A 143,034-nucleotide genomic window follows, 5' to 3' on the forward strand; every position below is an offset into this window, starting at 1 on the left:
CTTGAGGGCTCTGCTGGGCTGGAGTCCAGCTCAGCTCTGTCTTGAGGGAAGGGCTGGAGCAAAATGGGAGCCTTTGTGCAGAGGCACAAACACAGGGCTGTGCGTGCAGGGGCTGCACTTCCAGCATGGATTGTGCTCGTTGTGCAATGTCAGACCGGGTATTGTCGCTATTTATTTATTTATTATTAATTATTGTTATTGTTGAGTGCAGCCAGTGTGTGTTTCCTTGCTGGAAGGACCAGCATGGAGTGTCCTGCACTGAGATCCTGCCCCCAGTGCCCCAAGTCTGCAGGTGACAGAGTGTAAAGAGTGTGAGAGCTGCTCCCATAAGGATTCCTGGGCTATTTCCTCATTTCTTTCAAGATGGTTCTGCAATGCTGGGAGTGCTTTTCAGGGTTCTGTGCTCTCTTGGGAGAAAAAGGAGGTAGAAATCTAACATGCTGCAGGAATAAGAGGAAGGAGGAAGAGAGAGCAGATGGTGATGTGGAGAGCTCCCCTTCACCAAATATTGCACATTGAGGATGTCAATTCAATTGCCTATTGCTATTTATTGTGACCACATAAAATTCAAAGTAGTTGAGTGTTTAAACCACTGTAGATTCAGAGATGAGTCATGAAGCAGAGCTGATCTTTTATCTGTGGCCATGCTGGTGAATGGTGTCTTAGCAAGAATCGGATTTCCACCTTCTCTCTTTTAATGGCATTGCCATTCTCACATTATTTTGTTACAGAGAAAAGAACAAAATGAGTAAAACCAACGCTCCTGAGGCTCTCTGTCATTACAGGCTCACACACTGCTGCCCAGTATTGCAGAGATATTCCAAGTTTTCACTATCCAGAGAGAACTAATTGAGAGACAGGGGTTTACCTCCTCACTCGGCTTTTTGGGACACTTCAAGGGGAGTTTTTAGTGCTGTTGGTGAGCAGGTCTCTGAGTCAGGTCTCATTTTGCACATCTTTTGCCCAGAGACAAAATGTCATTGATGTGTGATAGGCACTGCAGGCATCCTGCAGCAGGGAGTGTTCCCAGTGGGAAGAACTTAAAAAAAAATCCTGCAAAGTTCAATTCTGCATGTGGAAGTAGATCTGATTTTCAATTTTCAATTTCAGTTCTCTGAGCATTTCTGGGTAGGGCAAGCTAGAATGGGCTGGAATTAGTGCCATAAATAGGATCATTCACATGGGATGTGTTTTGACACCAAATGTTCTCTCCTGCCCAGAGGCCAGGCATCCCCTCAGCCCTGGAACCATTGCTCAGGGTGCTGTGGTGGTTTTGTCTTCCCCCAAAATCAGAGTCAAGTTTGAGACTTGACTCAAAGGTTGAGAGAAGACAGATCCTTGTCCCAAGGATGATGTTGGAGCCAGGGATCTTGAACAGAGGCTGCTTTTGGAAAGAGGGATGTCGAGGGTTGTTAATGCTGGAGAGGGAACTGACTCATCACTTCATCAATTCTGCTCCTCTGCCAGCACAGCACAAAACCTCTTTTATCATCACACTCTCTCTTGTTCAGTTCTCTTCTAAAGGAGTTTAAAGCTGCTCAGTGCTGCTCCAGCCCAGGCTGTTGCAGGTCTCTGGTTGCTGGTTGCACCCTGGGCTGGTGGAGCCCCTGTGCAGGAAAACTCTCCCCATGCTCAAGGACAAGGCAGAACCTCACCTGCTGCCACTGAGCTGCACACAGAGCCCCCAGGGCTGAGGAATCTCAGCTTTCCCGGTGATTCCCGTGCCTCAGGGCTGCCCCGTGGGCTGCAGCAGGCTGGGCTTGTAGAGCAGGGGCAGCAGGAGCCTCTGGCCATGGCATTGCCACGCTCGGGGGGTGCCAGTGTGCTGGGAGGTTTTGGGGAGCGTGCCAGCCACAGGGAGAGCTGGAACTGCTGCTCTGCTCCTCACATCTGCCTTTGATTTCCAATCAGAGCTGCTTGGTGAGAAGCCAACTAATCTACAGTGCTCAGGGAGGGCTTTTTGTTTGTTTTAAAGGGGCTGGTTTGAGCCAACTTCAGTACCACAGAATTAGTTTTTAATATATTTTTTCCCCCCTGAATTATAAGTACTTTTGAATATAGAGTGTTTCACATGGATCTTATGGGGAAATTATTACCCAGCATTATTTTTTGTAGTATTATCTGTATATTAAGAAGGGCCAAGACCTCCCTGTACCAGGGCACAGCAAGTGGGAAATCCAGTGGTCCTCGTGGCACCAGGGATGCTCCTGGGGAGCTGCTGCCTCTGCTCCATCCTCTGGAGCCAGGGACCCTGAAAAGTTTAACTCGTGTGAGAACCAGAGGAGGAATTGTCCCAGGTTTTATATGAAACTTCTGGCACTTTGCTGGGGCTGGTGTCACATCCTCTTCCATTTGTGCTCTTGTGGCAGATGAGGAGTTGGCTTTGTACTGAAGATCCATGGAAAGTCACTGTTTAATCAGGAACTTCAAAGGAGCTGGAAAAGGATCCATCTGTGATTCAACCAGCTTAAGCTTTAGGGGACAAGTCTGGTACCAAAAACGAAAACAACAGAAGGTTTTGGATCATGGAGTTTTCACTCTTTTATGGCAGTTCTGGCCTGGAACTAACACAGGCTACAGAAGAACTTCTGGTATTGCTTGCTGGCCTTTATTTATCCAGGGCTTCATTTGATACTTAGCACAATTTGAAAATAATTCTTTAAGTGGAGCATGCAGTTACTGTTGAAAATTGCTGGAGCAGTAAGCCCTGGGAGAAGAGATTCCCCTGAGTGGGGCAGGGAGCACATCAATCACACAAAGAAATATCAGCACAGGTAAAAGCAGCCCACGGAGCACAGCAGAGCACTGTGAGCCAGGCACAGCCACACCTCCCTGCTCAGTGCCTGTGTTTGATGTGAGTTACTGAAAAATCAGTGGGAAAATCCCCCTTGGGCACCCGGGGTGTATCACACACCCTGCACCCACACAGCCCTTGGTACTCCTGGGGTCCCAGACTCCTTTTTAATGTGGATAAATGTGACCTTCCAGTCTCCTGCAATCCCACTCCTTTTTAAAATATTTTTTTCTTTTTTTCTTTTTTTTTTTTTTAATATTATTATTATTATTCTGTAGCTAGTGATTTATATTTAGCATGTGATTTATATTTTCTACAGCTGGTGATTTTTTGGCTAAAAGTGCAGGCTTTAGTGATGAAAATCCACGAGCCCCAGCCTTGCTCTGCCAGCAGGTGTGACAGGCAATAGTTTGGCTGTCAGAGACCTGGTTTAAAAATCTGAAAATAATAACTCTGTGCTTGTAGAGCAAAGCCCAGCCTGCAGGAGCCCACACTTCTTTCTGCTGCATAGCAAAAGCTTAAAAGGGCCCTTAGTATTGAACAAGCTCAAATCCATCATTCCTTTCTGGTTCATTGTCTTTTTGCCATCAAAAAGGTTGGAAGTGCAGGGACAGGCTCCTCTCTGCCTTATGTGGAAAGGGGAATACACAGAATTTTACAGCTCTGCTTGTCTCAGTCTTTGGGACATTTTTAGGGAGCTGGGAGAGCTTGGCCTGTCTCCTGTGGTGTATATGGTGGCATTACCAATGAAAGATGAACAATTTTAGCTTTTTATGGTTCTTAATTGAAATTTAAGGTTTTTTAATTGAAATTTCTTTCCTTCCTCCATGCTTGGCCTTCCGAAAACGGGTTCCTTTTTATAAAATTCTTTTTTAAGGAAGGAAGGAAAAGCATTGAGCTTGTGTCTGGCCCATTCTGTTTGAACAGAGCCCTGTGTGTTACCCCCAGCACACAAAGGGGCTCTGTCCAGGGAGACTTGGCTGAGAGGCTCCTTATTGAGGATCCTTCATCCCTCGTGCAGATTGGCATCAGGGCAACTGAGAGAGGGAACAGCAGGCCCAGGGCTGAGGAAGGGCTGGGGTTAATTGTTATATTTGTTATTTTTAATATTTGTTATTAGCTTTATTTGTTATTAGTTATATTTGTTTTATTTGTTATATTTGTTATATTTATTTTTGTTATTTTTGTCATATTTGTTATTTTTTAATTTGTTACATTTGTTAGATTTGTTAAAGTTGTTATTTTAAATATTTGTTATTAGTTATTTTTTTATTTGTTATATCTGTTATATTTGTTATTTGTTATAATTGTTTTATTTGTTATATTTGTTATTTGTTATATTTGTTGTTATATTTGTTATATTTGTTATTTGTAGTGGAGTAATTTGTTATTTGTTATATTTGTTAAATTTGTTTTTTGTTATATTTGTTATTTGTAGTGGGGTTGTTTGTTATAGTTGTTATATTTGTTATATTTGTTATATTTGTTTTTTGTTATATTTGTTATTTGTAGTGGGGTTATTTGTTATATTTGTTAAATTTGTTTTTTGTTATATTTGTTATTTGTAGTGGGGTTATTTGTTATTTTTGTTATATTTGTTTTTTGTTATATTTGTTATTTGTAGTGGGGTTATTTGTGCTGAGGAGCAGAGGCAGATGTGCCAGCCTGGCCCTGCAGGGTCACTGGTGGCAGTGCCACAGTGACAGCTCAGGGCTCCTTGGGTGTTTTGGGCACTGGAGTCCCTTTGGAAGGTGGGAAATGGGATGTGAATCCAATGGTGAGACATTTGTTGGGCAGTAAAATCAGTTCAAGGGAATAATGCTCCTGCTGCACCTGCTCGTGTGGAGCCTGGCACAGGAACAGCTTCAGATCATTTGGCTCATTTTGTCCAAGCCAAATGAATGGCCAGGGATGCAGGGATAATGGGAATGTGCTTTGTGGAGCCAGCAATTCCTCCCCCTCGAGGGTCTCGGATCTTCACCTTCCCTGTGACCCTGCTGCTTTCAGTGAGGGACCAGCAGCAGCTCTGGCTCTGAGCCAGGAGCCCAAAGCCAGGCTTGGCTGAGCTGGGCTCAGGCTGTGCAGTGTCTGCTGCTCCTTCACTGACCTGCAGCGTCCACGGATTGCTCAGCCAGGCCACGAGGAGCCTCCTCCCACTCGCCGTGTCCTGGAGGTTTGTGTTAGGGCAGGAATTGCATCTCTTGGCAGGGCAGGAGAGGAGAGCTGCTCTGCTTTCCGAGGCGTTGCTCCTCGGTGAGTGTCTCCAGCTGCTGCTCTCCCCTCTCCCGGCCACTGACTCATGCTTTTTGCCATCACAATGAGTCTGTTTGCATAAACAAAATTAAGTGCGCTGTGTTTATTCATTAGGGAGATTCGAAGTCTCTCAGCAACCAAGAAATATACTTCATGGGATGAACTCCTCTCCCTATTCCCCCTCTTGTCCTTTAGCAGCTAAGTGAGGAGGGAAGGTTTGGGAAAACACTGGTGTGACACTCTCAGTGTGTGTCTGAGGGATGCTGCAAACTGCCCAAACACAGAGGGTGGCACAGTGAGGGCAGCAGGGTTTGGGCAGCCCTGCAGGTGGGCAGAGCCCAGGGAGGGTCCCCCCAGTGCCAGCTGCTGTCCCCACCATGGCTTTGCTGCCTCGGGAGGGGTCTCAGGTGAACTCAGGGCTGTGCCTGGGGACAGCTGAGCTCAGCTCCCTGCAGATGGCAGTGCCACCCTGTGCTGCAGCACCCTGAGGAAACGCATCCTTCTGCTGCCTGTCTCAGAGTGGCTTCCCTTCAGTGGCTGCAGCCCTGCCCTCCTGGGTTCGGCTGTAATTTGGTGTGTGTGGAATGAAGAGGTGCCTTTGTGCTGCAGTCACCTCTGGTGTCTGCCTGTCACCCACTCCTGTGCAGGGCAGCTCCTGCCAGCCTCTCCCAAATCCTCTCCCAGCATTTCAGGGTAAGAGATCCCTCAGAACCTCAGCAATTTTCTGTGCAGTTTTGCCCTTTGGGTCAGCGGGAGCTCAAATCCCCTGCTGTGCTTTGCCTTCTCTAAATACAATGAATTCAAGCCCCTCTGGATCATGAGATGCTGAGTTCAGAGGAGCAGCCAGCCCAAAGAAGGGACAGGGACAGGGAGGATGAGGATGGTGTGAGCTTGGGAGCTCCTCTTCCCCTATGGAGCTCCCTTGGAGCAGCCCAGTTGAGCCTGGCCACCTGAGCAAGCCAGTGGTGATGTATTGAGAAAAGAATCTGCTCTGAAGCAGAATGGCAGCTCCTTAAATTGACTAAATTACATTTGTATTTCAGAAAAGAAAAAGAAGCTGTAAATCGCATATTTACACAGCGCAGCACGCGAGTGCTCATACGAGACCCAGATGTTCATTAGAAACATGGATTTTTCTTCCTTGCTGCTACCCTGAAAACTGGGAAAAAAGTCAGCTATGTTGAAGGGTTACAAAAGAGCGAGTTAAGTCTACAAAATCCAGGAAATTTCCCGTTAAGACGAAAAATCTGGGGTACTGTTGTAGTCCTTTTAATTCGGCCCCAAGACATAAATTAAAGCCAGAGGATCAGCTCAGGTGCTCAAGTTCTCAGACCAGAGCTGTGGAATTTCCAGGTTAAGTTACTTAAATTTTCCTGTTGCTGAATAAAGCTGAAATCCTGTGTGCCATATATTTGCTCATCATAAAATGTTCTCTCCTAGCCAGTAACAGCTTCTTTGTTGGCGAAGCCTGTCTGGCTCATGAGGCTCCCAGCCTTTGTACAGGGTTTGGGAGTTAAGAACTTCCACATGGCCCCTGCTCTGAGGCTTTTGTGAATAAGCAAGGCAAAGCACTTGCTCCATGGCCAACAAATGCACGGGATATGGTTTGAATTCTCTGGGTTTAAATGCAAAGGATAATATTGATTTTGTTAAGGTAAATGTCTTTAATTGAACGCTGGATAAACTCGGCTCTCACTGGGTCATAATGGGCTCTGGGCATTCCTCCAGCACAGCAGTATGAAAATGTCTCTTTTAGTGTCTCCTGTAGAGAAATGCAGAATTAAGATTTAGATGAAAAAAAAGTGAAATGGAGTCCATCCCCAGTCTCTAAAAAAGCATTTCCTGAAGCAGAAGGACATTTACATGGATGGAAATCACTGCTTTATTAAGGTCAAGGCTCTGCAGTACCTGCTGGTGTGGATTGTTTGGGGCTTTTTTTGGAGTGGTGGAATAGAAAATGAAAAGAGGGAAAGAGACACCGAGAGGAAATGAAGAAGTCTCAGTGTGACTCAGTGTCACCACAGGACCTGGGTGGGATCCTGACCCAAAGGGGAGCTGGGCAGATCTTTAATGATGAAAAGCTCCAAACTCTGCAATCCTTCTGCACAACCCATTGCTGAGTATTTAGGAGGGTGACAAGGACAAGAAGACAAGTGGGTGACTCAGACCCCTGATACTCATTTATCAAAGGCAGTAAAGGAATTTAAGAACAGACCAAACACTCTTGCAGCAGATGATGCCCTTTCATTTATTGCTAATCTACCATAGTACAGGCAATATATAAAAATACTTTACAGATAGCAAAAAATCATTACATTGGAGGTTAACAACGTTGTTGTAGGAATGTGAATGATATAAACCCCTTTTCAATTGTGACAGTAAGGTTTTTGAACAAGCAATTTGATTCAAAAGACATCTGTTAGGATGATGTGAGTGACAAGTGCTCACTCGTGTGTCTATTAAAATATGGCTTTACCTGAACATCTAGGGCAGGGCTTTGGGGGGAATCATTTCACAATTACACACTCAAACAAAAATGTGAGTGCCAGGCAGGCCAGCACTGGTGAGATTCTCTGTGCCCAGGAGCCACCAGCACAGCAGAGCAGTCCCTGCCCAGAGCAGTAACTGCTGCTTCCAACAGCACATCCGGGGGCTCCTGGGTTTGACAAACATTATTCATTTCTGAGACTCAGTCCTTCTGGAGCTTTCTACCCAATGTTGCTATTTTAGGAGTTAGAGGAGGAAACTCAACCCCCCCCAGGTGAGATCACCTTTTACAGCATCAGCACCTTCAGGTGAAGTTTATTGCAATGTGCAGGTATTGATTTCTATTTTTGTACCCCTGAAACAACGAAAATGGCTAAACAAACCTTAAACAGACCAGAGTGGTTTGACACTGGCTGGCAGTTGGAGAAGTTGCTATCAAGCTGTGACCCCTGCAGTTAAAACTCAGCAGATATTAAAGACACAGATGCCAATCTGATGTCAAACGTTCCAAAAGGTGAATTATTCCTTCTGAACTGAGATGAATAAAGGATCACAACCTTCCACGTGTGATGGCAGAGTGCTGCCTCACAGGAAAGAAACCACTGCAACGTCAATGATGAGGAAAATAGTTGATTTCTGGAGAATTTTACAATTCACCCCATCGAGACCCAGCAGTGGTATCACTTCCTATTGCACAGGAATATGGAACATAAATAACAAACACTCAGAATTGCAGCTAAGCTGGGACATCAGATGATTTTAAGTGGTGCAAAAATGATGAGGATCTGAATCAGTTTAAGATTTGAAATTAAGACAGTCATTTTCTTGAGTCCCATCTGGCAGATCATTGTTCCCTATTAAGTAGCAATTTGGAAAGAAATGCAGGGGAAAAAGTCAGATTGAAATATTTAGAAACATATTTCTTAAGTGTTTAAAGCTGTCTTTGAAGTCTTTGGGAAATTTATCAAATACATCTTTTTTTAGGACAACAATTCAACAACAATTGCATAGAAAAGTAAGGCATTCAGAAAATGAAAACTGTTCCTTTATAAATACAAACCTTAATCCAAAAGTTGTTGCATATTTGGTCAGACAAAAAGCACAGTCATTTTTGTTGTAAAGATATGGATTACAAAATACACTTTAAAAAACATGCTAGCTACTTTGAGAACTGGTTTAGCTATGTTATGAAGCAGCAGCTTTTTATACAATAGAGAATAACATAGTGCTGGTTCTGGAAATCCTCTACATTCAGGAAATGCTGTATTCCTATGGGGAGAATGGAGGGATATGTATTTACATGGATACAAATAAAGCAAGTGCAAAACCCATGACTCTTCTACATTCTTTCTCCCAATAAAAACAACATACATGAGACACTTTCACTGTTGCTCAGATCTTACATTTTGCTCATTCTCATGGAGAAAAACAAAACCAGGACTTTGTATTTCATTGCAAGTATCTTCACAAGCAATTCCCCTCCTGGCAAACTCGACTTCCAACACTCATAACTGCCAAAAAAAAAATAAAAAAAATCTTTCTGATATCTTCCCACTCCCATTCCACTCTCAGACTGTTTACATATCATGAATGATGATTTTTATTCTATGTATATTTGATGCAGAAGTTTATAGAAGCTCATCCTGTATTCGCAGCCAAAGCTCGGATGGAAAAATGGAAGTTAAAAAAAAAAATACACACACACACATACACACACATACACACAAGACAAACAAAAAGAGATGAACTTTCGACTTCCAACATGCCCCATGAACTTCACATGGTGCAACTTCGATGGAAAATGCATTAGAGTTGTTCACCCTGCAGACAAGATATTTGTAGGCCTTTGGTACAATGGCAGGAAGGCACTGTGGTGAAACATTCAGATAACTGAGGAAAGACAGAATTTCCTCATGTGCAAATATGGCTATCTTCCAGATAAAGTGAGAACAAATTGCTCACAAAAATGCTATTAGCTCTTCCAAGGTTAAGCTCGTGCTTCTACAGAGAGAAAGTTGTATTAACAGAAATTGTAATACTGGAAAAACACTGCTCAGCAAGAACAGGAAATAATTTAGTACTGTATATATTGAAATTCTTCAGCCTAGCTATATAATTTTAACATACCAGTTTCCTTTTTAAAGAGACAACAATGCACAACATTATGTCTGAGGATGCTCCTTGTCTCTGGAAATAAATACAAAGTTGGTTGAAGCTGAATTATTTAACTACTGCTGCATGGAAAAGCAGATGGGGCAGCACAGCCTGAACCCCTAAAATACAGAATACATGGGGTGAAGCCTCCAGGCTGAGCTGCTGAGGGAGGCAGCTCTGTGCAGGGTGTTCCATTTCTAACCATGGATAAAATAACACAGCCACAGAGAGCAGGGACCTCCAGCATCACCCAGTGCCACCCCTGCCATGGCAGGGACACCTCCCACTGCCCCACTGCCCCACCTTGGGCACTGCCAGGGATCCAGGGGCAGCCACAGCTGCTCTGGGAATTCCATCCCAGGCCCTCACAGGGAGGATTTTTTTATGCTAATTTCTGATTTAAAGCTGCTCCCTGTGAGTTTGAAGCCGTTCCCCTTTGTCCTGGCACCAGCAGCCCCTCTCTGTGTGGGTGTATTATATAAATTACATTGTACACTGTCTATGTACACAGATGAATACCTATGCATTAAAGATGAAAAGGAGTACAGTCAAGGCAAGCATGGCTAGAGCACCTGTAGCACATAAAATACCCCTTCCTCCCAAAAAAACCCCAAACAAACAAACAAACAAAAAAAAACCCCAGCCCCAAAAACTAAAAAACCCAAAAAAACAAAAACAAAACCAAAAAATCCTCAAAAAAAACCCCAACAAAACAGAACAAAACAAAACAAAACAAAACAAACAACAAAAAAAGACCCAAAAGAAAATAACTCCCAAAAATAAATCCAGTAAATCAAAACCCAAGCCTCTCTCCCCCTCTCTAGCAAAGTGACTGAAGAACACCTAAGCACAGTGGAAATCTGGTGTATTTTGGTGGCAGAGCTCTCCAAACCCAAGGTTTCAGCTACTCCTTCCTTTAGGGGTTAATTTATTAAAATAACATTTCAGCATCTACAATCTAGAAGGCAGAACTGAAACACTGACTTTTTTCTTTGCTCAGATCCAGCACTAGATTTTACTTCCCTCCTTCCCTTTTCTAAAGTGGCATTATCTAAAAATACATATTTTTAGATATTTTAAAATATCTAAAAAAAATTATTCTCCTCAATTAATGAGTAGTTGCTGCAGACAATCAGAGCAGCAGCAGCACATCACAGACCTGAAAAGACTTTCCTGGGCTTCTTTGAGCTTCTATTTAAAATCTTTTAAAATCCAGCAAGAGAGAAGGTTCTACCAGGAATATGAGGATAATTTTTTTTTGGTTGTTTTTTAAATTTCTCTTATACTTTACATGTTGGATCATGGAAAATGTTTGATATATCCAAGTGTGAAACTGGGAGATGCATTCGGTCTGTTCTTTTACTCAGCTACAGCAAAGAACTTCTGACAGGCAACTTTTGGCATTTAGAATATGTCAAAATTGTCTAATTCATCAGAATGCACTAAAAACCCTTCATATGTGTCAGATTCTGGCCCTCTGCCAGTTTATAACAATCCAAAATATCTTCTTGAGGAATGTGAGCCACTCAGAGTCCTGCTGAGTGCTGTCTGACAGGAATTCCCCTCTTCAGCAAGGCCAGGCCTCTGTTTTGTTTCTGTGAAAGTCAGCATTAAAAATTAAATTAAATTACATTTTAAAAGGCCATTTTCACCTCTGCAGGTGCAGGCTGAGGCTTGGCCATGGCACCTGCAGGGCAGAGCTCACAGGGACAGCACCAAAGGGAGGCATCCCAGGGAGTTTTGGGTTTTGGGATACAGGGAACTCATTTTGGGGTGAAAGATTTGAATCTCATAAAACAGAAATAGAAGCCAGGCTGTGCCATTAGTGCCAGGCTGGGATGTGCAGGGCTCTGCTCTGGTTCTGGATCTGAGCTGGGGCTGAGTCTGGAGCTCAAAAATTCAGATTTCTGTTCAAGAGCCAAATTTTAGCTGAGCCCCAGGTCAGGTGTCCTGAAGAACCTAATGCTTCTGTTTCCCACTCTAAACCCCAAGACTTTGCAGAATTTAAGCATCACTTTTTAGTGGCAGGAAATACATTCTTCCTGATAGTCTTGAAGAGATTTTTGTTGGACCAAGCACATGCTCTGCAGGGACTCTGCAAAATCTTTCTTGAGACATTGGGGAACCAATTCTGAGGCTGCTCTGCTGTATTCCCATTCCCTAATTCCTGCTGGCAGCAGTGGGCACGCTGGAATTCTGCAAAATTTACTGTGACACCACTGAAAACTGCAATAACCTCACTGTGCTTTCTAGAGCAGAGCTCAGGCTCTGCCTTCCTGAAAATATCAGCGTTTCCTTATTTATAAAACCCGGAAAGATTATTATGTAACTCCTAAAATATTATGGTTATCTTTTACTGTACACTGATCACCCACTCAGGAAGTCTTTTTATCCCACTGAGGAGGCCCTGGCTCCCCTGAATATTCTGACTTGTAGCTCTACAACTGCAGGTGGCAGTGGTTACCTGGAATGTGCTAAGCAGGAGTCAGGACAGGATATTCTAACACACGAAGCAAAACATAACAAAATGCTAACTCCCATGGAAATGTAACCTTTCCAGGAAATGCTGGTAGCTTTGCAAAGCTAAAGAGGCCAGGTGAATATAAATAAATGTATATTTTCCTCTCGAATGTATGGCTTCTGTAAGATGCAATTATTTTTACTCTGCAGCTTTGGGTGAGTAAATGTTCCAGCTGCTAAATGAGACAAGGTACGAGCCAAGAGCAGGTTCTACATGAAAAGAAACAGCAACAATTTGTTAGAGAGAAAATATCTAAGATGTGTTCATACACTGCCTAAATACTAGTAAGGATCAATCATAAAGTCTTTGGATTTACTGTGACTCCTATATATTAATCTCTGTTTTACCTGGGTTTATTTTACCTTGGGACAGGCATTGCAACTGCTGAATTGCTCTTTTCACTGGTTTGTTTTGAGAATCCCTCTCCTTCAAACTCCTATCCAGTCTGAGGAGAAAAACGAAGAAAACTCGTGGATTCAGCTGACATCTCCTGTTTGAAACACCAATCCCAGTGCTCAGAGCAAACTGGCTTTTGACCCCAGACTGGATGAAGGCTGAGTGAGTTTGGGCTGCCTCGGTTTCCTACAATAATAACATTTCTCAGGAGGGCAAATCACAGCGAGTGCCCTGCAGGTCGGTGCTATTCTCCCATGGAATATATTAATTACTCTTTGTCCCCCCTCTCCCCACCCCCAGTTCCACCCCCAGGCTCTGAGTGAGCCCTGCCCAGGGGACAGCTCCTGCCTCCCGTGGATGGATGGACACACAGACAGATGGTTTGCAGCAGGCTTGAAGTGTTTCCTCAGACAGATGCTCGGTTCCAGGAGAACAATGTGATCTCTGGATGAAAGGAAGGGTGTCCTTCGTGCTGTTTACACACAGAGGTGGCGAGTTGCTCAGCCAAGGCTGTCACTTGGTGCCAATTCATTGTTCCTTGCACTGAGTCTCTGCCTGGAGATGAACTGCAAAGGAAGCCAGAGGTTGCAGGGGCACTGGAAGGATCTAAGAGGTCACTTGTGGAAGGATTCGGTAAAAGTTGTCTCACAAATCTCTTCTTCTATGTCTGGCTTCTGGCAGGGAGTCCAGAAAATTCCTTCCTGATAATTTCGTTAACTGGGAAATAAAAGAAAGGGGAGGAAACATTAAAGCACTTCCAACATCACGACAAGTAAAAAGTAAAAGCAATTCTTGGGCAGTCAAGCTGAAAACATCCCCTCTGCATTCATAACTTAATTTGATTAAAATCTAGATGGTCCTGTTTGCCCAGATCACACATTTTTGGAAGGCAAGGAGTGCAGAGAGGGGGTTCCACTGTACTCGGTGAGATTCAGGTGCCATAACCCACAGAGACATGCCCAGGACCTGCCACATCCTCACACACATCCCCTCTGCCACACACACTGGGAGGAAAAGAAAGAAACATCTCTAGGAATCTAAGCATTTGAACATTTTCACTAGGCTGAAAGAAAAATATTCCAAAGAGGAAAAAGGCCAGGTTTGGAGGAAATATAATGGACAGTGAGGAAAACACAGAGGCTGCAATTCAGGTGAAAAAGTCTGCATTTGGTTTATGTTTGGTATTTTTTTAATCCCACTCTAGACTCTACCTGCTTTACATCTTTATTACCATTTATTTGCAGACTGCAAATAAACACAAACAACTTGCCTGCAGCACCAGGGCACTGTGAGAGGCTGGCACAGGCTTGCTAATAAAAACAAAGCTCAGGAGAAGACACTGAAGAACTTTGGTGTCTGTCTAAAAGTCACTATCACTTCATTTACAACAGCCAATATCTCCTGGCAACTTTTCACACTCACTTTCCTAAAGCACCCTTTGGCACCTCCTGGAACAACAATTCCCTCTCTAGAATTTAGCTGCTCCCTAGAATTTAAGAGCAGAAATCTCTGCACTTTGATGAGGAATCCTAAACCATGAATATTTTGATGCAGAACTCCAGAACTGCCTTTTTGGGGCTCCCTTTCACCTGCAGCTCCTTGGTGCTGTACTCATCATGGTGTGGAAACTCTTTAGTCACTCTGACAAATTTGCCTTAAAACCAGAAAACAAAATTTTCTAAGCTTCAGACCCCAGATCTAAAAAACTTTTCCCTGTGGATATTTAAGGGCTGAAACAAGGACAAACCAAAGCAGGCCCTCACCCAAGACTGATTTATCCTCAGGTTTGCAGCTGTAAGACTCCTCTATATTCTATCCAATTAACATTAATTAACATAGTATTAATTAACACAGTATTCCACTACTTCCCCCTGTGTAAAAATCCTGGTGCCCAGTCTCTGGCAAGTCTCTGGCAAGGGGAACACATGAATTAGTTTTTAATAGTTATGATTCATGGTTTGGAATCACATTCCTCTCTGCATGCTGGGATTTGTCTCTGAGAAAGTAAAATCTGTATTTTTTTCAAAGCTCCATGTTGCTACTGGATGTGGGGGGGGCTGTACTCCAGGAACTCCACACTCAAAAATCCCACCAGTAACAGCCCGTGGCTCAGCTCTTTCTAATTCCAGCTGGGAAATGCCTGATTTTGGTTCCTCCAGGAGATGATTTGGGCAAGAAAAGCACAACTGCTGCCCAGCATCCCAACCTGCCGCTGCCAGCTGGGAATTTGGGGTGAATTGTGGCAAAGGAAGAACATTTGGGTGCTCAGAGAGTGCTGCTGTGCAGTGCAAGGCAGCAGCCAGAGGGAGGGGAGGTTGGTCCACACTGGGGACAGAACCTCCTGCTCACTCACAGCTTCCTGCTTGCTCTACCCAGGAAATGACAGGAGCAGGTCCTCAATGGAAATTGTTCACAGCCCCAGCTAAAAATAGCAGTGAGGTAAAAGAAGTGGGCACCCACTCTTAGAGGGTCATTTCCTTCCCAGAAACAAGTGGGCTGAGGCTGCAGGAGATTTATTTATCAACACTTTTGTGCTGATAAATACAAAAAAAAAAACTAACAAAAAAATGTAGTTGAGTTTTATCTATTCCTTTTATCTAACACAACCATGGAAACACCAGAGCCAACAGTCATCTGCATTTAGGAAGGGTGAAATATTAATGAAACGTGAGCAGATAATGAAATGGAGCTCACTGGAGAGGCTTGGAGGGGCCCAGATTTGGTTGCCCCCTGCTTGGGGTGGCTCCGGGCAGGTTGGATGCTGTGGTGAAATGCTGACTCAGCTGCAAACTTCACTTTCCCTCCCCTGAGGTCAGCAGTGGCTTCTGTGGGCTGAGGTGACAGGGGGCTGCAGCCTGAACAGGGCTGAAAGGCTGCAGGGCACAGACAGCACCCCTGGGACTGCTCCCTGACAGCTCCTCCATGGGGAAAATTGGGGTTTTTTCCTAAGAACCTGGGTGACAAGACTCCCTGTTATCAGCTGACCTGAATGTCCCCAAGTCACCCTGAATGTCCCCCAAATCCAGGTGGTGAGGGGAGTGCTGGGTGCAGGTCCAGCTGGGCATCACTGATGTGTGTCAGTGCTGGTCCAACACTAAAATCTACAACCAGAGTCCCTAAACCCCATGGAAATGGAAATGAGCAGCAACGGATCCCGAGGCATGGACTGATCTCCAAGCCTGAAATCACCTCCAGCCCAAGCCTGGGGAAATCAAACACCTTTGGGCATGTGCACCCAGACCCAGGTGTCATCCAAAAACCTGGGTTTCAACAGGAGGCTGAACAAAATCAGCAAACTAAGCCGTGCCTAAAGCTCAGAGCAAGCCCAGAGCATGTGCTGACCCTGCTCTGCTGAACCCCCAGCTATCTTTTTTTTTTTGGTAGCATGGTTAAAACATATCTCAAGTATCAGTTCTCATTATTTGCTCGTTTCTAGCTGAGAGGAACTGCAGATAATGTGATTAAGAAATAAAACATTGTTATTTAAGGTGCCTGGCCCTGGTTGCTCTGCAGCACAGCGTTATTGATCCGTTTAATGAGAGAGAACTGATTAAATGAGGCCACAAGCACACATGCACAGATAATGAAAAATTAAATCATAAAAAAAAAAAAAAAAATTGAAATTACAGCTGCCATCAGCCACCCAGGCCAAGAAACGCCTGGCAGTGTGTCCTGTGTCACATCCTGCTGCTGGAGGAGTGGCACAGAGCCCTGGAGATGCCCAGGGAGGTGTCCCAGAGGCTGCTGGAATTATGGGGGGGGTCTGTGCCCCCCTCTGCTGGGACCCCACAGCCAGCCAAGGCTGCCTCACATCCCCTCAGCTGGAAATGGGGGTGTGTGCCAAGGGGTGACACTGCCCTGTCCCAGCAGCACAGAGCCCAAAGGAGCCCCTTGGAGGTGGCAGTGTCACCTGTGAGGGTGCCACACTCACATCCCTCTGCACCTGTGCCACCCCAGGGATCCCCAGGGATGTCCCACAGCCCCACACGTGGCAGTGACCCCATGGGGACAATCCTATAAATCCCATGGATAACAGGGATACCATGGATGTGTCACAGCCCCAGTGACCCTCTGGGGACAATCCCACAGATTTCCCTGGGTATCAGGGATGCCATGGATCTGTCACAGCCCCAGTGACCCTCTGGGGACAATCCTACAAATCCCATGGATAACAGGGATGCCATGGATGTGTCACAGCCCCAGAGACCCTCTGGGGACAATCCCACGGATCCCATGGATAACAGGGATGCCATGGATGTGTCACAGCCCCAGTGACCCTCTGGGGACAATCCCACGGATTTCCCAGATTTCCCTGGGTATCAGGGATGCTGTAGATGTCCCACAGCAGGGAGGGGCTCTCAGAGAAGGCAAAGCTGAGCCCCAGGGGCTCCTCCCTGCAGGATTCCAGGTCCTGCCATGCCCAGGAGGAATTCTGACATGCAGAGCAAAGCCCTGGGCAGGCAGTGATGGAGGAAAAGCTGCCCCTGGGTTTGCAGAGTGCCCCCAAACCTGGCCCTGCCCTGCCTGGGAAGGATGGGATCCTTCAGATGCTTCAGCCCAGCATGCACAGCCCCACCTCTCCTTCCCTGCCCACCTCAGGACAGCTCTGTGCTTCACAAGTGGGGAAGAAAAAGAATGAAAAAAAACCCCAAAAATTAAATAAAATAAAATATTTTAAACCCTCTACGCCAAATAAAAAGGGGCATGACTTTTTAATTGAAAAAATAAATAAATAAAGATTAAGAGAAACACACAGCTGGAGAAAAGGCAGAAAAATACCAATTACCTTTCTTTTTGATTGCTTGGATCAAAGATCACAGTCATTCTTTTTCATATAATGTTTTGTATCCAGCTAAGGTGTGTATCTATCAGCTCTGAAAAAGATTTGCAAAACCATTTTTGAGAAAAAAAGGTAACCTTTGACCTATGTTGCATGGCCAAGTGTTACAGCTTTCAGCTACTCTTTCATTTTGTGGGTTAATTGAATAAATGGACATTTCAGCATATACAACACATAAGGCAGAATTCAAACAATGACCTTTCTGTTTGCTCAGATCCAGCACTAGATTTTACTTTTTTTTCCCCCACTGATATAATCTAAAAACGAATATTCAAAAACTTACACTCCTAAAGTGGTGACAAAAGGAGAGAAGCTGATAATTTGATCTGAGACTCCAGGGGCACAGGGGGGGGTCTCTATGATTTGTGAGTCAGGTCAGAGACTCGGCACTGCCTTTTACAAAATTCACTTTTACCTCATCCCAGTGCCCAAGTAAGATCCAACACATTCCTGACATCCAAAGTCAGTCCCTTCTAATTGAGAGATCCAACCACAGTGGCTGTGAAAATCAGACTTTGCTTCATTGTACAGAACAGGAAAGATCTGGGCAAAGAGATTATGAAAGTTACAGTCTTTGCTTCAAATGCAAATAAGGTGAATTATTTTCTCCAGGAAAAGGCAGTATTTAAAATTTTATGCCTTTTTTTTTTTTTTAATTTCATCATCTTTTTAGATTTCTTTTGAATTCACCGTGAAAGCATTTGGCACTCCTGCAGAACCATGTGGAAATAAAAAAAATAAAAAAAAAAAATAAAAGGAGAAAAAATTTCAATATTAAGGAGCAGAAAATGCTTCTTAAAAACTAAGTTTTGAGTGCAAGATTCAGAAGTGTTTTTGCTGCTGCATTTCAGGTGACTATATATAGAAAAGAAGTATTTTACTTGGCTCCCAAGGATTGGGCAGCCACGTTTCATACCCTGGAACCTCCCACTCAGTACACAGCCTATTTTATATTCGGCATCCTGGAAAATCAGCTTTTGCACACGAGACACAGCAACTCCTTGAGTGGGAAATACCAATTTGGGTGCATCAGGCACAAGGAGCCCAAGCCCAACAAATTGTGCTGGGGAAAAGTCCTGGGGTTGTTTTAGCAATTAAAGGCTTTTTTTATTTTTTTTTCCTGTGAAATGAGGACACATAATCACTGAGATGTTCTCAGCTGTAAAGGTTTAATTGCACATCGAAACCAGGGTTTCTTCCTCACTGAAATAATGAAGAGATGCAGCCTGCAATTTTTCTACTTGTCCTGCTTGTAACCCGTGGAGTCTGTGTGAACTGTGAACCTTTCAACACCCCCCAGCCCAACAGCAATCAGGTCATCTCCTTAATTAAGCAAACTCTTGGAAGAGGCTCTGACCTCAAACTAAGTGGCAACTCCAGTCCCACGATGCATTTTTGCTGTAGGAGTATCAATAGACTCCAAAGCCATTGGCATCTTTCCATGAATTTAGCAACATAATACAGATATCTGATGGAAAACAGAATTTAAATAAAATGCATATTTTTGGCTAAAGCCCATCCCAACTGAAATGAATCTCCGAACTGCTCTGGATTTACAGGATCTGGATTGCACTCATGACATTTGAATATCCTTCCCTTATATTTCAGTGCCAGAGTGAGGTGCAAAAATCAAACAATCTTTGGTACTGTCCTACCCAAAATGCTTAACAGGAAGCTGGGTGTGCCTGCAAGAAAAGAGCAAAAAATAAAGATAGCATTTCTGCTAAAAAAAAAAAATGCAATGCCCTAAACGCACTGTAGATCAAAACTAGCAGGAAGGAAGTACTCAAAACACAAATCTGTCTGTGACACCACCTCAGAAACGCTGAGGATTCTCTAAGCACTTTCATTATTGTCACTGTACTTCCAGAAAAGATCAACAGCCACTACAACACCACGACCTCAAAGCTGGCAGGAAAAAGTGTGACCTGGAGGGGACTGGGGGGACCCCAGGGCTTGGAGCTCTGTCATCATCCTGCCACATGGCCAAAGCATCCCTGAAGGAGCAGACCTGCTCCAGATCTGCTCTGGGCTGAAAAATGCACAAAGGCTGTGAGGTCACACTCGTGGAACTCCAATAATCCGGGCTCAGCTAAGAGAAAACAGCCTGGGAGGATGAAGAGCTGCACACAATGAGCTACACCCTACAGCAAATCCACTCTGCTACGGGTGGGTGCAGTGCAGAGCAAGAAAGTCCCAAGAGTCCCTGAGGGCAGTTTTAAAGCCCTCAGGTAGGACTTTAGATCCTTTAAATCTCAAAGCACCACGAGGTGCTGAGCCCACTCGGGCAGGAGGAGAATTCCAGCAGAAATGCCAAGTTCTCCTGCAGAAACAGCTGCCAAATCGAGCTAAGAGTCCTAAGGCTGATGGGTGCCATTTGTGGTGCTTTCAGATATTCCATCCATTTGACCCCTGTTTGAATCTACTGGCAATCAGTGGGTTAAATTTTCCAGGCACTTTTCCATGCCCCAGGCAATGGAAAAGTGTGACATTTGCAGGACACACATGCACACACTCATGGAGCTGGGCTTCTATCCTGGGCTGTTGGCTGCAGCAGCCACACAAAGCAGGTTTTGCTCCAGAGAGATTTCCTGTTTGCTGATGGATTTCTGTATTTAGTCATCACTTTTTTCATCAGACCATTCTGAGACAGGTGCCAGGCCTGCCTACACATGGACTGGAGGAAGAAAGGGGCACCTTCAGGAACAATTTCATGGCTTTTTTTTCCTCCTGCCCCACCAGGCTGCAGCAATGGGCAGCCCTGGGAGCTCCTGTGCAGGCTCAGACTCCCTGAGCTGAGTTTAGAAGGGCTGTGTCAAACACTTGGAGCAGAGTTGGGAGAGGCACCCCAGCAAACCGGGATGTTTCCTTTTCTTTAAATCTCGGTCTCTGCAGCCTTTTCCTGCCAGTCCAGAGCACTGCAGGCACTGAAACCAAACCCAAGGATGGTGTTCAGGGTGCCAGGCACTGCCCAAGTCCTTCCCAGATTACCTGAGCAAGGACTGGCTCTGGGTATCACTGCCAGAACTGCATGAGCATGAAACAAAAGCTCTTGCACGCTAGGATGGTGATAAATATCCTGAGGTGTATCAGGTAAACCCCTTGAGTGTGTTCAGTCACCACACAGGAGGCAGAGAGGGGCTGCAGGGAGCTGAGCTGGCTCTGGGCAGCTCCTCCACGAGTGCTTTGGGAAAAGTACCTTGAAAGTGGAAAACTAGATCAGCCTGGGTGTGATGAGGAACTCCAGGCCACCGTGGATTTGGTTTGTAGTAGCTTTCCATAACAAAGTCTTTTTTTAACTGACTTTCTTTCTGCTCACATATATTTAGATATGACTTTCATTCTGCAGCACTCTGATGCCAGAGAGTTTTGGCTGCAGCTGCAAGGAAGGGACACGTGTTTGAGTCATGGAGCTGGCTCTCTCCAGTTGATAGTTAGTGAGTTACTGAGAAAAGATGAAGTTTGTATTTAGCTTTAGTTTACATGCAACGAGACCAAGTAAAATATTCCAAGTAGAATGAGCACATAATAAATAAATACACAAAAACTTATACCAGAAGGGGATGGAGTTCATTTTATAAACCACATTACTTGGCTAAACTCACACAGAAATATTAGACTGATGGACTGAAGCTTAAGAAACACAAGGCAAGAGTGCTCATTTTGTCACTGCTAACTCTTGATTTGACTCTTGCTGCTGCTGCAAAGCACAAGGGTGAAGTGTGCTGGTGTCTGGTTTATTGTACATGCTTTGGACCTGATGGATTTGATCCACAACTGCTGAGATAAGCAGTGCCATTGGGTATTAAGACATATTTCTTTCAGATCAAAACCAGCACAGCCAAAGGAGGCTGGTGGTGACTTTTCCCTCCAGCAGCACCTCATGGTTTAAAAACGGATGAAATTGGTATTGGGTACCACAACACCTCTAAAACAGCAACTGCAGGGAAAGCACAGAGCAGCAACTCTATCCACATGTCACTGTGCAGTTTCATCATTCTCCCAGAGTTAACCTATTTACTGGGGCAGGATGAGTCATTCAGCAAAGTGATTCAAAAAATGGATGAGAGAAAGCGATTTTTTACAGGAAATAATTGGGGGGGAGGACAGAAGAACAGTTACAGCACGTTCAGGATTAGCTGAAAGTACAAGATAGGCAATGCTGCTGCTTTTTTATTTCTGTCACAAAGGAACAACCAGAACAAATATTTAATTGAGGGGAAACAAACCATTTAACAAATGTTTAATTAAGGGAAAACAAACCATATTAGCCTTCCCTTTAGGCAGTCTTGCAGGGGATGAACAGTCAATAATGGAATCTGTTTCCCTCCCTTGAGCTCTAGTGCTTATGTCTATTAATCCACAAAACTATTCACTGGCTCTGATTCTCTGGCATCTTGTGCTGTGTCTTCACTCTGTAACGTCCCCTTTGAAGGGCCTGAGGATTCCTGCAGAGCCTCTCCACAAACCAGCTCTCCCTCCTGACGTGTCTGACCTGAATCCTGAGCCTGGTTCTCAGGGGACAGCAGCAGAAAATCCCTGTCCTAAGGTAATGGGGAAGATGCACGAGTGAGCAATTCTGCCAAGCAAACCCAGCTCCCCTCTGGCCAGACATGCAAATCTCCCAGTTTGCAGTTCCAATTTACAAACAGCCCCAGCCCAGCCTGCACAAGGCATTTGCTCCATCTGCTCGATTTCCAGGAGGACTATGGGCAGTAGCACCACACTGAGCAGGGGAACACACAAAATCACTTTAACACCCAGATTTCTTTTCTATTGTGTCTCCACATCCTTCCACAAATGAATATTTGGGGGAAGATTGTTCCCCTTCTCAGGAACTTTTCAGGAACTGCCTCCAAGGGCAGGGGCAGGGATGGGAGCAGCTCTGCAGGTCCTGGCAGCAGGAGTCCAGCACTTGGGGGCTGCAGTTACTGCTCCCAAGTCAGCTGGAAAGCATCCAGACCATGAAATATTTAACTGCTTACTGACAGAGTGTTACAATTCACATCTCATCATGTCAAGGAGGTGCCACATACAAGATCCTGTGTGTCTGCCCACATCCAGCTGCTTGCTCTTATTTTGCACTTTGACTGGAACTCCTTTGAGGGAGGAGCTGCTTTTTTTTTAAACTTTGGAGTCAAAGCAGCATCTGCCACAACAGAGTGTTGGGGTTTCTACCATAAAATAATGTACTAATAAAAATACTATATAATACTGTGGGGCATATGTATAAATCAGAGACCACAAGACAGACCTAATTATAAGAGACACGGATAACTGGAAAAAGGAGCACAAAACACCATGGGGAGCAGATATTGTAACTGCTTCTACATCTTGCCTCAAGAAGGCCAGGAACATCTGACAGTAAACAGCTTGAGAGAACAAAAAAAAAATGTTATCTGCATCATCCAAAGCCTTCAAACTTTCAATCTGAATCAATGGCATGAACGAGAAAACTTTTGTTCTCAATATGAAGATGCAAGAAAAGAAAAAGGGCGAAAGGAAAAAGAAAAGAAGGGCTATCAATTCCCAGAAATAGAATGGGCTCCTCCATGGCCAGTGGAGGTTCACCTTTAGCTGAAGTGCAGCCCATACTGCTGAGGTTGGGCAATTCCCAACCTCACCACAACAGCAATAACCTACATTTGTTCAGAAATCAGCCCTCAATTATTTCCAGATCTCCCTCAATTATTTCAGATATCCCAATCCCAGATCAAGATGTAGGAACCACCACCCAAAGAGACTGCCCCAGGGAATCCTTCCCAGGATTTAATGATGAGCCATCCCCAATTTTCCAGCTGTGAGGTCTGGGAGCTGCGTGCATCCCCACGCAGCCCAGGCAGGAGGTAAATCCTGTGCTCGGGGCAGTGTCCCAGGGGCACACTGCAAGGTCTGGGCTACCTGGCAAGCCCGTCCTGACCTCTCCCAAGTTCTCACCAGCTGTGTAACCACATTCTTTAAACACGAGCCTGCACAGCCAGCTCAGAGCTCTGTGCCTCATATTGAAGCCATTACTTTGCATTTAACCATGCACTGCTACACTTCCTGGGAGAATTCCAACCTAACAACAGCGGCTTTGGAAGCACAGCATGATAAAACACCCTCTTGCCTAAAATAAAGATAAAACTTGCTTACGTTTGACATGATCTCATCGAGCACAGCACACATCCAGCAGCAGTGGGGAACGTGGATTCAATGGGAACAGTGTTTGTGCCACAGTGGGGAGCCAGCCACAGACAGCTGGAACACACAGCAGCAGCAGAAGGGCCGTGGGCAGGTCCCCAAAGTGTTCCTGAGCAGGGCTGGCAGCAGGGTGGCTGCCAACAGGAGTGAACTGGCCTGGCTCACACACACAGAGCCACCACACACAGCAGCAAGACCACGTTCCTAAAGTCATAAAGGGGCTTTGGTAGCTCAGTCCCAACTGGGTCACTGGGGTTGGACTGCCAGCCACGATCCAAACAGCAAATACACCCAGGGACGAGCACATGTCACCCTCGGGAGGTGGCACTGCTGTGCCCAACACCTCCTGCACAGACAGCATGGAAGGAGACTGGGAATGGCACAGAGATGTCCTGGAGAAGGACTGGGGGTGTCCAGGAATGGCACAGAGATGTCCTGGAGAAGGACTGGGAGGGTCCTTTGGGATGGTCTAAGGGAACAGCTCTTCTCCAGCTGAAGAGGGTGGTTAAGCCTTGGCAACTTCAGAACAAGTTCATGCCACAGTGGGAGCTGGGAGAGGGCAGGAGGAGCATCACAGAATGGAGAACTTCCCATTTTGAACTGGCTGGCAGCAAGCAGAGCCTTGGGAGAGCCCCCTGAAGCAGAGCTGGGCTATGTCTCATGGCCAACATCCTGCTGGTGGGCTGGGAGTGTGCTGTGCCCTGCTGGGTCACACACAGGCCACACCACGAGGCTTTCCTTGGGGTCCCCTCCACAGCACCATAAGCAACCCCTCAGTGTGACTAATCGGCACTGACAATAATCACACAGTTTATCTTTGGGCTGGAAATCACCACGGGGAGTGCAGAGGCTGAGCAGTCTCCAGAGGGTTTGGTCACTGCTGACCCTGGCTGAGGGTGGGATGACCCTCAGGAGAGACGGGGCTGCAGCTTCTGGCCACAAGGAGAGGCAATTCCTGTGGCTCAGGAGGGTGGCTGTCCCCAGTGGGGACTCCCCTCCTCATTTCTAGGTGCCCACAAACACCCCAGTTGTTTTCTTTTTCTCCCAGTGCTGTGAGATGCCCACTCTGCCCAGCATGGAAAAGGGGCCAGAGAGCAACTGCTTTGGGCTTTTCTTTTTCTTAATTCAAGAATGTCATCTGCATGCAGCTGTCAGCCTTTTGAAAATCTGCTGGGTTTTGTTTGCCTCGTGTGGCTGATGCTCCAGCTGCAAACCCCTGGCAGCCAGTGAGTTTCTTGGAGGACCCAGAGATGAAAGCCTGTCCTGAGAGCACCCTGGGGCTCCCCTTGGGCAGCCCCCCTCCTCATCATTCCTGATGGGAATGGGAATAAACCCCCCTGCAGTCACACCAGGGGAGTGTGGAGACTGGGAACTGCACAAATCTGTACTCATCAATAAAACTGCAAACTATTACAGCATTGCCATCCACTTTCTGGTTTTCTGGGTTTTTAAAATCCCACCTTGTGATGGGAAAAGTCAATGCTTTCTATGACTTAGAAAGAGGACAGGCTGGATCAGAATGCCTTGAAAGGGCAGAGAAGACTGCAGTGCTATGAGGAGGGGGGGCCTTGCTGAGACTTATTTCCAAGGAAAAAAATTTTAACAGGGTGGGGGTTATATATGTGAAAACATGGTGATTAGGTAAAGTTAAGGAACAGAGCTTTACTACCTGAACAAGCCTTCCATTTGACAGCTGAATACCAAATGCCCCATTTTTATCCACAACAACTCCAATTCCATGCTCAGTTACTCAGGGACATGGATAAAATCATCCATCACTGAACAGTCAGGTAAATACAAACCACCACTAAGTGCAGCCTGATCACGAAATTGGCCTTCACATCTTTCCCACCCCTGAGCAAGCACGGGAACATTGTGGGGTGATTAATAACCTCTCATCATTGTATTTACTGAGTAAGCTATGAAAGAAAGTCTAAGTGATAGGAAAGTGTGTTTGGAGCAGTGTTAGGCTGGGAGTGCTTCCCTGGCAGGGGCAGGAGGGCCCTGGGGGGGAAAAAGGGAGGCAAAATCCTCTCTAGAGAATCCCCAGCTCCTGTACATTGTACTCAAAATTAAACAAAGCAGAAAATAAAATACAGAGTGTGGGCTGCTTGTAAGGTCACGAAGCCAGGGAGAAGGGACTACTTTAATTTCCCTTTTACCTGGAAAGAAAAATAAACTGGAGGAAAAAAAAAATAAAACAACAAAATAACCTCTTCTAAGGGTTAGAAAACACCTGTGTGAGAGGGGACATAGCTGCAAACCCCTCGTTGAACACAGGCTGCTTTCCATCCCCCACAAGAGGCTGTGCTGTGCTCCCAGCTGGGCTGGACACAGGCAGAGGAGCAGGAGGACGTGAAGTTGGCTGTGCTGTCCAGAAGATGAAAACACTACTGCTGTTTATAGAGGGAAACCCAATTCGTCAGCCCAAATGAATTCCTCTGCTAATCCATGCAGGCTTCATGTTTTCCACCAGCCCCAGCCACTGTAAAGACTATCTTTAGGAGGCACAGTGTGTTTGGAAAGGAGCAGCTGGAAAGAGGGGACGCTTATGCCAGCTTGGAAGGCTTTCTGGTATGGAAAAAGAGGAATGCTCTCTTGGGTCTCCCCACAAAATTAAAGCATCTTCATCCAGAGCAGAGCGATGCCAAGCACAACAAACAAAAGAGGCTTTCCCCAACTCTCCTGGGCAGCCTTGCTCAGGCTCACAATGGTTTCCATAGAACTTGTTTTGCTATCATAACAAATTCGATCTGTCCAGCCGTGATGGCCGCGCTCTGTTCGAAACACAAGGAAATTAATTTCCTCACTCGCTGCTCTGCCAAAGCATTTCTGCCTCTGTGCCACAGCCAGGGACTCCCCAGGAGTGTCTGAGAGCCGTGGTGTGGTGGGCACAGAGCTCCTGGGTGCCCTGTGGCACTGAGGGGCTGGGGGAGCTGCCCTTTGCCAACCCTTTATCCTACAGGATCAGACAGAATTTAGTTTATATTTCAGAGTGCAAAGTTTCTAAATTAAAAATCCACGAAAGGACACGGCTCGATTAAAACGGGAACTGTGTGGATTAGGAGAACCTGTAAGAAGATGGGGAGTGCCAGCCTTGTTTGTCACAGTGCCCAGGCTCAGCTCAGGCACTGCATCCACGTGGGCAACAAAGCCCAGCCAGCACCGTGTGCTTCACTCGGGGGGAAATGAACGGCTTGTTCTATTCACACAGACTGCAGAAACCCAGGAATTACTGCAGCCTCACTGGGATTAAGGGCTGGATTATCTGCCATGGAATGTCCCCCGTGGGAGAGGCTCCTTCCAGCCCCTGGTGCTCGGCAGCAGGTTGTGAAAGCACAGAAGTGTTTCTGCATGGCAGACTGCAGGAGCATTTAGTGCTGCATCTAAACCACGACTGTTATCTGAACAGCCTGAAATTCTCTGAAGTCATAATCTTGATCTAAACTTTGCATTGGTTTTGAAGAGCTACGAAGTGTAACCAAGTACAAGGCAAAGGGGCCAGAGATTTCTAAAACAGACATAGCACGAGTTTTAATAATAGCCTATAAAAACTGTCCTGAAGAAAAGTTTGTATAAAAATCAATAGCATTTTTAAAAAAAGGAAACATATCTTACAACACCACTAAGTTATTTGAGGGTCTGAAGTTGCAGGATGACCTCAGAAGAGCCTACCTAGCTGAAAATCAGGGTCTACTTGCTGGAGTCTGAGCTGCTGCAATCTCGGGCTCCTTTCCAAGGAAGGAGACACCACCCCACTCAAAGCAAATGAACAAGGGTGCAGAAGAAATCAGATAAGAGAAAATGTAACGTGATTTTAAGGAAGAAAGATACACCATCCAAACTACAATTAAAAGATGCAGCTGCTAAAAGTTCCCCTCATATTTGCCTCAGCCCTGATTTAAGCCTGGATCTAGCCAATGCCTGGCGTGTCCAGACTATTTCCAGCCTTTGCAAACATCAATTTGTGCAGAGTTATAATGACTCCATCTGCAGGGACTTGACCTGGGGCACTTCCCTGAGCCCTAAGCACAGGATCCCTCCCTGGTGGCCAGGGACACTTCAGCAGCACAGCCCTGCTGCCTCCTGGGCTGGACTGGGAGCCCACAAGGGGCTGATGAAGACCCAGCACTGGGAGGTATCTGACCACAAAGGGAATGCAATGTCTGATCCATCCCCCAGTGGCTGTGGGGTCTCCTGGAAGCCAGATCATAGCAAAGAACTGACACTGGGTTGCTCATAATGACAGATGCTGAGCCCAGGGAGGTTTAACTGTCACACAACTTTCACCATTGACCCCCATACTTATGAGGTGGTTCCCCTTTCTTTTAGTCATTCTCACTCTTTCCAAAGAAACTTAGAAACCACCTAAATAAACCAGCACCCATCGAGACTCTGCAAATGTCACAGGAGTCATTCATGTGTCTCACTATTTGTCCTACATTTGACTCGGTTCATTCATGGCTGATGAAGTCATTCATCATTAAGAAACCAAACCAACCAAACCAAACCACCCCACAATTTGGGAATCTTTGACTAGACTCCCCTGGCAGAGCAGATCAGAGGCAATGGTTGCAAACTCACACTTTTCTAATTTACTGCTGCTTGTGCCCTGGCCCAAGTTACTCCTTGCAGAGAGTCAGAGCAAGTCAGCCCTGAGAGAGGAGCAGGCTGCTGGCACTTTGCAGGGACACCACCCCACAGTTTGTGCAGGGTCTCAGCTCCTGTGGTCATGCAGAGCACAACCAGCCCTTCCCAATGCCCCCAGCCCCCAGCCAGCCCCTTCTGACCTTTCATTCCACGCCTGACCATTGTCCACGTGGAAAAATTCCCCCTCAGGTGGAAGCCTAGCACTCCATCATCCACAGACACACGTCAATAATCCTCTTCTCACTACATCTCATCTTAATTGCAATCTCCCTCTAAAGAAGAAGTGTTGGTTCAGCTGAAGGCAGAATTTAGTTTATATTTTGGGGTGCAAATTTTCTAAATTAAAAATCCACAAAAGGACGTGGCTTGATCAAAATGGGAACTATGTGGATTAGGAGAACCTGTAAGAAGATGGGGAGTGCCAGCCTTGTTTGTCACTGGGTCAGTAAGAGCTGCTCATGGTGAAGCCTTTTGATCCTCAGTGCTTTGACTCCAGTTAACAGTAGCTGTAGATTTAACTCTTTTATACCTAACACTAGTTAAATCCAACTCAAGGCCAAGTTTTCAGTCATTTGCAGACCATTAGTCATGCAAATTTGTAGAGATCGGTGTTTTAATTCCAAACAGACTGCAGCATCCCTTGGAGATGTGCACACAAATTAGAGGACATGAATTCTTGCAGAATTGGGAATACTTGGATTTCAGGTTTTTGTGCAGACCCCTCTTAGAGAGAGGAGTCATCTGTGAAATTCCCAGCTGGATGCATGCCCAGATTTCTGAGTTTGCAAAACTGAAGCAAGAAGAGTGATGATTCAGACACAACTGCATTATTTATACATTTTAGGTCTCTTCTTGGTAAACACAGAAAAAGTTATATTACAGAGAGAGAGAGAGTGTGAAAGCCAGCACCTGCCTGGAAACCCAAACTGGGAGCTGACGTGCTGGAGGAGTTTTATGGTCCCCAAGCATTTGTTCTTCCCCATCCCTGCCTCTCCCTGGCACAGCTGGGGATGTGCTGCTTGCTTTTCACACCAGAGAAGCTGCAGTGACCTGTTGGGTCATCGAGTGCCTCTCACAGCCAGCCCTGGATTTGGTTGCCCATTTGCTTTAGAAATGCCTCTAAGGGCTCACTGCACCCAAATGTGAGCACAGGAGTCTCCTGGAGCTGGTGAGGAAACAGCAATGCAATGGTTGGGCAGTGTAAAGGCCACACCAGCTTCTGCTGGCCACAAGAGCAGCTCTCACTGCTCTGAGTTCTCATAAGAAAACTAACTCAGACGGGAAATTGAGATGACTCATCCTCATTTTCTTAATTTAAAAATGGACAGAGATTTATCAATAAATACTGATTATAAATGATTGTTATGTTTCTATATGTATAGTTAATTATAAATAAATAATTACATTATTATTTATGACAAACTATGCAAAACAGGTGGAAAAAAATGGATTTTAAGCTAATCAATTCTAGGTCTTCATTCTTGTGAGACAAGAGGTCTATACAGACAAAAAATCCCCCACCAACTATCCCTGCTCCCTGGCAGGACATGACCTGAGCTGAGAAAGTTCTGTTTGTGCAAGTAATGCTGAGAATCCAGGCATTTTTCTACAGGAGAAGACTTTCTAACTGCCTTTCAGTTTGCACCATAAAAAGATTGTAGATCTTTAAGATGGTTATTCTTGCCAGGCACTTTATTTCACAACAGTGAAAAAAATGTGCAGATGTTTTCCAAACTTTTCCGAGCAGCAAGGCTCTGTGCAGCTGCTCCCAACATTTCAAAGTGCAGCTCAAAAAAGGACTCGAGTTGCCTTTTCAAAAGCCACTGCAGGAGGAGCTGAACCCTCCCAATTATTACATTGAGCTTTAAGGGGAGAAAAGACCTTTTCCCCACCTCTGCACATTGCTAACATTAACCCAATTCGTACCAAATGAAACTGTGAGGAGCAGCAATGCCAAACCTATTCAGGGTTCATGAGTCAGGCCTCCAACAATCATGAGACTGGTTTTTAAATCATGCAATCAACCTCCCGCCCCCAAAGTTGCATCATTTTTGTCTGTCTGAATTTTGAAAGCCCAAAACATCCAGGTTTGTATTTTTAACGTTTTGGTTTTTTCTTAGATCGGACTTGAAAAGATCAGTAAGAAAAGTCACCTGCACAGGGATTTTTAAATTCCAATTTAATATTCCAAGAACTGCAATGAAATTGCAAAGAATTAGCAAAAGCCTCGAGCTGCCATGTGGATGTGAGCTAGTTCACTGATGAATATTCACTCACATCATTCTGAAGGGGAGCCAGAAGGATTTTATCCCCCTCCTCCCCGTTTGTGAGGGCAAATTCACACCTTGCTGCAGGTACAACTCCCCTCAGCAAAGCCTGGTCCTAGAAATGGATCCAGCTCAGTGCATCACCTTTGCTGGGAATTACTGGCATTCATCCTGAGGTGATCAACAGACCTGAGCTCATGCAATTACTGTCACATAAAAATCCCTTCTATTTCCCCTTATGTTCATATTTATATTTATTCTCTCAGACCCCTGCCTGTGCAGTCACCCCAGTACAAATCCCTGCAGTGAAAGAGCTGCTGGTGGTGCCCTGGCTTGGCCTGAGCTCTGCTGATTCCAGGGTTTTACACCAGCAGAGCTGTGTCTCTACAAGGGTTTTTACCATAATAGCTGTGTTAGCAAAATAAAATTTAAAAAAACCCAACCACCTTAACCAGCACAGCTCTGTGGTGAGCTGCTGGAGTGTAAAACAAGCCCTGCTCGAGGTTTCCAGAGAGCTCTCCTCTGGTTCAACACAAAATGGAGAATTTAGCACTAGAACGAGTTAATCCCCTTTCCTGCCTTGCACAGTTTTGTTATAAACCATTTTCTTGCTGCACATCTCTCATCACCAAAGTCCCCATTCTTAAAAATTGTTTGTCCAAACTGTTCTGATTTTGACTGCACTGAAAGGATTTCTGTGTGAAGCCCCCAGAGTCACTCCCAGCTTGTAGGAAGATCCCTTTTCCTCACACCCTGCACTTGCTGACACAACAGCTCTGCTCTGTCTCCAGACTCGTCCCCAAGAAATGAGAATGTTTCTGGCAGACCTGACCCCAGTGACCATCAGCCATCAGTGCTCACTGCTGGGAAGCACCTACAATTCTTTGGCAGATACAGCAGCAAAGGAGTGAGCCTGTGGAAAGGAGAGAAAGGAGACAGGAGCTCTGCCAGTCCCTCCCTCCAGTGCAGCAAGTTTTAACCACCTGCACACCTAGGAGGACATGGAAGTCTGGGATTCCCCAGGAAAGTCACAATTCTACCACAGACTTTTTACCTCAGCTGGAGCCAAGTCCCTCAAAAGCTCTGATCCCACTTCACCCCTCTGTGAGAGCTGGGGACAAGCCTGCCTGCCTCTTTCTGCAGTGGAATAATTTTAATTCATTACCATTTCTCTGCACTGGAGTGAAAAATGTTATTGTTATTATCCCTTTAAACTGAAAGTGGATTGAAGGAATAAAAGTAAATGTATGGTCTGTTTTGGCAGATGCCTCCCAACAGATGGGTGTCTATGGTCTCCTTTGTAAGAGCTGTCTGCTGCCTGTGATTCAGACTGTCTAAGGAATGCCATGAGCTTGGACTAAATGGACAGCAAGTCTGGGAAAGGACTTTATTGTGGTTTAGAAGCTTTCAATTCCCAACTGCACGAACAAGTTCTTTTTTTTTTTTTTTCTCAAGTAACTCTTTGCCAGTATTTCAAAACCCTCACTGAAAATTGCCTGATGCCTCCCGAAAACGGAGAGCTCTCAGCTGATAACAGCCAGCCCCAAAGGGGGACCTGCCTTCCACCTCAGCTCCCTGCAATTGGGGTTTATTGGCTCGGGCAGCAGGTCCTGGTGGGATCCTGCTCCCAGAGGAGGCTGCAGTGCCCCAGTGCAGCTCTGGGCTCCTCATGTCCCTGCACAGGAAACGCTTTGTGACACAGCTCGCCTGTGGGCACTTACTGCACCAATTAAAGATTCCTGAGCTCCAGAACAAAGAGGTGCCAGAGGAACGATGGTTTTAATCACTCAATTCATTTTCTTCCTTCCTCTACTGCTGATTTGGGATGTATGGGTTTTTCTTCTTCTGGCTTTGTTTTGGTTTGCATGCTTTGAGGCTGCTGGGGAAAGGGCAGCCTTCAATGGGGCTGGATTGCTCTGAACTTTTTAACAGGGAATTGTTTCTAGAGGTGAAGAAGAAGATCAGCTGGAGCCTGCTATAGCAATACAAATACATAACTCTCATTCAGTGTAGGTTTTTTTCTGAGAATCCATGTATGTGTTACTAACACAAATGAATTAATGCCTAACTGTACAAGAGGGAAGGATAAGGTACTTTTTAATAATGGTACAGGGAAGTACAGGGAAGTTAAATTCTTTGCTGAAACACCAAGATCAGACTCAACCCAGACCTTCCTCCTAATGGACTGATCTCTCTACTTCCTGCCAACAGACTTCAGGGTTTTGGGAGCAGAACCACGTTTTTGTTCTCTTTTTATATCGCCTCTAGGAAAGCAAGACGCAGGACAGGGGCACGGAGATCCTAACACAATAAACCCACAAGAGCAGTGATCCAAAAATAAAGCTGCAGAGTACCAAGGGAGTGCTGCAAGGTCCCAGCAGAGAACAGAAAATCTGAAATAATGTGAGTCAGAGCTTCAGGAATGAGCCTAATGAATACGTAGATCTGCTAGAGTGTTTGAGCAAAATGTTTTGGAGAACATACAGGATTCACTCTTAGTCAAACTCTGCCTGAGCAGAAGTGACCACACCTTCTATGAAAAGTAGTTCTAATTAAAAACAGAGCACGGCTTTTTTTAGACGCAAATTGTTGCTCAAAACTGACCCTCAGCCCGTTTGTAGGATTCAAATTCACCCCTGTCTAAAATGCCAGGAAACAAGAACATTTCCCCTCTGCCCTGTCTTGCTCCTGAACTCTATGCATGGACACAAGATGAAAACAACTACAAACCAACCTAAAATCTGTCCCTAAAGCCACCATGCTCTGTGCTGGCTGTGCATGGGCTCAAGGCAGTGTTTAGAGAGAAAAGCAGCTTTTCTCCAGACAGGCAGGACCCTGGCCCTGCCAGTGCAGCTCCAGTGCCCAGAGGGTTCCCAGTGGAAGCTCAGCCAGCAGGAGCTGCCAGAGCTGGCTCTGCCACCCCCTCCATCCATGGGCAGGGCCAGCAGGATGCTCAGGATGTGCCAGCATCAAGCAGAGCCCCCAGGACTCCCCAGCAGCCCTGAGCTCTGTCCTGGAGCAGCACTCTGGGCTCTGACAGCCCCAGGAGAGCCAGGGCTTCCTGGAGGTACTGCCTGCCCAAGGACAACAGAGCTGGCCAGAAAACACAGCTCCCTCCTGAACGTGAAGGAAAGAAGGGATCTGAATTTAATTTTGTGGTACCATGGGGACAGACTGAGGGTTTTCTCGTTGAGGGAAAGAACACAGGAAGGAAATGCAGGGATGTAACACACTCTGAGCAGAACTGTACAAATGAACACTCAGCTTGCCATGGAGCTGATCTGAGGTGCTGGGTGATGTGCAAGGACCACACTGCACATCCTGCACAGCCACTTTCTAAAGAAATATCTGACGTGTCTCCAGTTTTCTGCGAAATACCTGAGCTCACTATAAAACATCTCTGCTGATCAGCAGCCTGATAAACCACTACACAACATCTGCCTTGCTCTTCTCCTCCCCAAAAGAGATTACTGGGCACCAAAAATAATCTCGAGCTGCTGGATCCAGCGGACACTTGAGTGTCAGATGTGGTTAGACAGTTATCATTTGAATAATGACAATCATTTTTCTTTGTAAAGTTCAGCCTGGCAGCAGAACTGAAAAGATTTCAATCTAAGGCAGGCAAGCTGATGACACCCAAGCTGCACCACCATGATCTGTGTGTGTGGAATTGAGCCTTGTGGCTGTGTCCCAGATGGGGAACTGGCCCATGGCAGCTGAGCTGCTTCCCCAGGGCTGCACAGGAGCCTCTGGCTCTGCAGGAGGGGCACAATCAGTGCCCCCAGCCCTGGCTCACCCCTTTGATCCTGCCCCACCTGGGCACTGCACACAGTGCTGCAAAGAACTACATTTTGACCTGAGTTTCGTGCTTTAAAGAGTTAATCTCAGTGCTCTGAGGGCGCAGGAGGAACAAGATTCTATTTGTCAACATATTTATGTGGTTGTTTGGGTAACTTTTACCATCGTGGGTGGTTTGGTTATGAATACTATTAAGATGGGGCCTCGGCTGAAAGGAGCCTATCACTCTGTCACCCCATGGCTTTCACTTGCATTTGAGGCTGATCTCTGCTTGCCAGCACTAGCCTGGGCACCTGAAGCATCCTCCAGGATCTCCTGGCACTCAGGGTGTGGCCACTCCCAAAGCCATTCCAACAGTAATGCCCCTCTGAGGCACAGATCTGTGTGTAATAAAGATTTCTCTGTTCATTTTTCATGAATCGTCCCTTCCTCTGGGGATTCTTCAGAGTATTTAATACAAAAAAAAGTTACCAAAAAGTTACAGATAGATCTATTTCACAGAGAAATATGGAGGAGTATGTGCATGGAGGCACTCATGTGTGGCAATGTTGAATTTGCATCAGTCCCTGATGGGTGCAGATCCAAATCCACCCTCTCTGGGGAGTGGAGCCTGCCTTCCTGTAACTCTGTTTTGTAATCCTGGCTGGGAGGGGAAGGCTGGGGAGCTGCAGGAGGGCACCACAGGCTCCTCTCTGAGGGGGAGAGGGGCCAATGTCTCCTTGAAGAAAGCAAGTGGCAGGTCAGGACATCTGCAGCAGGGTCAGACACCAGCTACAGATCTGCTGGGATTCTCACCAAGGGGCTGGGGAGGGCACAAAGCACTCCTGGCACACAACAAAACCCATCTGAGATGGTAAATCCTTGCCACCACCTGCCTTGGGGCACAGGCTGGTTTGGCTGCACTCAGCCTCAAGAACCCACAGGACTGGAATTCTCCTGCAGAGGGGGAACAGCTCTCGTCTTTTCAAGGCAGAGGTGGACAGGTTAAGTGTGCTGAGTTCCCAGTATTTTGTGCCCTGTGGAGCAGTGCAAGCTCTGAGCAAAACCAAACCACGCTCTCAGGAAGAACAAATAAAATATTTTTACAGCAGGGTAGAGAAGAAACCCATGAGGGGTCCTGCCAGCAGTGACATGAGGAAGATGAGAGGGGTGAAGAGGAATAACCACGGTGCCAGCTGAGGGATGCTGTGCTCTGGTCACTGCCAGCACAGCCTGAGCACTCTCAGTGTCCCCAATCTGAGAGGCACCAGCTCCAGGAATGAGGAACCACCAGCCTGGGGCAAGTCCAGGTCACCAGAGGAGTTTGTGGCAAAGCCCAGAATAGAAACGAAGCCCAGAACAGCCAGGCTGAGTGTGTTAACCATGAAGGCAGTGGCCAAGAGCTGATGAGAGGAGGCCACAACAGCAAAGGGACGAAAGCTGGAGTGTCAGCAGAGCTCTGGAGAAAGGAGAACAAGGCAGAGGGAGGAGGAAGAGGGGGGAAGGGAGGAAGAGTGAAGGGAAGTGAGAGGCAGCAGCAGTGATTGCCCAAGAGCCTGGGCAGCAGCAGCAGCAGCCCTTGGCTCGTGCCAAGCCTGCCTGGGGAAGCACCAGCTCTGTGTCTGCCCATGAAAATCACTGCAAGACCTCACAGCTCACTTTATCTCACAAGAGCTTTCTGGATAAAAGGGATTTGAGGGCAAAGCCTCCATAATCCTTTGGGTTTGCTTTCTTTTAATACTATAAAGCACAAACCCAAACTTTCTAGTCAGGAAAAACATGGCTTTTGTTATGTTCTGAGTCACTTTTCCCCAGCAGCAAACAATGTGGCTTTGCAATTCAAGTCCTGAACATTTCAGAATGAAATGCTTTGCAAAGCCCTAAAGTAAATCACAATTCTCCAAGTCACACTTCCAGCTGATGTAAACTCACTGAGGTCAGTGAAGAGACTGCATGTGCCCCTGCCTGGCCTGGTTTGGGTGGCATGATTGATAAAGTAATGAAAGCAGATAAACTAGCTGAAATCAGTTCAGGATGATCCAGTCATCCAAGGAGAAGCCTGGGATTTCATGAGGAAGTGCTGGAATTGAGGAATCCCTTAGCAGGGAGGCTGAGTGCATTCTTGGTGAGCTGTGCTGCACTTGGGTGTCACTGGCCTGATTCAAAACTCAGGAAAATTCACTTTGCACTCCACCATGGGAGTTCTTTAAGTGGATTCTGAAGCTTGATTCTGAAGTTAGCTTTCACTCCAAGATGCTTTCTTTTTTCTTTCTTTTACAAGGTGTGCATCAAGTATTTTTATAAATGTGGAAGAATCTCTCAGCTTCTCATATTAAAGTTACCCTAAATAAGTGTTTAATTTTCCTGTCAGAAAGATTCTCTTGCTTTATTATCATGCCCAATTCCCTGAATGGAAAGCGAATGTCCCGAGTCAAATTTAGGACTCCTAAATCTCCTGCTCAGAGAAGGGAACCAGTAAAAACTCTCCAGATTTTACTGCCATGGCACCAAAGCTGCATCCACCACCCTGCAAACACAGCTAAGAGAGGAAACCATCCAAACTGTGCCCACAAACCAGCAGGGAAGGCTGCACATCATACAGAGCACTCAGGACCCAAGCTGAGGAAAGTAAAACTTTCCCAGGCACAATTTCACAGCTCAGGTAAGTGCAGTAAAAATCCCAAACCAATGGGTGCTTAGAGCATGTCCCAGTGCACATCCAGGAGATCAAGCCTGGAATTGCACTGAGAGGAGAGCAGAGTTACTATTTGTGACAATCGGGTCTGGACTTCCTGCACAAGAACATCCTGCATTTCCAGCAATATTTCCAGTATCCTCACTCTTCTCCCACTAAAATCAATGTTGGGTTTGCTGCTGCTCTCTGTGATTGCAGTGTCCAGCTGCACTATTAATTTTGCATTGATTTCCTCCTGCCAGAAACATGCTTTAATAAAAGAACCAATCAACCAGACTGCCAATAGCTGCCTACCTAAGAATAAGCAGGATATGTTCAAAGAAAGCTTTACTCCAACTTCTGTTCATTCCTAAAAGCTAAATCAGCTGGCTCACAACAAAGGAACAGCGTTGTTTTACTTATCAATGTCCCACTGTTCATCTAGAACATCTGCAATGGTTTTGCCTGCAGCACTGCCCCATTCATTACAGGCCCTGATAGATTGCTCAATGGGCTTTTTTTTTTTTTGGTACAAAATGTACAAGAGCATTTCACAAAGTGGACTTTGCCCTGATATGAAATAATATAATAAAAGAATGAAGACGTGCGCTTCGTTTCAGATCCTCCATTTTCCAAACTGGCAATGGAGCCTTTGGCAAAGGGAAACAAAATGGGACCAGCTCAGCTGGCACAGAGCAAGCAGAGGGTTCCTGTGGGCCAGTGGCCAAACTGCTTTGCTATCTACCAAAAATGCACTCAGTGAAAGACCCAAACCCATCCTGACAGCAAATGCCCACACCCCCAAAGGGGCCACACAATTTATTCTGTATATAATGCATCTACCACCTCAATGGAGGTGAATTGAGCTGGTTACAAGGTCTCTTAAAGCTAAACAGTCCAAAAGAAAAATAACACTTATACTATTTATACTTTTGACCCAATAATCAAACTGCTGTGACCCATAATGCAGCACTAACTGTCCAACCAGAAATTACTGCCTGAAATCATGAAGAAGGAAGAGACAATGCCCAAGAACCTCCATCTTGTCCATTACTATATTCTAAAAACCCCAAATTCCAAATCCATCACTATGAGACACCACACACTTCTATTCAACTACACCCCAGTGATTTTAACTCTATCACTCAAATTCTGAAGCCTTCTCCAGTGTTCTTTTGGGGGGCCAGGGTCAGAAGTCAGTTATATAACAGGGGACTGAGAACCCCAGCCTCGCCCCTCCCTCCAACAAAGCAGCAAAGTGAGAGGGGCACAGCACTTACCATCATCCAGGTACGCCTGGTCCAGGTTCTGCTCCTGCTTGATGGTCACTCCTGCTGGCAGCACCTCCTTCTGCTCGCTCCCTGGTGGCCCATTCTTGGCTGCCCGCTGGCCAGGGGCCGCCTGCTGCTGGATGACCGTGGGGTACGAGCTGGGGCTGAGCCTCTGTGCCTGGCTGGCCTGGGGCTGGCTGGACCTCGGCACGCTGGGTGTGAAATTCTCACAGCACATGATGTGCTGGAACTCCTGGTGGCTGCCACACCTCAGCTGCTGGCTGGTTGGAGAGTAGTGGATGACAGGAGAAGGCTGCTGCTGGCCCGGGGACTGGTGCAGCACGGCTGAGCTCTGGGCTGGAGAGCCAGCGTGCACCAGCACCGACCTGTGGGCATCTGCAATGGCAACTGGGGTGGCCATCAGGTTGGGCTGCTGGTAGCCCAGCTGGCTGGGGCTCAGGCTCTTGCTCCTTTGGTAAATCACAGCTGGGTTCTGCTGGTGGTACCGTGAGTCAGGAGAGGAGAGGCCTGAGCGCAGCTGCTGGCAAGGAGCCATGGTGGCCACCAGGCAGGAGGGGGACTCGGTGGCCATTGTGTGCTGTGAATAGTAAGGCTGTGTTACTGTCCCCAGAGCACTGTGCACTGGACTGCAGATTAGGGCTGGATCATAGTCATCAATGGGCTCTGTTTTGATTGATGGTACTAGAATAAAGCATGCAAAGGACGTTATTTGTAACGAGCTGAGGACAAACAGAGAGCTTTTCCTTCAAGTAATAAGAGATTTAAGCCTTTTACAAGATTTTTGTGTATAAATTCATAGCTCACAAGCATTGAGTTTAATACATCACCCACTTGCAACCACAGCAAAAATTGTTCAAAGCACTCTGTGCTAAGAGGTCCTTGAAAAATCTTTAACGTACTAATGAATCACAAATTGCTAAAATTGAAAAATTCAACTCCTGTTTTAATTCATTTAAGGGCCATTCTGAAACACAGACAAAATAAGAAGTCATAGATAGGTGTTTCGTGCAGCACTTCCATCTCAAAGAGATCAGTAGAGATCCCAGGACAAAAACAACTCCCCATCTTTCTGTCAAACATTTAACAAGTGACCAAAGGCAGAGCTGAGCTCGTTTAGAGCTTTTGTCTCTGCTGCACGAAGTTTCCTCAGAGCTGATGACCTGTCTGACACCATCATTTAAAAGACCATGATTTAGAAAGAGTTGTATGAATCCTGGTTGGGTAAATGATGGTCCTCTACATTCCCAATGATTTTTTGGAAATCTTCCCCAAAACTCACTACAGAAACATCATACAATGGAAACCACACAATGGTCATGCAAAATTCCTTTTTGGAAGTAGAGATTCCTTCTCCTGAGTGGTCTATTTTAGGGATTGTTTTGAGGTAGAAGTGTGCTTCTCAAGACTATTCCAGAGCAGAACAATTTAGCACCTGTGCAAACCCCTGGTGATACCCTATAGAGTTCATAATTTCAGGGAGAGGACCAGAGATTTTCAGGCTGGAGGAGACCAAAATAAGAGTCTGAATAAATGTGTGCCCCTCCTTAGAGACAAGTCAAATTAAGACATCATTTGAAGCTTGCATAAAATCTGGTGCTGTTATTTCATGCTTTCTGCTTTCCACAGACACAATACTCTGATTTTCTCACAACATTTTTCCCCCAGCCAAAGCTGAGAAATTCTGGGAATCTCATTAGTAATCCTGTTGCATTTATTGTGACATGGCTCACCAATCCCCCAGAGGAAGAACATCAGAAAAGCATTGGTGTTTTTCTCAACTAGCCTCATTCTGAAGAATATATATTGCTTGTCTTCCTCCATCCCAAGCCCTTTCCCAGATCTGATGTTTTCTTACTGCTGGACACGTCAGGGAAGGCAACACTCATGCTTTTCAGAGGGTCACATCATGTCCCACACTGAGCCTGTTCCCACTGAGGCTCCTGGCAAACTTCCACCAAGTGAACGGGGCAGCATCAGCCCATGGCCAAGATAACAGAAAACTGACACCTCAAACTGATGGAAATTCCTGATCACAAATCACAGACATCTTTCAAACCAAGCAGCTGTCGAGTGCTGAGCCAAATTAAATCAGCAACATTTAGATCCTCAAAGAATGGCAAGAAAACAACAGAGCAGAAAATCAAATCTTGTTCATGAAATTAGGCACCAAGTGGCTCTGTCCCTGAGAATTACCTGGGTGATAGGTGAAATGCTGGGGTTGGCTTCTTTTTCTCTTGCCATTGATGACATAGAAATTCACCTTCACTGCTGTGCGGATGTGCTTGTTCCTGTACTCGGGTATTTCCACAAAAAGCATGCTCTGGAATAACACAGGGACAACCAGCAATGAGCACCTGAGGCTGAGCAGGGCTTCTGTGTGCAGCTCCCCTTGCTACACCTCCAGGCACTACAGGAGGAACCTCCCTGTTCATCCCCATGAAGAAGGGTATGAGAAAAAAGGGACAGATGGTGAAAGACCAGAAGATTTTTGGTGCTGGCAAGTTGGTTTCTATGGACTGCATCCCTCCTGCACTTGGTGTTGTCCTGAACTTGGAGAGAGAATTCTCAGCTACAAGTAAAACACATAAAATGGTGACAAATGCAGAAGCACTGCTAATCCCACAGTGCTTGATAAAGGAGTGGGCACTGCAGAATTCTCTCTTGTCATCAGAATAACTTAATTATTCCGTCGGTTTTTTATTTATGCACAGGCAGACCCCAGTGCCATGGCAGCTGCCCTGCTGTCTCCCATGGCAGTGTCACTGCTGGCTCCTCAGAGCTCTGCCTGCCCACAGCAAAATCCAGCCAGCCAAGGGAACAGAGAGGCTCCTTCCCTCCCCAGAGCAGTGTCCACCTGAAATCCTGCAGGACAAAGCCCCCAGGGCTGGCACAGGGGTCAGCATCTCCTACAGAGCCTGGGATGGCACCTTGGCCCCGCAGGACACAGCACCCAGCAGTGCCCCCTTTGCTGGGGTTTTGCTGCAGGAATCCACCCTTTCTGCAGCACAGGCACTGCTGCAGCATTTGGCATTTGTTCTTTGTGGCATTGCTGCTCTTTGGAAGCCTCCCCCTGAACACAACTTGCTGCACAGCAGCTGCAGGACAGGACACCCAGAGTTTCATACTTACAGGCTGGCTCTTGTCTTTGTCCACTGTTGCCTCCATTTCCCAGATCTGCTGCCCATCTAGAAGAATATCACAACATTAACATCACTGTGAGGTTTTTTTAATCACAGAACTTATTAAAAAAAAAAAAAAAAGGAGAGGCAAATCAAGGGCATTAAGTTAGCAAAGCTCTCAAAATGGACTTAATTTCAAGCACCTTCCCAATCCTAACCAAAAGCAACAGCATTTCATTTAAACACATCACTGAACACTTCTCTTGCCAGGAAAGAGCTTACATACATATTAAAATTAAATGTTTATGTAGAAATTGGCCAAACTGAGGAATTAAATATTTAGCACAGGTGCAACATCTGCTTTTTACCAGGCCCGAGTCCAGCCAGCCTGACTGGAGGAGGGCACCAGAAGGTCACAAAACTTGTTCGTGGTCACACTGGGTCAGCAGCTCAGCAAACTCTGTGCTGCTTTAAGCCAAGACCACTTGGATTCCCAGAGAATGCCACTGACAGCCCTAAAGCTGTGCTAAAGCACCAAATATTCACTGTACTCAGTGCAAAAACATTTCACTGCATGTGGGACAGCCTCTACCCTGAACCACTGCAAGCTTTGCTGCCCTTAATTATTACATCCATGCAGCTTGTCTCCATCCTGAGTTACACAAAATTCTATTTAGAGAGGAAAACAAAAATGTGATCCCCCTGCATGGAATACCACCACAATAACCCCTGTGCTGTAAGAGTCTATCAGTAGTGACAGGACATTCATTTACAGCCTGGGTGCTTCCTCTGGTTACAAGTATTCCTTAAATACACAAACTTTTTTTTTGCAGTGCTTTCCTTATTTTATTTTTTGTTAGATTTTAATCTTTACCCCTTTGATTTTCATACTCCATTAAGCCTTTTATCCAAGAAACTTGCAGAAGAAAAGTACTGATGGTGGAAAAAAGTTGGCTCATATCTTTCTGAAAGCTTGGTCTTCAAGTGGCCAGGGGACAGGTATGCCAAGGAGCTGATGGCCTGGGAATGTGCAGCCAGGGGGCTGCTGCCTCCTTTGGGGGCTCCCCAGACTGGCCAGGACGAGGGGGAAAATCTCCTAAAAATCTCCTCAACCCAGTCCTTCTCACAGGGCTTTTTATTTTTCCCAATTCTTGGAAGTTCTGCAAGAGCTGCTTTTGTCCTCTGTTATTTAAGCACTTCTGCTTCTGGCGAAAAGGGAAATGAAAGAGTATTTTTAAATGCATTTTTGCATTTTTCTGTTGTTGTACTCTTTGTTCTGTGCTGGGCCCAGACAATGAGCTGACAGATGTGCTGGGCTCCCTGTGCAGGCTCTTCCCCAGCTGGGCTCAGTGGCCAGGACCCAGCCCCAGGTCCCTGCCTGTCCCAGCTCTGTGGGACAGAGCCTGACCTGCCCAGCCCTGCACACCTGGGACACCTGGCAGCTTTTCCTGGAGGTCAGGGCTCACATCCCTCCCTCCCTCCCTTGGGATGGGCTCCTGGTGGGGCAGGGGGGCTCCCAGCCCTGCTGGGCTCTCTCACCCCATCGTCCCTGGGCACTGGAGGCAGCCAGGGAATAGCTGGAAGTGTGGCTCCATCAGGAGATCCCAGCTGCTCCTGCTGCAAGGGAGGGAACTCTGAACAACTCAGTGAGAGTTTTCCCTCTTTTTTTTTTTTTTTTTTTTTTTTTTTTTTAAGTGTTAAGTTCCCCCCTGTGAGTGATTTGTCTTTCCTACCATGGGGCTCAGCAAAGCTGTGGCACTGGAGCCAGCACATCCCAAGGGACTGCTGCAAAGGCATGGAAAATATTCCATTATTTAATGCCATTCAGCATCAGCATCCAGTGCTATATTCAATCTGTACCCCTGTCAATGCAGCCAGCTCCTTGCTGCTGTTGGGACAGAAACAGGCAAGGGAGAAGCCAAAATCCTGGGAGATTAATCCAGCAAATCCTTGTCTGATTACAAGGCAGTAAATGCTCAACGGGGAGATGCCTCTTTTGGGTGATTTTTGAGGAAAGCAACCATCGCCATATGTTCAGGAAGCTCCCCATACTCCCAAACACCCCAAAGGATAATTTTTTAGATTTCTCCAAGGAAAAAAGGAGGGAAAAGGAAACAAGAAAACACATCATGAAGTAAGAGCTCTGACAGGAACATCAGAGCTGTCTCAGCAATGCCACATGAAGATGTCCTGACAACAAGGACAGCCAAGCAGGAATATTTGACACTGGTTTTGCTCCAGGCAGAATGTTTTCATCTTCATTTCTGTACTGCTAAATTCAAACAGTCTGTGCAGATACAACAGCACTAAATTCACAAAGAAGGTGGAAGTCAAAAGGATTTGTTGGTCCAAAATGCATAAACTAAAGTAGAAATGGGCCTCCAAGTCATGTGCCACATTCAAGAAGCCTGTGGAACACATGCAACCACAACCACAGGGGATGTGATTTAGTGACTGAGCCACTGAAATTGCACTAAAAGCTAATGAAGCCAGCCATAAAAATCAAATGATGTTCAGGCTGAGTCCAAAGTCTGTGCGGGTCAAAAGTAAGAATGAGAAAAGGCAAGCAAGAAAGAATTGTATTTGGGGTTATCATTCCAACAATGATAGATGCTTCTGTTTGGATAAATTCCATATTTGTGGCAGCTAAACAGGTTTCTAACAAATCTGTCAGCAGCAGCAATCCCTGTTCTTTGAGCACTGAAGCCCTGGTGAATTTAACCACTCTGCAGTTCACTCCCTGACCTTTATGCTTAAATATGATGATGTGGCTCCATCTGTCTCACTGCTTCACTTTAGCTCGAGACAATCAATATTTGCTTTTCCTTTAACTGCTCTGGATATGCACATTATGGGGAGCTTTTGGCAGGAGGATGAGGGAGGTTGTGAGGAAAATGAAAAATACAACTGCATTCAGAAGTCTCTCTCTCTCTCTCTCTACTTTAACCTATTCTTTTTCCTGGTAATGAAAAGAAAACTTTTGATTATGCACACTCAGGGAGCTAACAGAGAGCAGGAGGAATAAACTGAGAAGTCTCAGGATCATTTCAGGAAATTCTGAATAGAGAAAACCTGCACCAAATTGTCAACACATTTATCACCTTTAGAAGGTGCATAAATGCAGGTTTGTTTTTTTTTTTAAGGAGGAAATTAAAGTGGATGTTTGAAGAAAGTCCTGAACAGAAATGGGATTCTTATTGTAAGGAGGTACTAAAAACCCTGAGGCTGATGTGACAGGGGAGCACAGCCCCCAGTACAAAACCTGCCACACCAAAGGCACACCCTGAGCCCAGTGTGTTCAGCTTTGAGCAGGAGGTTGTGCTGGACCCTCCAGAGATCCCTGCTGCCCTTTAATTACCCCAAAATTGTCCTGCCACAAACGGGACAAACAGTTCCTGCTTGGAAACTGAGAGAACTAAACCCCAGCCTGATTAATAATTTAATCTAAAGTCTACAATTGCTGCTTATTGCACAGAATTAAAACTTCCTCAACAATGGACAGGACAGAAAACTGCAGAAGAACTCTCAGTGCCAGGTCCACGTGTGTGGTGCCTTTCAAACTGTACCTCCAGCACAGGGAATTCAAGCCCTGCCTCTGCAAAGGGCAGCAGTTGCACTCAAGATGATAAAATATTCTTGGATTTAGACCCTGAGGTCTTACCAGCCATGGCTGCCTCATGCAATATTTTTACTGTTGTGGTTCCTTGCTCATTTAATGGTTTGTCTTAGTTGGCAAGTCTTTAACACCACAGGTCAGTGAAATGTTCAGGAAATAGAGATTTTTGTGCTGCTTCAGGGCTATGAGACTTAGCATTAAACCCCGATGAGAGATCTGATTGTGTCAGCACTCTTTGGGGGAATGAATGAGTTGTTGGAAGAAAGTAATTCTACCCTTTCTAAGTCAAACTGCCATCATACCAAAAGTCTCGCTTCAAACTGGGGGAAATCAAAACGTCAGTCTGCATTAGGAACATTCTGGGTGATTCTCTGCAGCCCCTTATAGGACTTTTTTTAATTAGCCAATTAAAGGTTTTCTGAACCGGTTACAGCCTTTACACATTACTCAGGATCCCTTACTCATGACTTTGGGGTCAGAAACTAGCAGAGAAACAAACTCACTGCTTTATTTGAACAAGCATGACTGATGGACTGAGAGGCTCAGGAAATGTCCTTTGCAGTTCTCTGCAGCTGAAGACTAAATATACTATTGTGCTGATTCTGGATGGGATTCCACTCCTGCCTGTGGTTTTAGGCCTGCAAATGTACACTGCTTTCCAGTCAAGCATTACACAAATGACTTAATGAACAACCTGTTCCTGGTTGCCCAAAGAAGCCCAGCCTTGAGGAGCAGAGGGGCAGGTTCTGACTGCACATTTCTGCACAGCTCCCCTGGACCTGCAGGGAATTGTCCCCATCCACTCGGTTTCTTGGAAGTTCTTCCAAAAAAGCACAGCAATTATCTCTGTCAGCTTTTATCAGCACATGACAGACACCTCTGGAAAACAAAGAAGGGTTTTTAGAGCTGCCCCAAGAACAAAGGGAGAGCAGGGAATGGTTTCCAGTAGGACAAAACCACTCTGGGAAGCAGAAACCTTATGGGGAACCCTCACTCAGAATCTCTGCTGCTCTGGACAAATTCCAGACAAATTCAGGGACAAATTCTGATTTCAGCTGGGAAGTTACTCTGCTTCAAGTCAGCACAAGGTTGCTCAGCATCTGGTCCTGAGCATCTGTCTCCTTCTAAGCTCTTCAAAATAAATTTCAAACTTTATAGCACGCACAGCATGAATGTATTTAAAACTCATGAAAAGTAGAACTATTACATTTATTCCTGAGCTTCATTTTCATGGATTTCTTTTTTCTTTCTGAAGCAAGACTGCCCACTGCAGTTAATGGAGCTCTGTTTGTTAGGAGCAGAGGCCAGTGCCTTCATTGCTCTGAGGACAGAAGTTTGACTCACCAAGGCCAAAGATACAAGGCAAGGTCTGGGAGGTAAAAGGGCAATGGATTAGTCATCCACCAGCCAGCCCAGCCCCAAATCTGACATTTTGCACAGTGAGAACAAGTCTAGAGGCGAATTCTCCCCATCTATTGTTGAGGAATTCAATTCCCATTAAAATAAAACATCAATACAGTAGTTGAACAGCGAAGCAGGAAGGAACAGTATTTCATTGCAGAGCTCTTCCAAATGACTCCTTATGCCAATCCATCAGAATAGATTTGTTGTATTTTTAAGATTATAAGTGTGTTTGTGTGTGTGTGTGTGTGTGTGTATAAATTATTAAACAAAAGCTTCTCTCAAAATAAAACCACTGGGAACCTCCATGTAATAAAATGAGTCACACCAGGATGCGATGACTAAGTGGGAGAACAGGGAATTCCACTCCCCATGCCAGCTTTCTTCATGATCAATTTTCTGTCAACAGGTGATGGGAGCTTGTCTCTCTGCCTTTTGTTTATGCCAAGAATTATGATTATTTTTTAATATTCTCCCTAAACAATTAAGCTGAATAATCAGGACCAGGCACACTTCCATCAGGCGCCCCCATAGTAAACAGTGAGCCAGGGAATCCAGGCCAGTAGTGGCTGCCTGTGCTAATAAGGATTTACCAGCTGTAAAATTCCAAAATCTTGTGTCATACGGGGAAACCTTCCAAAACACTGGATTCCACCCTGTCTCGCTGAGTCTCTAACAGCTATGGCAACTCCGTTTCTGCAGCCACACTCTGCTGCATTTTTCTCTGTGTGAGCCTTAGATTTTTTCCTGTTTTGCAGTGTTTTTCTGGAATCCCCCGGGGGGTGATTGCCCCGTGGGATTACAAGAGCACCTGAGGCAGGCAGCACATTCCAGCCAGGGGGAAACCTCTGGGGAGAAAGGTTTGCTGGCTGTCAGCAGCTACAGCAGCAAGGTGTCCCATTACCCTGAAACTTTCTAATGTGCACAGCAGAACCAGAAAAACCAATCCTCCCGATTCATACTCGTTACCCTCACATTCAATATTTAAAGTTGTACATTAGTTCGAGTAGCAAACACCTCTTTTGAATGAACCTGGGAAAACACTGGAGTTTTGGTTTTTTTAAATCTTTCTGTCTATTTTATCTTGAATTTACCTGAGAAAATTGCATCATTAATGTTGCACTATTAAGTTCACAGAGTTAACTCCTGAAAGTAATTTGTTATTTTCTGCACTCCCCAGGAGTTTTTGGATCATTCATGAAACTAAATCCCTACAAAAAGGGATTCAAGCTCCCTTTTGGAGCACGGTGAGGAAGTGACTGAGCAGAAAAGGGGAACACTGCTGTGGGCAGTGTTGGGATTTCCTTTCACCTCTCCCAAAAAGAGCACAATCCTGCCATCAAACCAGCACAGCAGCAACCTTCTCTCCACATTGAACCTGCCCTGGTGCCATCCCACCACAGTGTCCTTGTCCTGCAGGAATCCCCTGGCACAGTTTCCACGTTTCCAGCATGTGGGGTGCAGCATTTTGGGCTTTTTGTGCAAGACAAAAGCCTCAACCCAGCACCCCCAGGGGGAACAGCACAGCCTGACCCTGCCCTGGCTGAGCTGTCCTGCAGCCAGGACACATCCAGGTGTGCTGGGCTCCAGACAGGTGGGTTTGGTGACAGGGGCTGTGAACATTCACACCTGGGGGCCCTGGCAGCTGCCCCAGTTCCAAGGGCACAGGAAGCACCTCCCCTCCTCACCCTGCTGGCCCAAGGATTTATGCTGGAGCCACTCCAAGGATGGACGCTGTGTTTGGGTTGTTCCTCCACCACCCACATTGTCCTAGAGATGATTCACCATGTCCATGTGGCCACCAGAAGAGTTTGGCAGGGGAAAGCTGAGTCCATTTGCACTTTTCTCCCCGAGAAACACGAACCTCCTCTATCACTGTAACCAGTACACAAATGGGAGTAAACACAATGCAACCAGCATCTGACTTGCAAATTATTACATGACAATTAAAATAAATAAAAGGGGGAATTCCAAATCTCTTCTTTTTTTAACTGCACTGTAAGATCTGGGCCCCAACCAAACACTAACACCCTTGACCTTCACCCTATTCCAAGTCCTTGATAGCTCCAAGACTGCTTTTCAAGCTTTCTCTTCCAGATCAAAATTAAAAGAACCCAGTCCAATCTAGCTGCTTCTCCTGACCTACTTTAATTTAGCTGGGCTCAGTTACATGTCCCCAACTTCAGATCTTCAAACTCCCATCAGCCAAACTCTGCTTTTGTGTGCTGGGCTTAGGGAATTCATGAGTTCCCCTGGCTCACAGCAGCTACATTTTATCATCTTGCATCCACCAGAGATAACCATGAGAAGAACTCAGACTTCTATGCCCTGCGTGTCGATAAACTTCAGCATTCAGAAAAATTAACGCTATTTAAGCATCAGCATTTCAAACACAAGAGCTTTATCCCCTCAGAGCACCGAGCTCCAGCCCTTTCACTCTGTTTCCTGCTGCCATTTCCTGTCGTGAGCCGAAGCTGAGACTGTCCCAGCCCTGTCCCCAGCTCGTGTGACACGGGACACTCACTTCCACAGTGACATCCCCCCACAATTCAGGGAATTGTCCTTATTGTCCAGGTATTTCTATGGAAAAAAACTTATATATCTGCAGATCTGTGAAAAGACAAATAAAACCTCTTCATTACTGCTCACAGAGACACATTTTTGTCACAGTATTTTTGCCACAAATGTGACCAGTTCCACGTTCCTCTGCACTGCTAATGGTGGGTAAAGAATTGTCTACAAGATCCAGAGGAAATGGAAGGAGGTTCTGAGTGTTCCCCTGAGGGATGAAACCTAATTTACAATTGTGACCCTAAACTGCAGCTCCCTTGGTTTTGTAGGACTGATGCCTCCCAGCACCAGCTTCACCCAGACCCCACACCCAAGGGGCACCCAGAGCTTGGAGCCCGTGGAACAATGGATTTGTTTTCTCCTGGCTGCACAAAAATACTTGCAGAAAGATTTTTTTTGGGGGGGAAAGAAAAGCCTTGCCACTCTCACCTCGAACACTGGACAGCCAAGGCAAGGAGCTGTGTGGAGCCCAAAGCTGTGGGATGGTTACATACACCACTGCTCTCACCCTTGTTACCAGCACAGCAAAAATCAGAGGCAAAAGTGGGAAACCCAGCATCACTTACTAGCACAGACAAGGCTTGTGAGCTGTTAAAATGAAACTCTAAGCAAACCAAGCTCCCCCTGCGAGCTTGCTGCATCTTCCTGCCTTGACAAAGGTGTGATTGTCTCACAGGCTCTGGAAGGGACCCAGCCTGCTGAGCTGGGGTCAGGCAGAGCTGTGCTGCCATCCACCCCCAGAATGCTGCTTGTGGCTTCCCCTGGCCCTGAGCAGCTCATCAGCACTTTCTGCATGGGCTGTGCAGGGCAGGGGAGCCGTGGGTGAGCTGCTCCTCCTCCTTCCAGCCCAGCACTGCTCCCTGCACATCTGGGGCTGCACAGCTGGCTGGGCTCACTGCTCCGGGCTCCTGCAGCCCAAGGCAATGGCAACAGTGAACAGACAGCCCAGAGGTATTTGGAATTGTCCACGGTGCAGAAATGGGGGAGGCTGAAAGTCTCAGCTGCACATGGTCCTGATTTTCAGGTGAGCTGGGACACTGAATTCTCAGTTGGCTGCACTCAGTCCATGCATGTCCAGCCCAGCTGGACTCAGCCCATCTGCACGTCCAGCTCAGCTTTTTAACCTTCCTCACCTTAGGATACACTTATTAAATCAAGCAATCTTCATCTAAAAGCACTTGAAGGCACCTCTGTGAGAGGTGCTGCTGCTTTATGGAACACACACAGAAGCACTCAGCACAGAGACCCCCAGATAACCCAGTGCAAAGCACTCAGACTCCTGATTCAGCCCAGAGATTTGACTCTGGGCCTCCCATCCTCTAAACTGCCCTTCTGCCAATCATTTATTCAGAGTCCAGCAGGCTGAGACTGCCTGCAGAGGCCGAGGGCAGGGGGGGAGGCAGGATATGGAACACCAGCAAGCAAATCCCTGCTCCAGACTGGGCACTGCCTCTGGGATAAGTCGTGTCTCTCCCCTACCAGGAGGTAAAAAAAGAGGAAAAAAAAAAAACCAACCCTGCAGTTTCCCCAGCAGGGAAGAAAAGCTTTAGATTTAGTGTGGAAAATATTGTTGCTCTTTTTACTTTCTAATATCTCTTCCAGCCAGAGCCTCCTCTGCTCTCATATGGAAATAGGGGCAGGGCGTTTGGGATGTTTCCTCGAAATGGCACCAGGAGCTCCTCTCCTCTGAGTGGATCATCTCCTGTAGCTGCTGCTGTGCATTTTTGGGACAGGTAGCACTGCAGGCTGCCAAGATGTTCCCATGTACCTTCCCAAGGTGCTGACATGGTGGAACAGTGGCAGCACAGTGGGAAGGAATTAATCCATGGGCTTGAAAGGAAACAGAGTGTGCCAAAAGAACTCCTGTGACTGCACAGGCTCCTCTGAACCTTCACAGCTCTCCAGAGCCTTTCATACCTGCAAAAACTGCCTGGCTTGCTGCTGGTGTGGGCAGGAGCTGGGAGCCACTGAATGCTTTGTTCCCCCCACGTCACCAGCTGGTGCCCATGTACATTCGTGGATGTACACTCATTTTTGGATCAATTCTCTCTTTTTACCAATGGCATTACCCCTTAGATCATGCACATGCTGCTCACTTGGGCAATGCAATCTCTCAAGCTCATTGCAAGTCACTGGATATATCATTTAAGATGCCTCTGCCTCAGTTCACTGACAGAAAACTTCCAAGCACCAAGTTTTCTTAACAGCACAAAGTTTACATTATGTTTGTTTTTTCTCCACAGATTTCCATAGGGAAGACAACACAATCTTTGCCTGTAGTTCACACCAATAAAAAAAATGTTCATTTCAATGATAATTTCTCCAGCAGCATTCATTAAACATGAGATTAAACAAGTAGAGAGGAACATGTAGTGCTCATCTCGTTTCTTTGATAACAAATCCTGTCCCTGCTGACTCCCAGACTGAATTCTTATGAAGCAACAACACAAACAGTTGCTCCCAGGTCTGACTTTACTCACATGGCTTTACTTACATGAACTTGGATGGCACACCTCACTTGAGTAGAGTTAATCATGAGCACAAATCTAATTATGAGATTTGGCACTTCAGATCTGCCTTGTCCCCTTAGGCAAAGTTAGGAAACACCTGCCTTACCTGATGTTTTCTCTGTGAACACCACCTTGGACTCTGCTGTGAAGTTCTGTCCAGTGAGGATCATCTGCTGTCCTCCATAAACCAGGCAGCTGTCAATGTCCTGTCTTTCAACCATTGGAAGCTCATGGGCAGACCTTTGGGCTGTGGACAAATTGCAAACATGAATGAAACCAACTCTGTTTTACCAGGACTTTCCAAATCTTCCCAGAACTATCCACAGATTGATCTTGTCATCGTTACCATCCGCTGACTGCCAAGGCAGCTTCTCCAAGGTGCTAAATTTAGGTCTGAGAGGGAAAAATAAACTTACTCAAGGCATTTTATTTGGAAACGTTCAGGAGTTGGCTGCAGTGGCTCAGCTGTGCTGGCCCTGCTCCTTGTCCTTGAGAAAGGACAGCTTGGATGAATGAGCTGAAACTTGCCCATGCCTGTTTCCAAGTCAACAGCCAAATTTTCAAGTGCAGGCACACTACAGCCCCAGAGCCCAGAAATTCCACCTGCACAGAGGATTCCACTGAATAACACTGAATTCCTTCAGAGGGGGAAAAAAAAAAAAAAAAAGAACTCTTTTCCAAAATCCCAGTGGCTCCCACAGGACAGGCCTGGCACAGGGGGTGGCTCCATCTCCATCTCCATGTGTGGCACCTGGGCTCGCAGGAGGGGCAGCCACGAAGCCCCAGCTGTGATCAGGAGGGGTCACACCAGGACTGCTGCAGCCCAGGGCGCTTCCAAGCATGTTCTGCAGAAGTTCTGAACATCTGAGGAGCAGGGCCCCGTGTCACAGACTGAGTCTGATTATAAAAGGAAGGGAAGGAAAGGCAGGGTGGGATCCAGATGGACAACGACATCATCAAAGCTTTCTAAGGTCTTTACTGGTCTTGGCCATGGATTTGGAGCATGACTTTAACAAGTTTTTCTCTCTTTCCCTAGCCAGAAAACCAGGACAGCACCATCTCTCCACCTCCTTTGCTCTGATGCCATAAAACAGCCATTTGCATGGTGAGAAAAGCTTTGGGAACCCTGGTCCCCATCCCTGCAGAGCCATCCCAACTGTTTGCTGTCCAGCAGCAGGAGCTGAAGAAAGTGAAGATGTGAGAACTGTTCCCTACAACACAGACAGCTGGAAAATATCAGGAGCTTCCCTGTGAGCAGCCCAGGTGGGCAGCAGCTTGGGGCTGGTGAACTGTGAGTTCATGACCTGCACTCAAACTCCTCCAGATCCATCCAGCCCAACTGGAAAGGCCTCCAGAGGATCCTGCTCATCTCTTTCCCAGCTGTCTTGGCTGGGTTTTAGCTCTCCCTGACAGAGACCCTGAGCACTTGTGTCTTCACTGAACACGGCTGGGGGCTGAGCCAGAGCTGAGGAAATGTGATGCTGGATGTGCAGTGCAGCCCTGACTCACAGCCAGGCAGGCTGTGACCTGACCTGGCACTGCTCTGCAGCCCTCACAAACACCAAATCCCCTCGTCACCTGGAGAAAATGCTGGAGTATTTGGTGAGAAAACTCAAGCATTAAACCTTTCATAGCAACTTTTCTAGCTCTGCTCAACCCTTCAGGCACGAGACAGAGATGTTGCTCTTATTAGAGAACAGAGGTAATTCAATAGTTGTGACTTCCTTATGCCATTTGAGAGGCAGTTTTGAAATCCATTTAAAACTACCTTAGGACTCATTGTTCTTTTCAAGCATATAACATCTGGGCTAATATATTGCCAGTTAAGAATATATATTCAGATTATTTTCAAAGAAGCTGATAATTTTTTTCACATGGCTGTGGGATTAATTTCTCTCCCAAAATACTAACATTTTTGATGAGTTCCTAATTGGATTAATCACAAAGACAGATCTATAACCTCAAAGCCTTAAGAGGAAATAGCAATCATCAAAAAGCATGTCTACAACAGTCAAGAGAAAACATTTAAGTATTTAAGCATTGCCCTGGACACTCTCTATTCTGATTCAATCACCAAATTTCACTTCCAAAACATCCCAAGTAATCAAAATTCCAGATTAACCTACATGTCTTTCCAGCTGCACTGTGTTAACAGAGAGCTTGTTACCTGCCATCCCAGATCAGTGATTTCCAAGGCTCCTTTGGGATGAGGAAGGACAAATTTTAGCCTGGAAGTGACTCTGACTCATCTCAATTGCATTTTGGATGACTTTGGGCATCCCCAGAGCTGTGCTTGCCCTCAGACAAGTGTGCTGCAGAATGATCCCACCTGGAGGAGTTCCAGCTGAGCTCCCCAGTGCACACACCACACTGAAGGGTTTCCCCTGCCCTGTTCCACCTGAATTCTTCTCCTCTCTTTGGGTGGTTTGAAATCCTTTTCTAATGGTAAAAACTCCAGCCCCTTTTCATTTTCCAAGGTCTCTTTTTTTCACCCAAGCACTTAAGAAGGCTTCACCCCCTTCCCCATTTCCACCAGTACAGAGGTTCAAGGTTCAGTGTGGAGCTGCCCTCAATAGGATTATTTTTTTTCCTCTGCAAGAAATATTAATTGCTAATAAATCCCCTTCCTCTAAGGCTCATGATGGGTGCACTGCATGCAATAATTTCACACTATTCCTTCTCTTCCCCCAGGGGCTGGCACTTCATAAAGTGACCTACAGCTACTGGAGTTTATGAGCTTTGAATAAACAAAACACTGTTGATTTAACCAGTTGGGGTGTTTACTTTCAATAGCAACAGTTACTGACATAAGGCAGCAAAGCAAATGCTATAGAAATGCTCACACTTGGCCTGAAGCAGTGTGTCAACCTATTAACAGGGGACATTATTTTTCTATTTTATTTGACTGTTTGCAAATCAAAGATGTCATGGATTCGTGGTGCCAAGAAATACAATGCATGCAGTGACACAGGACAGAAAGGGAGCCACTGTCTGAGAGCCCTGCAGCACCTCCATGAGCTCAGCCTGCAGGGAGCAGCCCCTGCTGCCCAGAGCCCACCCAGGCTCCCCTGACCCTCTCTGCTCAGGGCTCCAGCCTCCAGCCCCTCCCTGGAGAGAAGCTGAGGATGGCTCAGATCCCTGGGCCAGCAGGTTGAGCAGCTCCCATGGGATGCAAACTGACCCTGAGGGACTGTGCCAGGGCAGGCAAAGCTGGGTCCTGCTTCCCCACCTGCCCACAATATCCACACCTGTCCTGCAGCAGGGAGGAGATTTGGCTTTTAGGGGGGGAAAAGGGGGTATTTGGACAAAACTGATTACCTGGAGAAGTCTGTTCCAGCTCCAGATCTCCCCCATGAGAGTGTCACCCATTGCTGCTGGGAGGTGACAAGGGACAATCTCAGCTGGAGCAACCTGGTCTAGTGGAAGGGGGTGGCACTGGGTGAGTGTCCTGGGGACAATGAGCTTCAAGGTCCCCTCCAAGCCAAACCATTCTGTAATTCTGTGATGAACTGCTAGAGTGAAGCCCCTCCACGCTCTGTCCAACACCTGCAGCACTGGCTCCAGCTCTCTGTGAACTCTTATGTTCTCTGCTGGCCCCACTGCTCACAATGAGGCACCAGAAATTTTATCCCTGTGATAAAGATCCTCCTGAGCAGGAGGAGCAGGACTCACATGCAGCTCAGTGAGGACAAAGCCACTGCTACCTCTGAGTAACTCACAAGCCAATAAACCAAAAATGTGGCTGTTAAAGAGGGGTGGGCTCACAACTGGCACCCTTGAACAAATATTCAGATCCCTCCCTGGACACTTCTGTCCCTGCCCTGCCCAGAGCAGCCCCAGTTCACCCCAGCTTGCTGGAAGCCTTCAAACTGGGACTCACCACCCCTGACATGTCTTTCCAAACCCCCAAAGGCTCTTGATCCAGCCATTGATTCCTGCTGGGTTTGAGAAGAGCAGATAGAGCAGGATGTCTGCTGCTAAAAAACCCCTGACCCCTGGAAGCAATAGCAGAGGTGTAATTTGTTATGGGATTAATTCTTCCACTTCAGTGCAAACCTCAATGAGCCAAAGAAAATATTTCATTCCTGCTGTCACACTGGGTTTATTTACCACGAGCTGCCTGTGGCAGGGTTGATAGGAGCAGAGCTGCTGTGCTCAACACTTATCCAACTCATTCATGTTTGAGAGACTTTGAACCCCTCCATCACTCCCTGAAGCATCCTGAGCTCTGCAGTGGGAGGAAAGACAAAGGCTGGGCAGGACCAAGGGCAGGAGACATCTCCAGCACCAGGGAGACATCAGCAAGACACTCTAGAGAGAAGGAAATTTCTGATCAGAGGGATGGGATAATTTACCTCCTGGAAGGAGTATGGAGCAGTGAAAGACCTATGAACCAAGTAAATAAAGCTAATTTCCAGCCCTCGTGGGGAAACCTTGAAAATGTGGTCTAAACAGTCTGAAAAGAAGAACACAGTGTGACTGACAACAGTTTCTAATTTGCTGCCAGCAAGACTTAATCAGCAGTTTGTGCAGAGCCATCCAAGCAAAAAGCACCAAAAATAGAGAGCTTTTCTGCACCTCCTCCTCTGCAGATAATTTATGATGTCCTCGCAAAAGAGGAGTGACAAGCAGCCATGGCAGCAGTGTCAGATAAGTGTGACACTCGCTATGAACTGCAGCCAGCTCAGCAAGGCAGGGTGTGATGAATGACAGCAAAACCATGGCCTTGCTTCACTTCTGTGTCAGTCATCCCTGGGTCTACACAGCATTTCCCTCCAATCCCTCCTGGAGGGGACCAGCCCAGCCCAAACCCTGCTCAACCCAAACCCTGCTCAGCCCAAACCCTGCTCAGCCCAAACCCTGCTCAGCCCAAACCCTGCTCTGCCCAAACCCTGCTCAGCCCAGACCCTGCTCAGCCCAAACCCTGCTCAGCAATCCTGGCTCTATGTGCTGTGCTGGGGGATTGCTTTTATCACCAGCAGCACCAAAGACAAGAAGTAAGCAGGAATTTACCCCTGGAACAAGGCTGGCAGCCTGCAGGAGGGGCAGGCATTCCCTTTGCTCTCACTCTGACTTTAAACACTGAAATATTTTGGTTGCACACTCAAAGTGGCAAATGTTGTCAGAATTAGCTTTTACATTGTCTGCTTCAAGAGAGAGAAAATGTTCTTTAGAGAAAGCACCAGTTTTTCTGTCAGCTGCACTTGCAGCCAACGGCATGACTGTCTTGAAGTTGAAATGAAAGGGGGAAAAATTCATTTAATTCAACTGGAAATCATGATACTGCCATAATAATCATGGTTATGGTTAAACTTGCAAATAGGTATCTCCCAAGGGCAAAGAGACCATTTGTTTCTGCTTTTCTATCTGAATAAAGCAGAGCTCCTTCTTGCCTGCTGCTGTGTTCCAAGCAGCACAACTCCCAGCTGAGGAAAAGCAAGTGCTGCCTTGCCAAGACAACATTCTTTTACATGACTAGCTCTTTCCTCTGTAGTTATTAATGTGTCACAAATCACAGGCTCAGATTGTCTAATATTATGGGAAAATCTACTAGAAGGAGAGAAAAATAAAGGAAACTTCCAGGGAAATTGATTAAAGGGAAATAAGAAATTTGACCCAATTTAACGGAACAAAATACAGTCAATAATAGAAACTATTTAAATTCCTCTAGATGGACACACGGTTCTTTAGCAATAAGTTTTGTTTGTTTTGCTTTTTTACCACCTCGGAACATCTATTATAAGAACAAGATTTTAGTGTCCTTCCCTCGTGCCAAGTGCAATTTAGGTTTGCATTTTAAGAGATTCAGGGTCAGCAAACACGGATTCTACAAAGCCAGAACTGTGACAGACTTTGGGAAGCTTTAACAGGATTCATTAGAATAAAAACTGGGGCACAGTGGAGGACACTGCTGAGCCTCACACTCGGGCATTTGCATGAAGCAGTTTTTGGTTGCTGGCAGCATGAACAAGCAGAACAAGCTGCCCTACTACCCTGGATTCCATCCTGCTCCTCCTCTGCTCCAGGATACTTCAGTCCAGGAGTGGAAACACAACTGCAGATGTTGGGGCACCCAGCCTGAGTCCCCAGAGATGATGGCAAACCCATCTCTCGGAGAGGCAGCCCAGTGCCAACAATTTCTGTGACACCAGAGACCACCCACATCCCAAGAAACGAGCTCCAGCTCGTGGTGAACGGCAAAGGAATGCAACTGATGCTCCAGAAATCATCCTCATGGCTCAGAAACAACGATCTGCAAGTGTCAAACCTCTCCAGGGGTGATTTTCCACGTGGCTGTGCTTGAAGGGACACTCAGCCCTCCCCTGCCATGTCACCAGCAGCTCTGCCACAGAGCTGTCCCAGCAAGACCTGCCCCAGCAGCAGCTGCTGCATGCCTGAAGCATCCCTGTCCCAGCAGGGATGGACACCTGGACACAGAGCCCTGAGCAGGGAGGGGACAGGGAGCCAGGCCAAGCAGGACATGGGCTCTGCATCCCACACATCTCCCTGGCAGCTTACTGACTCACTGTGGAATAACACCACGAGAAGGGATTTTGGGATTTTTCTCACCTTTCTACAAGAGAATGATCTGCCAGGGATTTTTCTCACCTTTCCAGCACACACCTACGAGAGAGTGGTTTCCCATAGCTAACTGAGCAATGGCCTGTTGCTGCAATTATCAGAGGCATTTCAAATGCCTTTGCCTCCTCAGTGGCATCAGGATGAATCAACAGGCAGCAGGAGAAAAAAAAAAAAAAACAAAAAAAAAAAACCTGCTGAACTGTGCAGGCTTGTCTGGGTCTGAGGTGCATTTTAAGGCACAAGTGATCATTTAACAACACATCACCCCCTCGGTCCTCCCACGCAGCTGCCTGGGGAGGAACTCGCTCCGGATGATGCTTTGAACCTGTGAAATCCCCTCCGAAAATCTGTCAAGTGCTGAATGTGACACAGATGAGGTGGAACGGAGCAGCCCTCTGAAAAGCAGCTATTTCACAGTTCTTGCTTCACTGCAGCTGATGATCTGCTGACACTGGTGGGACTTCCTCGGGATCAGCTTCTGGGGAGGAGAGCACTCGGATGCTCTGCTGGTAGCCACAGTGCTCAGGGGCAGCCCAGGGCAGGGAAATGGATCCTGGAGCTGCTGCTCATCAAGGCTTTCCCACAGGGACATCGTTCCTGCTGCCACACAGGAGGAATCCTGAGGAGAGCCCCTGGGGATAAGGGGCTCTCAGGTGGCCAGGTCAAAAAAACACCCAAACAAACCAGAAAACAAAGGGGGAAAAAGTGAATCCCAGCAGCACAGATGGTGGGACAAGAAGAAAACATCCCCCAGCCCCAGTGTCCCTTCTTGGGGACAGGGCTCTGAGCTTACCTGGGGGCTCTGAGGTTACCTGGGGGTCTGATTGTCTGGGACAAGCTGAGCTTGGTTTCCACCTCTAGTGAGATTTAAGTTGCATTGCCAATTCTGCCTGAGCCCACTGATGTTTTTAACTTCCCACAACAGGGCTGAGATCAGGAAGTGCTACTGAAATGCAAAAAAAGTGCTAAATATGCAATATACACACTAAATGGCAGAGTAACTAAATTGTTACTCCAGATCACTTCATACCCTGCTTCCTTCAGTTCAGAACAGCACAGTGCTTATATCTCTCCAAACTGCCTGTATATCCACTATTCCAAAAATAAAAGTTTCTTACTTTATTTCCTTGGGGATCAAATGCATTCTTTTCTTGTAAGAGCTTTGCTGTCTTCTATTCAGCCAACATTTTAATACTTTAATTATTAAAAAAAAAAAAAAAACACTAACAATAAGCCACTTATACTGGTATCTCCACTCTTGGCTTTTTTTATGCCCCTAAGACTCATCAGTGCAAAGACATCTCAGAATAAATGCCTCAACATCTTAACCAAGGCTCTGCCACAGCAGCCACTGCACAGGCAAATTAGGTGTGTGCACACAGTTCAGAAAAAATGTGATTTATTCTGCAAACCATGCCTGGATTTCTGCTTGAAATGCAGCGATGGGCACAAATACAACGTGCCATTGTGGAAGGGCTCTAGAAGTGCCTGGCTGACTCATGCTTGCTTTTCCTGAGGAGAATTTGAGTAGGTGGGGGGTGATGTGTGGGGTTCCCTGAGGGATCCAGGACCAGCTCCTCCTGCCCACAGGGTGTAGGAGTCACACCTGGAGCTTCCCCACCCCAGCAGCTCCTCACTGAGCGCTTCCTTTAGCAAATGGATCTTTGTTTCAGCAGGGACACGGCTGGGGTGGAGGCCACTATTGTTTCAGCCATCTGCTCCCACGGAGGAACGGGACAATTTCCTATGGACAGAGGTGGTGGCTACTCCCACTGCTGTCCCTTCCCCATCACAGTGCCCAGAGACTTCACTCAGCTCCTAAAGTGCTCTGACAGCTGGTACCTGCTCAGAAACACTGCCAGGAGATCATTCAGAGCCATCATCCCCTCCCAGCCTTGCCTTGCTTATTTCATTTGTACTGCTTTTTAAAATGCTGCCATCCATAATTCACCAGCCAGCAGTTTGGTTTCCCAGCCAGAACTGGCTCCTCTCATTCTAAGCTGTTGTATTTAAGCAAAGTCTGCATCTCAGTAAATACAATTCACACATGAGAGACTCAATGGCTTTCTTCACATGACTTATGGCAAGGCAGGTTCTGCTAAAGGGGTGAGTCATTCAGCAAAGGCAGAGGAAAACTGTTCATTACATATTTGTGAAATCCCCAAACCACCAAAAAGGCACCATCGAACAACAAAAAGCATCACAGGATGCACAGGAAGCAGTAAAGTGGGCAGAGCCCTTCCAGAAATGACTGTGACACGAGGGGCCTCATCAGAGCCTCTCTTTCTCAGGATCCAGTCAGTTATAATGAGTGGGAGGTGCAGGTTCTGAGCTCACACACTTATGGGATTTGTACTGCAGAAATCAAAACTGCCAGTTTTCTTCTGTCCCTCAGGGGAATCCCAGAACAACCTGTGCTTTCCCTGCCTCAGCCTCCTGAGCTCTGCACCCCTTGGCATTGACAGCTAGAAAAAAAACAATGACCTGAGTGCACCTGAGCCTCAGAATCGAAGCTGTCCCTCCATCCCAGCTGTGCTCCTGCCACAGCTCAGAGCAGAGGACTCTGGTCACTCCTTTGGCCACAGTCCTCAGAGCTGGCCCAGTGTGAACTCAGACCTCCAGCCACCTGCCAGTTTGTGGGAAACAAGTTCTGATTTGTGCTCCACTCGAAATAAAGCCAGGAAAGCAGACAGCTTGCACACTTTACCAACAGGGACAGTGCATGTGTGTCCCTACACACCCCCCACTGCTCCTAGGAAACACCCGAGAGCCAGCAGCATCCAGCAGCAACATGCTAATAAATGAACTTTGCAGAAACCCTCAAACTTGGAGCTTGCTGTGATGCCTTAAGTTTTAGCTTTTCTAAAAAAAAAAACACACTGGTGTGTAACTCTGAAATTTCACATTGGGTGTTGGTAAGTTCTCTTCACAGGGTAGTTGGATACAACAATCCCTTCCCAGATGGAGAATCAAGGATAACCATACCCCAAAAGCAGAAACAATGGCAGAGGAAAGGGGGTAAGTCATGGGGGCTGAGACTTCATGACCTGGAGCTGTAATTAGACACTTGACCCCAATGTGTGAATGGACCAAAACTTGTAAGGGTGTAAAAACTCGTGACCAGGATCCATCCTGGGTGTAGCCCCAGCCAGGCTCTTGCACTGCCCAAGGTGCATCCTTTCAATAAATACCTGGTTTATTATTTTCACTGCCCCGTCCCTGCTCCAGATCAACCCCTCCAGGCACCAGCTCTCACCAGCTCTGAGCACCTTGAAGAGCTCCCTGCCCCCTAAACAGGGAAGGGAAGGGAAGGGAAGGGAAGGGAAGGGAAGGGAAGGGAAGGGAAGGGAAGGGAAGGGAAGGGAAGGGAAGGGAAGGGAAGGGAAGGGAAGGGAAGGGAAGGGAAGGGAAGGGAAGGGAAGGGAAGGGAAGGGAAGGGAAGGGAAGGGAAGGGAAGGGAAGGGAAGGGAAGGGAAGGGAAGGGAAGGGAAGGGAAGGGAAGGGAAGGGAAGGGAAGGGAAGGGAAGGGAGCATGGCAGGGTGTGCCAGCAGGGAGAGCAGCAGGTGCCAGGGATACTCACAGCACTCGATGGGGTTGGAGGCCGCCTGCAGGGACACGACCCTGCCGCTGGGCTCGGGGATGTGCACTCGGAACACGAGGCGCACCCGCGTGTTCTTGCGGCCGATGTCGGTCTCGCCCTTGCGCAGCTCGATGTCGGCGTTGCGCAGCTTCAGGATCCCCGCGCAGTCGATGCTGCAGCACACACAGCACACACAGCCCCAGGTCAGCACCTCTGCTCTCCTGGTCTGCTTCTCTGCCCTCAGAGCAGCTCTAGGTACTCGCTCCCGTTAGGATTCAGATATTCCCGTTTCAGCAGCGACAGGAAGAAGTCCCAGATGTGCAGGACATGGGGATGCTCTGGACCTCTCCCCACTGCTGCTGGACTCTCCCCATTGCTGCTGGACTCTCCCCATTGCTGCTGGACTCTCCCCATTGCTGCTGGACCTCTCCCCATTGCTGCTGGACCTCTCCCCATTGCTGCTGGACTCTCCCCATTGCTGCTGGACTCTCCCCATTGCTGCTGGACTCTTCCCATTGCTGCTGGACTCTCCCCATTGCTGCTGGACTCTTCCCATTGCTGCTGGACTCTCCCCATTGCTGCTGGACTCTTCCCATTGCTGCTGGACTCTCCCCATTGCTGCTGGACTCTCCTCACTCTCTGGTGACAGCAAGAGCTGCTCTCCAAGCATTAAAACCCCAAATCTTGTTTCCCCCAGTAGTGCAGAGCCCACCCCAGGGCAGGAGCCTCCACCAGCAGCTCTGCTGGCAGCCAGCTGAGCTGGTGACAGAATCCCCACTCCTGCACCACCCAAGCATGTGGAATTCAGCTCCAAAGCAGGAGCCAGACTGCTGTCTCCTCCTTTTGCATGGTGTGGGTGCTGCTGCAGCAGCTGGGCTCTGCAGCCTGGCCCAGGTCACTGTGTCACCCTCCAAAGCCCTGGGACATTGTTCCCAGGCAAGGCAAGAGCCTGGCAGAGCAGATATTCATTCTGCCATTCACTGTGTCCCTGCACAAAGGGGAAGTGCAGGGAGCAGGATGGGGCTGAGCAGCAATGAAAGGATTAGGATTGCTTAAATCAGCACTGCAATTTAATACTTGGTGTAAGTGCAGGTTGGCTTCTCCAGAGTCCAGTGTAACCTTGCAAACATGCCTGTGTTAGGAAAATGTGACAATTATTTGTCAAGCTCAGCAGCAGTTCTGAGAGCAGGCAGTGAGCACTGCTATTAAACAGGCACTGCCAGCCCATTTTGATATCAGTTCTAAAAACACATCATTTCTCTTCTTTTGATATGAATTAAAATCACATTTGTGGAGGTAGAAGCCCCAAGCTGCTTCCTACACCCACACTGTTCCTTGCTCTTGCAAACGTGCAGGGGTTTATTATTCCAGGGTTCCTTGTTAGGAATGAGGTATGTTTTCTAAAAAAATATGAAAAAGAATGTGGATTTTGTGATGAAGTAGGGGGGCTTAAAAACATAACTGTTCTACCAATTTTGTCAGGATCCTCTGAAGGATGGAGATACAGCTCTTCCCTCTGCAGAGCAATCACTCTCATGCCTGGCACACATTCAAGCCTGAAGTTTTCAGACTGGTGCCCACTTTATCCCTCTGCCTCCATAAAACTGGAAGGAGTAATACAGACAAGATGTGCCTGTACTTGCTTTTCTGTTAGCCTATTACAAGAGGAGATTTCCCGGCCAGAGCACTTGGCTGAGTTCAGAAGAGATGTTTTGTATTCCAATAAATGTTGTAAAACACATCCCACACCTTTCCTCTGTCTGCTGCCTTGTTCCTCACTGTGTCCCTGCAGCTCAAGGACTTGAGATTCGAATCTCCTTCTCCTGAGTGCACTACAAACCCATTGTGACTGTGAAGATGATGGATTATTAGTGAGACACTGGCCATCCCTGGCAGTGCCCAAGGCCAGGTTGGACAGGGCTTGGAGCACCCTGGCACAGTGGAAGGTGTCCCTGCCCATGACAGGGATGGCACTGGATGAGCTTTAAGGTCCCTTCCAACCCAAACCATTCTGGGATTACAGCACAGTCACTGCAGAAACTGAAATACAGAGCAGAAGTGCCTGCGTGGTCACCTGATGGATGGGAACTATTCCAGCAGCTTTAACCCAGGTGCTTGTAGCTGGTTTTTGAAAAGGGTCTTGCCCTGATAAACCATCCCAACCTCCTGCAAAGGGGAGTCCATCAGAGCACCATTATTCTTTTAAGTGACTCCTTTCTGAAGAAAAAAGAACTTCAGAGCCAACACAACCCACCTCAACCTTGCTCATAAAAAGAAACCCACTTACGTTGCTTTCATGTTGTTTTTGGGTTCCAGGGGGATCTCCAGCACTTTGGTGTTGCCAATGATCTTCTCATAGCTGGTGGTGGTGACAGTTTTGCCCGTGATGCGATGGACCTGGTAGAAGGCGTGGGGCTTCAGGATCCGCTCATCTGCCGTGCCAATGAAGATCTGCAGGCCCAGGGGCTTGTTCTCCATGTACCCATGCAGCTGGCAAGACATTGAAAACCTGCCATCACACACTGGGCCTTCAGGAAACCAAGATTTGTAGACATACATAGATAAATGTGGCATTGATTTGCTGCTCTTTGAAACTCATCCTTGCCCCAGTTGTTGGTTCACCTTGAACCATTCCTCTTGCAGGACATTAAAACACCACCTGTACAGGTAGAGATGGCATTTTGGGACTGAACAGCACAAGGATGGCTTAGCTGACCTTAGAGCCTGGGGTTTCTATGCCTCAAGGACACACACTCTTCTGTCTTTTTTTTTTTGGTTTTTTTTATAAACACCATTTGTTGCAAGGAAACCAGAATGCCTCCATAGACCAGGAGACAAGGAAATTTCTCCTTCTTTATTAACATTCAAAATTACAAATCAAACCATTCTAAATTTCTCACAAAACCAAAAATGAGAACCAGACATTTATCTACCACATAGCCAGGGATTGAGCTGAAAGGGAACTTTATGGTCTGAGACATGCTAAATTTGTTTTCAATTACTCTGTCCACATACTAAACCTTGATGAAGCCATACAAAGCAAATAGTACTGGAAGATCAGAGAAAAGGAAGATTAAGCTAATGGCATTCATGGCCAAACCAGGGTTTTTTATCTTTTTTTTTTCCCTTTTCACCAGTCAGCAGGAGGTATCCTTGCACAGAAGGATTAATTCCCCCCTGGAAGGGGACCACATGCAGCATCAATGCAGTGCTGGCAGCCTTCCTGCAGCATGGCAAATGGAAGGAGACACTCCCACTCAGAGCTATCACTGCTCATCCAGCACGTACTTTGGAGGCACAGAAAGACAGGGGCTGTGCCCCAGGGACCCCTCCAAGCCAAGGCAGGAGTGAGCAGCCTTCCCTGGCATCAACAGCTCCATGAGCAGCTCCATGAGCAGCTCCATCAACAACAGCTCCACCAACAGCTCCATGAGCAGCTCCATGAGCAACAGCTCCATGGGCAGCTCCATCAACAGCAGCTCCACCAACAGCTCCATCAATAGCAGCTCCATGAGCAGCTCCACCAACAACAGCTCCATCAACAACAGCTCCATCAACAACAGCTCCATCAACAACAGCTCCACCAACAGCTCCACCAACAGCTCCACCAACAACAGCCCCACCAACAGCTCCACGAGCAGCTCTATCAATAGTTCCATAAACAGCTCCACCAATTGTTCCATGAACAGCTCCATGAGCAGCTCCACCAACAGCTCCACTGAAGGCACCAGGACTAGGCAAGGCTTGTGCAAGAGCAAAGTGCAGAGCCCAGCCCAGGCACAGCCCATCCCTCGCTGGCACCAGGGTTCAGGAGATGGGGAGCAGGGCAATGGGGCAGGGGGCTCTGTGCAAGCCTTCAGCTGGCTCTGGGAGCCAGGGGAGGAGCAGGGAGCTGGGCTCAGAGCACCAGGGTTGGCACTGGAGACACAGCATGGCCAGGAGTGTGATAAATAAACACAGCATGGCCAGGAGTGTGATAAATAAACACAGCAGCAGCCATGGGCACGTTTAGAGATGGGTAACACCTACAGGAGATAGGAGGCAACAGAGGAAATGACAGATCTGCTGGGAACGGGCACTGATGGAGGAATCAGCCCCTGCTGATCCACAGCCCAGAGCCACACAGAAACTCACCCTAAGTATGGGACTTTCAAAACCCAACATTTCCTGCCCTTCAGTGCAAAGCTATTGTATCACCAAAAGCCATCCTGTCCTCACAAGGGGCGAGGGGGAAGAGCAGTTTTAAAGTTCTGAGTGTTTATTGTCATGTCTGACAGGGTAATTCTTTGTGCATCCAGCTACAACAACGAGAGGATCCTTTGGACAGGAGGGGTTATTACAGTGACAGCAAAGCAGCTTTTGCTCTCCCCTCTGCCCTGGCAGAACAAAATCCCAGAGTTATGGGTGGGAGACTGAAATGGAGGAAAACAGGTCATAAATTAGAAAAGAAAATCTGCCCCCAGTGAGCACAGTCAGTAGCAGCTGTAACAGAACTGGATACATACACACGCTTTAATACAGCCACCTTTAAAAGTCATTTTAAGTGGTGTTTGCTCATGTACAGAATGAGTTCCCGAGACAAAAATGTTCATGGTTGTCCAATAATGTGCAAGTCTGTGGGTGTGTTTTGTATAAATGCACACAGACTTAAAGAAGAGAGGAATTGATTCCCTGTTCATATGGCAATGTCTGTATTATCTGCTGGCCCGGGGGCATAAAACACACAGTAAAAGCCTCCTGATCCTCCACAGAACCAGGTTTTAAATCAGTTGTTTGGTCAGTGGAAGAAAATTACTTTTTACTTTTTGTAATTTATGGTATTGTGGCAATGCTGTGGGATGACATCATTGTAAAATCAGAATAGCATTATAAAATGCAAATACAAAGAGAAAAAATATACATAAAAGAGTCAAGTGTCCCATTTAAAAAGGTTCATCCTTGAGCTCATTGATTACATTTTCTGGGCTAATATAAGTGATCATTTACCATAAGCATTACCATCTACCTTTCACTCGCTACAAACACAGCAGGATGCCTGAAGAACAAAAAAAAATGGAGATGAACAGCTCACAGAAACACTCCAGGAGCTTTAAAATCAGAGTTTTACACTCATCCTCACTACAGCTCTCCCACAAACTCTACCTGCACCAGGGAGCAGTGATGCTCACCCTGCTCAGCAGGGGACAGAGTTTTTGTGCTGCTTTTTTACAGAGAAAATTCACTGGGAGCTGGAATGAGAGAACACATCAAAGCTATGCTTCAGAGATATGGCTCTTCTTAAAATTGAACTGCTAAAGATTGTCACTGTCAATAAACACTCACCTCCACTATGCCAGGCAGCTGCTTTAATATTTAACCAAAGCACTGATCTTTTCTTTGGAGAAGCAAAAGCGGAATAAATTTGACCCTTAAACAAACTTTGAGAAGCGAAGATTTTAAATGCTTTTTAAAATACTAGCTTTGAAATTCTTTTTTTTTCCTCCCTTAGCAACAACCAAGCTGCTCTAAAATCTCAGCGTTTCAGTGTTGTTCTTCTGCTCATCAGAGCTGTTCCCTCCAAGCCCTTCCAGGGCACATCAAGGTGTGCCTTCACTCTTTCTCACTCTTCTTTCCATGAAGAAAACAAAATCATCTGGATTTCAGTCTCAAGAGAGCGAGGATCAAGAAAGATTTATGAATACAGAATTCTGGGAGGAAATATTTTTGTGTATTATAAGGTGACCTATTCACAATAAAACTCCCCCAAACTGTATACAGATCGAGCTGGAAAAAACCCAACTCCTTTGAGTCACATTTGCCACAAGGGGAAAGAGAAGCCAGACATGATGTGTACCTTTCCATACTCTATTTTGGGACTTTAAGATCCTATTTCTTTCAGTTTTTTCTTTTTTTTTCTTTCAGATTTTTCTTAAACTTTGCTTTTGCCTAACTCTTACAATATTAACAGATCCAGACATGGGCTGGTTTGTGACCTGAGGAAATGCAAAGCACTTTGGCAGATAAACAAATAACATCATTCAGAAAACAAGGAGACTTTTCTTGTTTGGTTTGCTGCTATGATTGGGTTTCTAAACAAAATGGAAATGTGTGGCACTATTAAAAGCATCATCCCACCTCTGCAGAAACCAAATTCATCCTGCACTCCATCCATAGATCAATACCAGTCAAATTTGGGAAAGGGGGTGGGTTTGAGTGCCATTGGCAGGAAGGCACCTGTGGAATTGTCCATGCAAAAAATGAGCAGATGTGCCTTTAGCTGCTGGGTTTGTTCAGTTACACACCCAAAACCACCCCTGGCACTGCAGCCATCAGGAGCACACATCAGCCACGTGGAACACTTTTCAAAACTCCTCACAAACTGAGACCCCCAGCTCCAAACACACAGCACTTAATGCCAGAGTTGTTAATTCCCTTCTAAGCAATTCTAATTCCATTCTAAGCCCAGTGCTGAGATGATCCAAACCCTGCACCCAAGCAGCTGGCAGTGCCCCTGGCTGGGGGGATGTGACACACAGGGTCACCTCTGCTGGGCTGCACAAAAAGTCTGCACAGGTGGAGGCTGCAGAACTGCTTAACTGCGCTAAAAATCAAAGGATAAATTGACAGCAGAGTCAGAAAGCAAGGTAATTCTTTAAAAATTCTGTAGGTAGTCACCTACAGATACAACATCTCTGTACAGGGAGAATTCAGAGCAACTTTTGAAAACTAGCTCTTTCAATCTGGGATACGCTTTCTTGAATTTAAATATTATTATAATTTATGCAGAATTAGCATTATTAACAGGAAAAAGAGAGATTCACAGGAAATGAATACGGTAACTTTTTCTATTCTCACCCAGAAGCCAGGCCAGAGAGGGGCAGTGATTTCCCAGGTCTTGCAGGGGGTGAGCAGCCAAATCCCAGTGAGAAACCTGTGGTGTACATGCCTTGGTGCAGGGAATTCTGACCCTGCCAGGGAATTCTGACCCTGTCCTGAACCCCAAACTGGCACTTCAGGCACTGCTCAGCAGCTGCAGCACCTCAGTTCCCAGTTTCCAGAATCGAGAGCTTTGCCTTTTCACTGCTGGGCTGCAGAGTGAAATTTCCTTGGGGATTTCTAGTTTAGCTGCTGCACATCAAAATCCTCCCTGCAGTGCTGGGCTCTGCACAACGAAAGCAGCAGCATCTGCAAATGTTCCTGATGTCTTTGGAGAGCCCCTGTAAGGTCCTGTGTGAGACCGACTGCTCTAGAGAGGACAAGGGAATAATTTATTCCCCATTCATCCCAGCAGAGCTCTGCCTGCCGGGCATTTCGGTCTTTCTCCCTGGGATGGACAAAGCTGCATCTTTAAAGCACCTTCCTGTCTAGACAACGCAAACCGTGGCCAGGAGGAGAAATATGAATGTGGGGAATGGATTCTCTCACTCAGCTCGAGGGTTTGATCTGCTCCGAAGCTCTCTGAGCCCAGCCTAACACGGGGTTTGGGCTGTGACCTGCATCCCTGGCTGTGTCCCCTGCACCCCTGGCTGTGTCCCCTGCACCCCTGGCTGTGTCCCCTACACCCCTGGCTGTGTCCCCTGCATCCCTGGCTGTGTCCCCTGCACCCCTGGCTGTGTCCCCTACACCCCTGGCTGTATCCCCTGCATCCCTGGCTCTGTCCCCAGCATCCCTGGCTGTGTCCCCTACACCCCTGGCTGTGTCCCCTGCATCCTTGACTGTGTCCCCTGCACCCCTGGCTGTGTCCCCAGCACCCCTGGCTGTGTCCCCCGCAGTCACCGGGCTGTACATGTGTGACCATCCCGGCCGGCAGCGACGAGAGGGAAAACAGAGCCGGGCGAGCAGCATTTAACGAGAAGCGAGCACAAAGCCGTGAGAAATCGCTTCCTGCCGGGCTCCCCTTCCTGCTGCTGTGCCGGAGATAAGCGGGGCCGCTGCCCCCCGCCCACCTTCCCCCAGGAGCCGCGGCACCGCAAACCAGCGCTGCCCTCCGTGCCTTTCGGACCCTCCGAGATGATGTTCCGAGCCCACAGCCCCGTTCCTGTCCCCCCTTGCTGCTGCAAGCGGCTCCAGCCTCGCATTTGAGCGTTCATCCCCATCGTTAATAACCGCTGACTGCAGCGATGTCAAGGAATTTTTTTTCTGGGGAGGTCTTTGCTCAACAATGCTCGTAGCGAGATGGAAAATGTCGCTGCATTGTCTCAGGGAGAGGGGCATATCAATAACTGTCAGGAATTTAACAAAGACCTCGTCCAGCCACTGTATCATGTAGCAGCTCCTCTGCCTGCTCCACTTTGGGCTGACATTGAGCAACAAAGCTGAATCTTCTCACATGTTTTTGTTCAATTTAATGTACTTGGGACACTGCAAAAGAACGCAAACCAGAAGGAAGTCTTTGCCTTAGTTCCTTTTGCTCCCTACCAAAGCTGTCTAAAAAAGCCTCTGAAGACAATCCTTTGAACATCTGATTCTGATAAATTATGACTTTTTACGATACTCAGTTTTAAGTGTTTCTTATTTTGGTGACAGCTTTGTCAAAATTCCAAGGGCTGAATCTCACTTGCTCTGCTGTTCCTTACAGTAAATGACAACCAGACTGCCAGTGTCTTACTGGGATTTCTGCTTTCAGATGGGGTTAATACAGGTCTGGAGAGACAGCAGCTCTTGGGAGAAAGCAGTCAGGAGGGTTTGCCCCTGACTGACCTCACAGCACAGTGTAAGCAAGTTGTTTCCTCTCTGGGCTTCAGCTTCCCTGCCCCTGTGAAGAGCTGATCCTGTTTCAGGATGCTTTGGCTATCTCAGATGACAGTTTTAAAGAAGAGGCACAATGCATCTGTCCAGTGCAATGTACAGGGAGGAGGATTTGGAGATCTCATTTTCACAGCTGGATAAGAAAACCAACTGTGCCATTAAAGCACTTCCATGCACATCATGACAAGAGAGCTAAACCTCCCCAGCACGACAGAACTCGCTGTGCCACGAGGAAATCAGAGGGTGAAAATTTGACGATTTTGATAGAATCACACTTGGGGGAATTCCTCAGCACGGGGGTCTGGCACCAGTTAGCAAAGCCAGGCCCTTGCCAGCTGTCAGAGCTGTGGAACCAGCCCCAGCCCAGCTGGAGCAGAACAGAGGGTGCCAAGGCAGGGCTTTGCTAAAACCTCACCTTCCTCTGCCACACTCAGCTCATCCTTCCCCGGGAGCATCCCTCTGTGAAACCCAGGTGTGGCACAAAGCTTACTGTGACAAGGGGCAAGAGGTGGCAGCACCAAGAGCATCCTGGAGATGAATCCCAACCCAAAGTGATCGATTTGATTGCACAGAACCAAATCTCCAGAGCTGAGCCCTCTGCCAGGGCAAGGTGACTTTGGGGTCCAGGAACCCACCATGGCCTTGGCTCAGGCACTGGACATGGGACTGAATGTCAGCCAGATCTTGAAAATATCTTTGCCAAAAAGCATTTTTGCAATAAAAAAAGGGGAAAAAAAGAATAAAAAAATAGCATGGCTCAGGAACCTCTGCCCTCCCCAGTTTCTTTCATGCTGAAACTCACAACACGAGGCATGGTCAGAGAGAACAACTCAGGTCTGCTGGAAGCAGCAGGGTTCAACAGTTCATTCAGCATGAAATAGAGACCCCAGATAAATTTCCCTGAGCAGCAGCAGGCAGGAGGAGCCCTGTCCCCCCTGAACACCCTGGCCCTGGTGAGCAGGACAGGACACTCCCCATGGCACAGGAGCCCTGGCTGGGAGCCCTCAGCTGGCACAGGGCACTTCCCACTGCACAGACATCAGTCCTGAGAGAAAAAGGAAGAACTGGAGGCTCAGCTGGGCAGGGAAGCCCATGAGCAGAGAGCTCTGGTGTGAGTTTCCAGGACACTGCCCACCCTGGGTGAGGTACTCCAGCACGCCCTGAGTGGGGTGAGCTCTGTGCTCACATCTGTGACACTCAGCCAGAAATTCCAGCTTTGCTTTACAGCACACTGACCCCCCCATGCACAGTCCTGCAGTGAGAACCGACAGGAAAGAGGAATTAAATCCTGCATCTGCCTCATCCAGGAGTATTTCTAACCCACAAAACCTGCCCAGCACAGGCATCCCCCTCAAACCAGCTGGTACACTCTGCTTCCCCTCACCTCTGCCAAAAATCCTCTCCATTAAAAGCAATGCATTCTGAATTAGGCTCAAAAGTTTGAGTGAGAGCTTTTCATTCACCTCCACCTCAGAATTATAGCCATGCTTGCAGCACAGCCTGAGGGCTGCTGTCCTACCCTTGCATTTGATGGCACATTAGTTCTGAAGAGAATTTCCCAGATGCAGCTAAAATCTCTGTTCTGGCCACTGCACACGGACCAGCAGTAAATAAACCCACAACCCAGAGCTCAAAGCTCAAGAGGCCCCTACAGCCATCCCATTGTGCAAACAAGCCCTGTAGGCCTGCAGGTAAATCAGGTGTGAAAGGTGCAGGTGGTTTGTCACACTGAGCTGGGGACAAAACCCAGCCCCAGAGCAGGCAAGGGATGGTGGCACAAAGATGTTGTGCAGCACCAGCCGGGTGCATTCCCTGCACGGGGGCCTCGGGAAGGTGGGAAAAGGACAAACTGAACTGCTGGGATGTGCCCTGGGCAGCAAACCCCCCTGGGCTGGCCGGGGTTCCAGCAGCAGCCCAGCCCCACGTGTGAGAGTGAGAATCACCCTGTCGAGCTGGGATTTGGGTTTGAGTTTCCATCAAAGGCTCTGGTTTCACTAACACACCAATGAATTAGCTGAATGTTGGAAGTCACATACAGTTAAAAGTCAGAGCCCCATGGGAAGCCCAGGCTGAGAAACAATGTCTCCTTTGACTGCGAAACCACAAGAAAACACAGACGGCAAAATTCAAATATAAAAGGAAAGTGGAACATACGTTTGTTATTGTAAAGCAGCTCCTGTGAGCTCCACTAACAACTCTGCCATTCCAGCTTCTTTTTAATAAGAAAAATAAAAAGAGGCAGTGAAAGTCACCACAGTTTTCGAAGTTAGAACCCAGGGGAATGAGTTTTTTGGGCAGGCTGTGCTGAACAGGAGCCCCTCTCAGTACAGCTTTCCTGCTCTGGAGAGGAGAAGTGAGTTGGAGCCTGGCACACAGGGCTGGATGGGCTGGGGGTGCCTGTGCCTGCCCCTGCCCTCACCTGAGCACTGGGGTTTTGCAGCCCTGCTCTTCCTTTGGATGTTATCCCAGGGTAAACTTTGGGTCGTGGATTTAACCTCTGCCATTACCCTCCAGGTTTGTGTCTGGGCTGCCACTTCTATCCCAGCCACATCCTCGGGAGCAGCCACTGCCTTTCCCAGTGCCCAGGCTGTTCCACAGCCTTGACTGGAGCAGATGGGTACAAATCAGCAGCTTTGGGAAAGAAGAGTTGGGAACCAAACGTGCCTCCCCCTCCTTTGTGGTGTCACTGACCAGGGGGACCTGCGGGATGGAAGGAACCTGAAAACTTCAGCTTTGTCCTTGCTACAGAGCATCTCCTGGCTATTCTCAGCACCTTAACGTCCAGGGGATGCTCACATCCCTAAAACCTGACTTTCTCTCCAGCTACCACAATCTGTAGGCTCCTCCCAAGAGAGACTCAAACACCTGAGCTGGGAGCCTGTGCTCCTCCATGTGGTGCTGGAATCAGACATGTGACCATTCCATGGCTTCTCCCCCTCCTCCTGGCACAGCCCATGTCCCACCTGGTCCAGCTCCCCAGAGGCTTTGACCACCCAGACTCTTCTCCTGCCATGCTCGGAGTGCACAACTGGTGCAGAGCCTTGAGCACGAACCCGCGGGGCTCGACACGTGAAGAAGAGGAAGCAGCATCAGAAAGATAAACCACAAGATAAGGCTTGGAGGATATGAGAGCTGCTGGTCTGTAGCTTCAGAGCACCCAAAAGAAGAAATCTGCATGCAAAATGCACTTTCCAGAAAAATAAATATTGCAGGCCAACACGGTGCTGCAAAAACCAGCCAAGATCTCTTCTGCCAGCAGGTTCAGCTGGGTAATTAGTCACGTGGAGAGTTAATTGAAAGCTTTTTTAAAATCAGATTTGTTTCAAAAGAGATTGCATTTTAGAAAAATACTCTGTTTGCATCTGACAAGAGCACAAAAGTTAAACTTCACTAAAGGGAAAGAAGGAGAAGGAAAAAAAAAGATCCCTTGAAGCCAAACAACTTCTGACATGAAAACTTTGGATTTTACTAGCCTCCCCCAGTCTGAGATGTCATAAACCATACAGGTGCAACTATCTCATTGCTTGGCATCCAGATGAACCTGGTTATGTTCAAGTGAACACAAATTCAACAAATACTCCCAGCTTTACAATAAACCTTCAGAAAGAATCTGTCCATATTTTCCCCAGATGCAGGCACAGCTGTGCAGAGGCACATCTGCTCGGGGAACTAAAGTGGACATTTGAATTTATAGCCTTAGATCCTGAAGCTTGATGGCAAATTATGATAAAACTAGCAATATTGGTTCCTGTCTTCGACAGAAAATAGAAATGCCTCTTTGATTGATATTGATTGCAGGAAGGAAACAAATTCTATTTCCCCATGTCACAAGAAACTCCTTCAGTGCAATAAGGAGCCTGTTGATAGGAGTACCTTGGGAAGGTAAGTGATACTGCAGTTGCAAGAAAACTGAGAAAGGAGCAAGTGCTGATTGGTATCATTCCTGCATCCAGGTAGCTTCAAACACACCACAGGAGCTTGTCAGACCCAAACCAAAATCCTGCATTATTGAGGTATGGCAAACGTGACTGCTGGTTAATATTAGCCTGCACCCTTTACTCAAATACCCAGTCCATACATGTAAGTCCAGCTCCATCAAAGCAAACAAATTCATTGATTTACCAATTTATGGCTTGATTTTAAAAGGGGGTGAGCCTGCAGGGGAATATTGAACATGTGTTTGAAGTTAAGCATAAATCAAGCCAGTGAAATTAGTGGTATTGATCACATGCTTGAAATTACACATAAATGTTAATGTTTTCCTGATTCCTGCAAGCCCTGAGTGTGTCAGGAACATCTGTGGGATGCAGCCCAACTTTGTTCAGTGAAGGCTGTAGCTGTGGCTGACCTGTTCAGCTCCCACACATCATTCCAGCACTCTCCCCCTGACACAGCACAGCCTGCCTTTGGCTTTCCTTCAGGAAACATGGGCTGAAAACAGGGGAAATGAGGGAAATGACTGATGTGCCCCCACTTGGCTACACTGCAGCTACTCAGCCAGTATTTCATACCACCCTTTGAAAGGTGAAGGAAAAGCTGTTCACACTCCAAACAGAAGAAGGGTTCAGCTCATTCACCTCTCAGGTCAGCAAAGGGACGAATTCGTTCTCTCCACACTGGCAGCCTGAATTTTGCTCACTTGTTTTAGCAGTGACTCCCCAGGCACCTTATGACAGTTGTAAGGGGATCACACGAGGTTTATACAGCCCGGAAAATGCAGCAAACACATCACCCACATTTCTGAGCTTTCAGAACCAACCTTCCCCAAGTCCTGGATTTCCCCAAAGCTCAGCTCACCCAAAAGCACATCCAAAAGCTCAGAGGGTGCTCCTCTTTGAGAGAAAACCCACAGCAAAAAATTCAGAGATGAGCTTGCCCCCAGGGGATCACACGAGGTTTATAGAGCCCAGAAAATGCAGCAAACACATCATCCACATTTCTGAGCTTTCAGAAGCCAACCCAAACTGACCTTCCCCAAGGCTCGGCTCATCCAAAAGCTCAGAGGCTGCTCCTCTTCCAGACACAACCCACAGCAAACAATTCAGGGATGACCTTGCCCCCCTCTTTTTCCTGCAGGGGGATGCCCAGTGCCTTACCTGGACCACGGGGTGTCCCCCGGTGGGAGCCTTGACGGCGCCGCGGCTGCCCTCGGTCTCGTAGTGTGCGCGGTGGTGGGGCTTGGGCTGCACCTCGATCCGCAGCTCGTACGAGCCAGACTGGCTGGCCAGGGGCCACTCCAGGGGTGGGAGGGACTGCACGGGCAAGCTGGGACACACACACACGGAGACACAACAGCAGGGACACTCCTGAGAACGTGGCTTCTCAAAGCTCCCCCATCCCTCCTTCCTCCCAGTGCCCCACCGGGAATATTCGGGAGTTCCCGTGGGGTTCTGCTGCACTGCTCACATCTCTGCTGAGATGATGGCAGTTTCTGTGGGCCCATCTCCTTGCAGAAGAGAATAAGGTATTTCTGCTTCTCAAACAGAAATATCTGTAGCAATTACATTTTTTCAAAGATCGCCCTCTTTTATCTAGCTTCTGCTATGTGTCACCAACTTGGAGATCACAGAATACGTATTTTGAAATATTAACTCCGTTTTGTCATTATCTGCCAGTTGTGCAAATTAATAATCGTTATGATTTCCATAAATATTAAAATGCACATCAATAAAATGCTAAATATTCTTACCTGATACTAGTTTTCCTGTTATGAAAATACATAAGGGTTTATGGCATGAAATGAATACACTGCAGTGTACAGCTAAAGCCTGCGCTGGATTTTAAACCACTCTTACTCTGTGGCTGCTGCCAGGACCGGTCTGACGAGCCAAGGGAAGTCACAGCCCGTGCCCTGTCACTCACAGCTTGTGTTTGCAGGTCAGGAACACCCTGGGATAACGTCAGTGTGGGGACAACCTCTGTGCCCAGCAGGATGGCACTGACAGGGTGCCAGCAGCGACTAGGAGCCGAGTCACTCACTTGGCACCCTCGGTCCTGGCAGATGCCACAGAGCCAGACAAGGGAGGGCTGAGATTTGGGCTAAGGGACAACTGGCAAATTAACAACCAACACTAAGTCCCTGGAGGTGACCGAATGCTCAGTCTGACCTGGAGCTGTGAGCTTTGTGTTGAATCAGGCATTATTTAAATTTAAATAAAAATAAATTTAAATATTTTCATCCTCGATGGAAATTTGTAAGCGACTTTAGAAAAGCAATCCCACCATTTTAAGAGCAGCAGGATGTCACCAGAGTGTTCAGCCTATGCCAAAGGCTGTCTGCAATCTGCTATTTAGACAAATCATTTGGAAATTTGGATTTGTAGTGTACTGTGCTATCAATGAGCCTCTTTGGTGATGTTTCTTCAAAACCCTGACTTTTTCATCTCAGAATCCTAATGGACCTGGCTCTGGTCTGCAGCAGGACCTGCCCAATAAAACACTCCCTAGGGATCACCAGCCATGACAGAGGACACCAAACCATGAAAAGAACATGGAAAACACACCCACGAGAAGGATGACATACCTGCAGATTGGTATTGCAGGCACCAGCTGCTTTGTCCAGGACGGAGGAACCAACAGAATGGATTCTGGGGCTGAGTTTCTCCTGTCCTCCTGCTCACAAGGCCCGTGGAAGTCAACAGTCTGAAAGACGTGACACGGAATGCTGTTTTTGTGGGAAGACATGGACGAAGGATCGGGGCTGGTTTTCCAGATTTTCGTGGGGACGCCGCAGGAAGGATCCGTGGGGAGGCTGCTCATGGCATCCATGGGCAGGGGAGCGCTGGGCAGCGGCGTGTAAGTGACTGCTGAGGTGTCCTCTCTCGGGGGCAGGCGAGGAGAGGGCTGTGGAGAGGGGGTCCGTGACTGCCGAGGAGAGCTGGGGGGCAGCTGGGAGCTGTAGAGCCCAGTGCTCGAGTACCTCCTTTTTGCACCTGGCGACGAAGACCTTGAGTTGGGACAGGGTGATGGTGAGTGGCGTCCCAAGCAGGCTTCCTCCGTGATGCTTGTTCGTGGTGACATTATTGGAGAGGTTCTAGGAGAATAATGAGTATGGATGTTTTGAAACTGTGGACAAAGGTCATCACTAGGACCATTATTTGGTGAAACACATGGTGAGGTGCAAGGAGATACATTTGTCTCTGAAATGAAACTTGCAGAGGAGCCGCTACTAGCTGGGCTCAGACACAGTGGTTCTCTGTAGCCCTCAAAGCCAGGGACAGGCAGGGTAACCCTCGGGCTAGTGGTGGCTGAGTTGGACTGATGTTCTACCAAAAGAACATCTGTGTCTCTGCTGCGGAAGGGACCCCCTGAGTGAATCAGTTCATGATATGGAGTTATTTCAATCCTAGGGCTCGGAGCAGAGGCCCCTGCAGCGTTGGCAGGGTGTGGAGGTGTTGGCCCTATGCTATCTGGCTGTCCATATCTGCCCATGGGGTCTGCAGAAAGGTTAGGAAAAGGCAGGGGGCATGGCTTGAGGCCACAGTCCAAGACATCATGAACGTATGTAACTCCAGAGGGTGGGCTGGTGGTTTTATGTGGAGTCGGTTCTTCTGGAAAAAGAAGGGTCTCTTTAAGACTGTAAATATTGTTACAGAAGCTGAGCAATCATGGGTTAAAAAAATTGCATATTTATAAACTGGTTGTGATCTGATATTAGCTTATTATTTCATTCTTTTTAACTGCAGTTAATGCCTGTGAGAAATACTGGATTAAGAGCCAGGGAAGCTCAAGTGCTCCAGGCAGGTGCAGCATGGACAGGAGCAATGCAAACACCTCCAGGCAGGCTCCTGCTGCCTGAGCCTCACCTGAGGGATCCCTGGACAGGTCAGCCCCTCTGTCCACGGCAGGGCTGCCCTCCTGGCAAGGACACCCCATAGTGGCACCTCAGGTGCTGTGACTTCAGTCACATTTTGCCAACTAGGAGCTGGACCGAGACCAGCACATCACAAAATCGCTTCCAAACACATCTACTTAAAACCAAATGTTGAGGAATAGCTTTTGGAGAGGGATAAACACCTTCCTTACACAGCCAGACCCAAGCAGGAAAGGCTTCATGGCCAAAGCTGAGCTCAAACTCTTAAATTGAAAAGGCAGTTCTGTGTGATGATTTGTTTGGCTCTATCATGACAGCAAGTTTGGTGACAGGTTTCATGTGAGTCAGAAAACACATTCACAAATATTTGTTAGAGAAGAGAGAGAGGGGAAAAGAATCCAGCCCTGTGGTTAAAGGGCAATCACATTCCAATTTCAGCCCAAGGAACGTTTTCAGACAGGAATTATAAAATACACAATAACAAATAGGTGTTCAGTAGAACCCTCTCTCTGCTGGTACCAAAAGTCCTCAATTTTCAGAGATTTCCATTTTACAAACTACCCCCAGGTTGCAGAGCACAGGGATGCTTCCAGGGAACACAGAATTCCCACCAGCACTGCTGGACCCTGTTCCAGTCTGGTCCCACAGCCAAGGGGGTGCAGTGGCAGTGGCATCCCAGAGCCATGGCAGGTGTTCCCATGGACATCAGCTCCTGGAGCTGAAGAATATTTGTCATCACACAAAAACATGCAAAACATTACCAGGATTTGTATAAGTTTTTTAAGATTTCAGTGTATCCAGGAAATACCTGAAACAGCTCCACATTTTGGATTAATTCACACTATCTGCTCGCTTTGGGCACTGATCAGCAAATGCCACAGGCAGAGGGTTTCATTTAAATATTTAAATTACTGTTCCAGCATTTTCTCTAACTCCTACACGACATGAGACAGCAATTCCAATGAGAAAATATCACACAGAAAGCCAGGCAGGAGCTGACTGTGCTTTCTGCAAAAGTAGCAGAAGTTCCTGGTGAAACTTTTACATGCAGAGAGATTTGGACTTATTCTCAGGGGGTTTCTGTTCATTTTTAGGAACTGCTGAGCATTCGTGTTTATTGGGAAACCCCAAGAGCCGAGCAAACAAACCAACACACAGAATGTCCAGGACAGGAGGGGAGCTGCACAGGACAGTCCAGCCTTGCACATTGCTTAAGGTTCCCCTCTGGCTTTTAATCCCAGCACACAGCTGTTTTGGGGATGGGAAAACAGCAACGAGTCACCGAATTCCGAGCCAAACATATTTTTAGCGCCGTGGATTTCAGAGCTTTGGCACCCAGGAGTAGCGAGTGTGTCATCCCCATCACTCAGGTCTGACACATCGAGCTTCGAGATTGCTGCTGAGATTCCCTCTGAGCAGAACTCGTCAGTCTCTGGAATGAGCAGAGTAACACAAACCCAGAGGCTCGCACCATGGCTCCCACTGCTTTGGGGAGAATCTTTGGGGAGAATCTCCCCAATTCCAGCTGATGCCAGCGAGCAAAACCAGCACCAAGCAGAGACAGGCTTGGGCCAGGCTCGAGGCAGCATTTGTGCCATGGCCAGCAGGAGCAGAAAAGCCTCTCCAGGCTGAACAGCTTCACCTCAAGGAGCAGGTGAGCATTTCAGCTAAACTGCCCCACCACAAACATTAAATTGAATTATGTGTGCCAGACACAGACAGCAGGTACAGAACCAAAATTCAACACACCGAGCTGCAAAGCCAGTGGGGGGAGGTCCACGTTGAGGAGTAAGGGAAAAGCAAATGTATTTATTTGTAAGTGCACGTGTCACTTTAAAAGTCTGCTGAATAACAAACACACCCCTCAAAAACCGGGCTTCAGACAACCTACATTTTCCTAGCTCATCCCTGAAATACTGCGTTTCAGAGAGCACTTTCACCCCGGCACTGCCCCTCCCGGAGGATGCAATTCCAGGTATGAATAACAGCGTTCACACACACGGCGAGCCCCAGCCTGCCCCTGCCACAGCCCCCGCGCAAGAAAACACCCACAGCCTTCTGTGCAGCAACAATATTTACTCTGCCCCACATGGCAAAGCGTCAATAAAGCAGGGCTGCAGACAAACCCGGCGTTGGTTTGAGCAGAGCCCGGAGCAGCAGCGGTGATGCCCAGGGCTGAGCCTACAGCCCTGACTCATCGGCACGGCTTCGTCAGGAGCCCGGCTCGGGCTTTGGGGAAGCTCCGCCGACCCCGCAGAGCTGCAGGGTACAATGAAATCACTGTCCCGGCCGCTCCTGCCCACGCCGGTGATGTCGCGGTCTGTGCCCATGGCAACGCCGGTGATGCTGCGAGGCGAGCTCTGACCTCAGCGGGGAGGGATGCGGGGCACCGGGGTGAAGCAGCAAGTGCTGCTCCCGCGAATAAACGCCTCTTCCATGGAAATCAGCAGGAATTCTGCTTTTTGGCTTCAGTAGGAGAGGACTGGCTGCTCCGCTCCCGGCCAGCCTGGGGTCAGGAATCTGCTGGAGGGAAAGGCAGAGCAGAGCCAGCAGCCCCAGGAGAGGAGCAGCAGCAGTTTGCTTCTGTAAACAGCGTCAAGCCCTGCCTTGGCCAGGGGCAGAGGATGCTCGCCAGCATCCCAGCTGCTTTCTCTCTGCCCTTGCAGATACCAGCGGGGACACAGAGCCCAGGGCACGGGAATGGCTCAGGCACACGGCCCCAGCACCACCCAAAATTCTCCCTGAGCTGCCAAGGCGAGCCTGGCTAGGGCTGCAGGAGCTCAGGGCAGCCAGGCTCACACTGCTGGCCCTCTGCCACACTGGGGGTGGCACACAGGGGGGAACAGCCCTGCCACCCCCTCCAGCTGGGCTCCCCAAGGAGGGAGAGCCCACTGCACCCCCTGACAAGAGAACAGCTGCGTGAGAGACCAGCAAAGGTGTTTCCCAGGAAATGAAGCAACTTGGAAACCTCGGTGCAGATGCCTCGGAGATAGAGCTTTGCTCCCAAGGCTGTGCCACCTGCAAGAGTTCATCCATTTCTGCATATTGCATGCCAGAACACAGATTGAGATACTCCAGCAAAGGATTGTCCTCTCCACTCTTTTCTGATGGACATCTCACAGACATCTCCTCAGCACGGGCAGCTCCAGCACTTTCCCCCCTTCCCTGCACTCAAGCATTTCCCAGCCTGAGGTTTCACTGCTGATTCACCCTCTGATTCAGGACCAAAAGATCCTTCTGCTGTCACAGGGGTTAACACACCGCGAATTTCACAACCAGGCAGCACTGGCATCTCCCCATGCTCTCAGTCAGCTTCACTGTCAGCAAACAGCCTTCCCTGTGTCACTCAGCTCCTCTTCCTACAGCAGTCTGACCCCCCAAGCCCTCCGGGATCCCACCCAAGCTGCCAGCTCTCACTGCCCCTTTTTTCCACAGGTTTTATCCACACGACTGTCTCTCTTATCACAGCAGAGTTCTGGGTGCTCCTGCACTGCAAATAACCACCAGGCCAGTTCCTCTGGGCACAGGCAGCTCCATCAACCCTCTGGAAGCCAGGCACCCTCCCCAGGTACAGACCCTCAGGAGTGCCCCTAAGAACCCAGGGACAGCTGAATCACAAATCAGGGGATTTCGGTTTCCAAGGACTTGACCCTTGATTTACCAAACTCCTTTTCACACATGTCTGAAGGGAAAGGAGGAGGCTGCCCAGGTTCCCCAAGCCCAGGGCCATAGCAGGGTGAGCACACGTGGATTGGTGAGGGCCACCCTGCCCTGTTTTAAAACAAGGCAGCGACTTCAAAGGCAGCCACTCAGCCAAATGGGACCGTGCCAATTAGCATGAAATTAGGGAATAAAGGCTGCATTCCGTGCTGGGTTTGTGCAAACCATCCTCTAGGAAAAGCCAAAGATAGCCCTGTGCAGGCCAGGGGCACAAGATGGGTTTTGACCTCACATCCTCTGGCTGCAGCTCCCAGGATTTAACTGGAGTCCCTCATTTGCATAAGTAAAAGAGTCGATTTTCGTTTTCAATTAACTTGCTTATTGTCATTTGAAGGGGCCAGCCCAGAGCTTCTTTGCATTTTTCAAAAGCTGAGTTGTCTGTTATTTACACTAACTGCTTGGAAGCTCCAAGTGAGAGCTGGTTTCCTGAGTGAAATCTGGAATTCTCTGGTAGATGTGCATATTTGTTTCCTTATGGCAGGGCTGAACACTGCCTCCTGTGTTCCTGAGCCAGCCCCAGGACCCAACTGCATGCACTTTCAGTTTTTTTTTCCTTTTAATAGCTTTGCATCTGGGAGGAGAAAAAAAGGAACGAGGCAAATTATTCAGGGCTTGACACCTACAAGACGTGGCAATGTCCCTGGGAGCCTGTCTACATACAAACAAGCATTTGGAGGAATATTAATATTTATGGATGCTCCCTGCTTCCCCTCTCTACACTACACACACACAGACCTTGTAGATTCATATCACCAGCTGCAGTCTGAGCCTAATGAGCTACAGCAAGGGCCTGAGCCTACAGAAAATATTCCTTCCCATCTGCATTTCTACCTGTTGTCTCAGGGCAGGATTTCATCTGGAATATTTTTAAACACAGGTTTTGTTTGGATTTGCAGAACGCCCCTCAGAGGATCAGCTCCCAGAAGGGCTGACCTCAAACATTAAAAATGATGTGGCAGCTTTACCTCTCAGCAGATCATCACACAGTGAGTGCCCAGCAAACCTGCAGGGAGCTGCTGGAGCACAGCACTGTCTGCATTTCAGTATTTTGTCTCTCAGGCAGCCAAGAGCAGGTGTTAGGGAAGAACACACACAGCACTTAGCAGAGCTTACTCCTCTGGGAGCCCTGCTGTAGGAGTTCATTTAGAAATGCTCATTAACTCACCTGCCACGTTTGAAAGGAGCTAAAATTTGGGATACCACTGCCAACACCTGCACAGAACTCTGCAGTGAATGCATCTAACACTTTTTTGTTTAAAGGACAGAAAACATCCTCAATGGCCAAATGAAATCACTGCTTCCACCTGAAAGCAATGTATGCCTTGCCCACACTCCCCAAATCCTGTTCACCTGGGCAGGCTCCTGAGTTCAGCAGATGTTTCTTGTTTGCAAACCCTGAGAAGATTGCTAATTAAAGTCTGGCGAGTAAAGGTAAAAAGCTTTTGGAAATGGCTGGCTTCAAAAGGAACATCTAATATTAATAATATTGACTGCAGGATTTTTGTTGACCCTTCTTTTCCCTGTTGCTTTTATAGCAGTCCATGTTCCTGTTGGCCCAGGCACACACAAGCACTACTGAATGCCAGTCACTTTCAGGAAGGATATTTCTGGCATCCCCATGACAACAAGTTGAGATATAGGTCCTACTTTTAAAACAACCTTGGATGGATACTGCCAAAGTCCAGCCTCTTAAAAAATTGTTTATCAGGAATAAACATTCACCCCAATCCATTCCTAGAGCTCAACATTAACATTTTCCCATATTTTTATAATTTAAAAAAATCCCTTTTAGCATGCTTATAGATTTGTTATTTTAGGACTTGTCATGAGCAGTGGGTGGAGCAGACCAGGCTGGGAGGACTCCAAATGCAGGAACCAGGCTGAAGTGCTGGGTCCCACTCCTTTGGTTTTGGTTCCACTTTGAATCCTCCTCTGCACAGGACTTGTTTGCCCAAGTGCAGTTCAGATGGGGCCAGAGCTGCACATGAACAATGAGCATCAGTTACCAGCAGCATGTGCATAAAGCCCTTGCTCAGAATTTGATCATTCTCTGCTCTCATGTAAACACACTTTAATCTTTTGTACATTAAAGGTTGCGGATGTATCCTGGATTGCTTACAGACTGGAGCTGGTGCCTTTTCAAAGCCAGGCAGAATGTTCTCCAGATTACAATACTCATATATATGGTTGGGATCTTTTCTTTTTTTCTCTTTTTTTTTTTAAGCTAATGATTTCCATCTTTGGAACAAAATTACTACTAATTATGGTTTCCAGTCATTCAAAAGTGAAGAAAGCAGGCTCAAGAAGGAAGCTACTTCTACAACAAGCACACACTGCTCTGCATTTATGTGGTTTGAAGATTAAACTTTCTAACCCCCACCTACGTACGATTATATTCTGTGGAACTTCCCACTTAAGGCTCCACAGCAGCACTGTCTACTGCAAAGATGTGAGCACACCAACATCTGAAGCTTTCACTGACATTCCATGTATTTTCATTAAAACCATTAACCCCTCCCCAATTATTCATTTATTGCAGCATGTTCTGATCTACACGAAACCTTGAAAGAAAATTCAGCTTTGTCCATCTGGTGGTATGAACCATCCCCAATCAGCTTCCATGCTGGTGCACTTAAACGAGGACAGAGACAATAAAACTCAGCAACAACTCTCCATTTCATTAATGACACCAAGATTCAGGCCTCAAAGGTCTCCTCCCTCAGAGGAACACAACATCTCTGAGATGCCCCAGGGAAACACCACTCTCCACTGTGCAGAATCAAAACCAACGTGTCTTAGAGACAACATCCCAACAAATCACTCCTCTGGGTCCTCTCTTCCAGCTTTGGTTTACACAAATCTATAAACCTGTAAAATCTGTAAACCACACTCTGGCTTACACAAATCTATATTTTATAGGAAATATCCCTGTTCAGTACCATCAACAGACAGAATCACCATTTATAAAGCCAGGCAACACTTGCCACTGCACTTTAAAGTATCCCAGCATAAGCTCAGAAAAGCAGAACAGCCTGCAAATCTTTCTTTTATCCTCAAATTCAACTTCAGCTGGCCGTGTTCGTCCCCAGGCTGGAGCCAGCTGTGCCACCCCTGCGGGACGCTCGGGCTCAGGGCAGGCGGTGGATGCCAGGGCTGCACGCCCCAGCGCTCGGGCTGCCCCGGAGCTCGCAGGGCTGTGCCAGGATGGTCCGGCTGCCCCCGGAGCTCGCAGGGCTGTGCCAGGATGCTGTGACTACCCTGGAGCTCGCAGGGCTGTGCCAGGATGCTGCGGGCAGCGAGTGCCCGGCCGAGCGGCTGAGCCCCTGCCCTCCCTGCCACAGCTCCTCCCGGCTGGTGCACGGCTCTGGGGACAGCAGCGATGTCCCCCGGCTGGCTGCACGGCTCTGGGGACAGCAGCGATGTCCCCCGGCCGTCCCGTCCCGGACACTCCATCCCGGCACGGACACGGAGCCACTCTGTGCCAGCAGCCCAGGGCGAGCACCTGCCGGGCAAGCGGTGCCGCCGTGCCCCGAGGAGCTCCGGGGGCTCCTCACCAACCTTCGATCGGCTTCAGGTAGTCGTAGTCGAAGAGGATGGAGAAGTCGAGCTCCTCCTGCGGGCTGCCGGGCCGGGCCGTGCCGGGGCCGGGCCCGGGGTCCCGGTCCTGCGGGCCGGGGTCGGGGCCGGGGCCGGGCCCGGGGTCCGCGGCGCTCATCGCGGCCCGGGGGGCGGCGGAGCCCCGAGAGCCGCGGCCGCGACCCGGCGGTGCCTTCGGCAGCGAGAGCCGAGCGCTCGGAGCGGGGATGGAGCGAGGAAACACCGAGAAAGAAATGCCCTGGCTTAGGGGGCTGCGGCGGACGCGGAGCCTCGACGGAGGGGGCGAGCGGCGAGCCCCGGGCGGCACGGCTGGGCACGGCACGGCTCGGTTCGGCACGGCACGGCTCAGCACGGCTCAGCACGGGCGGCAGCGGGGCAGCTTCCTGCTCCTCGCAGCCACCTGCGCCGGGGCCGCCCCCGGGGAGGAGCCGGCACCGGCCCGGCAGCACCGCACCCGGGCTGGGAACGGCGGGGATCCCCGGCCCGGGAGCCCCCAGAAACGATGCCCTTTAGCCGAGCATCTCCTTGCCCTGTGGCCCCACGTTAAGCATGACCGGCTGTCCTGCCCGCAGCCGCTCTCTGCGGAGGTTCCGCGGTCCCCGCCGCTCCCGGCGGTGCGGGTGCTGCCCTCGCCTTCTCCAGGCTTCGCACATCCCGCACCATGTGCTCCCATCGCAGGCGGCTGTCTGTAAGCACAGGACGGCCTCTCGTAGCTGGAGCAGCTTTAAGGGCAGCGGGTCCGTGGTGCACAAGGCTCTGTTCTCCTCCTGCCTCGCTCACAAGCAGCGTTTCAGAGGATGGGCGCTCGCCGCGTTCCCTGCTGGCCACAGGCAGGTTGCTGCCAGCTTGCCCAGGTGCCCCCAGCCACCTCCACCACCTTGACTCCATTCATCCCATCCTGCCCTGGCCCTGCTCAGGGTGCTGGTCACTGCCCCCCGCCAGCCTCCTGCCCCTGGGGTGGCTGCTACAGCCAGCAGGGAATTCACCCGTGGGTTACTGGGGACCCTGGGTTTGCGTGCTCAGGGCTCTGTGGTCAGAAAGCTGCTCCCTCGCTTACCTGTTTGTGTGGTGCCCTTTATGAGTGTGCAGATGGCTGTCATCAGGTCTGTGGGTTTGAAAAATGCTCCTAGTCTGTAGACAGGACAGGGAGGCAAAGGCAGAGGGACCAAGATAATTTTTAAAGTATTTTGGTGTTTACTCCAGCTTGTTTTTATTTGCTAAGCCTATCAGCAGGACAGCATTAACTACAAGACAAATCCGGTTCTGCATTACTTGTCTAAGGTCACAGAAAGTCTGTTTTAAAGCACACATGAACCAAAATCTCTGCAGTTGGGCTTATAACCTACTGCCTTTCTCATTCATGTGTCCAGCCAAGTAATGACAAATTGCCCTCTCATCACACCCTTCTGCTCCATCCTTTGCTCGTCCAGAGGACAAGAACTCAGACTTTCCCTACAGTTTGCAGTCAGGCTCTTCACTGAGTTTCTGACCAGTACTGGCTGGTCCCCCTGCAGCCCTGGGTGAGCAGAAACACCACACAGGGCTGGGGCTGAAAGGGCACTCAGGGAGCAGACAAACCTGCTGTGAGGTGGGCAGCAGTCACACTGCAATCAACATTAATTGTGGCATTAATTTGCTGCTGGAAGGTGCCAGAGAATAGGGAAAAGTGGCTGTCAGAAAGGGCAGGTGAGCCTGCAGACACAATGTTCACTGAGGTATTTACAGGCACTCCAGCCCCTTGGGGAACCTGTGCTGCTCTCTGTGAGGGCCTGATTTGTTCTGAATTGTTTAAACATCTATTAAATTAGATTGTTTATGTCTCTTGTCCAGTGATCCTTACCGTTTGCTGAGCACTGGCCTTTTATCATTGGCTCTTCTATTTGAAATTCTTTAGAAAAACACAATATACTTGCTGATCTTGGCTTAGCACTAAAGAGAGCTGTCATCCTCACAGCTAACACCACAAGGAGCACGATGGGAGAGCATCAATTGTATGAGCCACAGAAAGAAAGGACACAAACTAAAACATTGGGCTTTTAAAGTGAGAAACAGGTGATTGGCAGGAGGGCACGGGGAGACGACCCCGACTTCTGCTAAAGCTCTATCCCGTCCTTTACTTCCCAGCTTGCCTGCAATCCATTAGGCATGTGAAGTTTCAGACTTATCCTCAGCTACTCCCAGGATTAGTAGTACTCCACAGATGGAAAATGTACCTTTTGCTTTCCAAGAGGACCGTGTCATGCAGAAGAGTTTCGCTGCTAGCACACGTAATCATCAATTCTGACTCTGGCCAGGAATGAGGGTGACAAGACAGCAATGAGAAAAGTGTTAGAGAAACGCAGGAATTAGCTCAGCTTATAGGATTCAAGCTTTTTTGCCCAGCAGACAGTTTGACAGATGTCAAGGAGCAAGAGGCACCAGGCTTTAATGGAGTGTGTCCCTGCTGCTCCCCCTGCAGCTCTCAGGGCACATGAGGACACTGGTCCCATATGATCCCTGCTCAGAACCTACAGGAGCAAGAGTTTGACATGCCCTGAGTGCACAGAGATGGGAGTTTGAATGCTCTGCAGGCTGGGTTTGAACCTACTTGTGTGTTATTTCTAGCAGAAATATTACAAATGGACAAAATATCGATCTGGCCTGAATATTAGAGGGGCATGAAGCCACTGGTAGGTGCAGGCAGCTGCAGAATTCAGCTCAAATGACAGCTGTAGTTTTTGGAGCCTTCCAAAGGCTGAGTGGAGTTTAGTTTAGACCCAAAACAGGCTCTTGAACCCACAATGAAAATAAAACATTATAAATTGTTTAAGTTTTAGCTGTTAATAACTACATAACTGACAAATACTGCCCACAGTTTGTCATTAATAACTAGTGGTGAAGGAAAGGCAGGGGAGCTCCTAGGCTTGAATGGGCTGTGGGCTCTTCAGCTCAGTATATACACTCAGGAACATCTCCAAATCAAAGAAAAAAACCCAAACAATGTGACAGACACTTCCCAAAGCTTGATTTCTGTTAGGACTGGAGTGAAAGGCTGGGATAGAGTGTTCAAAGAGCAGAAATACTGCTTGGTTTTCCTAAATCTCAGTCTTTCTCACATCAGACCCTTCCTTTCTGTGAGGATCTTCCATGCATTTCTCCTGTGTCCAGGATCATGGAGTCTGGTCCCAGCTCTGCTCGGGCTCTCAGCACCCACCCTGAGATCTGGAAGTCAGCATTAACTGCGGGTTTTTTTCTATAAAGCTGTTTTCATGAGCCAAAAAGGTGTTTCAAGGACTGAAGCAAAGGCTGTCCTTGGCAGCATTAACAAAAATTGCAGCCACGTATGCTTGCAGCAGGCTCCACACAGAGCAGAGCTGGAAATCCACTGTGCTGCCATTTCAGGGAACTGCAGGATGGAAGGAGTCCTTTTCCACATACTTGGATCTGTGCTGGCCTTTGGCAGGGCTGCACTTTAATAAAACTTTAGAGGAATGTGAATACTGGACTACCTAGGCACTGGGGGACGGGGAATCCAAAAACAAAGCTAAAAAAGAGCACTTCTAGTGTAATACAAACTGAGAGTTACAGAGCACTTAACATATTGCTCAGTGTTTAAATGCACTGCCAATGCAACTTCTCATTTACTATTTTCAGTTTCTGCTTGTACTGCCTCTCTGTATTCCCTGCACCAATAACTTCACTAATGCAAGGGATCAGAGGATGCTCTGAGATGAATAAATTTATTTTATCTCAGAAATGTCTGTGCTAATTATTATTTCTCCCACATGATACATAATTTACTCTGGATATCTCCAATACTTCAATACATTCACATTAAAGTTTTTAAAAGAAGAGGTAGAGAAAAGTGGATTAAGAAAGCTGCATGTCTATTTAGCTGCTAAAACCCAAAGAAAATATGAGTCAATGCTGTCTTAAAAATCTAAGTGTTCTAATGGTGTATGTGGCAGGCATTAGAAATTTAACAGGCAACTAAAACTTGCACATGGACTTAATCCAAGCTCTTTAAAATGAGCTCAGACTGTGAGTGACTGGTTGCTTGGTCTGGAGTGTGGGGAGTGTTATTAGAGAAAAAAAAAAGGAGGGAGAGAGAAGGGAGAAATATCTGGTAGTTCCTTTGAGAGGCACAGGCACACACACTATTCAATTTTGGGGTCAGGTTGAGTCAGAGATATTACCCCCCAATTTCAAGCTTAAAGTGGTTTGGCAAGAAAGGACAATGGAAAAATTGCTCATATCTCCACGTTCCCATTAAGTTCTGAAGTCTGCTGGGCAAACCAAAGGAATGCACATATCATAGTTAAAAAAAAAAAATAGATTAGGCCAGTAGTGGAAAAGAAGTTCTAGGATATTATTATCCTTGGCTATTTTTTAAGAAAGTGAGTGATGAAATTTCACTTAGAATATCTATTGGAATATTATAAAAGAGTGCTCCAGTTCTGTCAGTGTCCCATCTGTGAATGTGATTCCTGCCCTGCACGCAAGACTCTGGAATCATTTGCTGACTGTAGCTGGTGTCCCACAGGAGACAAAGGGCAAGGGGCAGAGAATTAACAGCTGTGGGACCCCAGGGTGACACAGGGACCCAGGGGCAGATCTCTGCCGCGGCTGGGACTTGCTAAAGCCCAGCTCGGGGAGCAAAGGCACCGAAGCAGCTTTTTGCTGGCAGGGTGTTTGTGCAGAGCCTTCATTCCTCATCCTGAGCCTGCTCCAATCATGAAAGGGGAAAAGGGCTTAAAATTATTAACACATCATCATTTACACACCCTGCATTAGTAAGCCTCTAACACTTTGTTGTGGGTGCAGGAATCCTCCCGAAGGCAGAGACTGGATCCCAAAAGTGCCCTGTATTATTAACCCCTTGCAGTTTCGTCTTGCTTTTTCCTCGTGGAAATGTTGGGAGCAGCCTTATGACACAAAAGCAAGTCGGGGGCAGAGACTGCTCTGATCACCCCTGCAGCACTGACAGGAGCAGGAATTTGCATAAGGCAAAAATACATTCTGCTCTTTCTGGAGCACCTCAAGGCTCTGTCGTGCAACTGGTTGCACTGCTCCACTGGCTACTGTGGTATCAATTATTCGATCTGGAAACAAAAAATAATAAATTAGTGCTTTTCATTCTGTGCTGTGGCTGCAGGCTCTGGGGAAAGCAGAGCTGCCCGGCACTGGGAGGGGATGTGCTGCTGCCCCCGGTGCTGCCCGCTGCTTTGATGCACTGCTGTCCCTGTGCTGCAGCAGGTGAGATCGCTGACAGCAGCACGAAACCTCCTCATTCCCTTTGCTGCTCTGCAAAATAACTTCCACGGGCTGTTGTGAGAGTGACTAAGAGCAGCTGGAGCGCTCAGGAGAGAGGGAGTTTTGTCTGGAGAAAGCCGAGGAGACACGAGGCAGGGCAATGGCCTGATCCTAAGGCGGTATAAAGCCGCTCGAGAGCCTTTCCATTGGCTTGTCCGAGAATCGGAGCTCTCGGACGATCCCCTCTGGGTGTAGGTGTTAACGAGTGTGTTTTGGCAGGTGCCCGCAGAGCTCTCTCCGGCAGGAGAAAACAAACAGCCGCTCCTAAGGGCTCTCAAAGGCGGCCGTGCCGCGCTCGCCGCGTCCCCCGGAGCCCGCTCAGCCTCCGGCCCCGGCTCTGACTCAGCGGCCGAGCGGCGCTGCCAGCGCGGGCGGGGAACCGGGGATGGAGCGGCCGGATGGAAGAGCGCTTCCCTCCTGCCCCTCCTGCTCCTCCTGCCCCTTCTCCCAGCGCCGGCAGCGCTGTCACAGCCGAGCCCCCCGCCCGGAGGGGCAGCGCTCCGAGCACCGCGGCTGCGGGACAGCCGAGCTCGCCGCTCCTCGGGCTCGATGCAGGAGCGGAGCTGCGGGCCCCTGGCAGCGAGCATCCTCCGCCCGGCCCCGCAGAGCCCGGCACGGCCGTGCCCGGAGCTCAGCATCGCCCGGAGAGCGGCCCCGTGCCCCGCTCCGTGCGAGCCCGAGCCCCTCCGCCTCCGCACGCCCGGCCGCACCCTGCCCTGCCCTGCCCCGGGCCCGCAGCCCGGAGGATGCCCGAGGGAGCTGCAGCATCCCCGGAAGGCTGCCCCTGTCCCCGGGATGGTGGCACGGGGCTGACAGCGGGGCTGGCTCCTCCTCTCGCCGCCTTTAACTCTTGCCTCCTCCCTCAGCCCCGACCCCCGCCCGCAGCACAGCCCGGCCAGCACCGCCGGGCACCCCCGAGCACCCCCGGGCATCCCGGGTACCGAGCCCCGGGCCCGGCCGCGTTGCCGCAGCCTCCGCCGGGCCCGGGGCAGCGCCGCGGAGCCCCGAGCCCCCGAGCCGGGCAGGCGGTGCAAGGGTTAAGCGGCCGGGTTAGTCAGCGAGACTCCTGGGGTGATGGCTTGGAAGAGGAGAGTCCCCCTGGCTGGAGTTTAAAGGAGGCTGCTCCAGACAGATTTGTACCGCCGTGGCGGATCGCTTCAAACCAAACCGAGCCGAACCTAAAGCCAGCCCGGTCCCTTCCCCGAGGGTCCCTGTCGTGAGCCCCTCCTGCCCACCCCGCCTGCTGGAGCCCGGTCCGAACCCGGCCCGGGGGGGACCCGCCGAGCCCCGGCGGGGGAGCGACACACGGACACGCACACAGCACCCAGACAGGCAGCACTCACACCCTACCTTGATCCATAGACCTCATGATGTGGTGGTAGTGTACCAGCCTGCAGGCAGTTTCTCGCTGCATCAGGAATTTAAAAAAAAAAAAAAAAAAAAAAAAAAAAGAAGAAAAAAAAAAAGAAAAAAATCTATAGCAGAAAAAATATTTAAAAAAAAAAAAAAAAAAAAAAAAAAGGAAAAAAATTAAATCTCCTTTAAACCATCTTCAACCAGTGCTGCCCGGAGAGAGGGAACCCCTCTTGCTCGCCTCCTCAGTAAGTGTTTGGAGGTGCACAGAGGGATCCGAGCTGAGCTGAGCGTGTTCCTGAAGTGAAGTCAGTTCTCTGCTCTGAGATGAGGGTTACTAGAGAGGGAAAGGCCACTTCCTTCCCTGCTCCGAGTGTTTATAGTCTTTGAATGCTGTAAAATAACGGGATTCCCTCACTGTTTCCTCCTGTTTATCCCAGTGCCATGGAAACCCCTGGATCGCCTCCATCTCCCAAACTGAGGGCTTTCCTGCAACTTCACACTCAGGAATCCATGACGTCTCCCAGCTCCGGGCCAAGGCAGCTCTGCGGCTTTCTCAGTCTGCAGCACAAGCACTTAATTGTTGAGCAGAAAGTTAGAGAGCGAGTAAGAAAGAAATATGGATGATGTTAAAAATCCCAGTGTGTGCTTTTTAAACAAAACTTGCAGGAACTGCAAAGCCTTTCAAAGCAACAGGGCTTCTGTGCAGAAGTTTTCCTTCTTCCCAGCAGAGACAAGCTCAGGCTGCTGCTGCTTTTACCTTTGAATAAATCATTCAGAAAAGCGAAGTCCCCAGCTTATATTTATGTCTTTTAAATTCAGCAGCACTCTATTAATACCCATCTTGTTACTGGCACAGGTTTTGGCTTCTAATTACCACTGGCTCAATTCTTCATACAAAGACGAAAAGAAAAATTAAGAAACGGTGAATTTGTTTAGTGGCATTTCACAAACCTCTCTCTGTTCCTAATTTTAGATCAATTTAGGAGAGGAGCAACCCCATGGATTTCCACTGATACACGTGGAGCTTAGCAAGAATGAAATAGCCAAGGAAGCCTCCGAAACCAAGACAACCCGTGTGTGTTTACATGTCCTATGTATAAACAGGAAAATAAAGCAAAAGAAAACAGGAAAATAAAGCCGGGGATGTCATGAACTGCGGCTGTCTCACAATGTATGGTTTTCACTGGTGTGTGAAAAGAAGAGCATCTGCCTTTCACTCCGGCGCTATCTCCGTGCGACTGCACTTGCACAGAGCTCCTTCCAGCAGGGATGAGGAGGTCACGGATGCGAAGGATTCTCCGGGGAGGGGGGCAGCTCTGCCGCCCCTCGGGGAGAGCCGCGGGGTCAGCGGAGCCCCGGCTGAGTCACGGCAGCCGCGCTTGGCCGGGTGAGCGCCGAGGGCTGCCTGGCACCCGCCCCGCATTTCCATTTTTCACTCCCTCGCTCCCCAAATCGACTCGAAGGAGGTATCGCAATCAAACTTTCTGCTGCTCGGGTTTGTTGTCCTGCAGGCTAGCAACTGCAGGCAGCCCAGGGAAACTCAGCGCACCTCACTTTCCTATCCTTTGTCATCTTTGGACACGTCGGGGCGGAAATACCTTCCCCAGCCCCGAGGGCCCGTTATGCAACGGGGGAGAGGGGGAGCCCCGGCCCGGGGACCCCACCGGCCACAGCTCCCCCCGAGCCCCCGCAGAGAGACCCCCTCGCACCCCTCGGCTCTCGGGGAACCTTTTCCTCTCCGGCCCGCTCTCCCTTGAGGATGTTCCTGCCCGAGCCCTGGGATGGAGGAGAAGGGCCGAAAAGTTGCACCTGACCCTCAGGCTCGTACCTGGAGGATTTTCCCGTTCACAGTTCTCTCCACGAGAGGCTTTGAAGCAATGAGAGAGGTCCTGCAAAGCCCCGGCGCTGCTCGGCAGGCGGACCCGGCATTTCCCGGCACAGGTGTCACACCTGAGCTCCCCCCAGCATCTCCCGGCACAGGTGTCACACCTGAGACCACCCCCCTCATCTCCCGGCACAGGTGTCACACCTGAGCTCCCCCCAGCATCCCCCGGCACAGGTGTCACACCTGAGCTCCCCCCAGCATCCCCCGGCACAGGTGTCACACCTGAGCTCCCCATCGGCTCTGAGCGCATCCACCACCCGCAGCAGTAGAATTGGAATCACCAGATTCCTGTTTGGGAACAGCTAAGGGAAACCGAAGTTTTTCAAAGCTGCTGCTTTGCTTGGAGAGCAAAACGATTTTAATTAATTACTAGTCGGGAGAAATAATTAATTAACCCAGCTGCCACCGCCACGGCCCCAGTTCCTCAGTGCAGCTCTGAGCAGTCACCCCAGCATCCCTGTGAGAATTGCACTGGGGAGCGCACGGAGCGTTTGGGACGGGGCTCCAGGCGGTGCAGCAGAGCTGGGAAGGGGCAAACTGGGGGCGAGCAGGGGGAGCCCAGGAGCCGGGGGGGGGAGCCGAGGGCACCTGGCCGTGCCAAGGGGATCCCGGGCCGAGCGGAGAATGGGCCACCCCGACGGAAAGCTCGGCCTCCTCCCACGCGGAGCTGCCGCGGGGGAGCAGCCCCGGCCCCGCGGTTCTGGGCACACAGGTTGGCTGCCCTAGGCTGCACCGTTTAAAAATACAATGTCTTTCTTTTAATAGCTCGGTTTGATCGGCTCCCGCTAGTTCACATGACAGGCTTTTCCTAAAATATCTTCTTCCACTAAGTTTTTTCCAACTTAAAACTGCTGAATCCTGCTACCCAAATTAAACTCAGTGCAACGCGAAAAAAAAAAAAAAAATAGAAAGAAAATAAATAAATAAAGAAGTGAAAGAGGGCTGGCGGCTGCCTCCGGACTAGCATTCCCCAAACCAGCATATGACACAACTGTAAGATTTCCAAGGCTTTTGGAGAGTTCAGCGAGAGAATCGTGTCCTCCACTGGCTGCAGCTTCCCCGCTGAGTTAAACTTTCCTGACGGAACCTTTCTCCATCTGGCCGCGGCTCCAGCGCGTTGTGAGCGGCCGCGGAGGAGAGGGGGATGTAGTTCAAGTCTTATATAACAGTGAAAGCTGGATGCGGGGGCAGAGACTTTCCCTAGAAACGAGAGATTTTTATATATATATAGTTATTTTTAGCTTCCTTTTTCAAAGGAAGGCCAAATACCTCCGACTTTCCTTTGCTTTCTTATTTTGGTATCACTAAGGGATTTTATTTTTGGACCTAAGGAGCTATTAATAGCTAATATTTTTAGCTATTTATTCCCTCTTTAGGAGAATACTTCCTCTTCCTTTTAGGGGCACATGCTGGACTGCATCCCTACCCCCCAGAAACAGACCCAGCTCCCCCCCCCCATGCCCATGGCACCCTCTGGGATGTGCCCAGCGCTTGCCTGGCTTGGGGGCCAGGGGAGAGATGAGTCTGCTGGCCCCGACCCCGAGCATCTCCCTGGCTCGGGGGATGGATTTGGAAGCTGAGTTTGTCCCGGGAGGCCGAGCAAGGAGCTCCGTGCCCGGCCAGGAGAGCTGCAGCCGGCCCGGGGGGTTTGGGGGGGTTTGGGGAGCCGGGGTTCCGGGGGTCCCTGCCCCGGGGGGGGGGGGGGGGGGCGGGGTCCCTGCCTTTCCCTGGCAGCCGCCCACAGCATCGCCCTGCCGGAGGATGAGCCTCCCTGCCCGGCTCCACGCAGGCATCTGGCAATAAAACCGATTATTTTTTTAAATTATTATTATTTCTCATGCTCTTTAGGAGATAAGGCATCAAGGCTTCCTGAGGATGTGCTCTCAGGCCATTGGGGCAGCTGCCTGGATTTTATCATCAGAGACTTCGTGGAGACATCTCTGTTTTCCACTTACAAAAGGTATTTTCAGTCTCACAGCAACAATAAGTATTTTTTGACAAAAGCTGCTCGCCCTTCCAAAGTAAATACAGCTCTCCCCGAGTGTGCCCTGGCACACGAGGCTCCCGGAGCAGCCTCCACACATCCCTGCCGTGCTGCAGAGTGGGGCTCAGCAGGATCCCCACCCTCGGGCTGTGTCCTCCTGGAGCCCCAGCAGTGCCCAGCTCCTGCAATTTGGGACATTTCTCCCCTTCCTGAGCAGTTCTGGAGCATCCCCAGAGCCTGGCACTGCTTCAGGCTCATTCCTGACCGTGCACTTGTCTAAATAACAATGTCTAGATGGTGTTCACTCACCTGAGTTATAGAGTGGCTGATCTGGCACTGAGCTCCACGGGGCCCGGGGATGCCACCCACACGGAGTCTGGGACTGCAACCAGAACTGCCTGAATTTCCTCCAAATCAGAACTTGCTTTTCATCTACAGTTGAAAATTCTGCTTTGGGAGGAGCTCTCCAGCTGACAGCCATAAGTGAGAGATGCCAATTCTTCTACTTAGCCCTGGGTTTTCAGGCCCAGCTACCTGGAAAATTCCCATTATTGGTGATATCAGGATTAGAACTAGCTTGTGCATCCCTGGGGCACAGAACACCTGGACTTCTGTCCTGCCTGCTCTGGCCAGTGGAGCTGGACACCACTGAGATCAGTCCCCAAATGTCACTGCATACAGCAGCACAAGGAAAAGATCAGTTCCCTTTGGTACCTTGCTCCCAGCTCATGGAAGGGTTTATGGAATGACAACAGCATCATTAATTAATGGATTTTTAATCACACAAATTCAGAGGGAATTGTAGTTTAGAGCGACAATCTTGAATCTAAAGCCAGCCAACCACCCCCTATCAGGGCACTGGCAAAAATGTGTATAAATTGATAGCATTAATTTCAGTTACACTGAGACATAAATTAGTTTCATAATAATAAACCCACAAATTAATGAAGTTAAACACCTGTGTATTAGGTTCAGGATGGAAACACTGATGCAGTCATTCATTATATCATATGATGGCTAAACTAAATAAAGATAATAAAGAAAGGTTATGACTGTTTTGAAAAGGTGGCTTTAGTCCTTTCATATCAGCGCCAGGGCAAGGGAATCTGATATTATATCCTGAACAGAATTTACAATTCATTACTGGGGCTCTGGCCACACCCGGCAGCTAATCTAGAATTTCACACATTTAATGAACTTCATACTTGAAATATGTGGTCTGTAAAATCTGATTTACACTGTTGTTAAAATAGCTGGCGTTTGAAAGAGAATATATTTTAACCTATGTATTTGTGCACAAAGTTTGTTGTGTTTTTTTCCTTTCCAAAAGCCCCAAACCTATTCATTAATTCACCCCAACACATATAAAACCTTGCCCACAGTGTAATTTCTGCTGCAGTATTTCTTTCAGCACCTCAGATTTACTCCCCACGTTTCTTTAGGAGCACACTGGGTGCAGTTATGAGAGGGGCAGGGAGCCCCCAGGGTGACCGTAGGCACTTCAGTCCCTAAGTTAAGCTGACAGGCCAGCCCATGATGGAGTGCAGGGTCTATAATTAGTCCTTACCTGCCACCTCCATAAACCTCTGCTTTAGGTCAGGCTTAAAGGGCCGGGCTCTGCGATCTGGGCTCAGCCAAGCGTGTCAGCTTTTTTATTGCGTGTTAACACCTGATCTTTCCTGCAGGCTCTGCTTTTGCCCGGGGCTTTGTGGCATTCTGTTCTCCAGGGCTGGAGAAGGATGGGCTGGGGCTGGGGCTGTGTAAATCAGTGCTGGTTCCTCGTGGGGGAGATCACGGGCTTGTCACTCACCTGTGAAACACAAGAGCTTGCTTTCTTTTGAAGGCAATTTATGGAGAACACGGCACTTGTAAGAATTAGCTCCACGCTTCAGTAATGAGCGCTGGCAAGGATTCAGCTGGGGCTTGAGCAAAGCCCAGGATTGTGTGAGGGGGGGGTGAGGGTGACCTGCTCCTTTACACCAGCCCTGGCTTCTCCAGTGAGACACCAACCTGTGCTCACGTCCCACCTGCTGTGGGACACTCCTCTCCCCAGGGTCAGTGCTGCAAATAGAGATTTCACTCTGACAATTTGTCCTCTGGAGCGTCTCTAGGAAAGATCTGGTATTAAAATCTGACAGAGGGAATGCTGATCCTTATAAATGTGCCTTTTTACTCCAAACCCTCATCTCAGATTTACAAAGGTGCAGAGGAGTTCTGCCTCTCCGGGCACCATCCCTTGCTTTCCCAGAGCTTTTTTGAGCATTACTTTTCCCCATGGCAGGGACACCATTGCTGCTGGAGCAGGGAAACGCTTCAATGAGATCATTACAGGGCATTTATTTATTCTTATTTTCAATAGGAGTCCTGGTCAATAGGAATTTGCACCGCTTTTTGTCACAGGTTGGTGGCATCTGCACAAAAGGAACCTGGGGCGATTTTAAAGCCAGCAGAGGCAGCCCAGGACAGGCACAGAAATGCCACACCTCCAGCACAGCTCTTTGGAGCAGATGTGAAGCACATGAGTCAAGCCAGCAGCACAAGGCAGGACATCCCCGTGTCCCAGTGTCACCAAGGTGAGCTCAGGGTGCTCCTGAGCTGACTGAGCACAACCACTCACCTCCACTCCTGCTCTCCATTCATCCCTGGGTAACTCTGCTTTTACCCTGCTAAACAACTCTCTGGCTATGGTTAAGCTACTCAGAGTGTACATTTAAAATAAAATCTGTTTCACATAAAAGGACAAATGAGAATGACTATTACCCCCATCTTTACTGCGTTAAATTCTTTTGCACAGATTGTTCTTGTTACTACTCCTTTCTGAGAGAATCTGAAGAGCAGACAAAATTCTGCCTTACGTGGACAATTCCAGCAAGCCAAGAGCAGGAGGCTTTCAAGTGGGAATGCAGAGATTTTAAAGCCATTTTTTGAAACCCTCTCAGGTCTTGGGTCACGAAGGGAGGAACAGCAGCAGAGGGAAGGACATTGTTCTCCAGATCCTGCAAGATGCTCATCATCTCTAACTTCAATTACAGCACCAACATTTTGGAGATGCACCACGTAACCCAGAGAGCCCCAGAGCACCCAGACAGTTTAAAGGCCATCAAATGCTCATGGCCAAAGGCAGCCCCAGCTTTGGAAGTGCCCTGGAGCAGGTGCTGCAGCAGCACAGTGTGAGTGTCACTCACTCTCCAGCTTTTCCTGCATTTCCTGTGCTCCCCTCGGACTCTCACAGCTCCCACAGGCACTGACATTTAACATTTAGCACAGGTGTGATTTGGATCTGCAGTTCCAGAAGGAGACAGAAGAGAATCCACTGAAATGGTTGGATTGGGGTTTATCAACACTCCCAATTACAAGGTTTTTAAAGCCTGCAATCACATTTCTCATTTAAAACCAGACATCTGAATACTCTGTGGAAAAAGGAACTTTCCTGTAAGATCGACTCCCATGTTTAAGGTGCTGAGAAAGTCTAATCATCAAACCAGAAATATTTTTCTGCTTTCTGTGCTCTGCCTGTGGGGCCAGCCCAGACCACTGGTTCTGTCTGGCCCCATCTCCTACCTGGGAAAGGGGAACAGGAGCAGTTCCCTCCCTCTGGTGAAGATGTAAGACAATATTTAATGCCACAGTAGTGCAGGGGAGAAGAGGCAGTGGCAGGTGTCGTGTCTGGAGCCATCAGAAGGTAAAACCAGAACAGGTCAATGAGGTTTTCCTCTCTCCAAATGGTTCATGGAGCAGAGAGGCTTCTACAGCTCCATCAGGCTCAGGGCCAGAGTGAGACATCCAAATTCCAGCCAGCACCTATTCCTTCTTCTCAGAAAAAAAAAAGGAAGAACAGAGACACACCAGTGTACAATACAACCACGATTTGATAATCAAGGCCACTGGCATTCTTTGGTAAAGCCCAGGCTGCAAACCTAGCCCAGGATGTGTGATCTTCCAAAAAATCTGCCAGCCCCTGCAGCGTTCAGACTTCTTGCATGATCACAGCCACATGAAGAATGAAATGGAACCCCATGGAAATCTTTGACATTTCTACTATTATGCAATGTTTGGGTGAAAAAAAAAATTGCTGAAATTCTCCTTCCCTTCCAGAGTGGGTTTAGAAAAACTATTTCTAGCTTTTTTTAATTACGCATTTCACCATTAAAAAGAAACCATCCAAAAATTAAAGGAACCACTAACCAGGGCTTATGTAACCCATTTAGAGTGGGAAATTGGTAACACTTGGGAGCAAAGGCTGTTCCTGTGATTTCTGGAGTCTACACCATTCATTTGATGTGTGCAAACATCACAAAAATGGCTTATTTAATATTTGCATTAACTACTTTATACCAAAAAAGGTTACTCATTAAAAAGGGCATCTGTGTCCTATAGAATCTAAAAGAAACACATCCATAGATGCTCAAAAATCTGAAGGATAGTTTGTCACTGCTTTCCATAAACAGTCTCCCAAGTCAGAGATTTACTTTATCCAATTGCACTCTTAATTCCTTTTTTTTTTTAAGAGTGTTTATGGCTCTATTACATTTTTGGTAGAAAATTGCTGTGCTGTGTTTGTACTCAACGTTATAGACGTTTCCCCTGTGGAGGATATTCAGTGTTAAATCCTGCCTCTCCCCCTGTTCCTGACCCTGGGACTGCACTCACTGAATCAAATGTCCAAGGGATGAGAGCATTCCCAAAATAGCTGTTCCTCATGCTGTTGCATCACTGCTCTTCCCAGGGCAGGACATATCTGTGTTCCAATGAAAATTCCCTCCTCCTTCCCAGCACTGGCTGCCAGCAGCAATGACCACCCCTGTTAAAACCAAAACTGGCTCTAGAAAGAATTGAACGAAGGAGCTCTGATAATTTCTTAGATTTTCCTTTTTCTTGTGCATTTCCCACACGCATGTTAAAGGCTCACAGTACAACCCCTCCATATCCTGACAATTCCCACACATCTGGGACTGATCATGCCAGGACTGACCAGGTGCATCATACAAGGGTGAAGTAAAGAAGTTGCATAAAATTTATTTTTTCCACCTTGTTTTACAACATTCCCTTTTATGTTCTTACACATCTGCGACATGTAACTCCACAGAACAATAAATAATTGGCATTCGTGTTTCTTTTGACTCAGGAGTATTTACAGGTTGTTTAGCTGGATGACAGGTACAAAACATCAGCATCACAGTAAACACCATTTTGACACCAGAATCCATTTCCCCATTAAAAATTAAATTAACTTAACATTGATTTTTAAAACAATTTTAACAATTAAAAATATTCTCAAAGGCATATAAGTACACAAGTTGTCGTAGGCAGTAGTAATGGACCATATTGGCAAAGCTGTGAACCACAGGATTTCATGCAAATCATAGAGTTGAACACTTATGAAATAATTAATAATAAAAAAAGAGCCTGTCCAGCTCCTGCTGCAGTGGGCAGGACTGGCCCCAGGCACTGTGGGCTGAGCCCAAGCCCACAGGAGCAGCTGGGGACTGCACAAGGCAGGGCTTGACATCCCTGGGGCAGAGCAAACCCAGGGGTGCTGCAGCAGAGCTGCACAAACTTTCTTACACACAAACCCCAGAGAGCAGCTTTAGGGATCCCCCCTCCAACCTGGAGCTCCCTGACAAACCCAGCTCACCTCCAGCACAGCTCCAGAGGCTCAGACAGCTCAGGGGAGCACAGGAAAACACCTCTGGTGCAGCTGCCAGCACAGTCCTGACCTCGAGGGGACACAGGGATGGTCGTGCCCAGCCCGGGCAGCTCTGACCACACCCGGCACAGGCTGAGGCTGCTGCTGAACACAGAACGTTGGGTTTCCACTGCACCACGAGCTGAGCTAAACCCGTGTTTGCACAGATGAACAGGACAAGCTCAGTGGAGGAGAGAAATCCAGAGTTAGGGGGATAGAGAGGGTTGTGACACACCTGGAATTACTGCAGAGGTGCAGGAGGAGAACAGAGTGTGCCACAGAACCTCACCCTGCAACAGCTCAGCACGGGGCAGCAGGAGCAGGGTGAGACTCTGGCACCCAGGGACATCACCTGGAGCCAGGGGCAGCAGTGAAACTCACACTGGTACCCAGGGAAGTCACCTGAAGCAGCCCCAAAGCACACAAGTCACACATAAACTGCTACAGCACATAACCCACACAGATAAAGCAATAGGAAGAACACTAAGGCCACAAACAAGATACTACACAGAAGAAGAAAACAATGCTTCACTCCCCAAAAGTACAAATTATGAGCATATTAGAGGAAAAGATGAAATTTCCAGCAGAGAATCCGTTTATTTTAATGTACAGTAAATAGGATCATGTGTATTAAATTTTTAAAAACATTTTTAAATAACTTAAGAGAAATGGGTTGGAAACATAAAGTGCTCAAGTTGAAAAATACAAGTGCTCCTCTTTTCTGCTGCTTGTTAGATGGCAGTTTTAGGCTCTGACTGCTTTAAAAAATGTAGTGCATATCTAGGCAGAAATGACTTCCTGGATTTACTACCTTGTGGAAAAACACGAGCTGCAAAGAACATAATCCACACCCCAAAACACAGCTATAGATCACTATCAACTCTACTAAATATGCTACTAAACTTATGATTCAATAAATACAAATGAAATCACAGTTCACTCCCTTTCTTGGTGTAAGCTAATAGTTTGCAAATATGGTCCACTCAGTGTAAACTGTATTGACTTGAGGAAACAGTGAATTCTACCATTTATATGTCTCAAATATTTACACACAGTAGCTTGGCACTGTTGCAGGACACTGAGCTACCAACACACAGGAGAGAGGGACTGGGCTGCTCAGACACCCCCTGGGACCAACAGGAATTCTTGGTTCTTGTACTTAAACTAATGAAAGCAAATTAGATGGGATACTGAGAAGAAATTCTGCCCTGTGAGGGTGGCCAGACCCTGGCACAGGGTGCCCAGAGAAGCTGTGGCTGCCCCTGGATCCCTGGCAGTGCCCAAGGCCAGGCTGGACACTGGGGTTGGAGCAGCCTGGGATAGTGGAAGGTGTCCCTGCCATGGCAGGGGGGGCACTGGATGAGCTTTAAGGTCCCTTCCAACCCAAACCATTCCATGATTCTGTGAAATGCTATCTGGGGACTCCAGAACAGTGGCATGGCCAACACTATCCAGTCATGATGAAGACAATGTTAAGGATTTTTCTGGCAAAATGGCATTAATTCCCAGGAGGCTGTGAGCCCAGCTCCAAGAAGGGAGCTCAGGCTCTGATTTGGGACAGGAGAAGGAGCTCAGGCTGTGGGCTCTGATTTGGGACAGGAGAAGGAGCTCAGGCTCTGGGCTCTGATTTAGGACAGGAGCTCAGGCTCTGGGACAGGCTCAGGCTCTGCTCTGGGCTCTTTCCCTCCTGTGCAGCCAAGGAACAAGGGCACCAAGCAGTGCCAGCCCTGCCCGTGGTTCCTCTGATGTGGCAAGAAGACAGCGAGAGACTAATTCAGCACAGCCTGAAGAGCCTCAGACAAGGATGGCTGCCACTAAGAGCCATCCTAATTTGATGCATCAACCCAGCTCTAAAAGGCCCCTGTAAGTCTCTGTCCTGCTGAGAAGCCCAAGCATGTGTTGCTCTCCTCATGACATTATAATGTGGACCAAAGTTTAGAATAATGACAGAACTCATTGAGTTTAACTTTTGAAAATTAAAAGTGCATAAATTTGCTCTGCACACAACCTAATGCCTTTGTACGAACCCCCTGCTGTGATTCAGGTTTGGTTTTTAGAGCCAAGCAAGCTCAAGGTTCCAAAAACTGCCTCTCTGCAGGGAGTATGTCATTAAAACATCCACCTAGGAGTGCCTCTGCTTATTTGCAGCTCATCCTCAAAGTTTCACACTAACAGGAAACAGATTTCATGGAGCTGTGAGGAGTAGCAGCTCTGTGACCTCTCCTTGCAGTCTCCAAGGATTCAAGACACGTCTGCCACATTGTCTGCAGAACAGTACGAGTCTCTTCTCACGTTGTCGACACATTTCAAGGATGATCAACTGCAAAGTTCTGTTCCAAAGAGGATTTTCTTTAGTTTAGATAATTTTCTGCTACACAAATAAATAGAGAGTAAAACTATTATGTCACTGGCTCCTTTTAACAGGAAGCACAAAAGCTAAACAAAACTGAATTCTCTGGTTTTGAGCTACCACTTCTCTGCCTTTATCAATGGTTGGATACCTCCAAAATCACTGGGGTGAGCACATTTCAACGGAAGGAAAATCTCAGACACGCTCAGATTCTCTCTCCTGTGTGTGTGTAGATCCGACAGGCTGGAGCCCCATTATGGAAACAACATGCCATAAATCAGGAATCAGCTGTCAGCAGGGTACTGCATCACCTACATTAAGGGATTTCCAAGATGTAAAAAGAATGTAACTACTTGAATCAGAAAGACAAATAACATAAAAAAAAAAGGTAACACAATGCAAAGAACAGCGCAGACACTTCAAAAGTTCACTGTAAATTATCAAATGTAAATCCCAAGGTCAGGTAGCAGCTTCCACAGACTTTGAACCATGCAAGAGAAACCCATTGCCATCGCAGTTCCATGCATTTGACCCCAGTTAAGTAGAACAAAAGTGCCAAGAACTGGATGAACTCAGAGCCTCCACCCTCCAAACACTCCCTTCTGGTGTTAGGTTCCTGTCCAGGGCAGTCTGGAAGTCTCTCACTACAGCAGCAGGTAACAGAGATTACCACGGGGTGTGTTCATTTTGGGACAGCTGGGCTTTGTCTCTGGGCCCTGGGCAAGCTCTATCTTGTGCCAGGAGCAGCCCTAGGACGTGAGCTTTGAGTAGCTGGGGGGAGAAAACCTCCGTCTCAGGTACTTGAGGACGTAGAGGGGCAGGCAGCTCACCAGGGTGATGACAGTGACCTTCCACAGGAACGACAAGGTGGCAATGAAGTAAACATCTGTGTGGGGAAACAAGCACAGAGTCAAAAACACACGGAGGACCTTCTGGAAAGCAGAAAAGCAGCTCCATCTGCCACTGCATCCTTCTGCCCATGGCACTAGATCATCTTTGAGCTCCCTTCCAACTCAGCCCATTCTGTGATTTTACAGTTCTTAAAACTGCCTCATCTCCAAGTTGAGAGCTCCTATGATACCTGGCTCCTCACTCCTCTTGCCCAGAAGATGCAGAGATGTGCTGAGCACTGGGGTGTGGGGAACGTGGCTCTCACAGGTAACTGCCCTCCCAAACCCCACTGAGACAGGGATATCCTCCTGGCACTGCCAAGCACTGTGTGTCCTCCCACTCTGGGAGTGCCTCTGCTGCTTGGCTGAACCCAGCAAACACAGCTCTTGACTCAAAACACCTCAAAATATTCACCAGAAGAGTTCAAGCATCGTTCCAAATGGAACTGGCATAACCACATGCAAGAGACAGATCCAGCCAGGGGGGAAGTTATCCCTGTTGTCTTCAGCTAGGAAAGAGCTTTATGGAAGAAGCAGTGACATCTTGTGGTTCCTGAATGAACACTGGAACAAGCCCATGGTCTGATATTTGCAACTCAGTTACTGGGGGAATCTGGAACTCCTCACCCTTTTTCCTCTAGCCAAGGAATAGGATTAGTTCTGCTTCAGGCAACTAAAACACCATCAGCAACCAAACCCATAAGAGAATGGTCCCAGTGAACAGATAAGGTAAGTTTTAGGAGGCAGCTCCTTCACCCAGTTTAAAAGACCAAATCTTTCAATCCAACAGCAGAGACTTCAATTTTCCATCTCAAATTTCCATTTGGAAATAAAGGTCATTGTTACATGAGACACCTGACATGTGCTGGAACTCAAAGAATGGATGGATGAGAGCACACTCTGCTGACCACCTTTACCTTCTCTCTAGCATTTTTCTGTGAGACAAAACCATAAAATATCTTCCTTGAAATCACAGAGAGTTTACTGTGCTACCACTGTCACTGTGCTTACTGTTGGCTCCACCGAGAGCCTTTTGCTCAGCTTAGCCCTGAACTGGCTGGAGGAGAGCATTAAACCTCACCAATAAACTCGTGCAAGAAGACCAGGGAGGCGATGTAGCAGGAGAGGCTGAGCAGCTCAGCCACGATCATGAGCCAGTGCCACGTCTGGATCGTCAGTGCCACCATCAGCAGCTCGGTGAGAATCAGGGACGTGAAGGAAATGGCAACAATGTGCACAAATTCCGATTCAAACAGGAGGAGAGCTCCATACATGATGATGCTACCTGCAAGGGAATGGAATTATTTCAGTCAAACACCAGGCTCAGCTCTAAAACCCACAGTTAGGTCTTGGAAAGGTTGAAACAATCCTCTCTTGAGGCTGTTTTTCATGAAACCTGATGAACGTAACGACAACGAATCAGTTACTATTTAGGAGACAGAACTGATGAGAAGACAGGGAAAAGTTACAGCAGAGGTACCCAAAGTTTTCTAACAGTCTATCATACTCATAGACACATGGAGATAGGAAATTAATACATGCTGTTTTGGCAACTGGAGATCTCTAACATCATGAAACTCTATCCTCCCACAAAAGCACTTGGTCACTACTCAGAAGCTAAAAGATATCAAATCCTTCTCTCTCCTACCGCATTGCCTCGGTGCCAAGAGGCAGCAGAGTGTTGAAAAGCTCAGTGGATACAAGTGAGCCTCAATTTGCACTGCAAGAGCTCTCCCCTTTCCACCTCCCCCTAAGAGAATGCCATTAAAGCTCTGCTAACGAGGCACTGTTTGTGCTCCTCTCTCTCCTGGCTGGCCAGGGCTCGCTCCAGGCCACCTGCACAAATAACTCATGTGAGTGAGCAGCATGAGTAATCCACACCAACATCCATCACTCAGGCTGGATGGGAAGGGAAGGGAAAACCTGCGAGGGAACCGAGCTCGAGCCACAGAGTTCAAACCCAGCTGTGAACTTTCCAAACTTTGGGACTGCTCAAGTTCTGGTCGGGCTCATCTCTGCTAGCAACTGGCCCCGTTGTTTGGCCACTGTTTGCTGGTTATTGAGCACAGCTCTGGTGAAGTCACTTGAACCAAGCCCTGTAACCAGAGAGGGCTCTCAGCTCAAGGAGGAATCTTTCCCTCCTCTGGAATCTCATCACCCTCTGGCTGCAGCCTTCCACCACCTGGGAGTGTTCTCTCAATGCCCTGGCTTTGCCATGGGGTTTTCCAGCATCCCCAGCCCTCGATCCCTGCTCTAGGAACCCCGTGACAGATTTCAGGAAATCAAGCTAACCCTAGAGATTTCACACTCCTAGATTCACTCCCTGCTGAGGATGGCAATATCAATTAAATCCATAAGAATTACCTGCTTATTTTGATCCCTTATTTTGACTCTTGTTGATAAAGAGTTTTGGAAAACAATTAATTTGGCCACTCCAGCTTTTAGCTCCACATTATCGACCTGTTTTCTACAATTCCCTGATTAATACTTATAGAGAGCACTGGAGCTTGAGGGTACTTGATTAAAAAAAAAAAGACAAAATGAAAGAAAAGACCTTCTTAGATATATACCCAAATTATTACATCCACTGTTGAAAATGCATTGTAATTAAGGCATTTATTTAATTGCTTCAGCAGCATAATTGGAGTGCAGGAGATATGATCAAGAACATGAGCTTGACTCTGACCCTGAGTTACAGATGCCTGTGAAGCAACCAGAACTATTGTCACTTCAATTTCTGGATAAAACACAGAAGGCTACAGATGCTGCATTTTCCATGCTGACAAAAACATGCAAAATCCATAGATTGGAGAACTTTTCCCAAAAGAAGAGGCAGGAGAGTCATGAGCTCTGCTTTACAGATGAGGCAAGTACAGCAGTGCAAGGAACTTGCACAGAATTCCAGTGGATGGTTCTGATGGGAAGAGGCACAATGGTTTGAATTCTGCATCACAGGCTTGGCCAATTACTGCCAATATTTGGGTTTAGATCATTTTTTCCTTTGGTAACGTTACCGACATTTTCCGAGACAAAAAAAATATATATTCACCACCACAAGGATACTTTGGGAAATTCACTTCATGCCTTCCTTAACTTCTGCAACACCAAAACTTAGATAGCCACACACACCACAACATCTAAAGCACAAGCAGGAGTTGATTTCTTACCTTGATAAATGCTTATCAAGACCCAGATTAAAAATGTTTTGTATGACAATGGTCGTCCCTGGGTGGGAGGAAAAAAAAAAGACAAAGCTCCATTGGGGTTTTCTTTCATGAAAATTCACTTACTGATCAACTTAGAAATTAATAAGACAATTGGAAGATGATTTGGAAAAATAATTAAATTTAAAAAACCAAGCATCCCTGAGGCAGTGCCCCTTTATTCTCATTTTTCTGGTGCATGAAGGAACTCAGGGCTCCCCCAGCACAACCTGGCCCTCTCAGCACACACAATTAATTCAGTGCAAAGATGCCTCAGGAGTTTAGTCACTGTGCTGTGAAATATAAGATGTGTGTACACACACTGATGTGAATACATGAATATTGTATTCTAGACACACACAAATCACCCTCATATTGAAGGCAGATAGATTTTTAAAAAACCATCTCCAGCCAACACAGCTATACCAGCACAAAACCCCCTATGTTTAGACCAGGCCTAAGGATGGTTGAAGAATTAGTGGTTTATGACATAAGAGACAACATCCAAGTGAAACCAGATGGAGACTTATTGAGGCTCTGGAAAAACAGGCTGTGCTTCTCAGAGTATCTGTTTAACAGGAACCCTTGAGGGAAAGGATCTGGGGAAGACTCAGTCCATCCTTTCCTCCAACTAAGAAAGATGTTCCCAGGCTGCATACCCCAGTTATTCAAAACATTTTCCAGGGAGGAAGAAAAAAATTAAAAAGGAACCTAAGACAGGATTTACCTTCCTGGTATTTCTATGGTAAACATAAAATAAAGTTTTCTTTGTCTAAGGAGAAGGACCTGACTTAGATGCCAAAGCTACAAAAATGGCACAGCAAGCAAACCTTTAGATCATGCTCCAGTCAAATTTCTAATGAAGAAACTCTGGGATAACCCCCTGCCTCCCTCAAATGAGCATATCCCTTCCCCTCTCCCCTTTTCTGGCTTCAGGACAGTGCCAAATCCCCAACAATTTCTCTTTTCCTTTTATGATGGAACAAATTAGTAATATTAAATCCCTAGAATTTCCCACAGAATGGAACTTCTACTTGCCCAGCCGTTTTTAATAAATTGCATTTCATGCAGCATTCAATATGCAACTGCCAGGAATTCTGGTTCTATCTGTTGATTCAAATTTGACTTGAACAGAATTTTGCCTGGAAGGGCCCAATAAAGTTCTGGATCTCCTGGCAATATATTTGATTTTACACATTTAGAGTTTCAAATCAAGATGAGGATCTTGCCATAAAGCAAAACACACCAACAAGAGTCTCCCACACCTTAAGAAGATCTTTGTAGAGCTCTGGGTACAACATTGCCACTTCAGATTTCACATCCTTGTCCAGGACAAGAGAAAACACAGGAAACATGGTGTAAATGGTGGAGTACCTGGGAAGAAGGCAGGAGAACAGTAAATTATCTCAGGTGGAGAGGAGCAAACACATGCTAGGCTCCAGAAATGAAATACAATATTCTTGAAGTGTCAAATAATGTACACATCATAAAAACTGGCAAATGGAGCACACCAGAGTTTTGCAGGTAGAAAAACATCAGGATTGATGTGATTGCTTGATTGTTTTTTTGTGACTTTTGATTGATTGCTTTTTGAGTGGTTTTTGATCAGGAACACTCATACACAAGTGACTGGTTCAAATACTGCAGTGGGTTTTTAATGGAGCCAAAGACTGACCTGTGACCATCCCAGAGTCTGTTCTACAGCTCAGGGTTGAGTCTGTTTGCATCAGAAGGCAGTGGAGATGAATTTGCTGGGTTTTTTTAATTAGGTACTCAAAGATATAAGAAGTCATAGTGGGATTACAGTTGCAATGCCCTGTTTTAGACAGTTTTTGGACAGGAACTAAGGTTGGGGTGTCCTTCTTCCTGGCACTGCCTCTCAGTACTGTGCACACACCAGCCCAGAACAACTGTCCCTCTGCTTTTAAAGGGATCAAAGGAGCAATTCTGGAGGATGGGCTGCTTCCCAAACACGACAAACCATCCTGCTGAAAGGTTTCTGGAAGTGTCTGCACTGGAAGGGAACAAGGCTCACATGCAGCTCCTGAAGCAGTGCTGTGAGCAGAGAGGAGATGTGCATGGCTTGCATGTTAACCAGCACAAAAGGGACCATTGTGCAGAGGTTTTCCTCATTCCCAGTAAAAAGTGAGCTCTTACCCAATGATGAGGAAGCCTTGGTAGAGAGGAACTGAAGCAAAGTAAAACACTGATGAGAAAACAGCCTAGAAAAGAAATGAGCTTTTTAGGCACTGAGATACTGCAGGAAAAGTAACACCTCAAAAATACACTCTGTTCAAACATTCCTGAAATGAAGACAGACTAATGGGACATCAACCCTTTTTAGTCCTTTGGAGCAGTTGCTGGTATTTTTCCAATACCAGAAATTTTCTCGTGTGTTTTCATATCTAAGTAACAACCTCAAGTCCTAACCCATTAAAAATTTTCAGGAGAAGAAAGAGCAGCATTCCAGATGAGACACAAGACCTTTCCTTTATGATTTGGCTTCTCTCCCTCTCTTTGGAAAGCCCCTCCCGGCCCATTTACCTGCATGGTGCTGATGCAGAGGCTCCTGTGGATCACAAACTGGCTGAGGGCTGCAGACCTCTTGTAGCTGTTCCTTCCATGGACCATGAGCAAACGACCCAGGTGCTTGAACTGAGTGATGGAGAAATCAGCTGCCAGCGATGCCTGCTTCCCTTCCTGGGAACCAGAGCAAGGGAAAGCACAGTGAGATCATTTCAGCACTGGAAACAAAGAATATCGTGTTATTATTGAGTTATCACTGACAGAATTTCCAGGAATATTTGCAGTATGTTAGGTGAGGGAGAGCATTGCCTCAGTACTTCTCCTTCCACTGTGGGTTTTAAGCAAAGAGCAAAAATATGAGGAGAATTCCCATTTGAACCTTGGCCTCCAATTGCAGGCAACCTCTGGATTCTGATCCACAACACACATGTTAATGTGACACTCCTATCAAGTGCTGAACACAAATTCTCAGTCTCACAAGTTCACACAATTTTGGCTCACTGCAAGCAGAGTCTGTCTGCTGCTGCCAATCCAGTCCTGCAGCTCCACACAGCTCCAGGTGCAGGAATCAGAGTTTTAACCCTGAGTTTGTTCTGCAAACTGGTATGAACGGTTTTTAATTAATAAATAATAATCCCCCAAAACTAACCACGAGGGCATAAATTCAGGGATTCTGCAAAGAACCAAATAATGAATTTGAACTCCTTTAACAGTAGCCTCCTTTATAGCCAAATTACTTCTCATGACAGGGCTACTGGTCTGATGATGTTTCTTGTTCCCTTTCTTGCACAAATGTCTGAGAATTCATTTAAGAGTTGCTTGAAAACTGGCCACAGAAATTCTCATTAAACATGAGGTAATCTCACCTTTCCTTCAACTCCAACACCACAGTCAGCCTCCTGAATCATGCTAACATCATTCCCTCCATCACCTGCAGGGCAGAGCACAAACAAAACCGGGAGTTCAGCAACAGGGGCAACCTACAACCCCACCAAAGTCATCTCCACCACGCTGGAATAGTATAAAAAACACTTAACCCAATCAACCAATGCAAGATTTTAAACAAAAATAATGAATTTAAATTCTTAAGTTTTGTTTTAATAAGTAGGTCAGTGATTGAGGTATCTCACTTGTAGGTGCTACCATTATATCTACAATGCTGAAACAAAGCTCACAGATTAACAGTGGCACTTCACTTGATCAGGTTCAAGCTCTGTTTTACAAAGATGCCACCTGAAAGGCTGATGAGGGAGGAGTTGGGCATTGAATTTCCACGTGCAAAATTCCAATCATCTTCTCCATCATCCCACAAACCCACCGCTCCCTAAATCCCCATTCCCAGGTGGTACGAGATGACGTGTTCACCCAAAAAGAAGAAACTGGAGGTGCCATTCTCTGTGGTCACTGCTCCTGGCTGCTCACTCACCCACGGCACAGGTGAGTTTGCCTGTCCTCTCCTGCAGCAGCCTCACAATCTGAGCTTTCTGCGTGGGGGCACAGCGGCAGCACACAACAGCGGGGCACTGGCACGCCAGCTCCATGAACTCGTACTCGTAGTACTTGAGGCACACCTGGGTACACACAGCACACACCTGGGTTAGCCTCCTGCCCACACAGCAGGTGTTCCTCCAGCCCAGGCTGGCCCTACTGATGCCTTGAGAGTCTACCTAGAACAGGGGCTGGATGGAGTTACAGGAATAAAGCAGGGATTTATTAGAAAGCCTTCAAAGGATTCACCCTGGGCAGTGCAAGAGTCCAGCCATGGCTACACCCAAGGTGGACCCAATGGGTCAGGAGTTTTCACACTTTTTTCAGTTTTGTTTCCATTTCCATATTGGGGTTGATTGCCCAATTCCAGCTCCAGGTTCTGCAGTCCCATCCTCCCAGATTCTCTCCTCCATTCGCTGCTGTTTGCACTTTTTGGGGCTGAAGCTGCAGCGTGTCCTTGGTTCTCAGGTTGGACAAGGATTGTTTTATCTAACTACACTGTGAGGAGAACTTGCTAACACTTTATATGAAGTTCAGAGTCACACACTAAGGCAGTACAGAATGTGGGAAATATGAAAGCTCCAACTCAAGGCATCAGTACCTCCAGGGAGTCCCCCGAGATGACCAGGGCACAGTCGTGCTTGCGGCGGAAGGCGTTCAGCTCCAGGTGGGCTTCTCCTCGGTTTGTCACCTGGGGGAGGATGCAACTGAGCAAGGTGTGCTTCACTGGGGTGAGAAAACAGCAAAGAATCCCAGAGGGAACAAAAGTGACACAGGCAGGACAGGCAGCACACTGAGTTAGGGCACGCAGTCACAGAAATAAAAACTCGGGGTAGAAAGCTGGGTCAAAGGAATAAAAATACCCTGCTGGAAATCAGCTGTGATGTCACAGCCCTCCTGCCCCAGAGTCTGGGCCCCTTGAGAGAGGCTCTGTGGCTGTTACTCACTAGTCTGAATATATGGATGTCCTGTGTCCGTGTCACCAGATGAGCGTTCTTGGCTGTACACGTGGCTGTCTCCAGCTTATCCCCTGTCAGCATCCACACCTAAAACCCAAACATTTCATGTGTTAAATCAAGTCAACAACCACGACTGCAGGACCTCTGCAAGTACCACCTGCCCCTTCAGGCTTATAAAAGGACTGTTAAAATACACATACAAATTATTCTTCTAAAAAAACTTCTGTTTCAAAACACACAAGAAAATTCCCACAAGTGAAAGAAAGCAAAGCTCTTAAAGAGGCTGAGACACAAAGGAAGTTACAAACTCTGTGTAACATTTTTCCCACCTGCAATATTTCAAGATTCTGCTGATAAACCCACAAAATGCAAGCTAAAAAATGTGTATTTATGTGTTAATGTGTCCCTCCCCAGCCATTTCTCAACCAAGCCCTGCTGCAGAAAGATCCCTCCTGGCCCAGCCTGAAATGTGGATGATGCAACTGGGGTTAGCTCAGTGCTGATGTGTACGTCTGGAACACACTCACTTGGTTGAGGGTTTTTTTTTTTTTAAATCTACACTGCTCCTTTTATTTTGTGCTGGTGAGGGGAGGGAGTTAGAAAGCAATGTCAGCAGCAATGGCTGGGAATTCCTTCTCCAGTGTAAATATATCACAGTGACTTGGGTTTTTTCCACTGGTGTTTTTATTCTTTCAGGACACTGCCCAAGAATATTTAATGAAAAATACAAAAACCCTAAGAAAACCCCAAAACATCAACAAAAAAATCCACACAAAGACTCGTTTATTTGTTCATGAACTGCAAGGTCCCCTTCATTCTGGATTTACCCTCACATGCAATGCCCTGATGAACACTGCAGTGCAAGGAGTGCTCAGCCCATCCCACACCTCCAGCCAAGGTGAGGAGAAAGGGAAGAAGGAAAACCTTTGGAGTGCTGGGCCAGCACTACAACATCACTGAGAACTCTGATTCCTCTGATCTCACTTCTCTGCTGAAGTCTCTGTTGTTTACAGGGATGGCCCCAAATAAAAAGCACTTTTGGAAGCTCGTCCCAAGAACTGAATTCCCCTTCCTACCTCAGCCTCAGCCACACAGCCCTGCTTTGCATTCACAGCACAGCTTCAGATTTTTGCTCACTTTGCAACTTAAGGCAGAGAAACCACAACCAAGACCTTTCACCTACTTTTCTTACCCAAATCTGAATGTTTAATCCATTTTTCACCCTTTTTGCAAGGCTGACAAAGTTTTCAGAGAGAGAACCTACACAGACACCACAGCAGCTCCCTCACTGCTGAGCACAGCTCAGGCTGTAGGAGTGGAGTCACAGATGCTGGAGCCCAGAAAGCTGGAAAAAAAAAAAAAAATCCACTCCCTGATTCTCTTGGCTCAGACTCCCCTCTAGTGGCTACTGAAAACGTGGATATCCACAGCTCCAAGCCCAGCACGGAGGTTCATGCACCAAAAGCCAAACCTGCCATGTTTCATGCAACTCCCTGAAAGAATTGCCCAAAAATCTCCTTTTGGATCCTCCCTTGTGCCTTTCTCTGCAGGAGAACACGAAAAGCACAAGAGGTGACACACTCATGTGTCAGGATTTACTACTTGCAGCACGTTTTGTTCCCAAAGTGATGTTTAAAGCCCTCAACTTTTAACTGAGTGCCCGTGGGACAGTGCCACGCACTCCAGAGGGTCTCTGCTCTGCTGGAGCAGCCCTGGCTTAGGCAGACCTTAATGCCAGCGTTCCTCAGTGTCTCCAGCGTGGGCCTGACGTCTGTCTGCAGCTGATCCTCCACCCCAGTGAGACACAGCAGCTCCATCTCCATCTCCAGGCTCTCGATGACCGTGGCCACTTTGAGGGAGCGGTCGTGCACGCTCAGCTTGGCCTGGACGTAGCGTGCCTGGGGACACAGAGGAAGGTGAGCCTTTGGGGACACACAGCACTTTGGGGACACAGAAAAAGGTCAGCTTGTGGGGTCACAGGGCTGCCCAGCTCCAGGGGGAAGCAGCCAACCACCCTCTGTGGCCTTCCACCTGCTCTAGGGAAAGGTGTCCCTGTGCACCTTGGAACTACATCCCCTTTGAGGCACCTTCCAACCCAACTGTGGTTCTGTGGTTCAGAGATGGAACCTGTAAGGGCTGGTGAGCTCCAGGTGCCTGGTACAGAGTCAGGTGGAAAATGCTTCAGGGAGCTGTTGCTGTTTAGTCCCTGGGCAGTCCCAGGAGGGCACAAAGGCACAGCAGCTGCTGGAGTGGCACCTGCACAGAGCCTGCAAGCAGCTCCCTCCCACCACAGGCAACAATGACACCACAGAAACAATGGCACCACGGAATCCCAAGCAGTTCCACCCCATCCCTGCATTAACTGAAGTTCCCCTTCCCGTTCTGCCAGCCTGGATAAGCCAGGCAGTGCCCTGGGCAGAGACACAAACCCCACACATGGAGCCTGTGTTTGCAGAGCTGACTGGGTTGTGTTCTGGTTGTTTGCAGTTTCCCTGGATGTCAGAATACAACATTGGAAATGAAAAGCCAACATGTTTCCCAAATCTTTTGTCTAACAATTCATGAGAATTTGCAGAATTTATAACCACAAGAGACTACAAGGCAGTATTCAGGAAATGCTTGGGAGGGTCTTTGCTGGGATAAACACTTCATACTTGTCACTTGGAAAGCAACTTGATTAAAAGAATATCAAGACACTTTAGAACAACAATTCTAGCAGAGAGCTGGGAGGTGAGAGGCAGCATTATCACAAGAGTTTTGTGTGAATCACTTCAGTGATTCTTTGTTTAAAATCACAGGGAAAAAAAAAAAAACCCAAATAAAAACTTACTTCAAAGTCTTGATACTGCTCTTCTGTCAGAGACTTCTTGGCCACGACAAGAACCCTCAGGCCTTCCCGAGCCATGTTACCACACTGCAAAGAAGGAGCACATTGTAAACCATAAACTGCAGCTTCACTGAAATGATTTATGCACAGCAGCGTGGAGATGGCAGTGTAAGATAGCAGGTTAAGAAAATAACCATCCCATTTGAGCAACCCCAGCGAGTCTATAACATCTGATAAAGTGCATGATAAACTCGAGAGGAAAGAGGGGATCTGCAATGCTTTGTGACCCAGCCCAGTGATCAGGAGGAAAAATGTCCTCTGCTACACCAGGGTGGCAAATACAATCCCACTGATTACATTGTCTCTAAGGAAAAGGCCACAGGTCTGGGATTTGTAGACTTCACATCTTTGGCAATTAACTCTTTAAAATAAGACCAAGTTATTATTATTCCTCTGAACACCACAGAATCAGTATATGAAGCTACTGCTGAGGATGCCCTAAAAGTGTCCAAGGCCAGGCTGAAGAGGGCTTAGAGCACCCTGGGATAGTGGAAGGTGTCCCTGTCCATGGCAGGGGGTGCAATGGGATGGGATTTACTGTCCCTTCCAACCCACACCACTCTGGAATTCCATTAACTCTGTGCCACCATTACTGCTAACCTGACAAACACACCCCAGTACAAAGCTGCCAAATGCAGTTCTGAAATTAGACCCTTCAGGCTAAAACAGATCCTAACACAGAATCAAGCCTAGGACAAATCTGGTGAGTGTCAATCAGTTTTGAGTAAAACCCTCTTTATTCACAGGACTTATTCTACATTAAATATGCTGAACTGGCCACTGACACCCTTGCTCCTGTGGATCTATTTGGCCGAGGACTAATCCAGTGAATTGCCAGGAGCAGTGACCCTGTGGCTTGCAGGTATTTCAGCAGTGAGGTCCCCCCTCACAGTGGCAGCCCTGTCCCAGAGCAGAGAGCAGGAGCAGCTCTCCCCCTACCTCCTCCTCCAGCCAGTCGTTGTACTGCACGATGCCAGCCATCACCACATCTGCCCCCTTCATGTAGAACGTGATCTCCCCCGAGGATTCATCCTGCAGACACAGCACAGACACACCACCAACCTCAGCTGGGACAGCAGGAACACATCTGGGGGGCCTCAGCAAAGGGAGCCGAGTTCTCAGCACAGCAGGCACAGAATTGTCTGCTCTGGGGCAGGTGAAGGGCCACCAGCTCAGCTGCTGCTCTGGGGCCAGAGGAGATGCCTGCTCAATTGCCACTCAGCTCCTCCAGCAGGAATGAATGCTTTAGACAAGGAGGATCAGCTTTTTAATCAGCATCTCCACACAGACAGACCCCTCCCAGCCCTGACTGCCTTGCCTTGATTCCCTGCTTACCTGGCACAATAAAACAGATGCACAAAGCTCAGCAGAGTAAAAATCACCCTGATTTTCCTGCTCTGTTACACCATATGGAATAAGCATAATTGAAGCTTAGATTGCTGCCTGCCTTATCTGATACAAGGAGTTTATAGGCTGCAAGCAAAGCATATTTACATCACCACAAATCAAAAAGTCCTTTCTAAGCAGGCAGATATGTAAGGAAGCCACAGCTCTGAGTTTTACAAGCTAATAGAAACCCTGGCAATTTCCTCAAAGGACACAAAACAATGAGTAAGGAACAAACTTCTCTGCAAACCAAGACAGCCACCAGGGATAGGATGAAAACAAATTTAAAATGCAAAACAAAAAAGCCCAGGAAGGTCTGAAATAAACAGCTGTGAATGAAGGGGCCAAAGTATTTTAGGAATAAGAGAAATGAAAGAAAAGTGGACACTTCTTCATTCTCTCACCTAATATTTGGGTCAGTCTGTTCCACCATTACAGAAATTAGTGGTGGAGGTTCTCATACATATTAAATTAAAAGCCCCAGGTCCTGTGGCACTGGCAAAAGAGACTTTAAATTCATAGCAAAAAAAAAAAAATTGGCATAATGTAGCACCTGATGTGGACACTAAAACTGCGAAGAAAAGGAGAGTCTTGACTGAGGAAATTAAGAAGTAGCCAAGGATAATGAAGCTCCTTTGCTGAATATTTTTGCCAAGCTCACAGAAATATTCACAAGGAAGATGCTCATAATTAAGAAGTGTGGTTTTCAATGTCCTGGAACATCCAGCCCTCACACAGTGATACACATCCCACATCCCCAGAGGAAAACGGGTGTCACTCTTCCAAAACAACCAGACTCTGCTTAAATAAAACACACCACTTCTGGCAGCAGCCAAAGGTAAAGGTTTATCTATGAAATTATTTGATTAAAGAGTGTCTCACAACATCTCTGTAGGAAACTGAATAAAGACTGCACTTCCCGTGCTGCAGAGCTGGCTTAAGAGAGTTTAGATTTTTTGTCCAATATAAATACTGTATCAGCTATCTCCTTGCATTAGTCATTTCCTCTGCCCGAGTTCAGGAGGAGGTTAGTGCGTTCTCAGATCATGGCAAGATCACTCTATAAATCTGCACACAGATTTGCCAGTTATATTGTTTTGGGGAAGCATCTTTTTCCACCATGGTCTGCCTCTGGCCACGGTTCAAAGGCTCCTTTCAATTCCAGATATGACAATAGCACTATCTCTGCTCCACAACAAAGATCATTCCACACGGGTAAGGGGAAAAAAAAAAAAAAAAAAGGCAAAGAAAACGAAGAATGGAAAATATTGTGGTCAAACAAACAGGCCTTCTTCAAAGAGGAAGATAAGTCAGTGCACACTTGGGTGAGGAGGCTGCTTGGGTAGAACAGGATTTCTTAGAATTGAAATAATCAGGTACAGAAATGACAGTTGAGCGCAAGGAAACACTCGGATATTGCAAAAATATCCCAAACCAGGCAACATCTGTGACTTGTTTTCACTATTAACTATTGCTTTATTTCCTAGCAGTCGTGCTGAAGGAGATCTTTTCCTAGGGGCAGAGCAGACAGGATGTGCAGGGAGATGGTGCCTGCAGGGCTGGGCTGGACACACTCTGCTCACACTCTGTCCCCAGGCTGTGCAGGAAGCAAAATTCTCACAAAAAACTGCAGTTTGTAAGGATAGGTAATACCTGTGCAGGTGAGCAGAAATTAACCCTTTGGGTTCTGCTCATTGCAGTGCTGAGTGCAGCTTCATCTCCCTCCCTGGGTGTATTTTCCTCTGCTGTATTCTTCTGTATTTCCTCCCTCCTCCTATTTCTGTTTTTAAACAAGCAGCACAGTTTAGGAGATGCACTGAAAAGGTGAACACCCTTCAAGCTGTGGATCAAACCAAATGAAGTGCCTACACATACACACACATATATTTAATTAAGTAAATTTTACTTGCTAACTACCTATTTATAAATGCTTGTTTTCTGTTGTTTTGGGGTTTTTTTAAGGAAATTAAAACCCTGCTTGAAGATATTATTTTGGAGTATACACAAATGTGGCAAAGTAATACCCAGGCAGTCAGCATCTGCCACTCAACCCTATTTCTGCACTGGGCACACAAGGGAGTTGACTTTAGTGGCTGAATGGTTACAAAATACAGACAATTCACATAGTGGGTCCAATGCTTCTTTAAAGGAATTTACAGTCAGGATTTAGGCCTGATGTTGCTCCCACTGACCACAAGTGGGAGTTTTGCTGGTTTTGCCTAAAATGCAAACTGCAAAATCGAAACAGAGAAATACAAGCTAGAAACCGTTTTCTTCTTGGTGAGGGAAGAGATAAATAACAGGTAATTTAAAAAGAATAAACTTAAAATCCAAGAAGGCAAAAGAAAAAGGAGCACTCTTACACTCATGATAAGACAATTTCAGGGCATTCATTTCTGTGGAGCATAAAAACACAATTTAATGAATCTCACCTTGGCTTTGATGGTTTGTCCACCTCCCTTTGATAAAACAGCATTTCATCAAAAATGCATTTCATCATTTGCAATAAAAGCAATGGGGAGGGAGATTCTTTAGTCCTCTCTCTTTTCTGTTGATAATATTTTAATTCCAGGTCGTGGAAAGACTGCCCAGAGTCTCCAGATAATTTTCATTACAGAAGTAATGAATTTGAAGCACTGACACTTGTTGCAGGTATCCCCTGCAGCACAAGGTGTTTGTGGGAACGCTCAGTGTGTGCTCAATGCATTCCCTGGATCTGGGATTCCCAGATTTAACAGAGTGATGAGTCTGTGCCAGCTCAGCCTCTCAGCTCACTTCCCCTGCCATCCCAAACTCTTCCAAGTGTTTCACCTCGTGTGCTGCCCAGGCAGGGAGTGGATTGCCCTGGCTGTTGGTACCCCAGCCCTGCCTGGCTGCCCTCCTATGCTCTGGGTGACACCTGTGAGCAGGGAGGGCAGCCCAGGTGAGTCTTGGCTCCCTCCCAGGTGTGCCCGTGCCCCACCCTCAGCTGGCACACGCAGCCCTTACCCGCACGATGATGCCCATGCGCTTGCTCTCGTAGGTGAAGGGGAAGATCTGCAGGATGCTGAAGTTGAGGATGTGCCCCCCTGGGCTCCTCAGCTGCACTGAGGACTGGTCTCTGCCCACCAGAGTCAAACCCACGCTCTCTGTCCACTGCACCAGGGCCACCTGAGAGGAGAAGGGCATGGTCAGGGCTCCTGGCACACCACACACCTCCCGAGGGGAGGGACAGCAGGTGGCTGCAGAGAACTCATCAGTCATTAATTCATTAGTCATTAATGATGCTATCAAACAGATCCATTAATAAACACAGGTGCTCCTCCATGGCTCTTCCTAGTGGCTTCTTCCAGATCCAGACCCTTGCTGCCAGTATGGGCAGGGTTTGGGCAGCCCAGCTCCTGTGTGATGCAGCCGTGGCACTGCCCAGGGTCACCTCCCCTGCCTTCCACTGCCACATTCCACTGCACACCAGGAATTTCACCATGGAAAGGGTGCTCAGGCCTTGGCAGAGGTTGCCCAAGGAGGTTTGGAATGCCCATCCCTGGAGGTGTCCAAGGAATTCCTCAGTGCTCTGTGCTGGGGACAAGGTGGGGACTGGGCACAGCTCGGACTCGATGTTCTGGAAGGGCTTTTCCAATCTAAATAATTCCATGATTTCATTCCAAAGGACAACTCTCAGCAAAGGGCAGGCACTGGAATCCTCCACCCAGCCCCAGGGTGCCCAAACCTCCGTGGGAACATCAGGGAAATCCCTTCACAAACACTTTTGGAAACAATGATTTCCCAGCTTGCTGTCTATGAAATTAAGAATTCAAAAGGATGCATCCACCCTGGATTTACAATTTCAAAGCCAAAAAACACTAATGCAGTACATTAAAAATTCATATTAAAAAACCCAAACAAAACAAGCTCTGTGTTATTCTCTGTGTGTTCAGTAGTAACAGCTCATCAACAGATTTCAACAATTTTGCAGTGATCAGCAAGACAGATGAAGGATGGCTCAGACACTTCTTAGCAGAGAACTCTTCTCCCTAAACATTAAAAAACAAATAAACCCCCTAAGAAAAACCCAAAACAACCCCCAGACTGTTCAAGGATTAACTGAACTGACGTGTGCATCATTTTGACTGCAGCCTCTACTATTTCAGGACCTGAATTCTCTACAAGCTTTCACTCAATTGCAACCAGAGCAATTCCAGAAGACCAAAGCCTTTATTTTGCTTCCCTGAGAATGGCCCAGAGTGCCCAGCTCAGCTGACACATCCATCTCAGCCTGAGCTTGCTGAGATTTAACTCCAGAAGCTGTCTGGGCAGTAACAGATGGAGCAGCAGCTGACACGAGCCCATCTATCACTGGCCCCCAGAAAGGATCAAGGGATCCTAACCAGACATGAAATACTGGAAGTGTTTTACAGTGACATTTTCAAAGGAACAAGAGTGCTGGGCACATGGTTGCTGTCGACTTGAAGGTTAATTATCCCTTCTGCCTTTCAGGTTCTGCCTCTACTGCCTCAAGCGACCACAAATACCTCAGTTAAAAATGAAACTGATTTTGGGAAATCACATACAAGAGGTACCAATAAAATTAGAATCTCTAAATACTTGCACCAAGTTGAGATTTTATTAATAAATTGATACAATTGGGACTAAATGAAGAAACTTTTTCAGCTCCTTTTCATCCAAAAGCTTAAAAGAGAACCTAAACCGAAGTTTTCCTTTCATAAAGTAGTCTTAAATTGTCAGATTAAAAAAAAAAAAAGTAATTGAGTTGGCTTTGCCTTGAAAGACCTTTAAGTCAATTTGAATCAATATTTGGCTTAATATTAACAAGTTTGTGCAGGCTTACTCACATAGATTACAACAAATCAAAGGCTCTTTCAAGCTTATCTTTCTCAAAAGTTTCTTCAAGCCATCCTCAGTGCATTAAAGTGTGCAGTTAGATAATCCTCCTAGCAGCCTCCCAGAGCAGAGATGGAGCTTGGCTTTCTAATACTCTGGTTAATAAATAATAATTGGGAATTATTTCCAGCATGATGCTGTGTGATGTTCAGCATGTGCAGCCCTGGCTGTTCTTCTGCCTGTATTGGTGAGCTCCCAGTGCCTGGAGGTACAAACCTCTGCTCCCAGCTCAGCCTGGGAAAGATCTTTGCATCCCTCCTTCCCTGCCAGCATCTCACTGCAATCCCATTAAGCTCTGGAAAGCACAGCCTTGTGAAGAAGGACAAATGAATGAGGTGGCACTAGGGGACAGCTCCACCCATGGCATCAGAAGCACTGACAGCTCTTCTGGCAGTGTCTGGGATGGGATGGGAGGGATGCACATCCCAGCTCCACATCAGACAGAACAGGTTTGCCCTGCCCCACTGCAAACATCTAACTCAAGGTGCTCTCAGCCACAGCAGAAAAATGAGAAATATTCAAGATGCAAAAGTATATTTACAACTTAGAGGAAGTAGAATGAAAAGCAGGCTTGAAATCCCTCAAACACCTTAAAGGGAGCCCAATGCTCACTGATGAGGGAAATCAATGAAGTCCCTGCCAGCATTTTGCAGCTCCAACCAAGCCAGGCTTGATACAATGTGAGTATTTCAAAGCACAGCAGCCCAGCACAGGATCCTCCAATTTTGCTCTCTCCGACAATTAAATTACCCAAGCCACCACTGAAGTGGATATCGACTAATAAATTTCATTCTAAAGGGACAAATTGATCCTTCTGTGCCATGAGCTCTCTGCAGGGTCCCCTTTAGGTTGCCTAGGCAGGCAGACAGAAGGCTGAGACCAATTGATCCTGCACCCTTTCATGTCCTGGCAGCTGCTGCCCTTGTCAGGGTTAAAGACTGTTTGCCCAGGAATCCCAGGCACTCTTATCTCTGATCAGATTATATCTATTTCATTTCCCCTGTTAGTTACTGTATGGCTACAACTGACAACTAGCTCACAGAGCCCCAAGGCTGTAACTGATATCTGAATAAAGATACTTCAAGACTTCTAAATGGCAGCGTGCACAGGAAACAAATTTAGGAAATCCTGCTTTCTGTTACAGGAAATGAATCCTATGCCAACTGGTAGAAATTACCCTTGCTGTTAAAGTAAAGAGAATACAAGTTTTTGTACTCATTTCATAAACTGACCTTCCCTGCCATGGCAATATTTTATTGATATAGGATTTCAAAGGCTGGCTTTAACAGGAGTCCAAAGCCATTCCCCTACAGGGAATGTTATTTAACAGCATTACTCCCTTCTCAAGGACTCCACTTGTGTAGCTCCTGCATTTTGTACCATCTAGGATGACATACTGAGCACGGCTAAATAATATTTGTATATCTAAGACCTACAGACAAGATTTCCTCAGTGCAGCAAAGCATATCTGATTTCCGAACCTGCTGTAATTCTCTACTTAAGATATCACAAGAAAGGAAAAAAGAATTTAAACAATAATCTTGGAAGGATTAGTTATCATGCTATAGTAAAACAAATAAACAATATCCCCTGGGTATTTCAGACAAATTGCTGTGTAAATATTTTAAGGGCAGAACAGTAAAAAGAGCAAAAGTAAAAGAAAAATCACTGACTTTACTATACACCACAGTATATATGTAAATAAACAGAAACCTGTGCAAAAATATCCTGTAAGCTTTAGGATAAAAAAAACCCCTTAAGATGGAGATCACAAAAATTACCATCTGGAAATCATTCAGAACTCATTTCAGTGCAAAGGCAGTCACTTTCTGCACGCTGCCTACTCAGGGGAGAGCAACACATTCTAGAGGAGAGGAGCAGGGAAGCAAACCCTGCCCCAACCCAGAGGGGACAGGACACCCACACCTCACCACGGAGGGGCTGCTGGAACTTCACTGCAGCCACAGCCATGCAGGGGGCACAGCAGAAATGCAGCTTTTGGATAATGCACAGAAAAAAATGAATATATATAAAAATATCTATGAAATGAATGACTTGCCTACTTTGGGAGAAAAGCACTACAGGGAATATTTGGAATACATGTAAATGTGCAAACCATCTCTGTGCCACTCTTTCACTACAGCCCCAAAATCCTCACTCAGCTGGGCTTTCAATGAGGGCATTTCATTCCATGCAAAGCATTTCTCCAACAGTGAGGCTAGCCAGCTTCTCTGCTGATGGCAAAGGTGGGAAGGTTATTACCAGAGGCAAAGCTGGTTTGTTTGAGGCAGTACATGGGAGAACCCTTTGAATGCAGTCAGAAGGGTGATTTGATCTCACACTGTCAGTGGAATTCTCAGGGGAAGTCTCAAACTTCAGTGTCTCTCCAGCACACAGCAAACTTAATTGTGCAAATTAATAGAAAGCAAAATGTGTTACTTTTGTTGCACTAAAAGGTATATGCAAGAAGTATAATCAATACATGAAACCACATTTTATTCCTGCTGTTTTCAGCACAGAAGGAAGCAATGCTGTAATTACAGTTCCCAAATTTTGCAAGGGGTGGCAAACAGCACTTAAACTGTAAATCCTGTATTGAACCTGACCTCTCAAATGCTCATTAAAAGTCTCCAGTGAGTCTCTGGAGAGCTCTAAAGCTTCTCCCCACTGTGCCACCTGCACAGCCCTGGCTGCACTGGGTGCTGCTCTCGAACAAACCTGTGCACTTCACTCGCTCCAGAATTAACCTGAGCACTGGCTCTGTCCACCTGCCCGTGGGATGTGCCATGGTTACAGTGATTTTTACAGCTTTTCACTGGCCTGGAAGGTCACACATCCTGCAGAGCTGAACTGTGGGAGCATTGCAACCCTCTTCCACAAGCTGTCCTCCCCCAGACATGATAAGATTGCTCATAATTTACCAAACGTGCTCAAAGGGATTCACGGCATTGAAATGAAAAATACACCCAGGACAAAAGGTACAGAAACAGAGGCAAAATTCTGAGGTGCAGAGGCAGAGATACCGGTGTGGGAGTTTCAGGCAGAGAGGCAGAACTACTGAGAGGGCACTCATGGCCTATTCACAGTTTATCAGAGCAATAAAGACATTAAAATATCATCCCCTTCTGTTGGGGTTAGCTCCAACAAAGCTGCAGAGGGTCATGGCTTAAGGCTGGGGGAAATCCCTTTTGGGTAGGGGTGAGTAAAAAAATCACCCCCAGAATCCTCCAGTTCCAGTATGTTGATCATTTCCAGAAAGTTCTCTGCTTCCTTTCTGCTGCAATACTTTTAATGTTCCTAATCGCCCTTCCCTATTGGACCCCCTCCCTAAACTCACCCTAACTCCTCTCCTCTTCCAAGTTCATAAATCCCCTTGCCCTGCCCTAGCACTTTTTACCCTTATCCTTGTGCATGGAACTAACCTCCCTGGACTATCTTTCCCAGTTCATTCAGTACAAACTGTTCGGCTTGCTATTTGTTATTTTTTATTATTAAAGCTTTTAAATACCCAAACGATTGAGTCAGATTTTCTTTCTGCATAAAATCACCGAGTTCAGTGAAACCACCGAGCCGAACATCCGCGTTAGGACCGACCAGAGGCATCACCCTTCACTAAACTGGAACGCGTCCCCTAGAGAATTGTAGGGCTTTTTGGGCAGCCCACGGATAAAATTCAGATAATTAGAGGCTGACCTCGTCGGGGCTGGAGGCCTGGTACACCCTGCAGGAATCCTCGTAGTGGCGCTCGGCCTCGGCCTGGTCGGTGACGCCGTTGGACTCGTAGACGGGGGTGACGTTGTGGCACAGCGCGATGGCCTTGACGGCCTCGTGCACGCGGCTGCTCATGGTGCGCCTCACCTTGGTGGCCAAGGACAGCCCCTTCACGGCCGGTGGCTCCTGTGGCTGCTGGGGGACAGGGGACAACACAACACGCCCTTACCGAGGGGAAAAGATGGGGGTTGAGTGCAGATTGTGCAGACGGCGCAGGCCTGAGTGTCCAGAAACCGGGCACAGCTCAGTTTTTGTACAGGCCTGAGTGCCCAGACACCGGGCACAGCTCAGTTTTTGTGCAGGTCTGTGTGCCCAGAAACCGGGCACAGTTCAGTTTGTACAGGCCTGTGTGCCCAGACACCGGGCACAGCTCAGTTTTTGTGCAGGTCTGAGTGCCCAGAAACCGGGCACAGCTCAGTTTTTGTACAGGCCTGTGTGCCCAGACACCGGGCACAGCTCAGTTTTTGTGCAGGTCTGTGTGCCCAGAAACCGGGCACAGTTCAGTTTGTACAGGCCTGTGTGCCCAGACACCGGGCACAGCTCAGTTTTTGTGCAGGCCTGTGTGCCCAGACACCGGGCACAGCTCAGTTTTTGTGCAGGCCTGTGTGCCCAGACACCGGGCACAGCTCAGTTTTTGTGCAGGCCTGTGTGCCCAGACACCGGGCACAGCTCAGTTTTTGTACAGGTCTGTGTGCCCAGACACCGGGCACAGCTCAGTTTTTGTACAGGCCTGTGTGCCCAGACACCGGGCACAGCTCAGTTTTTGTACAGGCCTGTGTGCCCAGAAACCGGGCACAGCTCAGTTTGTACAGGTCTGTGTGCCCAGAAACCGGGCACAGCTCAGTTTTTATACAGACTGTGTGCCCAGAAACCGGGCACAGCTCAGTTTTTATACAGACTGTGTGCCCAGAAACCGGGCACAGCTCAGTTTTTATACAGACTGTGTGCCCAAAAACCGGGCACAGCTCAGTTTTTGTGCAGGCCTGTGTGCCCAAAAACCGGGCACAGCTCAGTTTTTGTGCAGGCCTGTGTGCCCAAAAACCGGGCACAGCTCAGTTTTTGTGCAGGCCTGTGTGCCCAAAAACCGGGCACAGCTCAGTTTTTGTACAGGTCTGTGTGCCCAAAAACCAGGCACGCTCTGCTCACAGCCTCACTCAGCTCCAGAAGATCCACCTACATTTTGGGACAGTACACCAAGAAAAAGCCCCTTTACTGCAAATCCAGTCCATCTGTACTTCCATTTCCCTGCTCCTTCTATCCCTCTGCCTTTGAGGCTGAAAAGCACAAATAACTGACTATAACTAGTAGATACATTAGTAGTATTGACAGTAGTCAAGCAGTGAAGAAAGAAATCTGAAATCAATGGGAAACATGACACAACACATATCAGATTAGCCCAAGAAAAGGGAACAAAACAAATATATTTTAATAGATAAATATGGGATATTTTTTTAATCTTCCTAGATTATTTGTACTACCAGGACACCAGTATCCAAAGGGAACCACTTATATGCTTCAAGACTATATTTTATTTATCTTAATGGTTATCTGTGCTGGAATAGATAGTTGTATATGATTACCAATTGAGAGTACATCCAATCTGATACTGTCCAAAGGAGATAAAAGGTCTCACTGCCTCTTGGTCACTCTCAAGAAAAAGAGTGACACACCAACCTCAAAAGACTCAGAGAAACCACTTTTTTACTCCACAAAAGACCAGTGGTTTGGGAAGTTTAGAGTCACTTGGGTTTGACATGCAAGAGAATATAATTGGTGAAAACACAAAACAGATGACTCGTATGGAGCTAGAAAATCTTAATTGCATTCATTTATTTTTTAATACTATTTTTAGTATCAGAATGGGAGTCTTCAGATAATTGCACAATTACTAAATTATCCCAGTTGAAGAAGGGACACACAGTGATCCAGTTTCCTGCTCTGTTAACCTTTAGTGTCAAGAGGACAAAAGTTTCACTTCCAGGTCAAAGGGCCACAACATGGTAAAAATAAGAGCAAAGAATAAGAACTACAGTTTGAAATGAATCATGGCCAGCAAATGCTTCTCATTATAAAGACTCTCACTTGAAGGTTTTATAAGACATATCCATTACCAGGCTAATTCCACATGTAATTTTCCACACTAGTGATTAGGACCCATAAGATCTTCAAATTTACTATCACTGCTCATCAGCACTGCTGCCAAAACCCAGCAGCAAAGCCTGAGCTGAGTGCACTCAGTCACTGCTCACACACTGGAGTAGTCAGTCACCCAAATGTTCCTGACAAATACTGGACACTTGGGCAAATAATTAACCAGGAGTCAAGTTTTCTCAAAAGAGTCAGTATAAAACGAAGGCAAATAAAGCTGAAGTCTGGGGGTGGTTTTGTTTTGTTTTTTTTAAATACAGTTCTGTCATTTAAGGGTCTCACCACCAAGAGAAGAAGCAAATGCTAGGAAGGAGAAAGAAAAGAGATAGCTGGATATCTAAATAAAAGTTATTTTAGACCTCAGCAACGGGACACAGGCACACACATCTGTATGTGATGTGAAACAACCCCCAGAGCATAACGAGCAATCACAACATTATTTATGCATTAAGCACTCACACTTTCCCAAAAGCAGCTCATAAGCAGATCCCTACCACAATTCATTCACCAGTAACCCAGTGATGTGGAAAACTTTTTTTTGGGAGCAGGGAATGCAGTTAATTGTACCTGTGTGTAGATGCTGAAGATGTGGCTCTGCACCTCGTCCATGGAGTCCAGGCCATAGGCCACCGTGCCCAGGTGGAGTCTCTTGAAAACCATCTCGTTCTGGGTGAGAGTCCCTGGGAAAAGCAGCACCATGGAGTGGGAACAACACCCCCATTCCCCAGCACACCCCCTGTCCTGGCTGTGCCTCGAGCACAGAGAATCTGAATCTGGGTCACTGCACCACTCCCAGCCTGTCCAGACTGCAAAAAAACCCCAATATTAACAAACCCAAGGGCTGACTCTCCTGGGAAGAGGGGGTGTATAAATAAGAATGAGATTCACCCCAAAGTCAATGCCAGCAGGAGCTGCAACTATAGCTCTGGTCCCACTGGAACAAAAAAAAAAAAATTGGAAATTACTCCAGTGAGACCAGGATTTCATGTCAGACCAAGCTTTTCATTACAGCTCAGGCCTTCAATTAAAGCTCAGCTTCAAAAGTCTAAGGACAGCTAAAGCAGCAGACAGCTTCTTCCTCTATATGTAAGTTATCCTAACCTGGCTTTGAAAACTAGCTCTAAAAAGCTGATTTTATTTTTACTTTCAGCTTCTCTTTTAATAGCATGCTTTAACTATTCCTTCAAGTAGTATAATATTCCTGTCCTACCTTACCTATAGCACATTCAGAACAGAAAAAAGCAGAACTTTATTTCAAAAACTGATTAAATCATATTGCCAAAGTGACAGGAAATGCATATTTCTTCCAGTCCCAAGAAATCTCACACTGTCCACTTTTCCTGGCCAAAACCACAACAAAATCCACACAACATGCCATGACCCAAAGCTGTATTTTCTGCACCAATACCTGTTTTGTCTGTAAGCAAATAGGAAATCCTGCCCAGCTGCTCAGGGATGGTGCTGGAGCGAACCACAGTGCCAGGGATTTTGGAATCTCTGCGGATCACCCAGCTGTACACGATCTTCCCCATGTCCAGATTCACACGTAAACTGCACAGGAGGAAAGAGAGAAAGGAAAATAAAAATATCACCAGGTAAACTTTGGAAAATCCTTGTGAAAAAAAAATCCTTGTGAACTGCCACAGTGCAATGAAAGGACAACGAATTCCACAGTGAACCTGAGGTGCCAAAGGAGAGTTTCAGGAGAAGTTTATTCAAAGTCAGTGCCCTGGTGGCAAATGTAATTACACTGTAATTCAAAGACAGATGAGAAAATTACAGTGAGAAGAGTAGATATGATTTGAGGGTAAAGTGAACACAGAGTAAGGACAGTGATGGATACCAGAGAGCAGATTAAAAATGGAGCTGAAATGAATCCCAGTCCTGCACCCAAAGTAAGTTACTAATCTACTTACTAATACAGTACAATTTTATATTAAAGTTTCATTGCCCTCTAAATGCATAATACATTACATTCCATATAAAACACTCTCCTTTTCCATTTTTTGCTTTGCAGTTATCACAGTAACTAGCTAATCCAAACACTGAGAGAAGGGAATTTAAATGCCTAACCCACAGCCTGAGGCAGTGAATGGGTTAATAAGCTACACAAATTCAGCAGAAACAGCAAAGCCATGGTTATGTTTGAACAGTAACTTCATTTCTCCTCCTAGCCTTGCTCAGCTGTGGAATGAGGAACAGGTAAGAGCTCAGGGGCCTGTCTGAGCTGGAAGGAAGGAGGAACAGCCCAGCAGGCAGTGCCAGCTGTCCCCTCACCTGATGGGAATGATGTTGGAGAACAGCAGCAGGAATCTGATGATCTGCAGGTACCAACGGCCTGCAAAGTGCTGAAGGGCCACCATGACCAGGGACACCACCACCAGAGCCCCAAACAGGATCTTGGTGAGACAGTTCACCTCCAGATCAAAGAGACCAATCTGCAACAGCAGGACAGAGAGATTTCAGGCACACAGGTGAAGCTGTCAGCTCAGTGCAATGTTCACAAAGGAAGTGAACTGCCATTCCATCCAAACAGCCATTCCCCACTAGTCAGCTTCTCTTCTTTCAAAACACAAACACATTCAAATTTATAATCAATACTCTTGCCAACTTGATTAAATGAGATTTCCATCTCTTAGAAGCTGAGCAGAGGATGCAGAGGTGTGAGGGGACTCATGCTGCCAAAAGCTGTGTAACCATCCCTGCACCGTGTCATAGCTTTGCTACAATGGCAGAATGCAGCAAAAGAAGCTTTTCTATTCTAACTGGGACTGTCTCATTATAAACATATAAAACAATGGTTTTGACAACCTTAAAAAAGTGAGAAGGCACACGTATAATAGGATTTCAAAAATCAGGAGAAATAGTTCCATAACAGAACCTACCTTAAATCACAAGATGGAAAATACAAATTACTCCTATGAGGTTGTCCCTATTGTGTGTGCACAGAGTATTTGAAAGGGTTTTCTTTTTAAAAATGATACATTTCTGCCCCTTGCTATTTGTTATAAACCCGTTCCTTCACCATACCTTACTTCTTGGGTTGGAAGTATTCATCACACTGCGCAGTTCCCTTCCTGTGTAGAGCACAACTCCCACCACAGTACCTGCACAAACAAAGGTTTTCTCCATAAAAATTCTTGTCAGGTGGGAAGGATTTTCAGCAGGCTAATTTCAAAAGCAACCAGAAATTCAAAAACGTGCTATCTGCAACACAACACCTGTGAAAACAGACTGGGACAGCAAACATCCTCCCAGGCAGCAATTCAGTCTCAGGGCTGCACTTGATGCAGCATCAAGGCTCCATCAGCTCATGGGAAGAGCAGCCAGCTCTGCTCTACTTTCCCTGAGCCCCTTTTGATCCACTTGTCTCTCCACACTATAAATAAAAGTTGGTAGGGATGGAGGAATTCTTGGATTTCCTCCCACCACTTGGAATCCCACTTTGGTGCTGCCTTCCACCAGACCTTCATTGTGTGTCAAAATTAAACCAGCTCTGGGCTATGGCTGTTTATTGGTAATCAGAGCAAATTCAATGAATTCCAGAGCTCAAGGACAGAATTACCTTATTTTAAAGTCTACAATTTACTTTAAGTGTTCATCTAAATACTGTTCCTACCATAAAATGAATCATACCAACTCCTACCTTCCTGTAACAGATGGAGCTGCTGGGAGCCCATCAGTGAATTTGAATGCTCTGTCCCACAGTTGCTACAGAGCTGAGAGCAACAAAGTTCTCCATTTTCTTCTTGCAAAAACATTATTTGGTTTAGCACCAGAAATTACAGGGATTCTATGGGTTTTCTCTTAGAGACTTTGCAAAGAGCCATGAAGAAAAACTTATCTACCATCAACAGTTTTAAAAGCTGCTATTGCCCAGTGTTAGGAGTCTGTAAAATTGGAGAAAACCAATCTAAAAAAAGCACTACTGCCAATACATTGCCACTTTATACTCTACTATTCCCCTGCTCTCACTAAAGATCCAAGTCTGAGCAAACTGCAAGTGACTTATTTTTAAATAAGGTTGATTCAAGAGAGGTGGTTTCTAAAAATATGCTGAGAAACATTCCTTTAAAAAAAAAACTACCCCCAAAAACAACAACAAGTCTCTGGAGCCAGATGGCAGGTGGTGGTAAGATCATCACAATTCAGATCAGCAGATGGCACAGCTACTCCAAATCCACTGCAAACAGAGTCAGACCCAGCCCTCCTGCAGCAGATGGAGAAAAGACACATTGCTCTGCTTCATCTTAGAGGGGCTGCCCCAGTGAGATGGCACCACAACCCCACAGCTTCCACTCACAGCAGAAGAAAAATACCCACATTTTGTCCTAACAGAAATAACCTACAACATGCTATTTGTTATTACCACGGGAGAAACAAAATTGAGTATTGTATGGATAAGTCAGTCAAGATGAGAGGAAGCACCTGCCAGGACTAGAAAAAGCTTGAAGACACATTAATCTGTAAAAAAGGAGTGTTTCTAGTTGGTTTGTGGCCATTTCAAACACTCAGTTGCAGAAATCCTTTGAAATTATATTTGCAAATGCACTGTCAAGTCTCTCCACTTGACAAGTTTAATTCCAGAACAGGACTCCAGAATTCCACTCTCCTCCAGCTACTGCCCAGCAAACTCTGCAAAGACACAGGGCACGAGAGGAACTTTTACTTTGACAAGCCTCTACAAGGGGGCATTGATTAATCTCAGACCTTGGGAGTTTATCCTATCTATGAGTCAGAATCTGTCAAAGACTTGATTTTTTTTTCCCTTTTTTAAGAGTAGATAGGACAAACTCAATGGAAGCACTTACCTGGAAATCTTTCATCTCAACTTCTGTTCCCAGAATCCATTTGACACCATTTCTGTTACAGATTAGGATGTCAATGTGCACAGTAATTAAGTGCTATTCTGCTCCTAGATGCTAAAGAAGGGCCCCAAAGGCCACTCCAATTCTTTCTCATCTAGGAATGTCCAAGAGGCAATTAGATGTCAGCTCAGCTCCCCAGAGGTGTCAGGACAAGGGGGAAAACCTCATTTCAACTGCTATTTTCTCCAACTGACAGAATTATTATTCCATCACAGAAATACCTTTAAAAATTGCTAACATATTCCCTTAAAAACAATTTTACGTGGGTCTCCAGCTTACCTGATGCAATCACTGTGCTGGCCCACAGGGTATTTTCTATGCTTAAGCTTTCATTCACTGGAGGGTCACTGTCCTCCTACAACAGGAAAAAGAAAAAAATAAACTTGTTAGTAATACAAAAGAGCAGAGGATGAGAAGAGTGTCACAGAGGTGTTTGGAGAGGGATGCTGGGTGAGTTGGCAGAGGGATTTCTGTTAGGATGGAGGATTTCCATAAACCCTGATGAATTTCTGGTTGAATTCAAGCCCGTGCCAGCAGACTCACCCTGGTGAAGGTCCCCACGAAGTTGTGGATGTCAATATTGGGCTCTTCTGCATAGACATAGGAGCGGATTTGCAGCAGGTCCTATCAAACGGACACATCTATCAGTTCCTATCAGTCAGCCACAGCTTAATAATGTACAAAAGTTTTACCAGAATATTTCACCAAGAGTTACTTAGCATGATTTAGAATTATCCTGATAGCTACAGCAGCCCAAGGGTCCCACAGGAAACACACCTGGGGCAGCAGTGCAGGGAGGATTTCCTGCGGTGACACCTGACAGACTCCTGGCACTCACCAGGTGTCTGTGCCCCAGAAAAGGGACTGCAGCCTGCAAACAGGACTGCAGCAGCCCCAGGTCTGCAGGTGCTGCATGTGCACAGCTGCCAAGCACAGGGCTGCAGGCAGGAGCTTACAGAGGCCGTGGGCAGGCGCTGGGTGCAGGTGACGGGCAGGCGCAGCTTCCAGTCTGTCTCCCCGTCCAGCTGGTCTGTGCGAAGGAAGCAGGACCCTGGGGATGGGAACAGCAGTCAGGGATCCTTCCACTCTGCCCTAGGCACATCTACACAACCCATGGCATGGCTTCCCTTCTAGGATACTCATCTCCTTTCTCTGGAAACAGTGTCTGGTTTATATTTGTTAATAATGGAAGGGTGATGTTCCTGCACCACATTCCTTCCATTACCACTAGGCCAGAATTCTCTGTGCTATATTTTTAAAGACACTTGAAATGTTCCCATTAATCTGTTTTCTAATCCTTCTGATCAAACATTTCCTTATCCCACACTCAAAAAAAACAAGCCTGAACAAAAACATCTAAAATGCAAGATTCATTTACCCTAGACTCAACCCCTACAATCTTTGATTATCAAACAAAACTAGAAATTAACATCCTGAGAAGTGGTGGTCCATAAAGCCACTTGAGTTCTCTCTCTCTAAAATTTTACTATTATCTATTTCTCCCACATTTCCAAAAGATAATTTTCTCCAAACAACCAGTGAAAGGTTAATGGCTATTTTGACAATTGGTTCCAGATGTTTACCATTCTTCTCCGACGTCCTCAGGAAGATCATGTCAGCAGGGACCCTCTGGTTCTGGGAGGAGAAGAAAGGCCATGATTGTGCAGCCAGCCCTGCACGAGTGTGCAGCGCCCTGCCCAGAGCAGCAAAGGCACAAAGAGGATTCTTTTGTCAGCCTGGAGCTTGGATTCAGTTTGCTTTGAATCCTGAACTCGCTTCCCTGCAGAATTCCAAGTGCAGGATAACAACTGGTGCCAGCTCCCACTGACCAGACCCAAGGGTTAGGTTTACAAAAGGGCTGGAGAGTAATTCTAGAAGTATGAAGAAATCTTAAACAAGTGCTGGTTTCCTTTCAAGGAGTCCCATGTTAGCAGAGAGGTTGTATCTGGAATCTGCAGCTACCAAGTTTCTCTTTTTTTACTATTTTCATACTAATGCTTTTAGAGGTCGTAGCTGCACGCAGAGAGTGAGTGGGAAAAACATAAAATCAGTAGGCTCAAAAAAAACACATTAAAAGTTGTAAAAAGAGGGAAGTATACCTGTATATACCAGTACCTACAAATGGTCCACTGGGGCTCCCAAAACTGCAATGCTTATACCCAAAGAAACACCTGGATTTGTTCCAGGTATTTAACCTGTGTCCAACAGTCACAGAAAGGATAGGGAAGCTCTTTATCATGCTACAGTATAAGTAAAAAATGAGGTTATAGGTGCATGCCTACAGATTTGCCCTCACTTCTAAAGATAACGATGTTATTGGCAAGTGGGGGAACCCCGTAAAGTGATTAAATATTTTAACTTGTGTTCAACACCTGATATTCTAAGCCTATTGTAAATTAAGTAGGAATTCAAAAGATCGCACTTTCTTAGGTCTTGCCAAAAAAAAAAAAACAAATTAAAAAACCCCCACCAGTGCACAGGAAGATGACTATGAAGACAAACCTTTTCCACAATGATGAGGTCACCCACTTGAATGTTAGAGCTCTTCACCTTGACAGTCCCTGCAAAGGAAAGGTGTTGGTGTTAGAGCAGAGCAGGACAGGCTTTGAGGTGCTCTGTGCTGCTCCTCCCCTCCCTTCCTTCCACTGCACTATGGGGGTGAAAATGGGAAATGTTTCCACCACAGGAACTGGCCAATGCTGCCCTGTAAAACTTCCTGAGCCCACTGCTCCCAGCTAAGGGCTGGGTCTCCCAAAAAGGGCTGAAAGCCCCTCATGTGACAGTTCCAGAAATCCCCAGCCACTCCCTAATCATAACTCTGCAACAACCCCTTAAACTCCTTTTTGTACTGCTTAACTCAGGAACTCAGAAATACTTCCAGCATCAGGCAGATAACAGAGCAAGAACAGAAAGTTACAGCAGGGAACCATCAAATCCAACTCCTTTTCCTCAGGTGCCTGAAAATGTAAAGCTCGACTGTCAAGCCAAGCTGAAAGCACAATGGGTCCATCCAAAATCCAGGCTCATTTCCTGCCCTGCTGCAGCTCCAGCATCTGGCTCAGCTCTGCCACCTCTCCTTTGCCTCTTGCAGGACCAGCCAAACGAGCAGAGAACAGGTCCTGCAGAAATCATGTAAATATTTATTCCTGTGCAGCTGTCAAACATTTCCCAGTTGCTTTAAAACAGGGGATTAATTTAACAATTGGCTAGTAATTTCAAATCATTAGCCAGCTCTAGATTTGGCTTCTCAGACTAACTAGTGATTTATAATCAGTTAATTTGAACCCTGCCTCTATGTGTCTGTTATATTTCAACAAAAGCCTCTTTAATCTGCTGTGATTTGAGTGAAGTGGGGGAGGCACGTGGAGCTCACCCTGGCACGGACAACACTCCTACTGTACCTCAAAATTCACGGGCTAACTGGCCAGATAGCAGCTCAGGGGGAAAGCAGGAGGGGGAAGGGAGGGGGAATAGAAATTAGCACAAAGCACAAAGGTCACTGGGATTTTACTACTGGCAGTCCCTTCATTAGCATCCTTCTCAGGATATGCTTCAGTGTTTCTGCTCCAAATTAACAATGAAAGCCATTCTGGGCTGGGGGCAGCCTGCTGCTTTGGTGACACACTGTGTGCTTAACAACATGCTTCATCACTGCTGCTAATAAATGCAGACTTCCTTGCATGCTGTAATTATTCCTACAAATTATAAGCAGTCATGGCCCATTTCACAAATATCTCATAGGTCTTTTGTGGATTCTGGAGTTTGCCTTGTGAAGTGCTTTCTTTAAGTTTTTTTTTTTGGTTAAAAAAAATAAAAAAAAAGGTAAACAAAACGAATGCTGGGCTAAAGACATCTCTGCCGGGGCAGGAAGCAAACCGGGGATTAAGAGTCCATTACGCTGGGGCTTGAAAAGAAAAGCTGCACTCCAAGAGGATCAAAAAAAGCATCCCTGGCAGTCTTCTGTATGGGCTATACAAAGTTAGGTACTATGACACTAAAAGGGTCTGACAGATAACATCTCTTCCTCCCCTTTTAATACGGTTATTCACAAAACAACAAAAAGTGCTTTTGAATATTCTCCCGTGCAAAGGAAAGGGGGGGGGCAAAAAAAAAAAAGCCGTGTGCTCTCCCCTATACAGGCACAGCCATTCCCAACCCAATGTGCAAAAAAGCTGTGGATTTGTTTAACCATATTTTCTCTATTCTCTCAAAGATCACAAGGATTTATCTGGTGACTGTCAGCAAAGCAGCGCTACCTGCAGGGTTCAGGGAAACTTATTTTGGTAAGGTTTTCCTTAACGAGGTAAAAAAAAAAAAAAAAAAAATCATTCTGCAAAAGAAAAATTAATGCCTGGACAAAGCTGTAATGTGATGATTTCCTATCATTACCCACATAAAAGGCTTTTGGGATCATTATTCTGCAAACAGGATCATCTGCTTCAAAAATTTTCCAATATGAGAAAACCCAAAGCAGCTGGAGCAGATTTGTCTTGTTCAGAAGCCTCCCAACCTCAGCTGTTGGGAGGGTAAAACAAAGAGGGGACCTTGCTAAGCAGCACAGTTTTTCTAACTGCTGGATAAATGAGATGCCTTTTTTTAGGTAGCTAATTCTGCTTTTGCAGCTCCCTGGCCCCGTGGGTGACATCCCTGCAGTGTGCACCACACGTCCTGCTAAGAAAGCCCAGCACCAGATGTTTCCTTTGACTCAGGACTCCCATAAAGCAACTTACTTGAATTAGTTTTATTTTGATCTTGGGAATTCTGTAATTCCCTCTTCTTTCTGTGGGGAAACTGCCACCTGAACATTGGATGCTTTCTCATGCATGTTTAAAAGCAGCTAATAGCACAACTGTTCCATGTCCCAGTAGTGCTCTGCTATTTAAGTATTTTCGTAATTATAAACTCCTGTTTTTCTAAGTGAGACTAGAAATGCTTCCTCTAAACTCACACAGGTTTATTTAGCATTTATATAATTTTCAGTTTGTATTTCCTTACGTTAATCAGAATAGAAATTGATGTTTATCACTTTTAAAAAGGAACTAGTCTTGATCTCTCATTCAAAAAAATCTATTGTTAAAATTTGTCTGGTATTCCTTTCATTCTCTGCTGTATCCTGATATATCTTTCTTAAAGAAAGTAAACATAATCAAATGCAAACAGTTTGCCCTAATTTAAGCTATGGCCTTTGAAATTATCACCAAATCTGCAGCACGATGGATGTACCAGAAAGCAGATCATTTCAAGTAATAAATATATTAGCCAGAAAAGATGGCCTTTTTTAAGTCAAAATTTCACAAAAATCTGCAAAGCTGCACTGAAGTACAGATCCAAACACTTAATTTGGAATTAAAGATGAAGCCAGAGGTTTACTAAAACAAGCGAAATGCATCTGAAAAATTAAAAAAAAAAGAAGAGGGGGTGGGTTTGTTTGATGTGCTGCACCAAACTTTTGGCTTTTGCAAAAAAGGAGCAGGACTTGTAGAGTTTGGGAAAATATTGTTTTTTTTATGGCTGGTAAATGCCAATGATCTGTATCTTAAGTAGCACCCCTCAGTAGGAGGTCCCTTCCCACTTTTCTGTGGAGTTTCTCTCTATTATGCAGTGTTACCCAGGGAGGGGGGCTGCAGGAGAAGAAAAACAAGCCAGGAATTTGCAAGCACAGTTCGAGCTTTCCATCAAGCAGATCAGAACACAGACCCCTGAACACAGGGAGGCTTGTGGCTTTATGAATAGGGGATTGAAATTTGATTATTTTTTATAACAATCCAAACAACTGTCCTTTAAATGCAGAGCTTTCCACTAAAAAAAAAAAAAAAAAAAAAAAAAACTTTCCAGAAGTCTGCTGGTTTCATCATTTTGGAACATAAATGGATTGTCTGGGTAAAAAGATAAAAAAGGTTTAGGGTGGAGGTTTTTTTGTCATTAGGTCTCAGTACATGGCTGTGCCAAAACCCAGCAGCATGACCTGTGCTGTTCAACAGCAGCAAAAAAAGAAATAACCTCTAAACAGCCCAAGTCCTACTGCCAGCTACTCTGAAAATTAATTGTTCAGATCAGCTGTTCCAAATTTATTTTCACGTTTGCTGCTTCTACTTCTGAGCTGCTGACACCCTCCCTTGCATACCTGGCTCCTTTGACTGTACAAAGGGGTGAGAGAAATCAAACCCCAAATTTCCATCCCCAGCCTTACCAGGCCCTTCCCTGCTCCCAGGTAATTCCCAGAGGTGCTGAGTTTCTAATCAGTGAAAAAGGAGATGATCAGCTCTCCCCAAAAAAATCGGTACTGAGATTCAATGAGGGACAGAAAATTACTTTTTCTCCACAAACCAGACAATCATAAATAATTTTCTACATTTTTTTCTACTCTAAACTATACCACAGAGTCTCATTCCTGTTTCTGCACAAAATTCATGTTAAATACAGTGGCTTGAAATTGTCAGCTAGTGCCCAGCTGCCAATCCTCCTTGGTTTCTTTCACAAAATTAGAAAAGTTAAAGGACTGGGGGAGGGAAATCATTCATGGGAAACGTAATAGCAATATGAAAAGAACTAAAGGAGAGGTCAGGCCCCTTATAGATCATTGAATAGAATCCAGAAGGCAACTCTTTTATATCTTTAAATAGATGTAGTACTCCCCTCTTGGATGAGGCTTTTGTTGGTTGCCAAGCATTTTAAGTGTTGTAGTAAGAACACGTTATTAAAAGGGGATTTAATATTCACAAACTCAAACTCCCCAGTTTGGAGTTGCCTCATAACTCCTGGCATGTGAAATATATCCAGCCTTAGGCAATTACATTTGAAAAGCAGCCTTATTCCTACAAATACAGCTTCTTTTTACTACACCTACATCACTGCATCTTAATTCAGGGGCATGAACTTTTATAACTGAGAAACTGGAAATGGAGAAGAACCCAAACTTGTTCAAATTCCGTTCATTCCCTTTTTAAAAAAACCAAAACCCTGGCCTCACCATCTTTGTCATGATATTAGGAGTAACTCCATAGTGAGGCAGCACTAGATTGTTGAAATGAGAATTTAAATGTCTTTGTTAGGTACAGCACAGCTGGAAACAATGGCCAGAGCAGGGTCAGGCTCAGCTGAGCCCCAGGCTGGGCTCACTCACAAAGCAGGGCTGGACAGGAGGCTCAGGGGATGGACACAGGAAATGCAGGAGCTGATCCTGTCAGTCCTGAGGAACTGCATCACTTCTGCTGACAAACACACACCTCAGGTCTTTTTAGGGTGGGGAGGAATAGAAATGCCAGAGCAGCTATGGCTGCCCCTGGATCCCTGCAATGCCCCAAGCTTGGACAGGGCTTGGGGCCAACCTGGGACAGTGAAAGGTGTCCCTGCCATGGCAGGGGTGGCACTGGGTGACCTTTAGGATCCCTTCCCACCCAAACCATTCCACGAACCCCTGAGCAAACCCCAGCCTCCAGCAGAGCCTGCTGAGGAGCCACCCAGCAGCAGCAGCGTGGCCACAAAGCCACGTGCCTGGGAGCCCCCCAGCCCCCTCCCAGCCCCAAGTGTGACTCTGGCTGGCAGCAGGGCTGGGGTCTGGAGCCACGGAGCCGACCTCTGGCTGTGAGCTTGCTGTAGATCTGCGAGTTCACTTCCTTGTCCCGCATGTAGCATCGGATCTCCTCGGCAGCCTCGCGGATCACGGTGACAGCCAGCACGAACCCCTGCCAGCAGCACGGGGGGAAACAGCAGGGATCAAAAGGTCAGCGAAAAAAGTCACATCTGCCTCCAATAACAGCAATATTTATCGGTGCCAACGGCAGCGATCTGCATTTCCTTACTCGAGCTGATCTGCCTGGATCAGTACAGGGAGATGTGCAAAGCCCCAGCACCAAACACACGGCAGCTGCTTAAAAACAGACTCGCTGCTTAAGAAACCTCCCAGTTTTAGCACAGTGATGTCCCCAAGCACATCTTTGGAAAGGTAATTCCCCAGGCAAATCTCGGTAAAGGTTATCCCCATGAAAATCTTTGTGGAGTTTTTAAGTACCATATCTCATTTCACCTCGCAGCTGAGTAACTAAGACCGAGAAATCCAAGGTAAGGCAGGACCCCTCAAATCTCAGTGCTCACCACGTCAGGGCCACTGAGTCAGCACAACTCCTCTGGGACGTTTCTTTGAATAGAAATGTACACAGAAATCTGTATAACCCCCTTTTTACATATACAGATAATCAGAGAATGCATGTGCCCTCATGAGTGTGTATACAGACACTCCACCTACGCAAATGACACTCTCAAGATATTTATGTGCACTACTCATGGTATAATTACATGTTTGCCTGACTGAGGCTTCAGTCCTGCTTTTCTGTGCATATGAGCAGTCACTTCATTTCCTCTTGCCATGAGGAAATGCCCACATCATATCCTTGACTATAGAAAAAATTATTAATTAATGTAAACCAATTCTTTATGGGCTTGATCTCACAGAGTCATGTTTCTAACAGAGACTATTAGCTCAGATTCATTAAATAATTAAAACACTCCTCATGCATCACAGAAAATGTACTTTTCACAACTTGTGTTGAAAGTTGCAATCAGGTACTGGTCACCTCTGTCAATAAGGAACTTTAAGAAGGGAGCAAGGTGATGTCAGAAACTGCAGGTTTCAGTATGTACATATACATCTAAATGTGTGACCTAATTAATTAATATAGTAATGAAATGCATTTGTTCATTTACCTTGAAATTCCTACCTGCTTTCCAAAATAAAACTAAAAAAGCAGCAGCTATTTACAACTTAGGATTCAGCTGTTTGAAAAGCCTTCAAATAATGACCCCAAAATATTCCCACAACTGACTGTGTCACCTCATGTGTCATTCCAGCCCCAACACCTGTACTAGCAGCAGTAATAATCAAGGAATTTTCTTATCCTGCTTTCTGGCAGCTCATATGCAAATTCTAATTGCTCACCTGGCACAGAGAAGTCATAACTGCCTGTACAGAGAGAGATCCTCTGTGGTCATTTCTTTTTAATTTATTTAATTTACAGGACAGGATCCTGTGAAACCAGCAGCAGATTCACATAGCAAATGCAATACAGCATTTGAGAGAGAATTCATGGAGATCCAGGTTTTAAAACAAAATTTTAACAGCAGTGTCCCAAAGCTGCTTTCACCAGGGATCTCACTGCACTGAAAGTCTAAACCCCACAACATGCAGAGCACAGGCCTCAGGAAGCAAGTTAAAATATTATTTAAGGTGTAAACTTACACCCCACAGAAAAAAGCAGCACAAGAAATTTTGTCAAACACCAAAACTTTCTTGGATAAATAAAGCTTGAACGACCTACCAGAGGAACCCAGTATGTGTAAAGTGCACCAAGCCTCATCTCAACCACGAACTGAGAGCAGGCCAAGAGCAAGAAATAAAGGTTGAAGAAGTATTTGAACTGGTTAAACAACACCTAAAAAAAAAAAAAAAAAAAAAAAAAGAGCAGGGAGGATGTTATGCATGTTGAAGTAACCACCAGGAACATTTCTGCATGCTCCCCTAGTGACTAAACGCTGGCTTGGGGCAGCTTTAAAGCAGTCCTGGACACTCAGGACAGTTGGGTGGCTGCTTTGCTGCTGCCCTGAGGCAGATTTTGCCAGAAGCCAACCAAACACAACCCCATCATTTCCTCCAGCTCCAGATTCTGCACTTATCTACTGAAAAACGGGGGCAAGCATTGGGGTGGGATGATGAAAAGCAACTTTACTCCTGCTTACCCCAGGGAGAAAGGTGAAGAAGTTGTATTTCTGGTTGTTGATGACATTGCGAGGGTACCTCTGGTCTCTCTTCTCTGGGTGGCCAAGCCACACAGTCCGAGGCCTGGGCTCTCTCCTCCCACAGCATCTTAAGCACTCACAGCACCTGCAGAAGGACCAGGAATTAATTAATTAATGAGTTAATTTCTAGCACACTTCTGTGGGTGTGTTGGTTACA

At 47.0% G+C, this 143,034-nt stretch overlaps 2 protein-coding genes across 3 annotated transcripts in view; both read right to left on the minus strand.

Annotated features, from left to right (window-relative positions):
- Window positions 1-7,279: 7,279 nt before the first annotated feature.
- NFATC2 (nuclear factor of activated T cells 2) lies at window positions 7,280-85,728 on the minus strand. Its single transcript, XM_088175109.1, has 10 exons — window positions 85,487-85,728; window positions 76,919-77,945; window positions 75,492-75,660; window positions 63,956-64,158; window positions 61,669-61,841; window positions 51,612-51,752; window positions 41,418-41,473; window positions 40,482-40,608; window positions 38,277-38,969; window positions 7,280-13,322 (listed from the first exon to the last, which is right to left on the minus strand). Exons 1-10 carry the CDS (start codon window positions 85,641-85,643, stop codon window positions 13,267-13,269), a joined length of 2,802 nt encoding a protein of 933 aa, XP_088031235.1. The 5' UTR covers window positions 85,644-85,728; the 3' UTR covers window positions 7,280-13,266.
- Window positions 85,729-101,033: 15,305 nt separating this feature from the next.
- Window positions 101,034-143,034, minus strand: part of ATP9A (ATPase phospholipid transporting 9A) — a 48,351-nt gene continuing 6,350 nt past the window's right edge. The window contains exons 2-28 of one of the 2 annotated variants that reach the window (XM_088175110.1): window positions 142,818-142,962; window positions 142,400-142,513; window positions 140,662-140,770; window positions 135,588-135,646; window positions 134,669-134,720; window positions 134,042-134,136; window positions 133,629-133,709; window positions 133,365-133,440; window positions 131,248-131,324; window positions 130,495-130,655; window positions 129,626-129,768; window positions 128,785-128,897; window positions 125,992-126,201; window positions 120,406-120,567; window positions 116,971-117,063; window positions 115,975-116,058; window positions 114,872-115,042; window positions 113,133-113,231; window positions 112,787-112,876; window positions 112,124-112,268; window positions 111,564-111,628; window positions 110,716-110,871; window positions 110,329-110,393; window positions 109,437-109,545; window positions 108,136-108,193; window positions 106,050-106,253; window positions 101,034-104,964 (exon numbers count right to left, since the gene is read on the minus strand). In XM_088175110.1, coding sequence (XP_088031236.1) covers window positions 104,828-104,964; window positions 106,050-106,253; window positions 108,136-108,193; window positions 109,437-109,545; window positions 110,329-110,393; window positions 110,716-110,871; window positions 111,564-111,628; window positions 112,124-112,268; window positions 112,787-112,876; window positions 113,133-113,231; window positions 114,872-115,042; window positions 115,975-116,058; window positions 116,971-117,063; window positions 120,406-120,567; window positions 125,992-126,201; window positions 128,785-128,897; window positions 129,626-129,768; window positions 130,495-130,655; window positions 131,248-131,324; window positions 133,365-133,440; window positions 133,629-133,709; window positions 134,042-134,136; window positions 134,669-134,720; window positions 135,588-135,646; window positions 140,662-140,770; window positions 142,400-142,513; window positions 142,818-142,962 — 3,073 coding nt within the window. In that variant the 3' untranslated portion in view covers window positions 101,034-104,827. Of the gene's footprint in view, window positions 104,965-106,049; window positions 106,254-108,135; window positions 108,194-109,436; window positions 109,546-110,328; window positions 110,394-110,715; window positions 110,872-111,563; window positions 111,629-112,123; window positions 112,269-112,786; window positions 112,877-113,132; window positions 113,232-114,871; window positions 115,043-115,974; window positions 116,059-116,970; window positions 117,064-120,405; window positions 120,568-125,991; window positions 126,205-128,784; window positions 128,898-129,625; window positions 129,769-130,494; window positions 130,656-131,247; window positions 131,325-133,364; window positions 133,441-133,628; window positions 133,710-134,041; window positions 134,137-134,668; window positions 134,721-135,587; window positions 135,647-140,661; window positions 140,771-142,399; window positions 142,514-142,817; window positions 142,963-143,034 lie in introns of both variants that reach the window. The other variant, XM_014876099.2, reaches the window with a different exon arrangement.

The sequence above is a fragment of the Sturnus vulgaris genome, chromosome 17, assembly GCF_052056855.1.
Source record: "Sturnus vulgaris isolate bStuVul1 chromosome 17, bStuVul1.hap1, whole genome shotgun sequence".
In the NCBI taxonomy this organism is placed as follows: Eukaryota; Metazoa; Chordata; class Aves; order Passeriformes; family Sturnidae; genus Sturnus; species Sturnus vulgaris.

Coding starts and splice junctions, on each gene's coding strand:
- NFATC2 (XM_088175109.1), bottom strand. CDS start 85,643: ATGAGCGCCGCGGACCCCGGGCCCGGCCCCGGCCCCGACCCCGGCCCG. Junction 41,474..51,611: donor GTTCACAGAGAAAACATCAG/GTAAGGCAGGTG, acceptor ATATTCTTCTAG/ATGGGCAGCAGATCTGGGAA. Junction 38,970..40,481: donor GCATTTCACCTATCACCCAG/GTAATTCTCAGG, acceptor GCTTTATTCTAG/TACCATCAATCAAAACAGAG.